This window comes from Parasteatoda tepidariorum, chromosome 8 (assembly GCF_043381705.1).
Source record: "Parasteatoda tepidariorum isolate YZ-2023 chromosome 8, CAS_Ptep_4.0, whole genome shotgun sequence".
Classification (NCBI taxonomy): Eukaryota; Metazoa; Arthropoda; class Arachnida; order Araneae; family Theridiidae; genus Parasteatoda; species Parasteatoda tepidariorum.
In genome coordinates this window covers 77,127,892-77,272,070 of record NC_092211.1, presented here as the reverse complement: position 1 = coordinate 77,272,070, position 144,179 = coordinate 77,127,892, and the positions used below count along the sequence as shown (strand labels likewise).

The window sequence follows — 144,179 nt, the reverse complement described above, 5'->3', positions numbered from 1 at the left end:
CTGCACATTTTCTTTCCTTTTTTTTTTTAAGGAAAATAACTGATATCTTAACATGAGTTAAGAAAAAATATCCTATCACTTCACAGAATTACTTGAATAGACATATACAGCTTAAGCCACAAGATTTTTAAATAATTTAACTTAATCCTCCAGCAAAAAATTTGCAGTCTATAAACTATCTTTATATTGCTATTTAACTCTGTATAATCTATTAATAAAAAACTTCCTTCACAATATGTTTCCTATTCATGCTTTCTTGTTTTTAATATGTAACTTTGATTAAAAAGAAAATTTTAGATTTGATTTTATGTGAGTAGTTTTACTTTTTAACCAAAGAAGTTTTGTTTCGTGCTGAAAATTTTAATTTTCCATATAAATTCCCAAACTTTATTCGCATTCATTATTATCGTTGTCATTATATGAGTTGAATCTGTCAACAGAGTTGATGTGAAACATGAGAGATTGTTTTTAAGCAAAATTAATATATAACAAGTTTAAACTATTTACATTTACAGTTTTTGGTCCTATACAGCAATATAAGTCCAGTCCATTTTTATGTTCATTTTATTTTTGGAAATGTATAAATTAAATCTATTAAGAATTAACTGTTCTGATAATTATATTAAGAATTAACTGTTCTAACATTCGACTGTTCTTTTGAAAACCTTGCAATTGTATTTATTTTTGGATGCAGTTTTCAAACATTGGTCCCTTTAGGAAATAAAAATTGAATAAAAACATTTGGTTAATATTACTTTTTTTTTAAAAGATTTAAATTTAAGATTATTTTTTATATGTATCACAATCATTCTTGATACAAAAAAATAAATAAACTTAATGAGGGAAACTTTTTCTTTTTATTTTCATTTTTTACTCATACATACAAAGATAAGTTCCTATGTAAAACGCATGGTTGCTATTATTATATAAAGATTCAATACATGTTTCTTCGTAAGAACAATATTGATGTATTGCAACTATAAATGAATAAAAAATATCAAATTACAGAGTTTGTTATTATACTGGATGTCTATCATTATTTAGTAAATTGCATGCATAGCTCTCCTGCAGTGAGTACATCCTGTAAAAGTAGTTTCTAATCATGGCAACAAAGTACTTTTTAGTGTAGAAGGTAGCATCAAGTTCTCTTAGAGTAGTGAAATAGATTGCATTATTTGTAGATTTATGATTGATTTCTTAAGCATTTCTTTTCATTTTTATATTCATTTTATAGTATCAATTAAGTAGTGTGGAATGAACACTTTATATTTTGGTGGGTCAGTGCATATTTGTAATTTTTTTTTAATTCTGAAATATTTATCTAATTTCTTTTTGAAAAAAAAACGAAAAAGACTTTGAGGGGTTTAAAATTCCTTTTAACATATTCTCCCTCTACATGCCCAGGTATTTGGTAATATTGCTCTGAACGCTGAGATGCAAATTACTCGACATAATAACTTCCGTACATTCCCACAAGGACTAATGCTACTTTTCAGGCAAGTTGTTGTCTCACCTAATTTTTCATGTTGTAATTGGTGTGTGGAGTACCGTTGGCAATTGCACTGCAATTTGCACATTGTTTTTTCAAAACTTTTGCGCCAAAAATTAAATGGCCTGGAGCATGCAACATGTTTCTAAATAAAACAGCTGAAATAAACATGTTTCTAAATAAAACAGCTAAAATAAACATGTTTCTAAATAATACAGCCGAAAATTTTGCCCTTTTAAAATTTAATGCACAATTTTGTCGTTTCTTCTTATAATTGACACAATCATAATTAATTATGAAATTGGATAAAACATCTGAAAACATGATGTTTGTTTTTTCCTTAATGAAGTCTCATGTTTAATTTGTAATTTAAAAATACATTTTAGTTTTATGAAAATACTTTGATGCATTAATTATAAAATTGTAGAAATTTCTAAAATTATATTGTTATGTGTCTCATTGTTTTATCTGCATTAAGTTGAAAGCTTAGCCAATAGAATATCCATTTTTATTGTGTATCTGTTTTGCATAGCCACATAGAATGTCTGAATTTCTAAGCATTAATTTAGTTGCGACTGTAAAAAAAAATTTCAAATTTTAATTGTTTAAAAAAGTGTAGTATCCAGTTCAAGATATTTACTATTATGTATCGCTGATATTTTTTATAAATTTTAAATAAATTATAAAACAACATTAAGGTAATAAATTTTTAAAAAATTTATGTCAAATTTCTGAGAATATTTATATTAATTGTATATTTGTTTAAAATCTATTAATGTATAAAATAAAGCTCTGAATAAGCTAGTTATTGCCTAAAGTTGTATCACAAATATTCAGTTTTTAACACTAAAGTTGCTCGAGACAAATTCTGGTTTAAGGAAATATTATGCAATTTAATATTTTCCGACAGAATTTTGCAAACTAATATCAAAACTATACACACAAAGCATTTTTTTTGGGGGGTGGGGGGAGCTTCAATTTTTATGTGGTATTACTATACAGAAATATGCATTTAAAAAATATATAACGCGTATAAGTGAGGAGAGGACTAAGGGGGACTGATTTCAAAAGTGTTTCAAAAATAATTTACTAATCATTGTTTTGAACTTTTATTTAAATTTTAAAATTTATCTTCATTCTGAATGATACATAAACTAATTTAAATATGTACTTTTTTAATATTCTTATAAATGAAATTGTGTTTTATTTCACATTTGCCTCATGATATGGAATTATATTGCGGAAAAAGTCATAAAGTTTATTATTTTATCTATTGTTGCCTATAAATAAGTTAGTAAAATCGAAATAGTCTTGCATGTAAAATAAGTAATAATATTAATTTGCAGTGAAGTCTAGAGTAAGCAATCTTAATTGTTTATTTTAATTAAAGCTCAATAAATATTAATTTGTAATTAACTTTAGTTCAGTTAGGTAAAAAAAGGATGAATTTGGTTTTTTAGTCTTTTAACAAATCAATATTTTTTAATGTCACCTTAAAGGCAGGGGCATTAATAAAGTTTTGGAAGTACATATTTTACTACTGCTTTAAAAAAATAACGAAATTGAAAAAAATTTTTAAATAAATTAAACAACTTACAAAATTTATCTAATTTAGCAAATAAGTTACATACTGATAACTAACCCACATTAATATCTCGGAAAGCCTAATATTTACAAGTTCCTTGTAGATTAGGCTTATTGTCAATTAATTAAATAAAAGAAAATCATAAGTAACTATACAAAAAATAATCAGCATATTTATTCATAATGTAGTAAGGACAATCGAAAGTGACAATTTAAGAATTTACTTTTCAACCATTAAAACCTTGTTTTTTTTTTTATTTACTATTCAACAAATGTGTTGTTTTTATGTAACTGCACATGAAAGTTTAATTTGCCTATCGCCTAAAATTTAAAGAAAACTTTTGAGCTATAAATAGCAGAAATATTTAAGCTGTCCGTATTAGCTCCGTTTATTCTATCTATAAAAGTATAATTCTTTGATAAAATTTTAATACATTTTAAGAGCTATACTTCTTGAAATTTCTCCTTCCTATTGTTTTTCTATCAATAAAATTTTACACCTAGTCTTAAAATTTATATTTTCGATCGTTTAAGATCGTTTTCTTTTTTTAAACCTATAGAATCAAAAAACTTCGTTGAAAATTATGAAGGATTGGTTTAGTTATTTGTAAATATTTTTTTTAGTTAAATTTCATAACGTTCGTTTCACTTAATGTTTGGTTGTTGAACTATAATTGCTTTATTTTCTTTTTGTAAAATTATTTCTTTTATTTTCCTTTTTAGTCTTTAAAAAATAAATTTAATTAGCCTCTGCTTGTAATACTATTTAAATTCATAGGTGACAGTTTATTAATCAATGTATAGCTGGTTACATTTTATTTTTATTATAATCTTTTAAACTTATTTTAATGGAAGTATATATCGTTTTTATCTAACTTTACTTTCATAAGTATTTTTTCTCACTTTAAACTATATTGTCAGGCTAACAACTGAAATTCTTGAAAACAAAATTAAACTTTCTAAAATTAATTTTAATTTTAAAAAAAATTCGGATATTATTGTTATTTAACTGGTAGAAAAATCTTTGCCAGAATAATTTCTAAGAAACTATTATATTTCTCTATTATATTAGATTGCTATTTCTGTTAACGAAAAATTAATTACATTTTTTATATACATTAAATAAGAAAAAAATAGATAATAAGCTTTATATTAAAGTAAGTTTGCTTTAGTTATTTTTACTTAGCTAAAAAAATTTTAATTAAAATTTTTTATTAAATTTTTTTAAATTTTTATTTATTGAAAAAAATTAAGTTTATAAACATGGTTGCCAGATCAGTGCAATCAATGCAGTAGTATGCTCCAGGTTTAATAAGCTATCACAATGCAAATTGCACACTATCCAAAATTAAAAAAAGCATGCTTGGACTTCAATATCACTGGCCAATACTGTGAAGTTAATATGAAAGTGATTAACCGCCAAATTAATGCATGTGCGCTTCATGTGTTGACACGTTTCATAAAGGCCCTATTTTCATTATAAATGCTTCTCAATGTTGTGTGCATGCACCTGGCATTAAAAGATATCATTGTTAACCTTAACATTGACTCATTATGGCAATATGGGTCAGGCTGCCTTAAAATCTCTATGCTAAAAATACTATAGTAATTTGCGGTGCTAAAACAACACCAGAAATTCATTGTGCTTTTTTTACATGATATAAATCTGATAGCTTTTATTTTTAATTTCTATTGACTAATCTATATAAGGTTTGAAGAAACGGCTTAAAATGGAGGATTTTCAAAACTGAATTTGTCATTAACATTTTCAAATGCAGAATAAATAGAATGAGATTGATTGACCTATATCCACTACTAGAATTTTATTCATTAACTGTAACACTGTTCGTGTATTTTTCAGATGTTTATGATTACTATATTTCTCCAGTTTTCACACATTTTTAATAGTGAAAAGTTACAAGGATCTTATTTTGCCATTTTATAAAATTTAATTTTGATAGCTGCTATGAATTTCAAAGAAATATCTTTATACTCAGTTACTATGACAGAAAATTTAACTCACAATTTTGCTAATTATTGCTTTTTTACTAAGAATTTTGATTCAGTTTCAGAGATTTTTCAATATATTTACTATTTTGTACAGAAAAACCTCTAACTAAATGCAAACAATTTTGCTTGGAAACAATTCTATGGGTTATACTAGCAATGCTATCAGTTTAAAGAGTCAAATAATATTTTATTAGAAATAGAAGAGATAATTATTTAAAATTTAACTTTTCCTTAATATTAGATATCAATTAATATTAAGAAATAATTATAGAGTTATATTCTATAACTATATTTATTAAATTGCTATAAAATATTTATAACCATTGCATTGGCATGGACTATCTTTTCCCAAACATTTTTTTTAAACTGGTAAATTGTTCTATTAAATCTAAATCTATAACGTTGTCCCATATTGTATGAATTTAAATCTAAGCAATGCTTTTGACTTGCTTTTTGTGATAAAAATTTATTTGAATTAAAATCATTATTAAGTTCATTATGCAATTTGCATTTGAGTAGCAATATAGAGAAAAAAAATTTAATTTAATTTTAGCATTTCCTAAAAAATATTTTACTGTTCATAGATATAAGTAAGCAACAAATTTTTTAACTAAAAATTTAACACTTCAATTAAATAAAAAATATAAGATTCTACATCAAGTTTAAAATTAATTGCATCAAGCAAGACTACAATTAAATAAATTTAAGACTACAACAATTTTAAAAATTTTATTAATAAGTCGTATTTTATTATATTTTTAATGAAATTTATTTTACTATTTTTTATTATTACCAATTTCCAATTTGTAATTATTTATTTATTTATTTATTTATTTATTTATTTATATTACCCTAACCTGTNTTTTTTTGCATTGTTAATACCATTCATCATATTTTCATATTAGCTATTATCTATATATTATAAAATTATATTATTGTAAATATAGGTTTAATATACCATTTTAAATAGATTTTTAACACATTGTCTTTTATTTATTTTTTAAACATGTTAAGCCAACAGGAATTGCACATTTTTAAAACTAATTTTTAAATTGTTTTTGTTTTGTTTTATGAAATCATTAAAGAAAAATTTAGAAAATATAATTTTTTATCTTATGAGAACATTTTATTAAATTATAATAATGATGGTTTGAAGAACAGGGTAGAATATTTTAATTTATTATTATTAATAAATCATGAGTTTTTATTTTAAAAAAAACTATTAAAAATTAATGTAGATCTTATTTAAATGAAATGTAATTTTTTTCTTATACTACAATTTGTTAATTTCTTCGGTTTTGTAATTATTCAGTATTTTTATAAACTTATATTAATAGTGGGATTGAAATAAATGATAATGTACAAAATTGAAACTGTAAGTACTGAGTTTAAAAGCTCTCTTATATTCTTTGTTGGTTAATTTTTAGATTATATGAAATTACTTAACTTTTTTTTTTGGGGGGGGGGAATATNAAGGGGGGGGAATATAGAAAAAAAAATTTATCAACTTTTGTTTAACTTATATTTTACTAGCTAGCATTTTAATACATAAAAACTGTGTAAGATGTTAACATAAAGAATTATATTTAAACTTAAACTTTTAAAGAGATATTGCAGGTTGAATAATACAAATCTTCATATTTTAGAACACTGTTAATGGGAAAATTCTATAACACAAAACCTATGGAGTGCACTCTAAGTTATTAAAATTGTTGCCATATTTAAAGAGTTAAAAAATGTAATTTTTAATTGTGAGTGGAGATTTTTTATCTTTCTCTCTTATAAAAATAAGAGATTTAAATATCTATGATATCCTGTATTAATTTTATTATAGCAAACGTTTAATAATTATTTTGTGTGGGAAAATATTATGTAACATTAAAATAAAAATTTAAATGAAGTATGCATTGGGAAATTGAGAATCTAATTAATGCAATGGGGAAAGGACATTAATTTTCTGAAAATAAGAATCTGGAATATTATTATTTGTAACAGTTTTAATCTGAGTCAATTTTGATTCAAAAATACCTTAAATATCTATAAAAAATATTTACCAAATAGAAAATAATGATTTCTTGGGGAAACTGAACTGAATTGTTCGAAAAGCAACTGATCAATAGTTTGCAACTTGAAAGTTAAGCAATTTGAAACCTGCTCAACCTGCTGAATGTTAAAGAGCACACAGAATCTATTTACATCTACATACATTTCCTTAAATGATACAAAAATGATATATATTACATAACATGACGATATATTACAATGAAATTTCTGTTAGATATTATTATTAAAATATTTCCCCGTCCTCATTTGTAGTACTACTAAACAAAGTAATTATATGATACACCATTTTTCTTGGTATTTGCTTTTGAAAATATTGATATTTTTCTTCATTTTCAAATGCAAAAAGCATTAAAACAGTTAACTTTATTAAAACTCACTTCTTTTTTCATGAGCATTAATGAAAGTACATCTTGATCTTAGTAATATTTTCCTCAATCTGACTAGCAATCACTCATTGTGGAAAAATAGAAAATCTGTTGTCAGTCTTCAAAATAAATCTTTGATATTCCCTTTGTTTAATTAGGTTTTCTCATTGTTCCTTAGTTGCATTTAGTCCTATTCAAAGTTACACTTAGGTAAATGTTATAGACTTTCTTTTGGGTAAATTTTCTATTTATTGTTTATATTAAAAATCAATATCTTTTCATAAAAATATTCATATCTTTTTTCGTAAGTTGTTTAACATGATATTTTTTGTTAGAATGAAATTATTCAAAGCTGACCATTGTCTTAGCGTGAATTCTATATAAAATAATAATTATGTAAATAATAGTACACTTAAAAAATTTCATGCATACCTAATTTAAATGCACTGTGTTCAATGCAAATTATTTACAATTAGAAATTTTATTTCTTTTTTTGAATAAAAATTTTCATTTCTTCCTTTTCACTCAATTCATTTTTTCTTTTAAATAATATATTTTATTAGTACTATAATAATAAGTAAAATTTGTTGCATAAGTATAATTTCATAGATTCATTTTAATTAATTACTGATTACTTATACTTAGATTTCAATAAAAGATTTCATACAACTGAAAGTATTGCTAGCTATTATTTTGATGTAAAGAAAGCTTGACTCTCTTTGTTTAAAACACTTTCCTTTGAGCATAAATAAACTATTCATGCTGTGAGCATGTGCACCATTATTTATAAATTCCATTGAAATTGTCCCAATCTAAAACACATTTACTAAATAATGCAATTTTTTTTTCTTCATATTAATGTAAAAGGTTTCCTGCATTTAAAATTCAAACTTTAATGTATGGTTTTATGTCTAAATATTTGTTTTGATTCTTAATTGGCTAGCGCTGACCCATTCATTTTTAATGCTTAATAAGCATGTTGCACTTGTACAATTTTTATTAGTGCATGCAATTTACATTTGCTTGACCAGCATGTTGATTTTTATTGCATGAAATTTTTGACTGAGTGCAGATATGGTGAAACCTTGATTTTTTTTGATTTTTTTTTAAAAGAAAACATAATATAATATTGTTTTTCAACCATATCCGTTTAAAAAAATACCTATTATAGGTGCTCTAAGCTGCACATGCAAACCATATCTACACTCAGATTTAAAATGTGTTTAAAACTCTTTCTAATTAATGATAAATTTGATACAGATGTGCCACGGGTGAATCATGGCAAGAGATAATGCTTTCGTGTATTAAGGGATCGGACTGTGATCCTCGAGCTGAAAAGTCGGAGTGTGGAAGCAACTTAGCGTATGCATACTTTGTGAGCTTCATCTTCTTCTGTTCTTTTTTAGTAAGTATAAAATCACTAAAATTTTGCTTTTCTGCAGTGTTAGATCTTTGGGAAGAATTGCAAACATCAGAAAAATACATCTTAACTAGTAAATTTTGTAATATATGCCTTTATTCAATGAAACTATTTTTCATAGTAACTATATGGAAATCTTCTTACGTGCTTACCCCAGTTATAAACACGCCTTTTTTTTAACTATAAAGTAATGACTTTAAGAATATAATTTATATGATATAGTTCTAAAGATATAATTTTAAAGTTTAATCTAATGCTTAATTCTGTTTTTTCCAACTATAGTTTCCTTTTTTTTAATCTGATGTATTTTGTGTCTTTTGATTTCCACTTTTTTTATGGGCTTATCTAATTTTATGTTTTATTTACTTCATACCATCATCTCTGTAATGTTTATCATCGCTAATTTTTCTGTATTTTATTGTACATTGAAGATATTGCTCCACTGTAGCATTAAAACTAGTGGTAGAAGGCAGCATAGCCTTAGAAGGTACAAAATTTATGAAACATAAATTCCAGAATAAACTGTTTCTCTTTTTTTTATTATCGCCAGTTTAATTTGAAAATTAAGGGCACCATAACTTTTTCAAATTTTATCCGATTCACTGTCAAATTGAACAGGATGTCTATCTGTGCCATTGTAGTTTGCTTTACTCAAAGGTTTTTTATTTTTAAATTATTTATAACCCATTAACAATATATTGAATGAAAAATGCCTTTAGAATAACCGCTATCATTCAATGAAACACGGTAAATGTGATCAAAGCATCTAAGTGGAATAGAAACTACATTAGTAACATACGCTGTTAAATTTTATTCCATGTAAAATTTAACAATCCAATGCTAAGTGTGGTGTGTTTTACATAATCATTTTAAAGTAATCCCGAAAAGAGACTACTTTAAAATGATCTTATAGATATGATATCATATACTTATAAGTTTCACACCATAATGTAAGGGAATTCAGAAACTGAATTTGTCCTCATACACTGTAAACCCTAGCTATGCCTCTGATTGAATAGTTGTATCAACTATTGTAATGTATTATTTGTTCATTTTAAGATTTCCTTTTATTTTTCATTATAAAATCACTGTTATATTAGTGATATTTAGTCAAGCTGGGCGATACATGGTGAAAAATTTAAGCTCTTTGAATATGGTAACAAAATTTCTATTCACGATATATCATAAATCCTAAGTCTTGCATTAAATATTGAGTATACTAGAATATCACAACCATTATCAAGAAGGATAGAAGGTGACTCAAAGAATAGAGCGATTCCCCCCACATTGAAGTTACCAGGGCTCAATTCCCACTGATGGCTGCCCAATACGAATTCCTGCCTGTACTGACCACATTGCTGAGGGAAAAAACCTTCAGTGGTAGATGGATCATGGGTTAGAGTCCCCTTGCCATGGGTGGTTTTTGTGGTTTTCCTGTCCATGTAATGCAAATGTGGGTTAGTTCTATCAAAAAGACTATGAAGACAAATGTCTCCCAATACTTGATTCAAGAGTTCCTTTGTCTTCTGGTTTGGGCTCAAAATAACTAGGCTAAGTAGTTGAACATTGGTAGTCGTAAACTCAAAAATTGGGTCGGCTGTTCAACGATGGTGATAAAATCAAATCATTATCATGAATATAACTTATCGAATAGTGTATTATTATTATTATGAGTAAGCTATTTTGTTTAATTATGATTAAAATTACTTAAAATAGTTTTGAGAAAATTTTTTATCTAATGCATCATTTAAAGTAAAAATAATGAAAGTTAATAAAACATGAAAATTGGGCTATCAGGTACTGTCAAACCATCAAATATAAAGCACTGTTAAAAGCTTTGAAACTAATTGTTTTGACAAAAATTAAAATATTTGCTTTTATTTTCAGATGTTAAATCTCTTTGTAGCTGTTATTATGGATAATTTTGATTATTTAACTCGTGATTCATCAATTCTTGGAGCTCATCATTTGGATGAATTCATCAGAATGTGGGCAGAATATGATCCTGGTGCATCGTAAGCAACTTACTATTTTTACGTGTAGAACATAATTTAAATAATGAATGAAATGTAATACGTAGGGAACCGATTATCCGGAACGGTCGGGACCAACGCTATTCCGGATAACTGATTTTTCCGGTTTTCTGAATCGCTACAAAAAGCCGTTTTTTTTATTGTTAAACACAACTTAAAAAAAAAAAAAAAAAATTGGAAATAATCTTAAAAGTAAAAAAAATGATGAAGTAATACACTAATGATTATTTCCAAAATGTTGGTAAGGTAAACATCTTTAAAAAAAGAAAAAAAATCGTAAAATCTTATGAGGAAAAAAAATTTTTTTTTTAAAATGGCGAGAAAATTTATCGAATATCGTTCCGGTTTTTTGGTTTTCCGGTTTTCTGGGTTCCGGATAACGGGTTCTGTACTGTATTCAGTTTTTTTTCTCTACAGTTTTTGTTAATTCTCTTTACAATATAACCTCAACTTTCTGAAACTTACATAACCAGATGAGTGTCAAAAATAGAAAATGTTGGATAAATTGAAGGCACTTTATTAGATATGTTTTCTAAGTGTCAAAGTATAATTTGCAGGTTTAGTCCAATAACCAATATTAAAGCGAAAGAGTAAAATATCTCTTGCTATAAGCATCCATTGGGTACCACAAAAAAAAATTTGATATGACAGTTCAAATGTTTGTTATTGCATCCAAGTAGTGGATCCACGTGGATTATACTTTTAAATGGTTGCTTTTCAGTGCTACTTTGCAATACGTAGTTCTATGATTAGCAAATCCCAAATCTTGAATTTTACCTGATATATGAATTAAGCATAAACTAATCCTATTCTAGGGGTTTACAAACCAACATTACTATTTTCATTCGCACAATTTGCAAATCACGATATATAAGACAAGTGTGTAAGATGCACTTGCGTGATGCGTAGCGTTGTTAAGAAGTACTTAAAGGTGCTTATTTTTTATTTACGTTTTTTAAAAGTCCTTAAAGGTGCTTTTTTTATTCAGGGTTTGTAAAAAGTGCTTAATTTTCTACCTTTTACAAAGAGATTTTTTTCTTTGGCATGTCGATTGTAGTCATAAATTACAAAAAAAAATTCATGATTTTCGCAATTTTCTCTGCAATATTTATCAGAAACTAGTTGTTGATCATGATTATGTAAAGTTTTTGAAAATGTTTTTGAATTTTATTGATTTTATGATTATAAAATAAAGAACTTTTAACAATAGAAAAAAAATATTTTTTATTGCTGTACAGATCCTAATTATGACTCTTTTTTTTTGGAAAGTGATTAAAAATATTTTTTGAGTGCTTAAAAAGTACTTAATAGGTAGTACTTATTTTTTGTTGAAAAATCTGGCTATACACCCTGACTTGATCACTATTAATTCCGCCAGTTCTGGAAAATCATAAATATGTTAAAATTGAGAACTTTCAAGAAAGNAAAATATTTTTTGAGTGCTTAAAAAGTACTTAAAAGGTAGTACTTATTTTTTGTTGAAAAATCAGGCTATACACCCTGACTTGATCACTATTAATTCCGCCAGTTCTGGAAAATCATAAATATGTTAAAATTGAGAACTTTCAAGAAAGCTATTACTAATTTCTTTATATTTGTTTAGTTTCATATTCAGATAGGGCTGAATAACTGAGTACAATATATAATATAACTAAGAACTCTGCTGTGTTTCAGTATTTTTCAAATTCAAACAGTAAAATATGTTTAACAACTTTGTGAAAATTGATTACTATGAAACAGTTAGCCCCTCTTAGTTGTTTACCAGTTATAAATATACATACTTGTTACAATAAACATTTAATGATTATTAATACAGTGGAACCACGACTTTGCATTTTCTGTTGGACTAGTCTTAAAAAACGCATGAAGTGGAAGAAGGTAAAATCAGGACAATAATAATCTAAGCATATTTTTCAAAATTTGACACTTACAAGATTACTATTAGAAAATAATGTGTAATCTTTATTTGTTTTTAGATACAATTTCAATAATATACCCTTCAATACTTACTATTGTTTGCAAATTTCCTTTTTAATTTACATTTGCAAATAAATATTATTTCATAGTTTTTATGCTTTGAAGCTCTTGATTGGTTGTAGACATATCTTTAGATATTTTTTACTCGTCTTCATTGTTTTCATCGCTATCTCTGGCAGCAGACATTGAATCAGATCTCAAGGGAATTAAAAAGTAATGGTTATGTGTGTTACAGTCGATATACACGTCATCGACTTCGGAAGATCTTCAGCTACTCAATTTTATTCTGGAGAGCCAATGCTTCTGTTGGATACCTATAAGAGTACATTATTAAATCCATTTGTAATGCCTTATAGTCGACTCTGTCTAATGCTGTAGAAATCAAATTCAGATCTACCAAAACATTTATTTTTACTTTAAAAGCTTCTTGCAAGTCAAAGAAATCAAGAAAAAGAAAAGATTACCTAAGCAGTTCTTTAATGCAATGTTCTTTAACCAGAAAAAAATTATGTAAAATGCGAGGTAATGTACGAAATGGACATCGTGAAACTTGGTGTTCCACTGTAAATAAGAAATTGAACAACAATTATTATAATTATTCTTAACAATTATCCAGATTTCTTTTTAATGAAAGAAAAGAATTTAATTGCACTCAATTTATTTAAAACTTAGTGATCATTTGTTTATCTATGAGATGCATGAATAAGTATCTATATAAAAATTTAATATGTAATGTAATGTAAAAAATATTTTTGCAAACTTTTTTGTGAAAATTTATTCTTTAAATTTAAAACATAAAATACTTTTCTTTAATTTATTTTTGCAGCATCTGAAGTTTTTTATGACATTTCTATATTGTCAAAAAATACTAAATCAGTTACAATTAAATATATGTTATATTATATTAATAGTATTATAGTATTATCTTCATAGGAATTTACGTTTAATAATTTAATTATTTACACACTTATCACAATTTTAGAGGCCAAATTCATTACACTGAAATGTATGATATGTTACGCAACATGGATCCTCCTCTTGGATTTGGAAATAAGTGCCCTTATCGTTTAGCATATAAAGTGAGTTCTTGTATTTCTTAATCTATCCCCTCCCTCAATTATTACATACTTTTTTCCCCTTGTATAATGATATTCATTATTACTATCAATTTCTCTAAATTTTTACTGTAGAATCAAAGCACTTTGTTTTATAATTAATTTTTTTTTTAGTTATTGCTGTGGATTTCACAGTTTTTAAAATATGTAATTTTATAGGACTATGCAATTTTTTTTCTATATGTATTCTTTTATGCATACATAAAAATAACAGTCACTAAAAAAAATTTCAGATAATTTATTCTTTCAGCAATCACATGTTTGTTTATCATATGTTATGGAATTTAAACTATTTGCCTTTAGTGTTATTCCTTTTCAATTTAAAAAAGTAGTGATAATAATAGTAATTTTTCTCATTTATTCATCAAAGAAAATTTACATGATAGAAAAAGAATTAATTTATAACATTACAAGTATTGTACAGCTACTAATTCTAAACCATTTTTTTATCTCTTTTTAGAAACTCATCCGAATGAATATGCCTTGCACTCCTGATTTGAAAGTTCATTTTACAACTACTTTATTTGCATTGATAAGAGAAAATCTCAGTATTAAAATTAGACCTAGTAAGATTTATCACTTTTTTGTGGTTATAATTTATTATGTTTTTAGTTGTAGAGCATGCAAAAGAGAAAAAAAACAGACCTCACTAAATAATTTTTAATCGAATGACTCACTTTAAATGGTTCGAGAGGGTAACCTCAAATATTCTAACTAATTAGTGCAGATGATATTTTAAATTATGAAATCAGAAACAAAAACGTACTCTGAATAAACATACCTTTTTTCTCTAAAATTTTAATTTCTGACTCCTTAAATATATGGGGTAGCCACAATCGGAGAAATATGGTCTCAATTGTTTGATCAGGAGAGTAGTCCAATGTTTTGGACCCCTTACTGTTTATTTTACTTCTTTGTGTATTTTACAGTATCTCAAAAGCTTTTTAAGTAAATGGAAAAGTTTTTTACATAAAATTATAAAATTCGTTTATCCAAAGATAATTCCATACAAAATATAACTTTTAATAAATATTTATTACTTTATTTAATAATAGTCGGAAAATTTTGAATTTTAAGGTAAACTATTTTTTTACATCATTTTAGAGAATGTAATTTTAAATAACAAAATGCAAAATGGATTAAATAGTTCCTGAGAAATCAAATATTAAAGAATAGGACTTAATCAAAACTTGATTTCTTGGTAACTTTTCAATCGATTTTACTCAAATTTTGTAGTTTACCATATAAAGTTACAGTCTTTAAAATGATGTAAAAAAAATTTACCTATGAATTCAAAATTCTTTTATTATTAAATAAAATAGTATAACTATTATTAAATAAAATAATAAAAATCGTAAATTTTTATTAGAAGTTATATTTTGCATGAAGTTATTTTTGGATATATGAATTTTGTGCAAAATTTTTCATTTCGCTTTAAAAGTTCTTGACATATTGTGAAATACCCAAAAAGTAAAATTATCTTTGAGGAGTCCAAACTTTGGACCACTTTCCTGATCAAACTATTGGGATCATATTTTCTAGATTGCAGTTTCTGACAAATACAAAACTGCAAATACTGATAATAATGAATAATACTGAAAGTAGTACATTTTTGTGTCTGATTTCATTACTTAAAATATCGTCTACACTAATTAATTAGCATATTTTTGGTTACCACCTATAAGATTTGTTCCAGAATGTGAAAATCCCATTATTCGATCAAAAGTTATTCAGAGTGGTTCATTTTTTATTTTACACACTGTAAGATTTGTACGATGAACTGAATATCTTTATAAGATTAATAACATTATATCTTTGTGTAGAAGCCATTTTTTTCTCATTATTCCAAATTATTCACGTCTTTCATTTTTTAGCTTTTGTTTATTATATTTTAATTTCTAATTCTAAATAACTAATAAGAAACCAGTATTTTTATGTTACTTTACCACTGAGAATCATTATACTTTTTTTTATATATTTCAGTAAGGATTTTTTTAACATATATTTTTAATTACATGTAAATCTTGATTCAATGTATGGACCACAAAAACGGATCACACTCTGAATAACTTTTGATCTTATGATATGATCTTCACATTCTAGAAATCAATCTTAATAGTTTGAGGGGGAACCTCAAATATGCTAAGTGCAGACGATATTTTAAGTTAAGAAATCAGATACAAAAACACACTTCTCTCATTTTTTTCAACAGATACAGATTTCTGACCCTCAAAACATTTTCCCAATCAGGGAAATATGGTCCCCATAGTTTGGTCAGAAGAGCAATCCAAAGTTTGGGCCTCATAATGTTAATTGAAATTTTTTTTTTTGTTGCTTACTTCGTTATATCTCATGAACTTTTTAAAGGAATTTAAAAGTTTTTGCACACAATTGTAAAATTCGTTTATCTGAAGGTAATTCCATTCAAAAAGTAAATTGTAGGTAATATTTATTATTTTATTTAATAATAGTCGAAAAAATTTGAACTGTAAGATATACAATTTTTTATATCGTTTTAAAGAATGTAATTTTGCATGGCAAAATACAAATGTTGGGCAAAATTGGTTGAATACCTCCTAAGAAAAAGATTTGTATATATAAAAATTGTATCTGATTTTGTAACTTAAAATATCGTCTGCACTAATTATTTAACATCTTTGAGGTCACCCCCTTGAACAATTATGATTGTGTTTTAGAACGTGAAGATCCGATAATTAAATCAAAAGTTATTCGGGTGTGTTTTTTTGTGTGCGCTGAACACTATTTTAAAGCGTATTTATATTAATAGTTTTTATTTTTCAAAATACTTTGAATCTATAGTAAAGTCATTATTTCAATTATAAATATTTTTAAAACCATTTATTAAGTTTAACCTTATATCTTTCTGAAATCTGAATATCTTTAAAACTTTATGAATTAAATTTGTTATTTACATGAAAAATAGCATAGTTTAATTTCTGATTTTCTAACTTATTTCATGCTTATCTTGTGCTGATCCCTGTTTTTGGTGTTATTTAGAAACATTTTTAAATTTTATCAATCAATGAGCATTTTACTTTTTAAGTTGATGAAATGGACCAAGCTGATAGGGAACTTAAAGAAACTATTAGAAAAATTTGGCCTCTGCAAGCAAAGAAAGCTATACATAAACTGCTTCCCCCTGAAGAAGGTAAAATAGTTTACTATCCATAAGTTTCTATTTCGATATTTTTATACCTATGTAGTTAAAAATAAGGCTTAACAAAAATGAAACATTGCTAATTTTAGACTTTTTAAAAGTTTGATCCCCTAAATTTGCCGTAACAAATGAGTCTCATTTTGGTTGTTTTGCTGTACAGATATGTATTTTGCTTGAAACTATTAGATTGAAGGGATACCATGAAAGGCAAGTTACCATATCCATTTGGGAGAGAAAAGGTGTTTCTTTTTAATGTTTTGGCTATTTTTTGTAGTTTTATAACTTTAAAATTGACTCATGAGATGTTTTTGATAATTTAAGCTGAGTTTGTTTTATTGTTTCGGGGGATTTTCCCAGTGTAATTATATCTTAAATGCACAACTTTACAATCACTTTAAATAACAAATGAGAAACATATTTATAACACCAGTGGTTTAGATATTAAGGTAAAACATTTTTGGATGATAGATTATGTTTAAAAGTCTTACATTTAAAACCAGTGATTTAACAAGAATTTTTATTTTATTTTATTTATGTATTTATTTATTTTTTTTATTTTTATTTTATTTATTTTTTTATAGTAAATAGAAATTTTGCATGCATTAATCACTCATTATCTGCCAAAAGACTGTAGCAATTTTCCCATTCTTCGTTTCAGAAATAATTTAATAATTCAGAAATAATTCAGTAAAGTCAATACGTCTGTCATGTTTTAAACTTGAAAGCTAGATTGAAAGCAAATTATACAAAACAGAAATTTGATAAATGTTTCGATCAAATTCAAATAAAATTTTTAATGACACTTTTCATTTATAAAATATATTACTAAATTTCAAATCGTTTGTTTACAAAAAAAGAGGGGGAATTTTCCACTTTTTTAGTTCATTATTTAAAACAATGGCTTTAACTGTGTTATAACAAGTCGAAACATGTTTTGCTGGCTTCTTGTTACAGAACTCATTCAATGTGCATTTTAATGAGCAAATTTGAATAAAAGTTCATAAAAGGAGCAACAGAAAAAAACAGGTATGAAAAAGAAGAGGAAAAACACTTTTTGGATATGATNGTGGAGTTTCGAGGGGATTTAAGATTAAAATTGACCAAATTTGAACCCAATATAACGAACCTTGCAGAGAAAAAAAAACACCAGGCACACCCATGTCATTGATTAAGAAGCAATAAATCCGTAGTTACTTTACTTATTATTTCTACTTACATATTAATATATTTTTCATAAAACTATTGCTACACTATGTACTATTACTTTAATAAATGTTCAAAATCATAAAATAAATGTACAAACACAGTATCTAATAGAGTTTTATTTTAATTAACAGAAAATTACTTTTATGGGGGTCAATGGAGATTTCGAAAAGTTATGTAGGGGTCGATGATCAAAAAAGTTTGGCAACCCCTGCACTAAACAGTTAGTTACTTGAGACTATAATGTTAACAATGTTACCTTTCAAAGAAGTACAAGAATTGGTTTGAAGTTTCAAAATATGATTTTTCACATTTCTTATTTTTTAACTAAATTATAAAAACTCTTAAGAAACTCTAAAAATTTCCTCAATTCCATTAATTACTATTTTTGTATAAGAATATTATATTTGTACACTAATAACTTTTTATTCTAAGGATTTTTTTTTTAAATGCAACTTTGAATCAACTTGATGCAACTTTGAATCATTTTCATAAGTATTTTTAACTTTTCCCAAGATTATTTAAGATTTTCTAAAATACAATTATTAATTAATGTATTAAATATTATAATATCGTCATAAAAAGTATAAAATTTTTTTAAAAAAACTTAAAATGCTCCTTTTCATTAACTTCATACTCATATGAGTTAATTTTTAATAATTAACTGACTAATTTCATTTAATTACATTAAACAAAAGTGAATTGAATTTTTTTCAGTACTTTTTTTTGTAATTATTTTTTACAGTATCAATTTTGTCTTCTGAAAATTATGTCTTACAAAATATTACTCTAATGGGAGATTGGGGTTATTGTGGACATATTGAATATTTCTGATATTATTCACTCAAAATTTCTCTGAAAAGTTTTGGCAGACTAAAACTATGTTAAATTTTCCTACTCATTTGCATTAAAGCACAATTACTTGTTTAGCTACAAATTTAAAAAAAAAAAGGAAAGAAAGAAAAACAAGTTTTTATGACGGAAATTTGCTTTTTAATCATTCCTTTAAGATATTTTTATTCATTGTTTTTAATGTTAAAAATTTTTATAGTATGAATGAATATGCTTATTATGCATTTTAATAATCACTTTTGCTTTGCCGTTTTTCAGTGAACTGAACCAATGAACTGAACTGCCACTTTTCAGTGAACTTAAATGAAAAAATGACTTCACTGAGTTAATTGGTACACTTATTCAAGCCAGTATTTCTTCTCAAAAATAAAAAGCATCTTAGAAAAATATTCCTAAAATAGTTATGAAGAAATAGCCATGCTGTGAATAGGAAGACAAAATATGGATTTTATCTCTTATATTCACAATATTTCTTGAATACTAAAGTTTTTCAGAATTTATTGTTTAAAAATCATGCAAAACATGGTAGGTTGAAAAATAGCTCATATTTGTGCTGTTACATAATATCCAAACAAAATATGGATTTTATCATTCGAAATTCACATGATCTCCTTGAATACTAAAGTTGTTCAAAGTTTATAATTTAAAAATCATACAAAACGTGATAGGTGTGAAAATAACACAGATTTGTGCTGTGACAATATCCAAAATGTTATCCATCAAGTTCATCATTCATGTGAATATGAATCATGATGCAGCATCATAAAAAGAATAATAACATGATCTTTATGCATCTTTAAAACCATACAGAATTTAAAACAAAAACATTTAAATACATACTTTTTTTGCCGCATTTTTAAAAATAATCGCAGAAATTCAGGTGATATCATGGGGAAACCATTATAATATGATTGGTGGAAGACTCAGCTTTATTTGAAGAAAAATTGCGTGGAACATAACTACAATCAGAATTGACGATTATCTTAATTTTTAGTAATCAAAATAGGCAACATTCCTAGTTAATTTGAGAGGTTCAACTGCAAGGTGCTAATCTGCACTTGCCTTAGTTTGTTTGATCATAATGATCAAACAATTAATGCATTATGCTCTGCTATTTTTGCTTCAATAATTATTGAATATTACTTTTGGTACAGAGTGCTCTTGTGTTATTATTACGAAGTATTTATAAACTGCTTACATGGCACGTGCAATTTCACATCTGTTTTTATTTGCTTAATCTTCTTTATTTTCTTATGATTCCAGAATTGGAAGGTATCAAAGTAACAGTTGGAAAGATTTATTGCGCTTTGCTCATATTAGACAACTGGCGAACTTCTCGGTTTGGAAAACTGTCGGGAAGACCTAGAGTGAGTTGTTATTTACCTTCTAAACTAATGCATTCCAAGACAATTTGCTTGATGCCTTCATGGCCTCCAATTATGAATCACTAATTTTGAAAATAAGCAATTTTTTTTTTTTTTTTTGCATTTTCAAAAGTGCTTCGAAATTGTTCATCGAAAATTTGTTTCAATAATACCTGTTACTTGTTTATCAGCTGCTCATTTCTTCGTTATACTCATTAAAGAGAATAATTAATTATACAGAACAAATTAACCTAGAAGTTTGTTTATAGCAAATGTAACGTAACAAATGTAAAGTCATAACAATTTTTTATTATCACTTTAATTTTATGTTCGAAAATTGCTTGTATCATATTCTGAAAAGTCCGAGTCCAATTTAATTAATGGAAACATTTATTTTTCGTTGTTGTTGGATACTAATATCTGTTATTTTTCCATAGGTACATCAATTTTGATTTGTTCATATTTTATTCAAAAATTTTAAATTTGATGTACTTACATAAAACAAATCACAGATAAGATTCTAAATAAAAAAAAATTATTATACCATTCCTTATTAACAAATTACTATTAGTCTGTTTTTTTTTATGAAGGTTATTGCTGTTATCCTAGTTTTTTTTTATGAAACGGACGATATTTTTAACACTAATATAGTGGAAAGATGTTTGTAAAAAAAAAAAATTAAGTAGGATGTGTGAATCTAATTTAATCTCCAATCTAACTTACAGGAATTTAGGAAGGACATATTTCTCTCTAAATATACTTTAGGCATTGTAAATAGCAAAATTCTAAATAGCATTTTTTATTATATCATTCCTCATTAACAAATTACTATTAGTCTAGGTTTTTTTTATGAAAGGTTGTTATACTGTTAACCTATTTTTTTTTTTATGAAACGGACAATATTTTTAGCAGTGATGGGAAGATGTTTGTGAAAGAAAATTTAATAAGGATGCGTAAATCTAACTTACAGGAATTTAGGATTGTTTCTTTTCTAATTTTTAAAAAACATGAGTGCTTCAAGCTAGTGCTAGTGTAAAAGTACTTATTTATTTTCTAAATTTTAAACTTTCTAAAACAGAAAAAGTTTATTTTTTTAATAAAGACTGGAGTTAAAAAATACAATATGTGGGGTTTGTGAAAGCAATATATTTATTTATTTCAGGAAAAGACACCTACGCCTCCTCCTGATGCGGTAGTGTAGACATTCTCTGTCTTTCTTCTTCCTCTCACTATTATCTTCTTGCACTAAATTTACAAAATATTTTCTCCGTTGATCTAATTCTGCTTCACTGGCTATATACATAGAATTAGATTTCTTTCATTGCATATTGAGAAGCTGCAATTTACATTTTTTCTGAATATAAAAGCCATGGCCTGATTTAGACATAGACTGCATCAATTTAGACTTCTGCGTATTGTAGGCAGCATGCATGATGTAGTTTTTGAATAAAATAATCTATAGAATTGTTTACCAATAGTTCATAGTATTTTCAGGTTCTGCTTTGCACTAATATGTACGGCAAGTCATTTCATCGTAACAAATTACAGAAAATTTTTTAAAACTTTTGTTAACTTGACTACATTTAAATTAGATCTTTAAAAAAGAATTAGGGGGTTTTCATCATTTTCTAATAATAATTAATATAAAAGATAGCTTCTAATGATAATAATCATTGGATAATGGGTATAGATTTATTTTGCAGTTCACTAATTTCCTTATTCGTTGAACTTAGAAATTGCTATTTTTATCATTTTTTAATCCAGCCTTTTTTAAACTGAAGCTGTTATTTTTGTCTCCTATTTTTGCAGTAAATAAATCCCATCAAAATAGTTTGCTCTACCATTGTACTGAAACAAAACTAGAAATAGAAAAGAGATTTGGGAAGAAGAGGCACAAAAATTAATTCAAAATCACGAGTCCCAACCCTATGCTCGTGAGCAGCATGTCGCCCTCCAACTGTTTTTTGTGTGCCTGCCGCAATGCAAAGTATTTTAAATTACAGTAAAGTGCTATGGAAAATTATAAATTCCTCTTAAAAAATAATCGCTAGGTTAAACAGCATGCGCTCTATGAACTTACATACAAAAATATTGAAGACCTCTACACTAAAATTTTTTAAATTATTTAAATATAAAAATGGTCATTTATCTTTGTAATTTGTTTTATAAAATGTATATTAATCATAAATTATGGAAGTCAAACCATGTGTGAACATTCAAAAAACTATAATTGTATTGCATCAATTAAAAAACTTTCAGTTAAGTATTAAAAATTAAACTTGTTTATGTTTTTTTACGAATTTTTATCATTTAACCAATCTTTATAATTTTATTATGCTTCTCAAGATTCCTAATAGATGAGCATTATTTGAAATCAGAGAAAACTTTCTCATATTTTAAACATTATTGCAATTTTAGAAAAAATTATATGCACTAAATATACATAAGCCTAATTTTGTAGATTTTTTTTTATCTCAACTTAAAAAAAATGTAGGTACTTAAACAAAATCCCATTTTTTTTCATTGGTATTATCTTATAAATTACATTATAATTATAATAATATTCTTTTTTTATAAGTGTGTGTTAATACCAATAATTCCTATCCTTTGTCCCCCAATATACCAGCAACAAATCCTGATAATTTACAAATACAATCTGATATCACTTCCTTCAACTCATAATAAATATATGATTTTTTTAATATCTGAAAATACAAATTTTCTATCAAGTATAATATTTATTTGTAGTTATAATAAGTAGTGAAATTAATCTTTGAAAGGTTACATCATTAAAAGTTCAAATGATAATATAAATAAAACAAGAAAAACATCAACAACAAAAAGTTGTTAAAGCTTCCAGTTGAAACATTTTTTTTTTATTGTTTAACAATAGAGTTTTTTGTTTCTAGTTTTATTTTTTACAAGCAATAGGTAGAAAAAAAGTGTAATTTTACACAATACAGAATATATATAAATTGAAATATCAATCAATCTACATTTTTAAATGCTTTTTCAAGAAAGACTTGCTGGATTTATTGATACTTTCACCTAATTTTGCCATAGAGATTTAAATATTATTTCCCTTATATTCTATCTATGAGTTTTTTAAGTTTTACCATCCCTTAAACAATGCTGCAAGAGGAAAACTCATATCTGGCTACTTGAAAACAAGTTCTTAAACAATATATATCTATGCATGTAGGATAAAACATTTATTTATTACACATGAAAATCTATTTCTAAATTCCTCAAAAGATATTAAAATGTTTAAAAACAATAATAATTGTTAAAATTTATTTCAATTCATACAAAACTTTGGGGAGCTTTATAAAATCGCCAGTGAAGCAAATTATTGCATGTTTTACTTTTTATTTACTTTTGTATTGCAAATATTTGGCATGTCTGTTTGAAACAATGCTGTGTCCTATCTACAAAAAGCATTGATAAATAAGCTCCTTCTAAAACTCTGCATGTTTTACTTACTCTTTGAGATCATTCATTCTTTATAGTTAGATAATGCAATTTTAAAATAAATACAGATGTCATGTACAGTAGGGAACCGATTATCCGGAACGATCGGGACCATCGCTATTCCGGATAACTGATTTTTCCGGTTTTCTGAATCGCTACAAAAAGACGTTTTTTTTATTGTTAAACCCAACTAAAAAAAAATTATTTGGTAATAATCTTAAAAAGAAGAAAAAACGTTGAAGTAATACACTAATGATTATTTCCAAAATGATTGTAAGGTAAACATCTTTCAAAAAAGAAAGAAAAATCCTAAAATTTTATGAGGAAAAAAATTTTTTTTTTAAATGGCCGGAAAATGTATCGAATTTTGTTCCGGTTTTTTGGTTTTCCGGTTTTCTGAATTCCGGATAACGGGTTCTGTACTGTATTTGTAAACACTGTTATAACATTTCTGAAGCTGATACCAAATTTACAAGCCCAAAATAATTTTAAAAAATATTTATTTTAAATAAACAGACAAGACTATTTTATGAGTCAAAAGCAATTATTATCCTCTATTTTTAACAATTCAAAACTACACAATATGAATCTTTATTTAAATGTCTAAGAGCATGAAAAAAGACTCAGCTTGTATTTTCACATTTACTATTGCACAACTGGAATTTAGATAAGGTGTAATTTTCACATGTTGTGTTTCGAGTATTATTGCATGAACGACCTTTTGATGCATGTCCGTTTTTGGACGAAAATGTTTTTTCTTTGGTGATAATAAGAGAGAGTTTGTCTCTCACTTATAATCAATGTTGCACATACCAGCGTCCATCATTTCTTCGGCGCCTGATGGGAGTCACGCGTAACCCGAACTCTCGGAACAATCACGGCAACCACAACCTTGATGAACATTATGATGAAGACAAAGACCAAATGCCTCGTTCACCCAGAGGATCTGTTTTTGAACCAAATCATGGGTAATTATTTATTTATTTATTTCATTTTATAAAGTAAGTTAATAAAAATAATTTTAATTATAAATAATATTGTGTAGTTTAAACGGTTTTATTTTATTTTTGATAATATATATTATAATGCATAACTATTTAGCGCTGCTCATTTGTAAATATTTATTCAGACAAAATGTAGCAATCATTTTGTGTTAGAAGTAAAATAATATTTGCGGTAATATTAGAGAATACAAACTTAAATTATCTCCTGTTTACCCATATATTCTCCAATTTCTCCATATTTGTTGAAAAAACTTTTTTAAAAAACTGGCGATAAAATATCCACTGATNTGTAAATATTTATTCAGACAAAATGTAGCAATCATTTTGTGTTAGAAGTAAAATAATATTTGCGGTAATATTAGAGAATACAAACTTAAATTATCTCCTGTTTACCCATATATTCTCCAATTTCTCCATATTTGTTGAAAAAACTTTTTTAAAAAACTGGCGATAAAATATCCGCTGATGGCAAAAATACTTCTCTTATTCCTCAACAGACAGTGCTATTGCCAGTACTGCAATATGTTGAGGGCTAATAGTTTAAGTAATTATAAGTAATGTTTTTAAAAAAATCTTCTTTAGATTAAGATTTATATACATATTTTTTACTTCGCGAAATGTAAGTGCTTATATTATTTCTCTTTTTGAGTTACATGATTATGCATGATGTATCAAAACTTTACTCGTAGCCTAAAATATGTCGCTAGTAAAATCTCCATTATTTTATTTCTCCAATGTTGGCAGGTGTGTAAAATGCATTAAGCAAAATTCATTAGAGCAGCGATTCCCAATTTTTTTTCTCTATAGAACCCTTACTTTATAAATAAAGTTAATTAAATTGATTGTGAACGTTATAACGTATAAAAAAACTATTTCTGAAATATTTAATTTGAGGAATGAAGATTTTTCATCATTAATCTTCAATTAGGTTTTATATCCAACAATTAAATTTGCAGTCCTTGTGCTATATCTAGTCTAGTTATGAATTTGTTTTTGGTGTACATAAATATGCTGGACATGAATAAAATAGGCAGAATTATAGTTTGCTTTGAGATAAAAACCTAAAGAAACTGCTATAAAGATTAAAAATAGATTATTAGGGAAACATTTCTTTATTAAAGAATTTTATTATTTTATTTTGATTTTAACAGCGCAAAAGGAAATAATAATGCAATATTTTATAAATGCTTATTTTTTTTATAATTTGTTGAATATATTATTATTAGAAATATATTTTCCTTCTAAAATTGCTATTTTTATTTCATTGTCATTCTTACTTCAAATAATTTCACAAAAGCAGCTGAAAGATTGCTTAAATAATAAATTATAGGTTGGATCTAAATGTAATCAAAGGTTTCAAAAATGATCACTGGTTTTAAAAAGTACTAACTCACGGAACACCATTTAAGGACTGCTACATTAGAGTGTATCATTGCATGTTATTTAAATTTCCTAATTGTTTTTTTGCAAGCAATTGAATGTTAATTAGTGCTTAGTAAATAGCCAATTGTGACAATTTATATTTAACTGATTTTGAAAATTTTGCCCATTAAAATATTAACTTTAAAAAATTTTCAACTCATCAAATTTCGAATTTGAAATGACACCTAGATAAAACAATGCATTTTTGGTATCAGCTGCCTGGAAGCTGAAAAATTAGTCAGTTGGAATATTTCTATTGCCTCAGTAGGCAGATGCAAAGTAATTTATCCCATACATGTAATGAAATTCAAAATTCATACAATCAAAATAAAGTATTAAACTTCTGCAAAGTATCAAAATTATTCTATTCATTGTGAAAGTACCTACTTTAATTGTTTATTCCTCCACCTAACTATAATTCTTCTTAACAAAATATAAAATCGGGACGTTACTTTTTTACATTCAAAAAAGGATTTTAGTATAAAAAATTTAAATTTTGCAAAAAGGGTAAATAATATATATTCACCATTTCTGAATTAATATTTGAAAATGTAAAAATTATTCCATTTCCTTTAAAATTTTAGTACATAAAGGGTTAAGACACATTTGAAGAAAAGTTTCTGGTAAAAAAAATTTAATTACCATAATTATAAAGAACAATTATATTCATATTTACTATTAGAGCTGAGATGGTTTTATTTTCAAATATACTTTTAAGTACAGTTAATACAGCTTCAAACAGATGAATATCACCTTGTCTGAGAAATAAAAGTGGCTTGTGTATGATGCTGACCACACTGTCACAATCATGTCATTAGTCACAAAATTGTGGGGCTTGTGTGTCACAAAAACTCCATGAGCTCACGTACCATAACAAGCTGTTGCAAGAATGCTTTACTTTTAAGTATAGTTTATAGTTATTGCTTATACTATCAGGGGTGGGTCTAGGCTTTTCTGAAAGGTACCTATTTTGTGAAACTTAAGACATAATTTGTGAAAAATTGAAAACTATATTAAAAAATCAACACAAAAACATAGTAAAAATATAGATTTATCGTTTCTTAAGGGATACAAAAATAAAATTTTAAGGAAAAGTATTTTGTGACACTACCGTTTTTCCTAAAGTTGAATTTGTGAAACTCCCATTTTACCTAAAATTGATTTTGTGAAGGTACCGCTAAACGGTAGTAAATTCGGCCTAGACAGACCCCTGTCCATATGGATTTGCTCTTTTCGAAACAAAACCATTTGTCACATGCTGTTTTAGGGGTTATGCACACAGTAAGAAAAGCTAGTTTTAATTATAAGATGAAATGATTACTCTTGTAAGGTCTTTTTTCTACTATTTATTTCTAATTTAAAGTTATTTTTTATTATTAATAATATTATTTTCTTATTTAATGTACTTTTTCTTGAAATGAATTGTTCAATATAGCATACAAAGAATCTAGTTTTTAAAATAATAAATGGATAAAAAAATGTAACATAACAAATGGTAATATTTTTGAAAGCACTTATACCAGGGTTGCTGACATTTAATGCAATTTCATTTCTGCCAATCAATTGTGGAACAATTATAACAAATGTACTCTTAAAATGCAACTCTGTAGCTTTTTAATTTTAAATTTAACCTAGAAGATAAAAAAAAAACTTTTTAAGCGGTTTGGGACAAGCTTGTTTTGTTGAGAACTTTTGGAGAAAATCTAATTACATTAGCGTTAATGTTGCATGGAGAACATTCCACTGTGAGCCTAATAGAAGACTGATCCATGATCTATCATTAGCGTTATTGTTACATGGAGAACATTCCACTGTGAGCCTAATAGAAGACTAATCCATGATCTATCTCAGGAAATATTTGGTATTTTAAGAAAAAAAGCTTATATTTTACATCAGTAAAATTGTCTGTAAAAGCCGATAATGAATGACTGTTTACAGCCTGGATTCAAACCATCTGAAAGTGTAACAAGTGCCCCACTCTCATACCCATCCTGTTTTATTGTGGCCATTTTAAGTATTTCGAATTATTTAGTCTGTTTTAATTAATAAAATTAATTATTTTCATGAAATTATGACATCTAAAGCCACAGGCACAATACCGCAAACAATTTTCTTCTAAAGCTTCATAAAAGACATGGTCGCAATTTTTTACTGATATTGGTAGAAAAAGTCTTTTGAAATATTCACATTTAAAATTTTAAGTATGTCTGGCAAATATCTCTGGAACATAAAGTGTGATAGAATGCATCAATTGCTTAGAAGTTTTAACAGTACATTCTTTAACAAATCTTTATTAGAAACATGCAAAAAAAATATATGGTTTTAAAAATGCAAAACTACTAGAATTAATGTTAGTGAGATATTTAGTTATTTTTCCTAACTTTATCGTAAATTTCATTATTTTTTACAGTTCTGAAAAAATTCCTGATGATGAAAGGGGGCGCCAAGGCCCTTTAAGTTTTCTTCGAAGAGGCAGTAGTCACTATAAAAAGAAATATTATGGAACTAATAACCAGCAGGTGTGGTGCATGCAGATATGCACTGTTTCTGTGCATCGCTGTGAATGCACTGCTCTATCTCATGCATGGATCCTTCTACCTATCATCAATTTCGAACTTGCACTGCATTCTGTGATGACTGTATAAGTTGTCGAAATAAATAAAATTGTAAAACCCTGTTGTTGCACTTTACCACTCTCTCATGCTTTAATATCAATGCTCTCTTGCTTTCATTGTTATCTGTTAACGCAACCACATTCCCTTCTGCTTGTTTAAAAAACTTCTCTTTTTTTCTTCATATAACACCACTGACACATTTTGAAAAAAAAATATGTATTCTCAATATTATTCGTGTTTCATTAAAAAAGACATGCTGTGAAAATATCACTTTAATAGTAAGCAATGCTGTGACAGCCGAAATATTATTTTGAAATTTTTTATTTGGACTACTCAAAAGTATTATATCTATCAGATGTTTAATGTATTGAAATGAACGCAGGTTTATGGATCAGATTTAGTATATTAAAATAAGCATATGTTGTACTCTCTTTGTAACTATACCTATCAGTTTCAATGTATTAAAAAGAGCATAGGTTGTAACGCTCTATAATTTTACTATTAAAAATTATTCAAACGCAAGGAAGTTTCTAAAGTTTTATCTTTTGATTGGCTATGATGATTACTTATATTTAAATTATCTAAAAATATTGAAAATTGAGATAATTTTTTATTCTTTGCTAATGTTTTTTTCAATTCATAGATTTTTTTTTTATAATTCTGGACAAAATATTATTTTCTTAAGGAAATAAGAAAATTTTATGATCTTAAAGTTTATGTAAAATTAGTGTAAAAAATTAAAATTAATTTTGAATGAGTTAACAAACCATAATAAATACTTACAAGTATCTTATTTCTAATATGTACAAAATAATGTAGCTCATATTGTGTTTTTATTGTTTATTTTAATTAACTTCAACATATGCTTTAATAAAATAATACTATAAAACTATTTGCATACAAATAAAATTATTTGCATACAAATTTTTCAAAAAGTATTTTTCTAACCTGTCACAATATTGTTCCTTTTATATATCTTCCCTGAATTTTATAAACATTCTTATTATATATGTTGGAAATTTTATTAATTTGTATATGAAGTGAGTAAAAATTAGTAAATGTGCTTTTCATAATTATTTTCTTCATCTTATAATTCTGAGAGAAAAATTCTTTAACTAGTGTCATTTGTTTATTGAAATGAAAAGATTTAGGTTTAGATAAAAAATTTAAATATATGTTTAGATTATGAGACATTTAACTTTTCAAAATGGATTTCTTATAATTGAAGAGTTTTGCAAAATAAAATGTGACATTTTTGAAAACTCCCAACATTTCTAAATTTAAAAACATATCCCTGTCATCTGAGAGTGCAGAATTTAAACTTTTTTAAGTATTTAAATGAGATAGGTTACAATATGAAAAATTTTTTCCTTCAGGTTGTATCATACATTCTTAAAGTGATTTTCTCAAATTAACCAAAACTTTACGTAACATGTTGCTTCACCTTTCTTATCAGTGTAGAAGATTATAAATAAACTAAAAGTTTTTTTCTTGTGTTGATCTCGTAATTCATTATTAAAAGTTATAAGAAATTTAAAACCGAACATTAAGATTTTCAGCTTACTGAATTTTCCAATAAATAAATTCCTCGTTATCTAAATGCTTTAGCTTTATTTTATAAAAAATATTGGAAGGTTTTAAGAATTTTTAAACTTGTCAAAATATTGTGTATGTAGTTTAAAGACATATACCATAATGTACTAAGAAAACTGCATAATCATGTGGTTTTGTTTAAATAAATATATCATTAATTGAAACGTTAAATTGTAAAATAGCAAATGTATTATTTATACTAAAACATTTATTTAATAGGCAATGGAATTACTTGGAATCAACAACTCTCGAAGACCATCACAGATAAGTTTACGCTCCCCTACAAGACCAAATGTAAGAAAAGAAAGTTTCAAAGTAACATTTTATTTTTAATGCTGAGATTTCATTTGAGAGAGTAATAAATAAATTTTATGTAACGTACATGTGAAAAATGCAATTAGATAATTAAACAATTTTTCGATTTCTTATCAATTAATTTTCCTACTAATATTACAGAGTGCGTAGCGTTTTTAAAAAGTGCTTAACGGTGCTTGTTTTCGTTTTTTAAAAGCCCTTAAAGGTACTTTTTTCCATGGGTGTTTTTAAAAAGTGCTTAATTTTCCCTTTTCCGAAATGTGATATTTTTCTTTACCATGTTGATTTTCGCCACAAATTATGCAAAAAGACATTGCCCTATTTCAACGTTTTCACAATTAATTCAACCCCAATCTATTTCGGCGTACCGTCGATCTGTAGTGTATGAAACCACCATTTGTTTTACATGTTTGATGAAATACTTGCATATCCGCACTTGCGTATACTGAGCTGGATTTAGTGATACGGATTTTTGTCTTTCATGTGCAACCCTGCTGCATTTTGCCAGAGATTCTCAATTTCAGACTTCATTTTCCGCCTTCTGTAATAGAATCGAAAAATCTCTCCAATTTTTGCTGATTACGGGGACAAACTAAACATTGTCAATTTTTTTTCTCTATTAGCAGTAGAAAATTTCATTTCCCTTGTTAATTTCATAATTTGTGACGCGCCATCGTCTTCGTCACTGTACATAAAACCATGAATTGTCAAAAACTTGCCAACCCTGTCTAGTTTTGATATTTTTCAAAGTGCTTAAAACTATTTTTTGAGTGCTTGAAAAGCACTTAAAAGGTGCTTATTTTTTGTTGAAAAATTTGACTACGCACCCTGTATTATGTTATATTTATTATTACTCTACCAATTATGTAAGATTAGTTTTATATTATTTAAAATTAAATATTCTTAAAATAATGATATAATCTCCTTTGAATTTTGGATTTATGAAAAAAGATTACCTTAATAATTATTCTAATTGCAGCATTCCTTCCTACCTTCTAACAATAACCAATCATAATTTATAGACATTATTTTAGTCCTTTAATTAAATATGAACATATATAATTAGATTTTAACTATTGACTCTGAACTCTGTTCTAAGAAGTGCCTGTATGCTTTTCTGAAACAAAACTTTTGGGAAGGGATTTTGTGAAAAATTATAAACTCACAAAATAATTTAAAATGAGAAATTTTTATTAAAAGCTTGAAAAGTTCATTTTAAAATCATATACAACAGTTGAATCTAAAATCATGCGATGAAAACAAAAACTCATAAGTTTTTCTTTTTTTTAAATCAAATTAATTTTTTTTTTGGTGCAAGATTACAACAAAGTATTTTTTAGCTATTTATTTTATATTATTTTGTTTTCTTTAGTTATTTCTGTTATATTTTAGATTATAATTACACTAGGAAACACATTTTTTTGTTGCATTTGTACAAGTACTTAATTAAGGTGTGGGGATTTCAAATCTGAAATTAGTTTTAAAGCTACAGAATTTTTTTCGAAATAGTATTTTAAATTTATTTTTTGTTGTAATGTGTAAGTTTATAATGAACATATAGGTTTATATATACATATCAACTTGTCTATTCTTTTGAAAATAGCACTGAAAAATCATATGACCTTAACATATCGCATCATAAACTGAAATGTATTATTGCCTTTTTCCTACCACTCGTTATGTAACAAAGAAGTAGGAACACTTAGTATTCACTCGAGTGAATTTTAAAAAAACCTTGTAAAGAATGTCCTTGTAGAGAAAACGCATCATAAACTGAAATGTATTATTGCCTTTTTCCTACCACTCCCTATGTAACAAAAAAGTTGGAACACTTAGTATTCACTCGAGTGAATTTTGAAAAAAACCTTGTAAAGAATGTCCTTGTAGAGAAAACGCATCATAAACTAAAATGTATTAATGCCTTTTTCCTACCACTCCCTATGTAACAAAGAAGTGGGAACACTAAGTATTCACTCGAGTGAATTTTAAAAAAAACCTTGTAAAGAATGTCCTTGTAGAGAAAACGCATCATAAACTGAAATGTATTTGTGCCTTTTTCCTACCACTCCCTATGTAACAAAGAAGTGGGAACACTTAGTATTCACTCAAGTGAATTTTAAAAAAAACCTTGTAGAGAAAACGCATCATAAACTGAAATGTATTATTGCCTTTTTCCTACCACTCCCTATGTAACAAAGAAGTGGGAACACTTAGTATTCACTCGAGTGAATTTTAAAAAAAAACCTTGTAAAGAATGTCCTTGTAGAGAAAACGATTGCAGATTTGAAATCACTGGAGCAAAAATATCTTAGATCCGTTCAAAAATCTTATGCAACAGAAAACAAAACAAAAATTGTTACTGGGTGTTATCAACTAAAGTGCAATTAAAAATTCGACAGAATTTTCATTCGGCAAAACTTTATATATTTCATCAATACAGTCTTCATTTCATTATTAAGCTTTTAAAGTCTCATATCCTGCATATGCTGACTGGCCAGTTAGCACCCTTTTGCATGATAAGTATACTTATCATGCCAAGGCACTGCCACAAGCAGTTCAGTAAAAGGCATTTAAGTCTTAACAAATTTGAAGACAAAGAACTGGTCAGCATTTAGACATTAACTCGAAATTATTGATGATCGCCATAACTTTTGATAGCATTAGCTGCATTTGATATTTTAAATTTGACATTAATAAGCTAAAACTAGCAACTTTTTTAATGTGCAAATAAAATTTAGTTTTCAGCAAAATGATGCATAAAACTGTTTTCATTTATTTTTTGCATTAAATATTTGCATAATTATACTGTTTAGAATGGCGACCATTTGAGACCAAATGGATTTGGTATTCACCGACGATCTCGCTCAAGATCTCCAGGTCGTGGCCGATCACCAACTCCGACTAGACTGAGAGGTCGCTCACCAACTCCCATGGGAAGGTCCCCTTCAAGAGGACATGAAATTGGCTTTTCTGACATTGTGGACGCTGTGAGTGATGTTGTAGAATTTGCTAAATATGACACCTCTCGAAAAGACAGCAGGTCAAGAGGTAAGGTCACGGTTTTCTGTATCATGTTGATGTGCAAATCAATTATAACATTAAAGCCACTGGATAATTTTTAATGTACTGTTTGAATAATTGAATGCCACCAAGACATGAAATAATGAATAATTGTCATTTTAACTTAAAGAGTTTTGGAATGTGAAGCTTTAAATGTCCTGTATTGTGATACTGAAACTTCTTCCTAGAAAACCAGCAAAGTGGAATTTTTTTTTCTTGTTTGTTTTTTAAATGGTGATATTTGGAAGGATAGGTTTTGCTATATTTGCAGCCAACTTGAGTGACCCTTAATTACTTGGATCTTAATGTTAATGTGATATGCTGCAGCATTTTTATGATTAGTATATAAACCCCTCTATTGATTAATCTCGGAAATAATGTGTTAGGGCAAATGATGGTTCCAATATCCTGAAACACTCAGATCTCATTTTCTCTTGTTTTCATCTGTACAACTTTATAAAATCATTCCATTCTGTAACCTTGAAAACTATAGTGGGTAGGAAATCAAAAATTTTATGCATTTAAAAATAAATTTTAAAAAAAAAGATTGGCACATAAAATATAAAAGCTTTTTTAAATAACATATTAAGTTACCATAAAATTGCCATTTTGGGGTTGTTTTTGCTTTTGAGATATAAATTGAGTCTTTCACACTAGAAAAAGGTTTTTGTCACTGGCATGTAAAAAAAAATATTTTTAAATCTTTCAAACCTTGTCCCTGCCATTGGCTGCTTTCTATCAAAATTGCGGTATTTTTAAGATAAAGTTTTGCAAATAATCAGATATTCCTTTTTTCTTTTCTTTTTTTTTGAGACGGAGTCTTGCTGTGTCACNTTTTTTTTTTTTTTTTTTTTTTTTTTTTTTTTTTGAATATTTCAGCCTGCAGAGAAAAAAAAGTATTTTGGTAGGCCTTCTAGTGGGAGCTAAATATTTTGTAAAAAATATATTTAATGACCAAAATAATGTAACCTATTTAATATGAAAAATAGTGGAACTAATGTGTAAAAAAAAATCGTGGCAGTCTTTTATATTATTTATCAAAATTTTGTGTTGTTTCATTCATCCTATAGGTATGTATTGACACTTCTTTCTATTGTTCTATTAAATACTAGATTTCATGCAATCTCATTAACTTTTATAATATTTCAACCAAAAAATAGGCTAGTGAGATGCTATAGTATTAATATATTTTAAGATAAATTTCACTTTTGGTTTAAATCTTTGACTTAGATATTTCCTTACAGTATTTCAAATCAAGAGGAATAAATTAATCAAACAAACCTCCTCTATTATAATATTATATATTTTTTATATCTCATAAATATAATAATTTATTATTTAGTAAAATAATATTTCATTTTTCTTTTAACCCTGCCATAAAATTGTTTAATTATTATACTTAATATTATATTTGTAAACAATTTTTTTAAAAAAACTGGCCTTATGCATTTTTTTCCAATTGTGTTAAAACAAAGTTTCAAACAATTTTTATCAAATAACCCAGCAATTTTATATGTATGCAACGCAATTTTGAAGTATTATATTATACTTTTTCTAAAACTCACAAAATTTGTTATCTTGTAATCAAAAATTTTCTTTACATCTTCTATTGAATGTTAGATTACTTTTATAAATGTTTTTTTTTTTTGTAATATGTATGCTGATAAAAAGTTCTAATAAAATATTATTTCAATTTTTACCTTAACCAAAACTCAGCAAACTATTTTAACCAGATTTTTTTTAAAATACAAAGCAAATAATTTTGTACTTATTTAAATTCTGAAAAATAAATAAGTTTTTATTTTTTAACTATTATAATTATTTTCAAATTTCTTCAGCTAAAACTCGCGATGATGAATACTCACATTCTCACGATCCACCTTCACGAGGAAGATCTCCTGAACAGTGGCCAAATAAGACAAACTGGCAAGCTGGATCTCCACCCAGATGGAGCCGAAACAACAGTCCCGAGTACCACTCTTCGTGCCTTGACAGAAGATCCCGTAGCCCAAGCCCCAAACCAACTCCCACACGTAGCGATTACCATTATCGCATGGGCATTTCCCAAGAACATCAATCTCGCAGTCCAAGCCCATCTTCCGCCCATAGTTTACCACCTCAAAGGCGTCCGGGGGGTCGGAGATTGCCACCGACCCCAAATCAGCCTTCAAAGCTGCGGTTTGATATGCATTCTGCAGAAGGAATCAACTATCCATCTCGCGTTCATTCTCCACCTATGCCTCAACATCGCGGTGTGTTGAATGTTATGAATTTCCCCCGTCTTAATCCTTCACCTTCTCACTTGCCAAAGTTACAAATGCCACCTCTTTGGCGAGACAGGACGTCAACTTACTTGGAAACACAATGCCCACCCCTTATACGGACGGAATGGCAAAGTAGCAGTTTGCCGGGTCACCAAGCCAGCTTGAGAGATCGTGATTCATATTTATATCCATCTTTGTCATACCACAGTCAGAATATGGAACTTGATGAACCTCTCAGTTTTGAAGTGGCGGCCAGTATAGGTAGAGGATCACGACATCTTCCATCACCACTTCCTAATGGTTACAAGCCAAGCCAAAGAGATCGAATAATGCACAGAGATTCTCCAATGATTGGATTACGGACCGGTCACGTAGGGCTTCGGAGAACAGACTCGGATGAAGACGATTGGTGCTAACCAATCGATTTATAGCTTTTTCAATTGTAGAAAATTTAAAAAGCCCTTCTTAAAAGAGAGAGAAAGGAATCTCGTTCATGGCATTTGGAAGCCACAATACTGTATATAATATTAAAACATATTTCAAATTGTGATTGCCATTATCAGGCCCTAGTAAAATAGTTGCTTTTCTAGAGCTAAAACATCTTTCTGGTCATATCGTCTAGATACAACCCATCTGGTCTTTCATGCTGAGAATGCTGTGATAACACGGCTTCAATATATTTTTATGCATTACAGTTAAATTTTGTAAAGAAATAATCTGAGGTAACACATGATTTTACATTATTAATATAATCTTTTTTCTATTTCAATTGTAAAAATTTATTATTCGATATTTATTCACAGTGAAATAATAGGAAAGCACAAAAAAATAATTGAAGCCCTTTTAACTTTTCAATGCTTATTTCTTTTACATGTTTTTTGGGTGCTTACATAAACAATAGATCTGGTGGTTTTGAAAATGAGAAAATTACCTAGTTTGCAGAGAAAAATTCAGGTCACATTTGCAACTTTCTATAAGTGTAACCATCGGAGGTTTTTCAACTTTAAATCACCATGGATTTGACCCTTAGTGAGTGATAAAATTCTGGGATATATTTACATCCTTTATAGAAAACTTGTTTTAAATTTTTTTTTCTCACAGGAAAATATTTTTTATACTATTTTTTCCCTTTTCAGTAACTTATTTTCTCTTGACAAATTTAAAAACCAGAGACTATGTCAATTTGGTAACTTCCATCCATCATTATTTTCACTAATTGGAAATAATCTTCACTCTAACATTTTCTCCGACCTTAAGGACATTGGCATTTATACGTCTATCTAGTTTTTTAAACCAAAGCAGAATTGTGATCCTAGTTGGAGATATTTCCTAGTTGGAGGCACAATATAGCCAAAACTGGCTCTTGTGCCAAAAAATCAAATCAAATCTCTTGGCATAAACTCTGCCATTATGTATACATATATGCTAGTCAAATGCGCGATTATTGCTGCTGCCTTTAGGCATGGGATTTTGTGATTTAAATCAACCACTTTTGATTTCAGTTCCTTGCAAATAGCTTGGTTTGAATTGAGTTTCCAGAGCTACATTCTCACCGAGCGTTAAAAAAGGCACCGATTTAGAATTAATTGATTCAATTGGCTGCTATTTCTGCTTCTATGTGCAAGTTGATCATAATAAAGGATCTTCATGGTGAGATTCAAAATCATTATAGGAGATATTTAAAATATTAGTGTTTACAAAATGAAGGAGTTAACTTGTACACCCGTAATAAAATCCTATATTCATTGATTGTTAAATATTGGTAGATTTTAAACAAGGAGATAGATATGAATCAATCCATTAATATTAAAGATATGAATCTGTAACAATTTATTCCTTTCGAAAACTATTTTTAATATGTTACAAACAACTAATTTTGCATTTCTTTTCATCATATTTTCTTTATATATATATATATATCGAAACAATAATTTAAATTACGTTCAGAAAAAATTATATTTCTTTATTTGAGGGAGTGCCTCATAGCACCTTAAACTAAAGGCAAATATATCATAACCAGGCGGAACAATGTGAAATATGTTAAACTTTAAAAAATTTTGTAGACTTAATAGGTATTTTTTTTTTGTCTTAGAAATTTTTCATACTTTTTTTTCCAACAGTCTACTTATAGAACACTGGAAATTTGGTATCTTGTAATCAAAAATAGGGAGTCTGATTATACACTGGGATATGTTAATCTAATTTTTAGAGAGTAAAATTATCTTCAGTATAGTGTATACTACTACCTCCAAAATTTGAACATACAATCATGAGGTGAAGGGAAATTTTAACTGAAGATATGCAGTATTTGCAACTGTATGACAAATATGTGAATTTATGGTTTTCATAAAAAAAATTTTTAAAAAAATTGATAAATCTGTTACATTCAAATTTTTAAAGACCTTAATTAACTTTTTTTTATTAAGATTAAACACGAATTTCAAATTTAAGGATGTGTTACCTCAGATGATTTTAGCCATTACTCTGTAGCTATATTTTTGTTTTATCAGTGTTATTTTTTTTATCTCTCTTAGCTTACAAATAATTTTCATTCCCAATAATTTATTTGGATGTGTTAGACATTGTCTCACCACAGAATGTTACAATTCTATAAACTAATTTAAAAGCAAAAACCATCCATTATTGCACTCATTGCCAATTACCTTACTCACACATATTTTCACATGTCATATTTGCCAAATATGTGAACTTTTTGTACATAATATTGCTGTTTTTTATCAGTCAAAACTCTTAATATTGAATACCATCCATTACAGCTCACTTTAGCTCCATTAAATTTTGTTGACTATCAATAAATGTTTCTGTTAGTCAGGTAAATAAATGCCAAAGTGTAAAAAAAGAGAGAAAAATTGAGATCTATAGCAAATGTTCTTTAAGTATAAATTGCATTTATTTTTCTATAATTAATTTGAATGGTTTTTGTGTAAGTGCTGTTATTTCAACTGATTCTTGTCACAAATCACTTGCATAGCATTTATTTCAAAATGGACAAAGAATCAGTGCATTAAATATATTTATCATGATGTATTAAAAATTAAACATGACTTTAAGCCCAAATTTATGTGTTTGGGGTTCTCAAATTTGCAACACATTCCTTAGATGCTTATTCAATCATTTATGCTTATATCTAAAATATGTTATACAATAAAACTCCAATTATCCACGCTTATCTTATCCAGATTAACAACGGCTTCAAGGCGGAGGAAAAAGATGAAAATTGAGTCATTCAAGTTATGGTAAAAAAAATTAATTTGTTAAGTGAAAAGCTATTAACAGACTTAAAAGCAACAAAAAAAACTAAACATTGCATTTGTTGTCATTAAATTAATATATTATACGAAAATTTCATTTTGTTCTTGATAAATAACCATCTTAAAGATATTACGATTAGTTATCTGGATGTTCTATCACTGTCCCTCTTAGTCAAGATAATTGGGATTCTATTGTAATTACCGAGTTCCTGTTGATATTAAACGTAATAATACCATCTATGTTGTCTATAGTTCCTCAAACCGAAGCTTTGCCATTTTCAAACAAAAATTAATAATATTAAATATTGCCAGTGTTTATATCATCAGGTAAAATTCCTTCCACTAATGTTAACATTTATTTTCAAAATGAAACTTCATCCACTTTTGAGCTTCACACTCTCTGCTTTTGTGACCACATGCCTTAATTTTGTGTTCAATAATATAAATACAAAAGAGTGTATTTTGTTTGACAAAATATGTTTCTGAATGTTGTTGAGATCGAAAATATGGGTGAAATATATTAACCCATGGGTGTACAATTTTCCTGGTTTAAATTAAATGCCTTATTTCCCTGGTATAATTACAAACCAAATTAACTACAAAAACTAAACTACAAACCAAAATCATAATTTCTCTTGTTAAATATCCTAGAAAGGAGTACAATTTTCCTTATTAAAAACTTTGACAAGAAACATTTATTATTTCCCGATAAAATTTACCATTTTTACAGTAAAAATAATATATCTATACAGATTTTTTCAACGGTAGATCTTTGCCTTCCCACTGACAGAGCACTACCTCTGATAAGTTGGTTTTAAGATTTCTACCAATTTACCAGATATGTTGTTATTGGAATTATAACCTTTTATTAGATATTTTTGCTTTAACTTCAAAATAATTATTTAAAAATAAAACAGATATCTCTTACTAAAATCAGCCATACACATACTTAATGCCCTGCCCATTAATTAATTGGTCATTAAAACGTTGCAAAGTTTTAAAATCAGATGTAAATAATTAATTACTTTTAGTATGCACATGTGCTGAGTTAATTTTATTTTTGTAAACAAAATACTCTACTTTAAATTCTGGTTTACAATGATAAGATAACTAATTTAATAAAATATTCTTAACAAAAAAAAGTTGACCCAATGAATGATAGGTCATTTTTCTTCAAATGTGTATGTACCAATATAAAATCATTTTTGGGATTTAGATCAGAAGAATTACATTTAATAAACCATTATGTGTTCGCATTTAATCGATATTTTTATACATATGCAAATATGTACACTATTTAATACAAAGTTTTTTTTTTCTTTTTTAAGAAATTAAGCCTATTCTTAAATGATAACATAACCAAACTTTAATATTTAAATTAATGTTATTACATACTTTGATTTTTCATGTATAAATAAATTTATATACAAGTAAGTGCTTATTAAATCAAAAATATATTTATTAATTAAGCTTTCTTGAATTGTTAATAAGTCCTGTGAAGCTTCTGTCCTGTGAAACTTTTCTGTATAAGCTTGATTATAATTTTTGTAAATAAATGACAAATTAACTTTACATTTTATAACATAATATTTATTATAATTTTACTGTTATGTTATTAACTTTTTATTTAATATAACCTTTATTTAAAATGCAATTTTGGAAGCTAGTTTTAAAGTTAAAAAATGACTAATATTCTTACTTATTATCATGTTCACTATTTGCATTGAAAATTAAAAATATTAAACATTTTCAAATCTTTTACAGGTTCATAAAGTAAGAAATGTGTTGCCCTTTTTATTCATATAGAAAAAAAACTACCTTGTGTTCATGTTACTCAAAATATGATTAGTTTGAAATTTTTTTCATATTAAGATAAAAGTATTCTAATTTTCTACAGGAATTACATGCATAGCTGCCATCATTTTAAAATAAAATTTGGGAAGATTTTTACTTTATCAAAATAAATGACAAAAAAGAACTTAGCAAGAATATTATTGCAAATAAAATAGGAATTTTTTTCAGAAAAAAATTTACTAGTTAATAGAATATTAATAATAAAAATTTATTAATTTATTTATTAGTTCTTATTAATTAATTAATAAATAACAATTAATTCTAACAATTTATTAGTAGATGCAATTAAAACTTAAAGTGCTCATAAGGAATTTTTTCTGTACCTCTCATTTCTAATTTAAAAATTTACTTTTTTCAATAAATAATCATATAAGAAAAAGGGAAATTTATGTTTTTTTTTAATTAAAGTTTTACAAGAAGTTTCTTCTTTTTTTCCTAAAAATAAATGGAGAAGTTTTAGGAGTTGGGAATATATCACAATAATTAGAGGGTGTCCATAAAAATAGAAACAATTGGCATTTATAACAACTTTCATAAATCAATATAAATTATAAAAAGCTTTAATATTTTGTTATCTGTTGAATTATTTACATAACATTATATATTTCTTAATTTTTAAAACTACCAAATAGCTCATGCTTAATCTGTGGAGAGAAAAAAAAAGTTCTAATAAAATCCAATTTACAAGCATTTTTCTGCACTTTACTTAAAAATCTGTGTTTTAAATGTTAATTATCCCTTATCCTTTTTAGAAACTGTTTATATATTCTCAATTAAATGTGTTGTCATATTTTTATAAATAAAAGGAAAGTAGTGCTAAATAACATCTTGCCATTTTTACAGTTTTGTAATGTGATGCAAGAACATTGCCACTAAAAAAACCCTTCTTGCACCAACTGCAGGATATTTTTTGCACCACACAAAGTCGTAAAGAGAAAGAACTTTTAGGTTACACTATTTAGCCAAACTGAATTGCATAATTAGAATAGTTATAATACTTTACATTAATCTTCTTGGATAAAAAAAAAGATTTCTGATTGGTTTATGCTAATCAAAAATGCACTCTTTAAATGTTTGGGCTGCATTTAATTATATTCGTATTTATGAAAGACTCGCAAAATTTATATTTACACCAGTTGTATTGTTACAAATAATTTATGTGTTACGTCAACACTAGTATGATAAATTTTTATCAGATGACAGAAATATCTCATTTATTAAATTTCATTATGCTGTTATAAGCACATTCACAATTTTAGCGCACGTTACAGGAAAAAAAAATGCTGTAAAGAATATTTTATCTACCAATTATAAGAAAAGTTATCCCTAAAATATAGATTTACAAAAATGAAAGATTATATAAAGTTATCTATAAAACCCTTTGCGGGTAGAGATTTTTAAAGTTCAAAACGAAAATTTTAAATTATGAATTTATTGCAATAAAGTATATATATGTATTAAAATAAATCAAACAAAATATTATTTAATTTAAAAAATACTAAAATATTTATAACTTTTTAATTGATAAAAAATATATTTAAAGTTAATAACATATGTAAAACAAACTATGAATTAAATTAAAAAAATCCTATGATAATTTATTAAATTAACATTTTTATACCTTAAACTTTCTTGTATAATCCTTTTAAATGGAAAAAATATTAACTGACTACTTACTAAATCTGTACCACAAACTGATTAAACAAATATTTTCATATTTAATTTCTAATCTCAAAAGTGCAAAAATCATTTACAAAGTGTTAGAAGTGAGAAAAAAAATAATCTATTTAAATGAATAATAATTTCAAGAATGCCTAAAAGTATGTTATTAAAAAAAAATTAGTTTTCTGGAAATGTAATTCATTGTATAAATGTTGTCTGTGGAACGCCTATCTAATGTATAATTGTAATGAATGGATTCAATTGGCAGATGTGGCTCACAAAATAGTTATTTCGTGTATTTTTTGTGATATATCTGAAGGAGAAGGGACAATGACACTATCACTGCTTCCTTATATTGTAAATAATTGATAAATGCACCATATTTATTTTTAATCATATAGAAGTTTGAAACTATTTATATTTGTTGTTTTTTCAAGAAACTGTACATAACTGTATAATTCATTCTAACAAAATATACCTTTAAAAGGGAAATTATTTCCATTAATTGGAGCATCTATAACTGCCAAGTGTAACATTTCCAGTCATTACTAAAGGAATTATGTAGTATTGCTGTTTAATCCCTAAATATTAGCCAAGACTCGTAAATTTACTCTATCTTAGATTTTTCAGATACTGATGGGAAAATGTTTTACGTCTCTGTATATAATTCTCATACAATCCACGACCTATTCTTGCATGTTACCTGCTTTGAAGTAATGAATTAATTAAAGAAACTAAAAGATAATAATTTATTTTCATTATAAGGTAAAACAAATTTATTTTAATAATTATTCCATGAAGTAAAAATATGTTATTAATTATTTACAAATCTGATCTTTATATTAGATGATAAAATTACTTATACTAAAACATAATTCAGTTTATGCTATTATACTTCCTCTATCAATGAAACAAACACTAGTTTATTTTGTCTAATTATACACAACAATGAATAATTTTTATATTAGTATTTATATTATTAAGAATAATTTCAACACTTTGAAGAAAAATCATAAAAAATATAGAATGTAACTGATAACTTAGGTTTATTTAAAGCCACAAAGTTAAGAGTGATTAAGGCTCTGAGATGTCGTATGGAAGGACAGAGATTCTATCCCCAGTGGGTGGCGGCTCGAACCACACCCAGCATTGATAGATACCAGCTAGTCTGGGAAATAGAGGCATTAAATGCAATGCTAACCACATCATGCATACCATTGGTCTCAAAATTGTAGAACCTTAATTTCCATTACCCCTTTGACGCAAAAATTATTGTTGCAAGAATACTTTACTTTTTTTTATTCATTCTATTTTAGATTATCCCATAACTAAAAATAGTTATGTATGTATAGGCAACTCGTTATCATTGAGTAAAAGTATAAGAGAAGATTTCCATATTGGATTTTACTTCAAAATGGTCACCAAGTTTGGGCTACGACCAGACAGTAGAAGAAGATGAAAAATTTTATGAGAGGGAGTAACTGCAAAAAGTAAAATTTGTAATCACTAAGCAAGCCATCTTATTATTTTTTTTAATTTTTATCAAGTGCATCAACTAAACAGTAAGACTTAAGACACCTTGGGAATTGCAGTTGATGCGATTAGGATCCGATACAAGAAGGACCCTAAACATATCTTTGTAATAGCATCTTTAACAACAGTAGTATGGTATTTCTTAATTGGGCTTTAGTTCTCCATACCTTTAAACATAATATCATACTCATAAATAAAAAACTAATTTTATTCTGTTTTTTTTTCTTTTTTTAAAATTTGAAATTCAAATCCTAGATTGATTTTAGAGAATGACATTTAAGCAAAACTAATTACAATATTTAAGGGATTTTTGTATTTCTATCAATGTTTCCTTATAATTTTCAATACAATTATTATTAAAATATGAGAATGTCATTTACTGTTAATTTCTATTTTAGTGAATTATTTTTTACAAAAAGAAAACTATGTATTAAGAACAGCTAGCTCTTATTTATTTAAATACATTCCATTAATGTATTTCTAACAGTTATAAACTATGTACTAGACAAGAATAATACATTTATTCGTTAAAAATTATGACACAATTAGATTAAGAGAAATTTTATTTTTAAGCATAAAAATACTTGTAAATGATTAAGTTTTACATCAAACTTTTTATATAAAAATAGTGTATTTACCTAATAATTTAATAAATTTAATTCTATTATACTTTTTTAATACACATAAAATTTCATACAAAATGACTAATTTTGAAATATATATTAAGTTGAATAGAGAAAAAGTTGCACACTAACAATGGGTAAACAGTTTTACTCAACTTTTAACCATCTCTCGATCCGATGAAACGAATTAACTTTAAATCTTCTCTAAACAAATTTATATGTCTTATTTTAAAAAATTACTTTAATATAATGTTAAATTAAAAACAGCTAATGTTTAAAGTAGGTAAAAAAATTCACCGAAAAATATAAGTTAATTTCAATTAATAACAAAATTTGTATCTAGAAATGTGAGGACAATTTTTCATCAAGAAAATTATCAAATGTATATTTTATTATCAGAGAGCCACAACATTAAAAATTACATAATTGTATTCCTTCATAAACAAATCAAAGCTTCAAATAAATTAATTGTACTACCAAAATAATGTTTTATCAATTAAAATTAATGTAAAAATCAAAATATGTTTTATCAATTAAAATTAATGTAAAAATCACAATAATGTTTTACCAATTGAAAAACTGCTTGTCTGCAAGCTATGCATAGGGAACAAAGGCAAAGCCAAAAAAATAGAAAGCAAGAATTGGCAGTTAAATGAACAATCTTACAAATCTTCGAAGTTAAATTTTTTTATATTTAATATTGAATAAAAAAAGGCTTTGAGCTTTTTCAAGACATAGATTTAAATCAATATAATTTAAAAAGTTATTTTCAAACCCCATGTGAGTTACAAAAAGCAATTTATGACCATCTATAATAAACAGAACCAACCTTACATTAGTTTATATCAAACTGGTTCAAATAATAAACCACAAAGGTTAAAAGATAAATTATATTTACAAGATTTTTTTTTCGGCAATTTTATTCAGAGATAGAGGAAGTATACATCTTTGTACAACTTAAAATAAAGAAGTTGACTTTTCTGTGTAATCTTTAATAACTTCTATGATGATTAAATATCGTTAGTTTGTGTCCCGTATTAAATGTAGGAATTCTTGTCAGAAAAATAAATATGTAGTAATGCAATCAGAAAAAAATATAATCTTTGCTCTCCCATCAAGTAGTCGTAGATTTTTCTAAACTTGAAAATTTTTCTATATATTTTCTATGCCAGTCCATCCCATTTCAAAGTGAGAACTTTTAAAAAGTTTTACAGTTGCACTCTCCTCTCCCAATTTCTTGTTCTTCTTTTTTCAAATATTTTATGAATGAAAGTATGTTTTCTACATAAATGTGCGTGCATATAAAAAAGAAGTTGTATGTATGATCAATTTTTAATTTTCCACCTTTTGGGTAATCAGTCCATGTGTTGAGAGATGTTCTCTCGTAAGTCTGTAAATATATACATACAAATCATTAATATAATCAACGGGAAGAATCTTAAAAAAAAGTGTGTATCTGCATGCATGTGTTGAACTCGTTTGCCCTTTCCCAGAATAAATACTATGAAATCAGAGTTAATTAAATTTTAGAAGTCTATGCACTGTACCATATATACATGCTAATAACACTAATTTTCTTTTCCTATGCTAATTTTTTTACAAGCTAAATGTAAATTCGTCTCTCCCATTACATTTTTATAAATCTTTAGCGTTAATTGAACTGTAGCTACTCAATAAACCGATCAAATTCGAATGTTTTTTCCGGCATTCCTAAATATAGAGTAAACTAATAATTAGAATATGATAAAGGATATGATTGACACGTACTGCTGAAGTGCCAAGTGGATAATATTCCTTTAGTCAACTACAAAGAGGGTTGTGATGAGTGAACAGTTTTACTTGACACAAGATTAGAGTCTAATGAATTGTAAGCCAGGTTATGAAGCAGATTAAAAAAAGGTACAGTGTTGTTGTGCCTTATTTATGTTCATGTAAATGATACCTCTTTATGTCATTGTCTTACTTCTGTTTAAGAAAAAAAAAACATTCATGTTTGTATATGCTACTTCAATAATTTAAATTAAGAAAATTTGCAACGAATAAATTTTCCTTGCTGGACTCTTGTGTTTTTGTTCTTGCTCCTTCTCCAGTTCCAAAACACCTCATTGCAAATTTTTAATGTCCACATGGTAAGTGAGCCTTCTTGTATACTGTTTATTTATTTTTGAAGATAATAATATATAGCACAAATTGTGTCTAGTCATTGTTTATTAGTCCTATTTTCGTGCTCTAGCAACAAATATTTTTAAGCCCAATCAATCACTGCTTTCCTAAACTGACAACCATAACTGCCAATCTCACTCCTTCTAGGTTGTAAGTGTATACTTATAAAACATGTATTATGTATTACTGCTATGAGTAAACTTAATAGCTTACTTAGCAGAACATAATGTTTCTCAACAAAATCAAATTTTTTATCAACTGCATTGGTAAAAATTTTAACTATAATGCATCGAGTTTACAAGTTGCATATTCATCCAGTTGTTTAGAAGTTTGGTAACATTTATACTAAACGTAAAAAAAAATCTTTCAATAATTTAAAACATAACGTTATTCAAATAAAAAAAGGTAGCCAAGTTCTGTCATTTATACATTTCATCTACACAGCAAAAAAAAACTTATTTTTGAAACCTTTTTTATGTTACAAACTATTGCTTTAATTAGGCAATTTTGCCTAAAAATGTTAAAATATTAACTGTTTGCAAATGCAGCTGTAATTTTTCTTGGTTGCCAAAGAAAGATTTGTTGGTCGAAGACCCTCAGTTATTGATTTATTATTAATTTTTTAATTAGTCCATCCTCAACAAGGCTATAGCAAGGGGTAAAATATGTGGGCAACCCCCCCCCCCCCCGAAACATTCTATAGCTAGAATTTTTCTCATTTAGCTTATTACTTGCTCTTCACTCTATACAGTTAGTACAGGAAGTGTAAAGTTTGCCTAGTTAGTGTATATAATTTAATTTATCATTTTTTCAAGTATTTTATTAAACAAAACAAAGCAATAAGTTCTTCAAATTTATTGATAACAAATCATTTCATTTATTAGTTATTTTCTAAGGTCGCCCATAGAAAATTATATTAATTTTACATCTAAACAACTAATTATAAATTCATTTCTGCAATAGAAGTTTTTTTTTACCTAAGTTCCATAAAATTCATTGGTCAGTAAACTCATTGCTCTTGCCATTGTTACCTGTTTCTTAATTACCTCTTTTTCACACTTTTCTTAAATGTGATAAATTTTCGTTTTTAATTCTCAAACTCTTATTTCATTACAAACTTACAAAAGAGGAGAAAAAGAATTATTAGTACATCTCGGTTCTGATAGTTTTTAGCATGCACAATTTAAATTTAAAAATGCAGAATGACTAAAAAACAAATTGCTACCCGTGTAAGAATTTAACTCCTTAAAACTTCATAACCAAACCAAAATGTGTGTCAAAATTAATGATATAATTTAATTATGAACAAATTATAAATACTTCCAGAATTTAGAGCAAAATTAATATTTACTCAGAAAAAAAGTTTTTCATTTCATAATAAAATCTGAAAAGGTAAAAAATATTTTGATGTGCAACACATCTTAGGACAAGATGAATAGTTTCCAAAAAATGAGTCTTCATTCCACAAGATTATATAATTATATTCTAATGAAAACCATAAATTAACAATCATTAACTCTTTATTTGTATATTATTTTTGATATGTTATATTTAATTAGTTTTTAAATTTTGTATAAATAACAAGTATATTTTTTGCATATTAGCATTATGTGAAAACAACCTTTATGCAAGGCGTTGATGAAATTTTTTTTTTAATTTTTTTTTAAATGCTTTTTTTTTAACTATGTGCTAGTGTAAAATATTTATTTAAAGTGATTTTGAAAGATTAATTGTATCATTTTAAAAATTTTATCAATAAAAAGATTTTGTTTAAAAAAAAAAAATATTTATCTTAATACTTTGTACTTAAGTTTAAGATTTTAAAACTAAAATTATCCTAGTTAATAAAAAATCGTATAAACAATACTATGTAGAAAATTTTTACCAAAATATTTGTCTTGATAAAATAAAAACAAAATTTTTTTTCCAGCAATTTAATACTTTAAACTGAATTTCATTCTTTTTTCTTTTATTCTAAAACCGTCGTTGAACAGCCGATCCAATTTTGAGTTTAAAACTACCAATGTTCATTTCCGCAGTCTTATGATTTTTAACCCAATCCAGAAGACAAGGGAAATACCGCATAAAGTAGTGAGAGAAATTTGCCTTTGGAGGACTTTTTGAGGAACTAACTCGCATTTGCATTACATAGAGATGTAAACATCCCACGGTTAACCTGACGGGAAGGGAACTCTAACCCATGATCCGTCCATTACTGAGGATATTTTATGTCGGCACTGTGGTCGTTTTTAGCCTAACTTAGACTGGGATAAATAAATGTATTAATTATTTAGAAAACTTTGGATATTCGAGATAATCAGATGATTTAACAGAGAATATTTAAATAAAAAATTTAAAGCTAATTAATACATTTTGACAGTCCAAATATTTGTGTTTTATTTTAGGCTAGGAAGGTCTTCATTTATTAGCGTCTCTAAAACGAACTTTGAATTTGATGGATAAAAATTATGAGTTAAAGGAGAAAAGCGATAGAATCATCATTGCTTAGATTTGGAGAGTCAAAGCTAATGAGGATGAAAAATCAGAAACTGAAATTCCTAATAAAAATTCAGATTATTTAAATTTGTGCAATAAATAAATCGTGTACAAGTGATGAAAATATTCACGAAGAGGAATTAAAGTTCATTTCTAAATATTGAACACAGATCTGATAATGAAAAATATACGCTGTTAAAAAAACAATGGATTCCAGAAGAATGCATACATATTTTTCTGGAATCCATAGTTTTGTTAACAGTGCATATTTCTCATAATCAGATGTCTTCAATATTTAGAAATGAAACTAAATCCCATTCTAAAATATTCTCATCATTCATCCCCTTGTTCTTTTTTTATACATATATAGTACATGATAATTTTACATGCTTCCCCGAAGAAAAATTTAGGCTACAGCCTGATCCTCAAGAAATTTTAATTTTTAATCACCATGTATGCAGAAAATGACATTTTTAAGAAGTAATAAGAGAATTAACTCTGAAGAGAATACTTTTGTACTTATTTAAAAGAATATGTAAGAAATAAATCGAAACTGAAAAATTAAGGTATGTAAATTCCATTTTAGATATTGCTCTAAACATAATAAACAGTTTATAATGGTGGAACACTCACAAACCCCTATGTGGTTTCAAAGAAATTTCTAAACTCACTTCATTATATTTTTCTTTAAATTTTTGGCAAGCTTTTCCTTTATAAATAAGATTGTCAAATTTTAAAAACAGTTATTTGAAAATTTTTTCTTTACAATGAAGAATTTTGCATGGTGTGGCCAAAAATAATTTTCTTCAAAAGGAGCTCAAATATCTTTTTTGTCTTAGCATAAATAGTCTTCTCTGTCCTTTTAAGTTTTTTCTAAAGCAGCTTCTAGGACATTGAAATCTCAAAATTAAAGTAACCCACAAATTACTGGCAACATATATTATTAGATCTAATGATAATTTTTTAATCATAGAAGATGTATTCTTATCGATCTACTGGGGTTTTAAAATAAGATTTTACCGCAAATAAAGAAATTTTAAATAAGTAGTATATACCTTAGTAGTGTAGTACCTAAAAAATTATGTAGTAATAAAAACACAGTGCTTACTAATAGTTTGTTATAAAGGCAATTTTAGTTAGTTGTTGCATTTGTATTAGCAACATTGAAAATACTTTACACTATTAAATAAAAAATTATCCCAAAAAGAAATATAAAAAAAAGTACTTTTCCATTCCGCCGGCTCAGGCAATAAAGCTCGCTACGGCACTGCACTAGGCCCAGGTAAATTCAACTGTTTTATTCTTGTAAAGGCCTGGTTTCTTAGGACAGGACGCCGTCAGCTGGAAATCAGCGTTAACCTCTGATTTGTCCATTTGTGAGTTTGATAGTATGCGTCATCGAACGCATACTATCAAACTCACAAATGGACAAATCAGAGGTTAGCGCTGATTTCCAGCTGACGGCGTTCTGTCCTAAGAAACCAGGCCTTAAGTGACAGTAATTTAGTTAAAATAATAAATAAAATAAATGAATTTAATCATTAAGTACCAAAAAAATTATACTCAGTCTATGAATTTCAGCATAAAAAAATAATAATCCATTACTCGTTTAATTAAAACTTCCTGACTAGCATCATAAATTTAATAAAAATAATTAAATACAGTACAGAACCCATTATCCGGAAATCAGAAAACCGGAACGAAATTCGATAAATTTTCTCGCCATTTTAAAAAAAAAAAATTTTCCTCATGAGATTTTACGATTTTTCTTTCTTTTTTTAAAGATGTTTACCTTACCATCTTTTTGGAAATAATCATTAGTGTATTACTTCATCGTTTTTTCTTATTTTTAAGATTATTTCCAAATATTTTTTTTTTAGTTGGGTTTAACAGTAAAAAAAACGGCTTTTTGTAGCGATTCAGAAAACCGGAAAATCAGTTATCCGGAATAGCGATGGTCCCAACCGTTTCGGATAATCGGTTCCCTACTGTACTGCTCAAAAATAAACACAGAAGTTATGAATTCGATCAATGTGAATTTCGGGATTGCTTTTTTAAAACTGAAGGAATATAAGGATGAAAGAGGCTAGTAACACTTTTAAAAATAAAGTTCACATCTTCTTAAGGTTTTTCTCTCATTATTTACAATAAATTTTTTAAATAACTCATTTTATTTTATAACCGTCGTTGAACAACCGACTTAATTTTCGGGTTTACGACTACTAATGTTCAATGACGTAGCCTTGGAATTTTGAACTTAAACCAGAAGGCAAGGGAACTTCTGGATCATTTTTCTTTTGCGGAGGACTTTTTAATGGAACTAACCTGCATTTACATGGAGAGGAAAAACTCCCACCGTTAAGCTGACGTCAAAGGGACTCTAACACATGATCTGTCTACCACTGAAGATGTCAACACTGTGCAAGCCAGGCGCGGAATTCGTATCGACCAGCCATCACTGAGATTCGACCCGGTTACCCTCATTGGAAGGTGAGCGCTCTATTCCATGAGACATCACGGCTATAAATAAATAACTAATTATTAAAGATGTGGAATCGTAATTTCAAACATCTTAATTCGACATGATTTTTTTATCCCTTTTATTTATAGACTATTGCTAAATGCTGTTATGCATTTTGAATATTCTACAAATAAAATTCTAAATAGCATTCTAAGTATTATTTTTTTACCTAATACTTTTTTTTTAAGAAAAGTTAGCTTACTTTTTCATAACTTAATGACACCAGTATCTCTGCTAATTAGGTTTCTATAGCATTATCTCAAAACCAAAAGTTACGTGAACACACAATTCTTTAATTCTCAATAATATTCGAAAAATTTTCATCGGAAATTAGTTCTAAAAATAATTTTATTTTCAAAGGCTTTACTTACCTCTTTCATCCATCACTATATGCTGCAAGAAGATCTGGCTTTTTCAAGCATGGCCCTATCAGAACAACTATCTTCCATACTGTCACAATATTGAGACGCGTTTTCAACTCTTTTCTCATGCAACTTATAAATAGCCTCTAATTTCTTCTAGCGTTTAGCCTAATAATATTTCAAATGTAGTATATTTACACAAGCCTTCCAACTATCTTCTTGCTTCATGACAATAGTCACCTGAAGTAACTAGCTCATAGCATTTCTTTCTATAAATAGTTTTGCTTCCTTATTTTTGCTAAATAAATGTGTGATAGAATTATTGCCGACGGGTCAAAACTTTGAAACATATTTTAATTGATTAAAACATCAACAAAAATAAATAACATGTTACATTTCAACAATGGAATTTAATATGAATACTTGCCATGATTTGTTGGTGAATAATTAATTAATATTGCTTTTTAAAGTCATCTAGTAAGTTAAACCTTACCCTTAAATTGTAAGCTTTGAAACACATTTCAGCAGAAAACTTTAATAATAAATATATATTTATTGTTTAACTATAACTTTGTATAACTAAACACTTAATGGTCTGAAAATATAATTCCCACCAGGCATAATTATATAATTAATTATAAATCAATTGCAAATATATAAACAATAAGTATGAAAAAATAATAATATTATTTTTTCCACCAGTGCACGGTATTGGGCCCAATAAGTAAAAGTGTCACGCCGCTTATATGACAGCATTAATCTGATTAATTCTTTTCAAGTTTTAAAATTAAAGTAATGAAAAAGGAATGCATATAAAGAAAACCATTTCTACAAAAATAACATACTTTAATTTTTTTTTATACATAAATATACAAGGAAAAGTTTGAACAAAGATATTTAATAATGATATTCAAACATTGCTAATTAAAATATTTTAACAAATTTTTAGTTTTAAAACAGCTCTTACAATATTAAAAAAAATCAGCAGCACACCGTCAATTGTTTGATCATAAATAAACCAGATTTAATCACATCATAGAAACAATGCAACCTTTTTGACAAAATATCACAAAGTGTTTCAAATATCAATAGGCTCTCTACAAGCCCTAACTGACCTGGTTTCCAAGATGTGCTCAAAAAATTTCACAAACAGTCCTGTTACATTAATTGTAACACTGTTTTTGAACTCTATAGAGCTTTTATGAATCCCACCAAATCCCACCTATTTCACGAATTCTTTAGAACACTTTTAATTCACTAGCACAGTGAACTATGATTCCAATGCTCGACCATCTGAGAGAAGACAGAACCATCTACACTGAAACAAAATAATTCAAAAAGAGACGTTGAAAATATTACATTAATTGTAACAAGTCCCAAAAATAAATAATTGTGCTGTTTAGGTAGAACATAGCATTCATTCAGACATAATGAGAGTTATGGCAACTAGTGTCCCCTAGTGTCTAACTCATGGCAGTTAAATGGAAGAGAACAGTGATGCATGAAAGAAGAAAAATATTTTTGAGTGATTTGAAATCTCTAGAGCAAAATTGAAGTATCAAAAGTGTTTCCAGCAATATGAAAAAATACTTTCATCGATATTTTTTGGCAGGTATAAATCCGATATCAAGAGTACATTCAAGCTAATAGAAGTTATAGTTGATCTTGATTGATACAGTTTTCTTTGTGAATAAAAAATAGGAGAAAACAACAAAGGGGGGTAAACATAAAATTTCAAGTAAGGAATTTGAAAATAAATTTACAATAAGAAAAAAATTTCAATTAAAAAATTTATGTATTTACTGTAAAACCATTTGCAATACAATAGAAAGATGAATAAAAGCAGTCATTTAGTTAGTTAAATAATTTGAAAATTTTAGTTGTTCGAGCACTCTCTATTCTTCTCAGCACAAACAATTATTTTTACAACATTTCATATAGATTCCTGTTCACTTTCTGTAAGTTCATGTGAATACAAAATGTTGTTTATTGTTTCAAAAGCTTTGAGGCCTTTTGCAGTTTTTGGAACTGATTGTGGTTCCATTTCACAGTCCTCATCGTTATCACTTTGTTTGTGCCTGCAACCCTTTCTCGAAACAACTACAACAAAAGTTTCAACATTTCCATCAACTGATACATAAACATCAAACGTAATGTTTGTGAGAGATGTTTTCCCTAAACAATAACAAATCCTTATTTTCTTCAGCATTAGCATCAAGAGTTGTTTTTTTCCCCAGAACAAAATAACTTAAATTTTAAAGTCGATAGAATTTCTGAACGATATACACGGGAATATTTTAGTTTCAAAAACTGTCTGTACTAGCATTATTAATATTACAAAAATGACATCCAACAGGCCAATTAAAACAAGACAATATATAAGGGATAACAAAAGTTGCGGGAATGATGCTCGATTACATTCAGTATAGTATTTTGTCTACTTTTTGTTTACTTTATTTTATGAGACTATTCATCTAATTTTTCAAACTCACGTAGTTTAAGCAATTTGTATAGAATTAGCTAAATATAAAATGCTTTCAGAAGTTCCATATTGTTTTTGAATACATTATATGGATTAAGTATGTTTTTGATAATATAAAATAGCAAAATTATTCGAAGGATATTGTTAAAATACCAGCTCATTCAAAAGTTCAATTAAATAAAAAATATTGTTTAACATCATAACAAAAGGGTAAATAATATGAATGAAGATAATAACCAATATAAAGGTTGGCACCATAATCTGTTCAAAAAATTGATAATTTAAGTAGATGATAGTATTCTGACTAAAATATGCTTCAGGCTTTTATTTTCCGTCTCAGTAATAAATTGTGTAGCAAATAAATAATGGTACTTTGGGATTACCCCGTCGACTAGTCAACACTCGCGAAAATGCGCAAATCTTTTGAAGCCATCATAATGAAAAGCAATTTCCAAAATAAACATTCTAAACACATTAAATTTATCAAATAATAATAAAATAATGACAACAAAAAAAATTTAATTGGAAAAATACAAAATAAAAAAGTGCATTAAAAAGAATCAAAACAAAGTAAAAACCTCTATTTTTTTAATTACACATTGAATTCAATTAATTGAAAATATGCTTCATGACTTTCTTCGGAGCTAGACAAATCCCAAATGTGAATTATTTTGCAGCAGATTTAAAAAAAAAAAAAAACAGTTTCAACACACTAAAGAAAACTAACTAGGGTAGCCAAGGATTATGCAGAAAATATGATAAAATTTGGAGTTATAGGTGCAGAAGCTACCTTTCGGTGATAATAATGGGTTCGGTGAAAATGATCGATGGGATAATCCCAAGGTACGTAAATAATTATAGTCAAAAAAGTTTTTGTGTCCAGCATAAATAATTTTAATCAATATTAAATTTTAAAAAATCAAAATATAATTTTTTTTTCACAATTACTGTGAGAAAAAACAATTGGCTCATCAAAATAACATTTGAAAAAAATCTAACGATTAATTATAAGTTCTTGACTGCTAGTGACTTATTTTTAGAGAACATTTTCTAGAAACAAAATCCAATAAAGATTATTATTGTTGATAAGGAAATAAAATACTATATTTTGCATAAAAAATGCCTTTAAATTCATTTCAAATTAGAGTTGTCAGCAATTTATTACACTTCATTAAAGTACTTAAAAAAAATATGTGAGACAATTAGTGACACATTTTTTATTGTTATTATTTACTTGTTGAGGGTTCAGTAGTTGAGGCACTGAACTATCATTGTTAAGAATTGGGGCTTAATCCCTAATGGCGGTTTTAAGCCCACCCAGCTTGTATGGGAAGTAAAGGCAGTCAGCACACAATGCTGACCACATTGACACAATCAGGTCATTGGTCACAAAATTGTGATTCCTTAACAAACATGACCCCCTGGCCTACAATGAGCTGTTGTGAAAATGCTTCTGCTCATTTGTAAAAGGAATATTTTTTTGAATGGGAAAGATTCGTTTCAGAAAAGTTATATTTTACAGGACGTATTCACACGTTACATACATACAGGATATTTCCAAGACAAATTTTGACTAATTTGTATTTTTTCTCTATTAAAATACAAATAAAAAATTTGATTTTAATGCCTTTTGTTTCCTTTCACTTATATTATTCTGTATTTTCTTTTTAAATGAGACAAATATTCTTTTCCCCTAATACAGTTTTGTAACATATAGAACAAACATCATAAATTATTCTACAAGAGCCCTCACAAATCAATATTTTCTGTGTAATTTAAAAATACATTCACAAGAGAACTTAAGAGCAAGACACAGAAATAAAAATTTTATTAATAAACTTCAAAATCCATTTCTTTAAATTGTACCATAAATTAATGAGAATTAAGTATTTATACTCCATACAGATATTTCAAGGCCAACTTTCGTTCAGAAACATCTGTTGTTCAATATGAAGGAGCAAATTTTTTATGTATTATGTACTCCTGCAGCTAGAAACTTCAAAAAATGTTTTAATTGAATTAATTTTTTGCTTCATAAATATTTAATTTAAGTTTTGCTGCAATGCTAGTGCGATGTTCTCACTAAACATTCCAACTAGCATTTAACATTTAGAAAAAAAATTCTCACCAGTAGCTTCTGAAAAATAAATATCTGAGATTATGAAATTAACTAGTTCCTTAACTGCCAAACAAAAAATTTATTGCATGTAAACAATTTTTAATACCTTATAGGGAGGGAATACTATAAAATATTCATAAATTTAAAACCTTTAGCTCTGATTAAAGTGTTAATAAAATCATTAGCTTAATAAAAAGTAGTTTCACTTATTGTACTATTTCTAAAACAATTCTGCAAACTTTTTATATCACATAAGAGCTTCTCCCAAAGATACTTTAAGTGTCATTTTTAGGAAAACTAACATATATTACACAATTTATAGAAATGTAATAAATATGATGATATAAATAATTGACTACAGATAACACTTTGATTTAAATCACAGTTCTTCTTTAGATTGTTGCTTCACTAAATTCCAATAAAGACCTTTCTTTTTTGACAAACTACTATGATTTCCAATCTACAGAAATGAACACAATAAATTAATATAAATAGATAATAAATCTTTTAAAACGTATATAAATTTTTAAAAAAATTATTTTGTCTGAAAATTTATTGCGCTGAAAGTAGAGCTTTTTCAGAAATTTTTTTTTTTCAGAAATAATATTATAAACCATTTTTAGTATCTTAAGAATATATATATANTTCCCTCACTTGTCCCCACTGTTGATTTAAGAAAAGAAAAATATTATTTCTGAAAAAAAAATTTTTTTTTAGAGAAATTATATTTATGGAAAAAAATAAATATCAGAACGAACTAACTAAGAAAGACTACCTTCTAAAGAAGACTATCTCCTCTTAAAATGAAAGAAATATTGAAAATTGTTTCACACACAATTTTATTTCAAGATCATAAGCAGCCAATACGTATTTTGAAGAATTTAAATGCTGTAGAAAAGATGAAAATAGAAATTTATGTTGCTCAGCTACTGCTGCATTCGTAACTTCATTCCTCAAGTTTGAAATTTGATAACATGCATTATAAATTTTAATGGAATAACAAATATTACACACATTTATTCATGTGTGGTTAGAATTTAGCTCACTTCTTGAAGTTTCTTCAAATATCTAAGTATTGAATTGAAAATAATTTTGAAAAAATGCTTTCAAAGATATGTAGTTATATTAGTTGTCTAATATAAAAAGAAAATGTAAAGAAACTTATAATACACAAAAAATAATGCTTTTTTTTTCCCAGAAAATTTAAATTTTCAAGAAAAATGTAAAATTTTTGTAACAAATTTATGAAGGTAATTAAATTTGAGCCATCACATTTATTAGTATAATCATCCTTTTTATAAGATATTTTTCAATAATGAATAACTAACTAAATTAATAATAATAAAAATATATATATTTATATAACATCTTCAAATTATAGAATCTTTAGAATTTTTGAATTAAAAGTTTGAAATGTAATGAAACTATTCACCGGAACCTTGAAAATGACAAAATTCTGAAACATAATTATCTAAGGATAGTAACATAATTTTCTGAATTAAAAAAAAAACTATAATTAAATTATCCAAAAGCTAAATATCTTATTAGATTAACGGAAGCACTTATTATTTCTGAAAAGAAGTTGAGTTACACTAAAATGAAAAAAATTGATGAGTTGAGTCACCATTTACAGTACAATATTCATAATTTAATCATCATTTCTTTAAAAATTCTATTTTTATTTTTAGTGAAGGAGACATCAATCTAATTATATTCTTATAAATATTTTTTTTTATTATTATTATTTGGAAAAAAGACTATTTCTAAAACATCCTAATTTTTTTACAAATTGTAAGTTCCATTCAAAAACATGCACTCTAACATGGCTTGTTATCCTACACTCCTATTCTTAAATATTTTTTAAAATAAAAGAAACACATGTAATTAAGACAGGAAAACTTAATTTCAAGTGAAGTACATTGAAAATTTTAAATATATTCTAATATTCTTTTAACATGAAACTTCTGGATATTTTTATGGCAGCGAGTTCAATAACAAAAATACTTACAGTAGCATTTTTAAGTTCAAACAAAATGTTTATTTTTTATAAAATATCATCTAGCCTATACTAAGAAACTACTAAAATCAACACAGATTTTTTTCTAAATAACACATAAAAAATTTTTTTTACTTATATTAAATATTTACACATAAAATAAAGAATATAGTCTTAAATCATTAAAATAACTAAATGTAGCATACCTCAACTATTTGGCCTCTTTTTACTACAGCAATGAAATCTGCATTTTGGATTGTACTTAGACGATGAGCTATCACTAGCACAGTACGACCTAAGCAAATAAAAAGTGAAATATTTTATTCAGAAAAATTAATTTGTCAATTTTATAAAAACTAAATACAAACACGTTTTTCAAGATAAATGTTTTTAAAGTTTAGCATAAAAGTAAAACGTGCTTATTTATATATAGCTTATAAATCTTATTCTTTGATCGTCTTATTATTTCTTATAGAATTTCAAAGTTTAACAAAAGCTTTGAACTCTTACAAGTAAAAATTACTAATTCATAACCAGAATTGGATGGGTAAGAATATATTTTGTTGAAATAAAAATTTTCATGATGAAATAAAGTGAAAATGTAGCAAAAATTTTCAAGATAAAGTATATTACAAAACACATACCGATTTAATCTGATACCATATATTAATATGAAATTGTAAAAATTAAAATGCATGTGTTATACTGAGTATTTTAGCACACTTTTTAAAAAAATGTACTAAAAATAATATAAAGTAAAAATTATATAAAATGCCACACTTAATATAAAATTTGACATATTTAGAAAACTTAAACTACATAAGAATTTGATTCCATTACCTTTAACAGCATAATCTAGAGCTTCTTGAACAACTTTTTCTGATTCTACATCTAAAGCACTAAAAAAATTGAATGATTGATACAAAACATTTATTTATAGACATTATTTTATATAAGAAAAATTAATGTCTTTAACAAATTAAGTTAATTTGAATATTAGACAAGAGAGTTAGAGCTAAATAAAAATTTTCATAGATGAAATTTGAGATATCAAAACAAATGGAAAATGTTTGAAGCTATTTCAGAACCCTTTGATTAAAAGTTTTAAAGGGTATCATGGGAAATTGAAGATCTGTTCTATTAAACTTAGACTTAGAGGTTAGGCAGCTCTGACGAGCAGGGCACATTGACCAGAGGTCTATTGTACCCAGTTATATTAAACTTGATATACTTTCAGCTTTCAAAATATAGGGGAGAGCGTTGTACCTTGGCACGAACAGCATAGCCCAGCCATCAACTGGCGACTAACAAAACTAACCTGACATAGTTGTCTCCTTAGCCACAAAGGGTTAGTATAAAGTAGCTAGCATTACAGTGAGATTTGTGGGAGCTAGAAAATAAAAGGAAAAAATTTTATCGAAAAGTAAATTATTTATTTATTTCATTTTTTTCCTATTCTTTCCTAATTGACTAGTGTTAAACATTAAGATGGTGTATTGAACTTTTAATTGTGCTCTACTTAATGGTATGATTAGTTAATCTGAACAACTGACTGCAAACACTTCTACATGACGTGTTTTCGTTTGTTTGTTTTTTCAATGTGTTGTACCTTGGGACTGAATTGTTAAAACGTGAATGAACAGAATCTTGTGCTTGTTAAAATGGGAATGAGCACCTTCCTTTTAAGAAATGAAACAATGAACAAAATAGATGAAGAAAGAATGTGTAAATTGCATTTACCCTCAGCAACAGGGTATTCAGTGTGTCAGAAGCAATCACTAAGTTTCCAGTGCATATAAATTGCCCATGGACTACTCTGGTAAATAAGATTTTCTTATTTTTTCTATAATGTTTTGTATTTCAAAATTATTAAATAAGATTTATTAGCAATATTTTGTTTATTTTTCATTTAGTACCAAGGTACAACACCCTGCATTCCTAGGTACAATATGGTGTACCTTGGGACACTTTAAAAGGGCGTAAAAATAGTTTAATGCTCCTTTAAAAAATAACATATTTTAAATTTGAAAGTGGTTATAGATTACTTAAATGGTAAGCAATAAGATGCTGTTTACATTTCTACTATAATCTTTACCCAAGTAAAAATAACAATGTATGTTTTCAAATTGTTAACGCCTTCCCCTATGCATTGTGCAATAAATAACCAATTAAATACAATAAGTAACGATAAATAAAACACTATGACTACTCTCGAACAATGATGCAACAAAGTTTAAGAAAATAAAAAAATTTACCAATTTAGTTCTACCATCAAGTATTGAGCTTTAGTTGGAAATGTAAAACTCCAAGATGTTAAACGTTAATCATAACACAACACTCAACACACTAATAATTACACTATTAAAAATGTAATATTAATTATGGCAGTTAGTGTAGTGACATACTCACTTAGAGGCTATAAAAAATCTGCTATAGTATTTTAAGATTGATGATAATTTGTCCTTACTGTATCATTAGAAAATTACGATAAACATTGCAGCATAATAACAAAGGAGATCCAACTTTTTACTCTCACAAAAAAAGTAAGAAGCTTAAATGCATAACAATAAAGAAATATTACCATACATTTCCAAATATAAACCAATCTATGGATAAGCCAAAAAGCACGCTTTTTACTTGGAAATTCACCCAAAATTTAAAACTCGTATCATAAAAAAAAGGCATGCTACACTTCAAAATAAAAATGCATCCCTTCACTTGTAGCAATGGTAGATTTAATAATGGTTGCACTGAGGGTAAAAGAAGCATTGAGTTTAAGCATTCATACTCCAAAAATTTAAAAATAATAGCATTTCTTTCAAATTGTCCTTTTTTGGGTGCTTCTTTTTCAATTTTTATATTTAGGTATTCCATTTTCAACTTTTATTTTATGTATTTTTATGTTGCGTGTTTATATTTACTAATTATTGCTAATGCTCAATAAGTATGGAGCTTAAAGGAGAAGTATTTTTGCTGGTAATTCTCCTCCCGGAATATTTCAAAGTCAGTGGATCCAATTATAAGCAGATCCCATCCCCACATCCACACACACTTAAGCTTTCAAAAAATTTCTAAACTGTCTCAGCTCATATTTGGAAACATATGATATTTGTCAATACAAACCTAGTAGCTTCATCCAGTATTAAAATTTTTGGGTCTTTCAATAAGGCTCTAGCTATAGCAATTCTTTGTTTTTGACCACCAGATACCGTCGCACCACGTTCACCAAGAATAGTATTGTACCCATCATTGAAATGAGATATGAAACCATGTGCATTAGCCAACTTAGCAGCTTCTATGACCTAAACAAAGAAATTAATTTCATACAAAAATGCTTCAGCTCATTTTTTAATAAACAGAAACAACCTTTAAACTGTAAAATGACTTAAAATGACTTCACCTTTTCTGGTAGTACGGCAGCTTTCAGCCAATTCTTATTAAGTATCAATGAAAGCAGTGCCACAAAAGGTTATTAAAAAACTCTTTAAAGTTTAATCAAATTTCCAACTTAATTCCTGAAAATAGCCTCCTTAGTTTACATTCGATAAAGATTTAAACTAACAATCATTAATGTTAAATTTCCAAGTCTTACAAAATCATACAGAAAAATATTATAAAGTAATTTTGGCAAAATCTAAATAAATTTTATAAAAACTTTATCATTATTAATTATTTATAAATAGCACTTTTAATAAATATTAAGATTTTATAAGCTCTCATTTTCAAATTTGGAATTTATATTTCTGGAGTTTGTACAACTTTTTTTCCTGTACATATGTAATTTAAAATTTCTTAAAACACTCAAATCATCTTAATAAGTTGAAATAATTTTAATAATTAATGATCAAATAAACAAATATCCAAAGAATGAATAGTTTCTAACGGATACTTTCGAGCATGGGAAGATTGGAAGAGATCAAAAATTTGGCGAATTACCAATAGATAATATAGTTACCAATAGATAATTTGGTTACCAATAGAATTGGACCAATAGAATACAGTCAAAACTAAAGTCAACCCTGCATTAATAATATTACATTTTTAAATAATTTGGCTACAACTTCATCAAAAAGATCCTCAGAAATTAACATAACCCTGTAGTCGACACATTTTTGTGATTAGAGGAAGAAAGTAACATATAAAAAGAATTAAAAATAGATTTTGATATTTGATTAGTTGTAACACTGATTTAATAAGTTATACACTTGTATTGAATTAAAAAGTTAGCAGTCACACTAATTGTTCAGAGAAGAATAAAAAAAATTTGCTTTTTATAAAAATGTATGAAATTCATAATAAAAATGTGTTAATTCAATTTAACAGGGATAAAAAATCATTAAATTAAAGAAATTTTAAATGCTAGGAAGTATATAATGCCTATGATGGCATCATGATGGGATTTAGCCTATGATTCGTTTCAACTTTTTTAAATAACCTCTATCATCTTTTAAATTGGCCCCAAAAATTATATTAGAATTTTATTTTACCAAAGTAAATTAGCCTCGCCATGATAAAAGGAGCAGCAGATAAATATATGTGAGTACTACAATCAATTTAAACATTACAATTTTCAAAAATGTAACATTTTCAAAAAATTTAAATCCCATATTGTTTTATTCAAAATTACATAATTTTTAAAAAAATGAACATTAAAATTTTCTTTTGAGACAAAAATTAAAAAAAAATTTAAATATTTTAATAACTTTAATTTATACTATTTTAACTAGAAATTAAAATAATAAAAGTAAATAATAATAATCATAAACAACCACATATAATTTAAAAATGTATTACTAGAGAGAGTAAAAATCCTGATATGAATTTATTAATACTCAAAATTTTACAAATAAACGATTCATCTTTAAACAAGCAGTTTTCTACATAATTATTATTATTCACCTTATAAACATAAATATATTATTCTTTGTGATTATTTACCTCATCATCAGTAGCATCAGGTTTCCCATATCTTATATTTTCCATAATTGAAGTAGCAAATAAAACTGGCTCCTAAAATAAAACATCACAATTGAGAAAATATTCAATAATTACAATACAAAGAGAAATATTTTAAATCTGTACAAAATTTAAAGTCACATATAAAACAATTTAAACTCATATTATTAAAGTTACACTAGAAATAACATTTTAAAAAATTTCTATAATAAAAATAAATAACCAATAAAACGGTTAGTTTAAATGTCAGAAAATAACAACTTTTTAAACAATTTACACTGCCTGGAATTTTGAATACTTAGCATCTACAGTCACATTTTTTAATAAATTCAAGTAAACCAAAGGAAATCTTTAATTGATGGAGTAGTAACTTAACAAATTTTAAATGAACTATTTAAGACAATAACAACTTTGAATGAGGCATCTGCTTTCAAATGAAAAAACTAATGAACTAACAATATTTATGCATATTACGTATAACACACAATATGAATTGTCAAGCTGTAAAATTGGATAAGCTATCTATCTTTCCTTTTACTAAAAGTGAAGGCAAATTTTGAAACGGAAGTAATTTTCAATAATTGTAACAAAATACTGTAAGAAGAAAGGTTATTGACTATCTGTAAGATATTCTGTCGCTAATTCTATAATATTTTATTTTAGCCAAATAGTTTAGAATAATTTTTTATTTGAAGGAGTAGTAACAACAAATTTGAAATAAACTATTTAACACAATAACAATTCACGAAACTTACAAATAAAAGAATTAGTAATCCAGCAATAATATATTTATAAAAAGGATATATTATTATGCAAAAATGTAGAAAACTTCATAATTTACAATTGTTAAATATCCACATAATTTTATTTTTCTGAAAAAATTTTTCATTTACCAAATAAACTTTACTTGACGGATTTTTCCATGCAACTTTGCTTTCTTTTTCAATTTTAAGAATCCTTTAAGAAACTTATGCTTATTACTATAACTTTTCACAGACCCAGGTTTTGTCAACCTGCATTAAACTTCGTGATAACTACTTGAGATTTTGATCCAAAACAATTGGCTAACTTAAATATTAATGACAACAGAGTGTTCAAAAATATTTAAAAAATGAGTGATCCATGTATAAAATTCAAATAAGCTACATGCAAAGAATATGCAAAAGAAAGCTCTAAGCTAGACTAAATCTGATTTAGCAGTTCAAAGGCAGTATTTTATTTTATAATCAGTGTATTATTTATTTTATAACCACTGAGGATATGTTATGTCAGCTCTGTAGTGGGATTGAGCAGGGAGCAGAGTGAATATCAACTAGTCACAGCTGAGATGAAAACCTGGTTTACCTAACTGGTAGGCAAATGCTCTATGCCCTGAACCAGCACAGCTCTCAAAGGTAGCATTAGAAAGATTTCCATAACTTACAATAAAAGAAAATCAAGCAAGCGAGAGCTTTAAAAGAGCTGTATCCAGCTATGACCAAAGTTTTTCTGAAACAGCAAAAATTTTGAAGGAATGTTCAGTTTGTGGATTAACTTCTCTTTAATTTAACAATCATTATTTTATGTTGAATATGGATGTAAGATAACTTAGATAAAATCTTTACTATAATGAAAAAATTGCAATTGAAACAAGTAGGAAAACACAAAGTTTAATCTCAAATTGAGATTTTTTTTTTTGTCTGTTTTAGCTGTTTTCTAGATCTTTTACAATCTGTCTGCAACATTTTTAAAAATTGCAGCATCTTTGAGACATAATTTCAAAAATATTTCTGCTTAATTTATGTGGTCTTATTCATAAAAATACAATATGAGTCATTTAGCTTCAAAATTAGATAAGCCACACAGATTTCCTATCACTCGAGATGAATATGAATTTTGTAGCAGAAGTTATTTTCAATTCCTGTAAAAATACTGAACAGTAAAATTTAGGTTATCACTGCTTCTAGCAGAGTTTATCTTTCAAGTCTAAAATAGAGTTATTTTCATATAAATTTTCTTTAAAAAAAAGCTGGATTTATCTTTTACAATTTTATAACTCACATAAATATTAATTAAAGTGCATAATCACACAAAAAAGTGCCTTTTTGAAGCTAATTTAATTTTTTTTCAATGGATTCAAACCATGGGTAAAAGTAGTTGCTTGGAGTTAGGAATACAACTTTATTCAAAGGAAGAGCATACATAAATATTAAATTCTCATTCACAGCTATCCAGGATGAAAAAAAATTTAAATAATGACAACTCCATAGTTCGTTGATTTAAATCAGCTTGATTTAAATCACGATTTAAATCATGATTAAAATCAAATGATTTTTTTAAAAAAATCATTGATTTAAATCAACTGATTTTTATATATATATTATATTGATTTTAAAAGTTAAAAAACAGTGCTTTAAATTATTGATACTTTTATTATTTTCTTTTCTTAGTTTTAAAATTTATTTTAAATAAATTGCTGCATTAATTAATTTTAGTTAACGAAATTACTTTCTTTCTTGGAGTGTGTTAAACACATTTAAAATTACATGTTTAAAAATCTTTTGATTCTTAACATTGAAAGTACAGATTAAAGTAAATATTTAATGCTGTCTTAATATAGACTTGCATAGCTGTAGAAAGTAAATAAACATGCTTTTTTTTCAAAAAGCAAATGTTAATTAAAATTCTACCTTTTGATTAAAAAAGCATGAAATTCAAATCTACATTATAGTTTATTGATGGAAATTTCTATATTTCTAAAGCTTGAGGTTATATTAAAAAGAAATTACCTTAATATGCCAAAAATAGAAAGAAAAAAAAAAGCTGAGTTCAGATATTTTTTTCCTGATATAGTGTCATTCTTCCCTATCAAAGTCTATTTGAAGCAGTAGGGTTATTAACTGGTTTTTATTTTTCTTCTCATAATATGTTTACGGTATCTTTGAAATTATCAGATTTTCTTTTGTGAAAAAAAATTCCAATGAGTACATAGATTTTTTTAAAAATGTTTTTTAGCTTAACTTATGTATTTTGATAAAGGATTAAAAATGAATATTTTAACATAAAAATATATAGATTGAATATTTATTTTTTGATGAATAACAACATTTATAAACACAATCTGTTGCATTTATTTTGCCATTTTATAAATCATGAGAAAAAAAAGAGATCACAATTTTAAATTAAAATTATGCTGTGCTAATTGAAACTTTGTGTTATTAGTTAAAGTAGTATTCTTTAAATTATCTATTTTATCTTGTCTTTTAATTTCAATCATGCCTTTGTATCAAAATGGTCGCTATGCATTATAATGAAAAATTATTTTAGTAAGTTAGAGCTTCTAAAATATTGTTATAATATAGTTTTAATATTAATTTAATTTTGATTAAACATTTATAAAGTTTTTTTGATCATAAATTAAAGCTCTTATAGTGTATTTAAATAAAAATCAAAAAAATCTGATTTAAATCAAAAAAATCCGATTTAAATCAAAATAATCCGATTTTTTTGATTTTTTTTAAAAAAATCAAAAAAATCACGAACCTTGTCCATAAGACATATTTCCTTTATATAATATTTATACCTAAAATTTAAAAATAAACAAATATTCAATTCTAAAAATGAAATAAAGATTTCTCAGTGCTCAAAATAATTTTATGACTGAAATCAGCCCCAACACTCAACCTAAAATATAATAAAATACTTTGTGGCTTATCCAACTATCAGCCCTAACAGTCCTGGGCTCAGAATTTAATACTGGAAGAAATAATTAAATAGTGCGGCTTCAACAAATGTTTAATGTTATAGTTGTTACATAAATAGTAATGAAACATAAAACAAAACCTACAGTTTATGCATTATAATAATACAACCTGATCAATATAGCCTATAACTTTCCCTCGAAGCCAACAAGGATCCAATGATTTAATGTCAACTCCATCAATTTTAATTGCTCCATTTTCCACATCATAAAATCTCTCAAGTAAACTAGCAACAGTTGATTTTCCTAGGTGGGGGGAGAGATACAGAAAAGTTCACTACTGTTTCAAAGAAATAAAGAAGAAAATGCATTATCTAAATACAAAAATATTACTGATGTATTAAAATAAAAAAGTTTAAATTGCAAATAAAATACAGTGTAAATTATTTGCATTTGCTACTAAATTTCAAACAATTAGTTATCATGCATTCAATAGAGTTGTGTTGTTCCAAACATTCATTTAAATTGTAAAAATAAAAAATTCAAGTAAGAGTCATATAGTAAGTTCAGATTTAAGTAAGTTAATATTTCAAATCTGTAACAGTAAAATTTTTCGTGCAATAAACAAAATCAAAATAATAATGGAAATAATAATAATGGTAATAATTATAATAATGATAACATTTTAAATCAGTACCTCCACCAGAAACTCCACATAAGGCAACCATTTTTCTAGGTGGCAAAGTTAAATCAAAATGTTGCAAAACAGCCTATAATGGATATGTTAAAAATAAAATTATTGCTTTCAATATACTATAATCAGTAAATCATCAGTAAAATTACTAGATAAAAAATGTAATACAATGAGCAGGTACAAATAAAAAAAAATTCCATTGTACCATTCATTACCAAAAATGATAGCAAATCAATTTCCTTACTTAAATTTATCAAAGAAATATCAAGGAATTTTATAAACCAGTTTCCTTTCAGTTTTAAAGTCTAAAAAAAATCAAATATTCTTATTTTTTGAAAGAAATACATCAAATTTAGCTTTTTAATGATGAAACTAATGCAGTAAGCCAAAATGCATCTTGATATGTTTCAATTTATTAAAACATAATAAGTACTTCAATAAGACAAAAATAACACAATAATTCAAAAATCTCACTTTAAATTTTTGTTTATGCGTAAATAGTACCAAACTACTTTCTCTGGTAAAAAAAAATTATTTTACAACTTTTTGTTATTTGAAAGATAATTTTAACAAATTTCTTATGAAAAATGCTATATTTTAGTAAAAATGAATAGAATCTACAAGAAAATATGAAAAACGAATGTGACAAAGTAAAGGAGGAAAATAATAGACCAGTTATACAACTCATTGTAACATATATTACAGCGTTATAAAAGTTTGTTTTCACATAATACTGAACTTTTGGCCATGCAGATAGAATGAGTTTCCATCCTCAATTTTGTTTTCCCATAAGCACTGAACTTTTAGCTACGCACATAGAATGAGTCTCCGTGAAGACAGAATGAGTCTACCCACCCATTTGGAAGAAAGACACTGTGCTTAAGTTTTGTTCCAAATGGGTGGGTAGACTCATGCTGTCTTCATGGAGACTCATTCTATCTGCATGGCAAAAAGTTCGTTATTTATTTGAAAACAAAATTAAAGCGCTGTAATGCATGTTACTATGAATTGTAACATTTCTCATTCTTTTAAGAAAAAAAATATTGATGTAAACAAGCTGCTAGTATATAGCTAAGTGTCAGTGCATGAAAATCACACTTAGAGCATGAAAATCACACATGTAAGTGTATGCTATTAAAATAAAGTGTGGTCATGCAAAACATAATTTTTATTTTGCTCTACGTAGTAGAAAATTGCTTGTATATATATTGTAAGGACAGAGAGTGAGTAAAATAATTTTAAGGGAGATAGAAATAAATTATAATGTAATATTTTATGTGTTTATGTTTGTGTTCAAATTTGTATATTAAAGAAAAAAAATTTGATTTAGCATTAATCACTGGGAACACTTAAAAATATTTTTCAATTTTTTTCCTTAAAAGGAGAAATGTTACAACACATTGTAACATATATTACAACGCTTCAATTTTGTCTTCACATAAATACTGAACTTTTGGCAATGCAGATAGAATTAGTTTCCATCTCAATTTTGTTTTTACATAAGCACTGAACTTTTGGCTATGCACGTAGAATGAATTTCCATGAAGTCATAATGAGTTTACCCACCCATTTGGAAGAAAGACACAAATGTTACAACTCATTGTAACATATATTACAACGCTTCAGTCTTGTTTTCACATAAATACTGAAGCAATGTAATATATGTTACAATGAGTTGTAACAATCAGGAATATTTCTTTAATTGTCTGCTTTAAATTTATAATTGTCCACGAAACAATGAATACATGGAAAACAAATATCAATTTAGAAAAAAAATAGGAGAATTTGGTATGATCTAAAATACATTAATTTTAAAAAGTTCAATATTAAATATCAAGAATGATATACTTTAAAAACCACCATAAATAACAATATTACAATACATAGTCATATTTCAAAGAGCTTGAAATAAAATAGTTTAATTTTAAAAGTACCTGATTAGGTCTTGATGGATATCTAAAAGTAACATCACAAAATTGTACTTCTCCATAAAGCTCAGTATCCTCAATTATTTTCCCTCCTTTCAAAGGTATCTCTGGAGATAAATTCATGTACTTTAAAATAGAAATAAAAATAGTATTTAGTTTCTGAATACTTTCACACCTAAATAAATGTCAGGTAAAACTTGGTTACTTGAAAAATTCTTGCACCTGCAGCTAAACCACGAATGAACTGCCCAAATAATAAGGACAGATGAGCAAGGGATCTGTAATAAAAAATAAAACTAACATATGTAACTAAAAACGAAATTCATAAACAAATAAGTTAGTAACAAATAACAAAAAATACTTAAACACTTTTTCATGACTTTCACATAAAAATGAAGTTTTGAGGAGAAATGAGAAAATTGAATTTGAAAAAAAAAATTCCTAATTAGGATTCTTAGAATTAAGTGCATTCTTTACAAACAGAAAAATAAATTCCTTATCAAAATTTTAATAATGAATAAACTAACCATGTATCAGACAAAGAAATTTTCAGTATCATATTAAATTATACATAACATATATAAACCGATAGATACTAACTTTTTTTTTGCAATCAATTAGAAGAAATCTAAATGCATGCATAATTAAAAAATAAAAAATAACTGCAACTATCTTGCATAGTTATTTTATCAAAAACGCATTGTTTTAATAAACATAAAAGAATTCATATCAATTCAATCATTCTTTGTTTAACAGAATGTCTTTAAATATACACATAATTTTGAAGTCATTATCTAGATGTTTCGAGTTTTCTTGTTGCTATGGGACATTTTTATGCAAAAAGTTAATGGTAATAATGAGTATGTCTGATTGCAGCAATTGAAGAATTGAATTTATAAGAATAAGGATCTAATATAGAGTAGGTGTCCCTAATTTTTGCATTGCTTATGAATTATACTCACCGATTCTTTACATGAAAATTCTCTTAAGTTCACATTAAAGTATGAACTTTCCTGTGACTACATGCAATCTACATTTGACAATCAAAATGGATGCTGCTTGGAAACATATTCAAAATCTTTATACGAAAAAGCACAGACCTTCGAAATTTTCAAGAGAGGAAAAAAAGAGAGCATGAACCAAAAATTTGTCTGTCATACTCTAAAAAGAATCAGAAGCACTGGTGTTTGTTCAATTCATATTACAGATGGAATAAAATAATAGTTAAGACAGCAAATGGGATCAAAGCTGTTGGAGAATGGATTAAGCACAATCCATATCAATCTGTTTGAGGCATTTAAAAAAATATGCAAATATCAACATCATTGATGAGAAGAACAGGGTTGTGACTTTATCTCTTCAGAAGATAAACTTTTTTTATTCTGCAAGACAGTCACAACCGGCAAACCAATTGTATATCAATAGCAAGTCTTACTATAGTATAACTTCAGTAAACTTCATAACTTAATAGTCAGTAATAATTTAAGATCCAATTTAAATATCATAAGTTCAATTTTAAATCTCAATCATCCAACTTCACAGCAAATAAGAGAAATTTGATGTTTCATTGAAGAACTTAAAAAGTGATAGTTTAATTAATACTCAGTAATGAAATTAATACTAAATATCATAACATTTTATCATATTATTGCTAAGTAAATAACACTATCTCTAAGACCCGCACTAAGAATATTTATTAAAGTAAATTATCCAGGAAATTATGCAAATATCAAAAGTGTTAGTCAAATTTAAAAACTCTTAGCCAAAAGCAAACTTTAACAATTTTTTCCCCATTGAAAACTTTAAGTTAAAATACAAATTAACTATAAATTGAACTATTTTTAAAATGCAAATTCAAATGAAGAGTCATTTTAGAGTTGAGGAGGAGTAAATGAGCAATAAATGGGGGAGAGGATCCAAAATGTAGATGTTTTATTATCTATGAGGAAAAGATATAAGAATAGGTTTGGGTTGATTTTTGATAGCTTCTTAGACTAGAGCAGTAATATAAAGATAAACCTGAAGCAACATTTGATGTCTTCATACATTCCGACTGTCTTTTAAATGAATATATTTCATTTCAAATAAAACGTTTCATTCTGAAATATATTCATTAAATGAATATCTTTCATTTCAAATAAAACGTTCAAACTGTCTCACTAACTTTTTACTGTCGCAATTGTAATCGTTTAGAAAAAACAGGATCACGGTAGAAGATAAGTTATTTGAATCAAATTGTTTTATTCTGCTTTATATTTTACTACTTGCAGAGATTTTTTTAACAAAATTTCAGCAGGGGTTTAACAAGTTTATTGCCAACTGTGTGCAGATGGTTATACTACAAATCGATTATTGAAAAGTGGTACTATGTAAAGATAAAGTTACATTTTCTTTTATTAGTAACCGCCTTAATTTTTAAATTTTACAATAAGTTTACTTTAATAAACTAAACAATATGATATTGTCTCGAGAACACATAATTTTTGAAAAAATAGTTGAATGATAATATGCATCTAGTTACCACTTAATCTGATTAATTGACACAAATTTTTCCGCATGTGAAACTGCAAACGAACATATTAATCTATATTGTACATTTTACTTCATTTTTTTTCTTCCTGATGCTTACATAATATCTCTTGTTGCTTACATTATCTGGACTTAATATAACTCTAATTAGTTATGCAATATATCTGAGGGAAATCATTGTAATCAAATAAAAAATACAAGATTTGTTCAGTAAAATTCATTTAGATACAATTTTCAAGATCAAAGGGGATACACACACATATAAATATATATATATAGTATAGAAAATCATTTGCCAATACTTTTGCCAAAACACAATTTGTTAAAAATGAATTATTTTATCACATTTAGCGAGATGGAGAATGCTGAGTGAGGGCTCTGTATCTGGTATTTTTTAAGCTAGTTTATTTTTTGACTAGAAAATATTGAAGTGAACTTTCAATAATACTTACAAGTAAGTTTTCCATTTGATTAGGTTAGTTGCAATAAATAGGAATCAACCTGCTATAGTAGAAAAATTTATTATGCATGCTAAACAAAAACAAAAAAACAAAAAAAAAAGATTTACATAGTTCTTAAAAGAATTTTCTCTTAACTTAGTTATGATGAAAATCAAAAGATTTCTTTTTTCCACTGAATTTTCAAGGTTAGCGTTTGTGTGAAATCCTTCCTAACCTTTCTATTCATCTTGAGTGTGAAATTGCTGACATGATTACTGAAGTAGTGTGCATATTAATGACTAACATATTCTTACTCTTAGTGGAGTTTTACTCAAAATATTATTATAGAAGCACAGAATGATAGTCATAATAAAAAGACAAATAAAAGTGAAGCTCAGAATTGCTCAAAAAATTATAAACAATGTATCAAATTGAGGGAAATATTTTGCTATACATGGATTTAAAAAAAAAAAAAAAAAAGTTCAATTCAACTATGATAAATGCATGGTAATTACAAAACAAAAGTAGAGAAACAAATGTCTTTTATTTCTTTTAATTGTGGGTTTTTCAGACAAAAGGTTTTTAAATTAGCTTCATTTAGCGAAGAACATATTCTGTAAATATCAGATAATTCAGATTTTAATGCAATTTACACAAGACAATAGCAATTTTATTATGTAATGTCAAAAATCAAAACATTATAATACTTTTGTATAGTTTGCGTGGCAACAAGAAAGGCCATCATGCTTCCAGGAGTCATTTCAGCAGAGCACATCAAAGATCCTCCCACGCATAAAACACCCAACACAATACCTAATAAATAAAAATGCAAAGAAAATCAAAGTATTTTAATCACTTCTTATAGATTCTGGTTATTAATTTATAAAAATTCATTTAGAATATAAAATAATTTTTAAAAGTCACAACTTTATATACAAATATATTTATTTCAAAATAATAATAGAATCCATTAGTTCCAATCGTGAATATTTTTTTGCATATTTGCTTAAACTTTCAAGTTCTTTATATAAACCAAAACTAATCTGAATAAAGTAAAATGTGATTTTCCGCTGACAAAATATCAATTTTCAGTTTATCAGCCACTTGAAACTATAATGAAATTTCAATTGAACAAGCACGCTAAGGAAAATATTACAATGCAGTATTTTGTCAAAACTTTTATGTGCATCAGGTTGTCCTGCAGTATTTCCTTTGCACTATATTTATTAATGTAGGAAATTTAGTTATAATCATGAGATCTATATTATTTTTTGTATTTATTGAAGATCTTAAGAACCAGAAATAAATTTTTGGGGATCTAAAATTATATGCTATGCAAAGAAGAAAATTTCAGGTTACTCTAAACTTACAAATGCCACATGAAATTTAGTAATTGTTGAATTATGTAATGTACAAACACATTAGTTTAGCAACACCATTCTGATTTTGCTCAAAAAGTAAAAAAGAAAAGTAAGCATTATAGCAAATTAAAATAAAATATTCTATAACTTATATTTTAAACAATATAAATATGTCACATTTTAATTTGTACATATAATAGGACAATTACTATATATTGATATTATTTTTAATATTTTTAGTTTTTTAAAAATAGTATCCACTCTGAAAACACCAAATAAACTGGTAAGTTAAAATTTAATTTCCTTTTTTAAAGACATTGTCAGCTAATTGAGTTTCAGAAAGTTAAACTTTAGTTAAATCTACAAGAAAATTAAATTTATAACATTAAAACTTTAACTGCTAGAATAAAATCATACAAAATTTTCTAACCATATTCTCTACTTTTCCACTAAATAAAAGGCAAAAAAATTCAATTCACTTCACTACAATCACTTCAATTCAGATCATTATTAGAATGTTTAGTTCGATTTTAATTTACTTCTTTTTAGAAAAGAAAAAAAAAACAATACAGTGTCTGTATTACTAATTTGATTGAACATAAAAGTAATAACTTTAAAATTAAAATTTTAAAATTTAATTTTAGTGACACTATACATGGATACTCAAGGAAAGAAAAACTATTTTTTGATTACAGATATGAAACTATTTTTAAATACTGGCATAAAATTTTTAAGCATTTAAAAAGTATTCTGAATGGTTGCTTCTTAATTTAATAAAGAAAACACAATAATTTATTTTTTTGCTAAGCTTTGAAATGGTAAGCTCATCAAGAGAAATTGTTGATTTTAAGAAATCAAGTTATTAATAACAAAGTCAGATTTAGTAGTTTTGATAATATAAAAAAAAAGATAAAATAGTTTATTTTCCAGGTTTTTACAAAAGAATAACTCTAGAATGTATCAACATTGCTTTAAACCAATCAAAATATTTCCTATTTTTGAAACTATAAATTGCAAATATATAATATAACTGCAGAATATTATAGCATTTTGAGAAATTTAATCACAATAAATAAATAATGATATTATGAAACATAATATCATTATTCTGAAAGGTGCCCTTTGTCATTATTCATATTTTGTACACTGAGTTACAATTATAAAATAAGTACAACATTTGCAGAACTATTGCATTTTAACAAGCTTGATCACAAAAAAAAAACACAAATAATAAGATGAAGCTTAATAAAACTTATTCTGAAGTGCATGAAACTGTGTAATCAACCAAAACTTTTCATATTCTGCAAATTCTAAGTTGAAATTATGAAATAAACAAGGCATTTGCTATATTTCTTTTAGCAAATTTGAAAGAAAGTAGCATATTCTTATCACAAGTAGCATAAAAATGAAACATTTAAAAAAGTTTCAGCATAAACAAAAAGAAAATATCAAACCATTTAGAGCAAGATTAGCAAGTCCTTGAAATAGACCAATGCCTACTCCTAATGTGCTGTTTAATTTTCTAACTTCATCGACTTGGTTAGAGTAAAGCCTAAGAAAAACATAATTGTCAACTTAAATAATTAAATGAAATGCTATACTTAATATTATTGAAGTATAGATACTGTACAGAAAGATGCATACTCTTTTTCTGCTTCTTCCATGGCAAATGCACGAACTGTTTTAATGTTACCAATAGCTTCATCTGCAACAGCTGATGCTTGTGCAATCTATAAAAGAACAATAAGCAATAACATTGAAAAAATTATGTTCACAAAATTATTGCAAAATGAAAACGGGTTAAAATATTTTAAGATGATTTTCACAGAAAATTAATAAAATGATGAATTATAAATTTCATTCATAAACAATCAAAGTCTTATGCATCATTATTATAGATGTCGTTCAGCACTAACAGTTTAGTATGTCAAATAAATTTAGTAAACTCAGTTAGCTAGTAAGTGAAAAAACAAATGAAAAAGTCATGTGATTGACCTAAAACAATCTGTTTGATTAAAAATTATTGCTAAATAATATAAATTCTAATTAAAAAGTGAATTTGACTTGTTTCTATGTGACATACATTAGAAAAATACTTTTAAGTTTCATAGACTTCTACTTAATAAGATCAAATTTAAAATAAGGCATATTGAGTAAAAAAATGCACAAGATTGCTTAAAAAATATATATGTCAGCTATTAATAAACTACATAAAAAATGTATAATATGCTTGTTTGTGCAATTTTAAATATTTTATTACATCAGTTTCATGCACTTGTAGGTCAACACTGAATAAAAATATATAAATAAAAATGAATAACAACCCAAGTATTTATGATTTGTAATAACAAGTTGGCAATAACAAACTTTTCTAACCTTAAAATTTTAACAAACTTTAAAAAAATAAAGATGTAAAACATTATGACGTCCGGATAAAGGACTTCATTGATGATTAATGATATTGATTTTTGATGAAAATGAAGTTAAAAATAAAAATTTAAGAAATTTAATCATACCTGAGATTGAGCCTGTTTTGACATTTTTCTCAATATTCTTCCAATAAAAGTACCAGCCACAACAATGACAGGTACAACACCAACCATTAAAGCTGTCATTTTTGGTGATATTAAATACAATGAGACAATGCAACCAGTTGTCTAAAACACAATTTTATATTTTGATGTAAAACTCTAAGAAACATTATCACTTTTGCAAAAGTTTTAGAAATATATACACACTTGAGCAATGCTTCTTAAACCTTGAGATATACAAAGTTTGTAACAACTTTTGAACTCTTGAACATCATTAGTTAATCTAAGCAAAATTAATAAAAATTACATTATAATTAACTGAAATTACATTATAATTTGCAAAATTTTAATTTACTATCATAATAATTTCCATTTACTATCGTAATGTTATTTTTTTTTAATTTTTATTTATTAAAATCATCTAGTAAAATAAAAAATGCATGGAGGAAAGAGGTCTAGTGTGAATATTTCTGTTATCATTCAAAATTTTAGCAGAATAGCAAAACCGTGTCATGATTTCACATGCAGCTGCATAACAGCACACTTAATCATTTTAAGGAGATTTAGATATAATTTTACAATATTTTTTTTCTTTCAAAACAGTTGAAAAATACAATATACCCAAATGTGATACAAAAAATTTCTTAAACAAAAAAAAAACTAACATCAGGAAGAAAAAAGAACTTAAATAAAACAGAAAAGCTATTCAAATATATAAGATGAGAAAAACTTGCATTAACTTGAAATTGAAGATGTAATGACTATTGAACTTCTGCAAAAAATAATGAAGAAAATGACAGGATAACAATACTGTTGTGCAATAGAAAACCAAAGTAATGGACAAAAAGTTCAAAATTGAGAGTTGTGTGTATATATATATATATGTGCCATTTTTGTATGATGTACATATTTTGCTACACATTGCAAAAACAAAATTCTTCAAAAATCAATGTTTTGTATCGGTATTCTGAGCATTAGCCAGTATAAGCAATCGAGAGAAAATAGTTGTCAAGCTGCTTTTCTCGAAATCTGACATAAGAAACTTGCATTGTTTTTTTAATTGCATGGCAGAATAAATTGAACTCAGTCAGCTCGATAATATGGTATTCAATGATTTTATTGTCAACGATGATCCCATAACAGTGCACAATAAGTAATTTAGCAGTGAAACTAAAGCATCTTGTATTTTATCAGAAGAAAAGAATAAAGAAGGAATCAGTAAATTATAAATAAATATCACAAACAAAGAAATATACCTTCTGAGGATACTTTACAGAAATATGCTAAAAGGCAGCCAAATATGTCTAAGAACATATTTAAAGTTATATTTGCATTATTATTATTTTATATTATTATCATTTATAAAATATGCTCTTCTCCTTAGATACAAATAATCAGAGATAACAATGGAACATTTCATTAAATACTTTTTTGGACATAGTATTTATTATTTTTAAAAAATGGATTACTTATTTTTAAAAGACATTTTTTAATGTCTTTATATAATCATTTTTTAATGTCTATGACAGATAGTATTTTTAATGTCTTTTTCTGTGATAAAGTTTAAAAGACATTAAAAATACTTTTGTTCATTATTCTACCAGTCATAATTTTAAATAACTCTAGTAATTTATAATTTGAAAGTTCTATCTCTTTAATCATGTTAGAGATATCAAGATTTACTGTCATAGTTTGAATCTTTAATTACGAAAGTGGTGATTATTTTCAAAACAAAAAGAGAAAAATGATGGTTAAAAAAATATTTGAATTCTACAATACTCACAAGAAAAATAAGTTTATTTATGTTATAGGAGTAACTTTCATAAAAAAAATACTAAATATTGACATATTTTTCAACTAACTAAACCTAAACATATTGATTTAACATAAATTCATATTATGAATATTAAATATTTTTAAATAATTTTAGAAATTTGTGAATTACAACACATAATCAAAACTATTATAAATAATTCAACAAAAAAAATATATTGATACTTATAACAGACCTGCTAGAAATTTCCCCAGTTTTATGAGCATCAAAAAATGCAATGTCTTGCTCAATCACAGAAGAAAACAGTTCACGCCTCATATTACGGGCCACTCTTTCACCAGAAACAGAAAGTATAGAAATATAGCCAAAAGTAAAGAGACTCTGAAATTAATACAACTTATAAAAATGTTAATAAAATTTCAATTACGGAAAATTTCAATATATAAAAAAAGTTACCTGAATTAAATACATATAAACTAGTCGTATAGCTGGTTCTCGTAACTCACTCAAGAAAGTTGCTGTATCTCTTTGAAAGTACTCATCGTTTAAGAAAGAAGAGATAACATTTACCATATCACCCAATGCAATTGGAATACGGATATTCAATAGAGCAACTACAAGAGCACTCTGAGAAAAAAAATATACATATAAAATTGATTAATTATTATAGATATTTTAATTTTGGAAAATTAAAAATCATAGGGTGACCCGGGGTAATTCACGATCACTCTGTAAATAATGATCACCTAAGTTTTATTCAAAAAAAAAAAATTTTTTCTAATGTGAGACATGGACAAGAATGCTTGTACACTTTGCTAAAGTATAACTACATTTACTTAATAATAGTTTTTTGTTTAATCTAACAAAATAAGTATATTTTAAACTGCTTCCTGTATTTTCCATTTCAAAGATGGGTTTCAAAATGTGCACATTTCTGCAAAGCCTTCTCTTGATAATAAATATTTTGAGTTACTTTCTTTTTCTATGATATAAAAATAGTGTAAGCTTTTGCTTAATTGTTTCACATCTACTGTAAACATTATAATTGATTATAGGAAACTATATCAAATGCTGTCCCCTACAGATGGAATAATTATTGATCACTGGGGTAATTCCTGATCATTGTCATTTCTTCTCATAAATAGTATAAAAAATAGCTTATAAATAGCTCATTGTCTTTTCTTAAATAGCAGTTCATATTTAATAAGTGGAACAACTATAAAATATATTCTAACTGTAATCACAAAATTTGTTTTTAACTGTACACAAGACAAACGTGTTCCGATTTGCACCATTTCTGGTTTGATTAACCTTGCTTCTATCTTAATTTTATGTGTCGATATTGTTAGAATAGTTTTTAAGTTTATAAATTAGCCTAATATAAATATGGTGAGAAATTTTAAGCCTAAAAAGGATACTAAGCTTCTAGAAAGCAAAATGAGTGAATTTCCTGTAATGATTGAAGATGAAAATTTCACTGTGAGAGCTGCTACCAGAGTTGTTGACATACTTTGCTTAACTTTATTCTCACATAATGAAGTTAAAAAATCCAGCAAAAGTAACCCATATGGAAACTCTTTCTTATATTCCGGCAGAACATGAGAATGAGTTGGATGCTTGCCTAAAATGTATGGCACGATGCAAAGATTTTTGGAAAATTTAAAGTGTTAATCTTTATTCCTGCTTTTAAATAAATTGTTTTATTAGCTGCTTAAACATATCTTTTTGGTTTATTTATTTGATCTCGATGTCTTATTTGTTAATTACCATTGTATAATTATTTTTAAACAGCCCCTTAACTATAAAAACTGCTGATCAGTAATTATCCCAGAAGTGATCAGGAATTACCCCAGAAATTATCAAGAGAAGGGGTAATTCCTGATCACTAAAAATTTAAAATCTTTTAAATTCTAATTAGATTTTCAAACAAACGAGGGTAGCATAGAGCTCATCTCATATAGCCTCAAACTTCCAGTAAATATTAAAATTCTATCTTGAATAGTTTTTTCACAAAATAGATGTTTGCATTTTTTGATCAGAAATTACCCCAGGTCACCCTAATTGTAGAAATATCATTTACAAAATACAGTGACAAAGTAGCAAAAAAAAACTTATCAAATTAATATTGATCATAGCTTAAATGCTGAATAGTAAAGAAGTTAGTTGTGACTCAAAATATATTATTTTTAGAAAGCAAAGAGAACTGAAATGATAATATAAAATAATAATATATTTATAATATTACAGTACGTATTCAAAGTTTGAATAAAATAAGTCAAATGTTGATATAGCGTACATTTTTAAATGTGGTAAAAAAAATCATTCAAAATAAAGTTCAAAATCTTGAAACTTTTAAGTTTATCTTTTAAAACAATTAAAATTGTTGTCAAAAAATGTATCTCCTCTCAAGAACATTGGCGTGGGATCATGTGGGGAAAGAATTACATAAAAATCCTATTATGTCGCTGCATTATGAGATAATTTGCAATGTACAAAAATTCTGATATTGTCATTATTTTTAAGTAATGTAAATTAAAATCAGAACAGTAATAATAAAAGTATTAAATAAATAATTCTAATAAACTGAAGCAGTAAAATACTCGATTAAAAAACTTCATTCGCTTCAAAAATATACAGATTGGGAATAACTGTCGACATAATTTCAAGTGCTCGAAAATAGGCACCTATTTTCAAGACTTGCCAGATTTGAATGTGGAGAAACGAAAGTGATTTGAAATATAAAATGCTTAGTTGTCAGTGAAGCAACTTTACGTTTCACTTAAATTACGTTCAATTTTTGTAGGTAATATTAAGTTTTACATTTTAAATCACCTTTGTTCCTTCTCATCCACATCTGGCAAATCTTGAAAATGGGCACCTATTTTTGAGTGCTTGAAACTTGTTAATTTTTATTTCTGATCAGTATATTTTAAGCCTATGAAGTTTTTTAATCAAGTAATAATAAAAGTAGTTATTAAAGTGTCAAAAACATTATTTGTAACAGTTATTAGAATTTGTATGCATTCATACATTAAAAACAAGTAAACCCAAAAAATAACTATTATGAAAAGCAGAATAAAAAAATAAAGCAGAGTAAGTAGATTTAAAAAATTAAACAGAATAAAGAGTTTTTTATTGCTTTTTTTTTTCAAAACTAACAAATTAAAACATGTCATTATAATAGTCAAGCGAATTTAGAATATTGAATTTCTTATTCGGTTATTTAAATGAGTAAGTGGATAAAAGATGTGCAGTGTGCCAAAAAAAACCGGACCACTTTGAATAACTTTTGATTTAATGATTGTATCTTCACGTTTTAGGACTCATTCGTAATGGTTCGAGCGAGTGACCTCAAATATGCTAATTAATAAGTGCAGACAATATTTTAAGTTAAAAAATCAGACACAAAAATGTACTTTCTCTGAATAAACATACCGTTTTTCGACGGATTTGGATTTTTTACATCTAAAATATAGGAGGTAGACGCAACCGGGGAAATATTGTCCCAATGGTTTGGTCAGGAGAGAGATTTAAAGTTTGGACCCCTTAATGATAAATTTAGTTTTTGCGTATTTTGCCATATCTCAAGAAATTTTTAAGCGAATTGAAAAATTTTAGCACACAATTATATAATTCGTTTCTCCAAATATAATTTCATGGAGAAAAAAAATTTTCAAAATATTTATTATTTTATAAAATAGATATCGAAAAAATTTTAATTGTAAGGTATACAATTTTTTATGTCATTTTAAAGTATGTCATTTTACTTGGCAAAATATTAAGTTTGAGCAAAATCAATTGAAAAGTTCCTGAGAAATCAGATTTTTAAGAAGTCGTACAAAATACAATCATTAGAGCGAAAGTTATTTAGGGTGGTCTTTTTTTGGCACACTGTACACTCAGGGTCAGTCAATACAATTGTTTTTATCAATATTCCTCAAAATTGTATAAAATGTATCAATTCAATGTAATATATTCACAAAGCTGTTGTTTGTAAAAGTGTTTTTACAGTATCAAATACTTGATCTTCAAAGAATCATAAAACTTCTGGTATATTGGGATTGGGTATGGATAGGGGGGGGGGGAATCAAAGTTTTTTTTAAAAACTAAGTGCAATTTGCTATTCCTTCATTTATTCATCCTCCTTTCATTTACTGAAAATTATTTTTTAAAAATCTCTTCACTTATTTGATATAAACCTTTTTAATAAAATAAAAAGTAAAAAAATTCATGTAAATAAATTTTACAGACTCATGCAATTCGGGAGATTTCTAGAAGATTGAATTAGTGAGCTACTTTAATCCATAACTGAAAATAACTTATTAACTAAATTTGATTTAACCATCTAAATTCAATAAAAGAGCATATTAAAAAATAATCTTACCACAACAGCACATAAAATATACCAAACTTCACTTTTGATAATTGTATAAAACTTCTTCCAATCAAACTTGGCTTCTTGATGTAAATTTTCTAAACTATTCAAGTTGACTAATCTTGAATGTGGACTAGCACAAAAAACCACAGAAAATTTAAGAGGTGTTATTAAACCAGCACATAAAAGGCTTCCAAATAACTTAGATTGCATTGACATTCGTTTCTTTGTAGAAGAGTGAGTAAAAAGATATTTTTTTGAAAATTTGATAAGTTTTGCAGAAAAAGAATGTTCACTTCTTTTCATATTGCATGGAGCAGCATATCTATATAAAAAAATAATAAATCAATAAATAAATAATTCAAGCTAGAAAAGTGAGAAAAAATAGAATTAATCAAAATCAGTATTTTCTTGGAACTTTAATCAGTAAATCTGCATTTACTTTATGAATCATCCTTCATTGTTTTAATAATAAAAAGTATAGCAAAATAAATATTTATTATTCTAATTCAAAGGTAACTGAGTTAAAAATTAGGGATGTGGAGTCAGACATAATTTAACAGGAGTTGGAGTCAGAAATATTTGCTTGACTCTGATTAGTAAAAGTAAGATCTAATTGGTTCAAAGAGGGAAAATAAATGTTTGATCTTATGATAATAAATTTAGAAATTAATTATAATTATGTAAACAAAAATAATGCTTGAATTCATATTACAACAATTACTAAAATTATAGCTTATCAAGAAATTAATTTCTTACAATTAATAATTAACAAACAAAATTAATTAACTTTAAATTATTTAACATACAAAAATAAAATTAAACATTAATTACAAACTATATTTATATTTTTTTATTTACAATTAGAATTAAAGTTATTTCATATTTTGTTACATTATTAATACTTTTTTAGGATTTAAGAAAATTTATTTTAAGTCAAATATCTCTATGACTGACTCACACTTCTCTTTTACAACATATCATTATCCTGTAAAGTTCGCTAAACCTTCCATATCGCAATACATATTAATATAATAATTATAAATGAAACTTCATAAACAACTACAGACAAAATTAATTTAATAATCATTTTTTGTATCATATTAATTTATAAATATACAACAATATTTAATACATTTGAATATATTTCAGATACTAACTTGAATTGCATGGTATGTTTAAAATTTCCAGAATAACAAAACTTCAATATGTTGAATCTACTCAGCAATATTAATCCCATATTTATCTATATTAGACAACAAAAATATATATATATATATAAAGAGGAAGGATTAGATTAAAGATTAATTTTCATAAATAATGAAAAAATTTTATAACAAGATGCTAAAAAGCATTTTGTACAGGGGATATTTCTGTATCGTGATTTGTCCCACCAACTACAATCGCCAAGGTGCCAAATAGATTTTAAACTTGCACATTTTTTTAACATAACATGTAGAAGCTTGCCCGGAGGTTGGCAACGAGTTATACCTTTTGAGTTGGTCCCTTTCAGTAATGTTTTTTTTTTTAGGTTCTCACTGGGCCTCTGCCTGGAAGTTGCCAAAGCTTGAAGATTATTCTGCCACAGATCACGATACGGAAATCTCCCCTTTGTACACCATACTAGGATCTTTTTATAAACTTCAATAAAGACACTAGATATAATCAATAAAGAGTTAAGAACAGGCTAATGTTTCAAAATAAAATACAATTAATAAGGCAAATTCTATTACGAACTATCCAGGACAGTCAAGTAGTTACAGTTGAACACTAACCTCTATTTACCAAATGTTTATTTTTCCTGATTAAAATTTGCTACATTTTTAGCTGCTGAATAACAAGTATACAATATAATGTTATGGATATATTTGAGTAATTGCATATCATAACTGTTTCCTAAGATAAGTGCAGAAATTTTTAACTTTTATCTTCAAGCATGTAACTATTATCTTAATCTCCCATTTAGCTTCTTCAAAAGTACATTACCACCCTTCAAAATATGCGATAATAGAAGTGGGAAAAGTAAATAATTTCAAAAAATAAATTGAAAAAAAAAATAGTTGAACAAAAATTTTTTCTTAAATGTTTTAGAATGAAACTTTATATTCTAGAAAAATGATAAATAAAAATTATATTTTGAATTTGAGTGCATGTTTCAATATTTTTTAAAAATAAAACAATATTTTATATGACAACATGTTGTATTACAAATAGTTTTCAATGAAAACTTGAAATTAAAAGAAAATATAGAAATTAAAAAAACTGCAAATGAAAATTAAACCCAAAATTACTTATTTTGATTCCTAATTAAAACGTGTATTATTCGAGCTTGCCAGAATTTACAAGTTATTATTTGAAAATCGCTAAAATTTAATTTTTAAGAGCATTAAGGACATTCTTAAAATTTGTTGAATTCGAAAGGAAAACAAATAACAAGAAGTTTCAGTTACGGTTAGATGTAATTAGCAGACACTTCCAATTATTAAAACTTTTTTATTTAGCGGTTACAAACAAATATGAAAATATTAATTTTTCTCTATCAAATATCTACAGAGGAAAGAAAGAATATATTTTTCTCAGATTTCAATTATTTACGGAATATAATTGGCCATTTGACATTAAATAAAACAATAATTTAATTCGCAATAGTTTCAAGCACGCCCCGCACTCTTACGGACAAAAATAATACTACATTTTATCAGACCAAATTGTGTTTACGAAACTGAAATGAAATCGATTGGTCTCAGACGATTTACCGAAAGAGGTTATTTTTCCTCTAAATGATTGTTGTTATAAGTGAATGTTTACTGGGCTTGATTGACTAATATTTACTGCCATAGAGTCTCTATAAATAAAGCTGTTTTTATTTGTTGATTTTGTTTCCAAGTTAACATGATTTTGGACTGTGCTAATAAATTACAAGGAATCGAAAAGGATTATTACATTTTCATGTGTTCTGCAAAACTAGTTCCTGTCCATGAATTGTAAATGTGAATAAAAATTATATTAAATGGCTTTTACAGAAAATGAAGTGGCAAATATTTTGCTGGTATATTTCTAATTTATAAAGTCGGACGAATCTACGATTTTTTTAATCTCTGGATACCCACAAGAAACATGAGTTGGGGAACCGAACTATGGGTAAGTTACTTTAATCATTATTTGGAAAGGAATATTAGACCATTTTTCTATAAATAAATAAAAAGATTATTTTATGTCAGTTATTTATTATTTAATAAATATTTTCCAGCTTTAAAATGAAACAGAAATATTACATTAAATAGCACCCCACTTAAATATATTCCTATTACTTTATATCTGAATTCATATGCAAATTTAATTTGATTTTATTGTTATTCATTTATTTTTTAATTATCATTTTTAAAGTGTTTAAGATAATTTATACATACATTTTGCAAGATTTACCATTAGCATTACAAAATTTATTAATGCAAAATATTGTTAGATTCAGGAATTTTTATCTAATTTTTTCAAAATTCTGTATTAATATTACAGTTTTGGGATTTTTTATTATAACTCAGTTTTGAAAAGTAATTATAATTAAAAATTAAATGTGGCATGCAGTTTTAAGAGTTCATGCTTACAAGAAAAATAGCCTTAATAGTAACATGACACTTTGCATTTTTGTGTTAATTCATGGCAGAGAAACATTTTAAACTAATGCTTCGAGTATGACTTTTGTTTAAATGTTAAGATCTTACAATTTAAGATTCAATAAATTTTACAGTAATTTTTTTTAAAAATTAATAATGAGATTTGAATGGGTGCTTTATCCTTATAATTCAGATTCAAGATTTCTAATTTTAGATGATTTATTAACATTTTGTTCAAAATTATTATTTTTATGTAATGTAAGTTTTTTAAATTTCTTTGTTTTTAAAGTTTTTATGATTGAAATATGCTGTTTAACAAATAATTTTGAGTGGGCAGGTTAAAGAAAGAAGGATTATTTCTTACCCAATTTATTTAGATTTGTCCCAAATTGTGCCTAGCTTGTTATGGATTATTTTAAGTGCTCGGGTATGTTGACTGTTAAGGAAAAGTTGTCATCAAAATTTAAATATTTTGAGTTTTAAAAATTTTAAAATTTCTCTATTGACACATAAATGCTAATTCAAACATTTTCTCCCAAAAATGACTATTTAAAATGAAAAGCTATTTAAAATTATACATCATAAATCAAGCTATTCAAATGTTTTAAGATGCTTAAAAAAATAACAATTTCCTACTTTATTATTGTGTTGATGGTCATGTCAATGTTATTAAATCAATTTTAAAAAAAACAAATGCTAAGAGAAACTATCATCATAAGAGCAAAATTCTTTAAATTTAAAATATATGGATTGAAAATCATTATATTTGCTTTTAGTTTTGTGGTTACTTTTATTGGCATTTAAAATTGCTGCAGTATAAGTTTTACTATTGCAAAGTTTTAAATAACTGATCTTTTCTGTTTCTCTTTTTTCTTTTAAATAAAAGAAATCTTTTGATTTGTTTTACGGCTATGCCAATTAAAATTTGGAAAGAGAAAAAAAAGACTTAAGACTTGATTTTATGGTTCAAATTTCAAAATTTATTAAATGTGATGTCTGAAAAACATATACAAGAACAATTGTGAGTATATTGCTTAAAGTTGTGTTTCCATATTTCTTTTTAGTCATTGTATTAAAAAAAATTTAATTTTTAATCTTTTTATAAATACCCCTTAAGAGAACTTAAACTGTCTTTTGATGTAACTTTTCTTCTGAAGAGTCCTGCTGTTTAAAATCTCTTGCAAGTCCTGTCATATTCCATTAATGGAAGTTACAATTAAACCAAATTACTTTCTGAACACAAAAATAAGAAATAAAGTTAAAAATGCGCACAAGTATGGATCTAAACTTGCCAATAACTTACTTTCCCTTTTTTTTTCATTTAAAATGTAATCTTACTTTTTTTAATTTACCTCTTTTTTTTTCTTTCTTTTTTCTTTTTTTTTTTTGAAAGTGTAAGAAAAAAATAAATAAATGAATGATAAATATAAATACATTTATAAATAGTTGCAACTAACTTGATTTCAACCACTAAATTACAAGCTTTTTTTCCTAAAAAATTATAAATATATGATAATACTGTAATTTTTTTTTCAGGGCCGATCTGTTCTCAAAAGTTAACAGTAAAATAAATAAATATTATCGAAATAAGGGGATAAAATAAATAAATATTACCTAAACCAAACAAAATTTTTGAAGAAAACAAAAACTAAATTTTGTTCCCCTTTCACATACTTATAATCAAATATGACATTCATCACATAGAAACTTTGTTACTTTATGTATACATGACTCTAGTTAAGTTAATCAAAAAATATTTGGCTACTCTTTGGGTATAGATAATTATCAAGATTCTAGAAAGTTTTAAGTTTTACCTTAACAGTATAAATTTGGAGACAACTAAGTAACCTTAATTGTCATATATGAATAAACATCAAAGAAACCTCTTATCAGTATAATGTCTCATTTTGTTATATCTCTGCTTTACTTTTTATATCGGGCTAATTTTGTACTATATATATGTACTAGTAATTATGTATTTTAAGCTCCAAATAAATATACCTAAGGTAAAATAAATTTCTTTTAAAAAAATAAAAAACATAAAGTTTTCAAAATACATTAAGCTAGCTACATTCAAAAATATGTAAATTATAAGTTTCCAACCACCATTTTTTTTATTTATTTTATTCTAAGATAAAGAGAAACATTTATATCATGTAATTTTTCTTCTCGTATTTTATCTTAATGAGCGAATCTTCGCAACCTTATCCAATCGGTTACAGATGGATTCGCTTGGTTTACCTTAAATCGCTAACTTTCATTTTTCTTCATTTATTTTTATTTCAAGGTTTGCTAATACAGCAAACGAAAGAAAGAAAAAAATTATTAGGTTATTAGCAAAAAGTTCATTGTAACTATTTTTTACGCACTTTCACTTTTTTAACTCTCTTTAACTGCAAGGTCACCAAGAACAATGCCATCATAGTTTTTCATTTCTGGAAGATCCAGTGCGTGGGATCTGGAGTTTTTCAGCTCTAAGTGGGCTAATTCTTCACAGAATGGAAAGGCACTATAACTGGACCTTTTAATTATTTTATTATTTTTTTTATGTTCATTGTCTACTCTTCTGTTTTATTTGTTTTGATTAATATCATTTTTCCGAAAACAATTCAAAAATTTGTTTTATTGACGAATTACAATTATTTTTTTCTTTTTGTGGTTTAGAAAAGCGAGTTACTTTTTCTTATTTTGCTGCAACGATTGCGTTTAAAAATTTATTTGCAGGGCTTATAAATCGAATAGAGATAAATTGAAAAAGTTTTTGAAGAACAAATAAGTTAAAATGAAAAAGTGAACCATTTTGTCCTAAATTTGCAATTAAACGGAAAAGTTTCTTTAAAACTGAATCTTATTAGTTATGTAAACATTGCTGACTTTATTATTTCTTCAGATAATTCGGTTGATGATAATTTTAACACATTAATTGGATATCTTTTCATATAGAGTATGTCACTCATTTAAATATCCCTAACTTTGCCACGATGTCACTAATTATTTCTTTCGTTTTTAGAACTTATGAAATATTTTTTTACGCTTAGTTAATTTTATTTTTTTATATAAAACTTGTTTAAAACTAATCTTAAATCTTTCGCTGTATTTGTGAATTCTTTCTGAAATGTTAGCTATTTTTATGGGAAATCAATTTCATTGTCAAATTATTCAGCATCCTGACTTGTCTGTTGTTAGTTTCCTAAATGTAACAGAAAGGAAACTAACTTTCACTCGATTTCCTGGCTATTTCAGCCCCTCTGTTGTTCTTCATAAAAAAAATACTATCTCACTTTGGTTCTTGGCATTAAAATGTCTATGAATTTTCACATTTTTAAGAGAGTGCGGTTTGCATCCTCAGCTGCTGTTCATTTTTACTTGGATTCCACCTGTGTGAGTAAATTTTTTATTATTGAGGGATATTTTTATTCGGATTAATTTTTTTCTTCTTCACATTAGTTAAAAATAATAGAATGTCTAGACTGCATTAAAACTAAGCGCATTTGGAATAACTTTTCAAACATGTAATAAAAAAGTAAGCGTAATTTAAATGTTAACATTTATGTAAATTAAATTCTCGTTACAAAAATGTTCCTTCATTTAACTTTCCGTACTTGTTTTTCCAACCAACTTTTAATGGCCGAAAAGTGAAGCCTGAGGATAATTAATTATGTAGCCTACCTCACGTCTCTGAGGTCATCTTAGTTCGTTACTCACCACGAAACCTCGACTAAAACTTAGATAATTTAACTAGACCGCAGCAGTAAAACTGATTTCAGATTATTTTCTTAATATAACACCAACTTTTATTTTTGAAATCGTTCCACTGTACGAAATAGACAAAAAAAAATTTTTTATTTCCGTTGGGAACTATACGAAAGAATGTGTGTTTCCAAATGTTGTAAATACAAATTCTCTATTAGTGTTTTTATTGCGAAATATTCGTTAGTTTCAGTTCCGCGTTTTATTACTTTGTTTTGTTCGGAAAGCTAAACTGTGAAGGGCACTAAGGTAATTGCTTTGTATATATTTGTTTTAACTGGAGCGTGTAGTTATATGAAGTGTTGGCGCATTTTATGTTTCAAATTTTTAAAAATAATTAAGGTGCCATGCAGTAATAATTTTAAAAATAGTAATTTTGAAATACACATTTCCACCTTCTTTTTTTATATCTCTCTGTTTTTGCAAATTTCTGTCTTAAATTCCAAGTACTATTAACTTATATGAGTAACTGTGATAAATTAATTGTAGCAATTTACTCTTATACAATTTAAATTTACACTCACACAATTATAATTATACACGATTATAATTCCTAATAATAAGATTTATATTGTCATTTTGGTTTGTATAATTACAATTTTCAACTAGGCATACTGCTCCGGAATTTTCGTAATTTAAGACAATATTTGTTTCGACTGTAAAAGACAATAAATTAATATTTTAATATATTAGAATTAAGATTTAAGATGGCAAACACTTATTGGTACGGCCTTGGCCTGTCATAGGCTGTGGTGCCCAGGAAGAAGAAAAAGGATTAAGATAATTTCACCCACCACTACATATAAATAATTTTTACAACTATATTCAAGGTCAAATCGAAAAGTGTCTTCTATGCTTTGAAATTTTGATCGGGGTTTTATAAGAGTTCTATTTGTTTGAAAAAATTCTGGCTTTAATTTTGCACCAGTGGCAGTAATTTTGCACCATGTCACACCAAACTCAACATTTTGAAAGGTACGCATAGGTTGCTGACCCTGTAAATTTTTCCTTTATTATCTTTATTAATGATAAGATTTTTAACGATTTTTTTTAAATCTATCTTTTCTTGAGTAAATACCAAAAAAAAAGTGGGAGTTAACTCTTCTTGATGTATTCTTTACATTGCGAAAGGGGAAAAAAAATTCTCACGATGTTTTCATAACCACAATGCCTTTATCTTACATCTTCATCTTCAGTAGCTCTGATTCTCGAGGAAACTATCATATACAGTCAACTTCTTTTATTTTCAACGTAAAGTACACAGCCTTTTTCTTTGATCTATTTTCAAAGTTATTCTTTTCATAACTTCTGGTCTCCATTCTCCTTATCGCGCAATGAGTGCTCTGACCTTTAGAGACATCTTGAAGATGCTGAGCAAAGAATGGTCCGTGAGAGCGAATAACAATAATTTTTCAATGCATTTGTGCCCAATAGACCGTGGATTGTGTATAAACATCGCCTTCCTGTGTTTCGCGTGCGGGTCTGTACATAAGCTTTCTAAAGTGGCTGCAAGAAGGGTCATCAACTTCCAAGATAGGTGCTGTTTTAGTCTTTATCTATACTCCCAATGCCTTTTAATGGTTAGGGGCTTTTATTTTCCTTTTAGTCTTCTATATGCACACGTTTTCGAGATGCTACAATACCCTAAGTGCTTTATCTTCAGTTATTATAGATCGCGTGAATAATATGATATTCTGGTTCAAGTGAGTCTTTTTCCGGGTGTGTTCTGTTACGTCCACGACATGGTCATGTTTTGTTTGAAAACAATTAGTCCGGCCTTCTAATTCTTGCTCTTTTTTTTTTTTTTTTTTTTTTTTTTTTTTTTTTTTTTTTTTTTTTTTTTNTTTTTTTTTTCTATTTCTTATCTTTGATAAACAGTATCGAAAAATATTTTGGAAACGTGTATTCGAAACTGTTATTGCCGTCGGTGTATCGGAAATGTTTGTCTTAAAATAATTTTAGGATTGAAATTTGGTTTTAAAATAATTATATCCATTTATTCATTGTGAGAATCATTATAATATTATTATTTTTTATTGTTAAAGTATGGATGTTACATTTTAAAAAGTTTGCATTCTATGAGATTTTTAAACACTCTTAAACTAGTAATAAAACATTTTAAAAAGCTAGGGAAAATATTAAAACATCAATTATGTATTTTCTTTCGTTTTCTTTAACTCTGCAACGTTTTTACACCTTTTTGATTTTTTTTCTCTAAAATTTAGATTTTTTATTATTATTATTATAAGAAGCTACAATGGCGGTTATTTCTGTCGTAGAATTTTTTTTTTTCCTTGTTAAATTACTTTTGGCGCAAAAAGTATAACATGAAAAATTGAATTAACAAAGTTAGGTAACTACAAAAGAGTTTTCCTTTCCATGTCCGAACTTTTTGTTGTGTCTATTGAGAGATCAGCAGTAGTGAAAGGGGTAAATTTTTCTATTAACCTAATGTAGACGTAGCATTTGATTTTTTTTTATTTATATAACCCAGGAACTCCTGGATCAAGCATTGGGAGAAATTTGCCTTCGTGGAGGACTTTTTGGTGGCACTAACCCGCACTTGCGTTACATGGAGAGGAAAACCTCCCATGGTTAGCCTGACGGCAAGAGGACTCTAACCCATGATCCGTCTACCACTGAAGATATTTTACGTCAGTTACGGTCGTTGCGAACCGGATGCGGAATTCATATCGACCAGCTATCGCTATGATTCGAACCGAGTCACCCCACTGGAGGGCGAACGCTCTAGATTCCCTGTGCCACCCAGCATTTGAATTTTTTTTCTTTTTATGTATATATCCGTCGTTGAACAGCCGAGCCAATTTTTTTTTAGGTTTGCGACTACTGATGTTCAACTCCGTACCCTTATAATTTTGAACCAATCCAGAATATTGATATGTTATGGGAACATGGAGGACTTTGCGACTCGACAAATTTAACGTGCATCAATCACCATTTACTACACGGAGAGTCTTTGGTCGGCGGGGATCCGAACCCACTGGACATTGGCCCAGTCCCTACCAACCAGGCTATCCCGGCCCCGAGCGTTTGAAATTGAACTTTAGTTATAGAATTTTAGTTGTAGAATTAGTGTGACAAAATATTCGAAGCAGTAAAATTTTACGTCATGTCGTGCCCATTGAAAAAATCTGTAGATTTCGCAACGGCACAGCTTGTGATCTATATACCTAAATGTAAAGTGCGAACGAAAAGGGATACCTTCGAATACAGTTAACTAAGGAAACCATCACTTTTGTATCTACATAAATTTCACCTTTTCATATTTATTGAATTATTGTTTTGGATAGGAATGATTTAGCTATGATTTAATTCTCGCGGCACGGCGCAAACGACATATATTCACTTAGGAAAATATCTTCCGATCTCGAACTTACAATGTCCACTTGAAGGTGCAATTGTATAATTTAAAAATGTTTGGCGTAATTTCAAGAAAAATATAATACACACGAGCAAACTTTTTTTTTAATTCAAAACTGTCTGGCACATTTCCATAAAAAAAATATATAGAATCCCAAAAGTAACATTTTTATTTCTTAGAATAAAGTTAAAGGTTGGAAACTAAATAGAAAACACAAGTAGACTTCGGTATAAGTGTATTTTTTCATCATGGAATAAATTGGCTTTGCTGTCTCAATTTATAACATGTTAAAATAGTAATCCTGTTTGTCAGGCAGGTACGCTGATTTTCATCCTTTTGTTCATGTTTTGAAAGATTTCTTAAATTTTAAAGAATGTCTGTAAAACATTTTATTTTATTTAAAAAAACCTTGTATTATATTGCTTGAGTGTTCCAAAATTTGTCCACTTTTCTCACCGGTTGCCAATCGTTGGGGTATCGAAAAATTTAATTTGTATATAGCTTATTCAAATAATGTGTTTTACCTAAAACTAAGTAATTATATAAATTAATATGCCCTTTAAAGTAGATAATTCAATATTTTCGCATACGTTTTCATGATTTAAATAATATAGTTTTTAGATTTGAAATGCCATTAGAAAAATCTACAACTACCCGTTTGAAGACCCAGAGGTAGTTGTTTGAATTTAAAATCTCCAAAAATAGAATAAAAATTTATTTTTTCAAAATAGGTGTTTTATAGTTAGCTAGTAATTGTATTGTACCACGTTAATAGAATCGTTTTAGTGTTAATGCGCGATAAATAGATCTTAACAAAATAATCATCTCATGTAAAGCTTTTCTGAGTAAACTGTTCCCCTGTTCTTGGAATATTACAAATCCCGAACGACATGATTTGTTGCAGAACTTATAGACAAACAAACCTTGGAATTACACAAAAATAAATAATAAGCAAGCAGAAGTTGGAAGGAAAAAAATTGTGTCCTTTCAAAACAGCGTTTTGTTCCTATGAAAGAAAATAAATTACAGAAAGTCCAGAAGTAGGCGAGTGTAAACAGAGTTGAAGTGCATATGTTGTTGATTATAATCAGAATTTTTTTTTAGATCGAATAATGAGAAAAAGTACCCTAAATTATCTTCCATTACTCAAAAAAATCAAATAAATTTATAAATGAGGTACAATAATCGGATTGGACAATTTATTTAATTTTTGGAAATTTTCTAAAAATGTGAAAGATTTAAATTTCTTTTGAGAAAGTCCTACTAGGGTTATTAAAGTTAAATATTAGTTATTCGAAAAGTGATTGTTATATTTAATGAAAGGACAACCTAACGCTAGAAGTAAAAAGGAATGGGAATTCTCGTATAAAAAAAAGTGAAATCTAAATTATTTATTAATTGAAATGTGCTATAAATTAATTGAAACGTCTGCTTGAAGGCTATTCCAATTTGAAAAGTACATTAGCTGTAATTTCCTAAACATTAACAGTTTAAACATCTATGTTTCTCAAGTGTGCTTGTGAAATAGTTTCGCACTTTAATTATGATATTATTTTTGTTGCTGATAAATTTAAGATTTTTTTCCCCAAAAAAATTAGTTTAAGAATGGATTATTTTTATAAGAAGGAAATTATAAAATATATATGTATATAGCTTATTGATTACCGAAAAACCAATATTTTTTTTTACCGTGGTTTCTGCGTGTAATTCAAAAATAAATTAATAAAACCATTCTGTAAATGGTTTTCTTAATTTTTTTCCACACAGAACTTGATGTTTACAATTTCATATTTCTGCGATATTTGAAACTACTATTTTTGTTGTTATTTCGAGGTGGAAGCCTTATTAAATGCTTCGCTCATCTTTTGAAATATTTTATATTTTTATTTGAATATAAGTGCGTACGTTACTTGAATAACCTCAAGGTTATTGAAAAGAAGGTGTTATTGTTATTGCGACTGAAGNAACATCTATGTTTCTTAAGTGTGCTTGTGAAATAGTTTCGCACTTTAATCATGATATTATTTTAGTTGCTAATAAATTTAAGATTTTTTCCCCAAAAAATTATTTTACGAATGGTTTATTTTTATAAGAAAGAACTATCTATAAAATATATCTGTATATACAGGGGTCTGTTTAGAAGAAATTTGGGTCCGTTAACGGACCCTTCACAAAATAACTTTTCATAAAAACGGACTCTTCGCAAAATAATTTATCTTTTAATCGAACCCTTCGCAAATTTGTTTATCTTCGTTATTTATTGTTTTATTAATCGAATAAACCCTCCGGGGGGGGGGGGGAAANGGGGGGGGGGGGGGGGTAAAGACGGTTCGAGACAAACTAAATTTCCCTAAGTTTAAATTCCTTTAACTAAGATTAATTTATATTTATTTATAAAATTAATCAATAGAATAATATGTAAATAAAAATTACTTTCTGACAATTTTTTAAATAAAATATTATAAATTTAAGAATTGTTTAAGTTTACTTAATGCGTAACGCATTGAAAGTGATACATTACTAAGTTGAGTTATTTAAACTATGTCAATTGAAATTATTGAAAATGTGAGTGATTTTGTTTCCATTATTCGTCCGAAATGAATATTTTATGTTGAGCAGTATAGGCTAGATACCAAATATTTGCATCTCTAATTTAGTAGCAGCAATTGTTGAGCAGAATCTTGTATCTATTTACAATTTAAAAACTTCTTGAAAAGGTTTTTAGCAATTTTTGCAATAACAGGATCCTATTTACACAAATACACAAAAGCAGGACCCTTGTTGAAATAATGTGACTTAACGCTTATTTTATATTCATAAATTATGAGTAGTTTTTTCACAATTTTACAAAAACAGGACCTTTCACAAAATGTCTGGACAGACCCCTGATATAGCTTATTGATTACCAAAAAAATTACGACAATATTTTTTTTTACCGTGGTTTCTGCGTGAAAGCTTAAAATAAATTGATAAAACCATTCTGTAAATTATTTTCTTAATTTTTTTTTCACACTGAACTTGGTGTTAACAATTTCATATTTCTGCGATATTTGAAACTACTATTTTTGTTGTTATTTCGAGGTGGAAGCCTTATTAAATGCCTCGCGCATCTTTTGAAATATTTTATATTTTTATTTGAATACAAGTGCGTACGTTACTTGAATAACCTCAAGGTTATTGAAAAGAAGGTGTTATTGTTATTGCGACTGAAGGGCAGGGACGTACGATGAATGCCTTAAAGGCTGCATGTTAATTTAACTCTCAATTTGTTTCTACAAGGCCATTGCAAAATTTTTCGTACCAGTTAAAAAAATGTTACTACTTTTACGATAAACTTAACTCGCATGAAGTTTCACATTTATTATAATTTCTTAGCTTACAAAAACTAGTTAGTAGATTTGTAGTTAATGAAAATTAAATTATAATATCTTTCCCCTCATTGAAATGTTTTGAAACTTACGTTCCTCAATATTTTAAAACCTTATATTTTAACGTTTAAAAAAAGGTATTTTCTTTTTTATTTTATATCGGTTTTTATTTCTTTTTATTCCTTATCTTTTAAATACCAATATTGTAAAGCTTCGGAAATTTCTCGTTGTTTCGTCCATAATTAAGTCAAGTTATAAAATAATTAAATCCCATGTTAAATAAGTTTTACTTAGTGTTCTACTATAAGTTTTTTCTAATGTCTTACTGATGAATTTTAAATCAAAGAACGAAATGTATTCATATTCTGGCAACAATAATAATTAGTGATTCCACTTACGCACTATAGCACGACAAATGCGCCAAAAATCTCGGACGGAACGCGGAAAAGTTATGAAGCATCCCCTTGGGCGCGTAATTTTCCTTCCCGGTAACAAAAAAAGAAGACTGGATTACGCATGTTAATTTTGCCGTTGTAAGCTGAACTAAACTATCATTTTAAAAGAAATAAAGATTTTTTTTTCCTTTTCTGGTATTAACAGCAGAAGGAGAGAATTAAATTTTTTTCGGCACTTTCTCTTGGTGCTGGTGTTTGATTAATAGGCAATTTCAGTCATTTTTTTTTTTTAATCTTAATGCATTCAAAATCCCAACTTTTCTAAGAGTTGCTAACTATTAAGTTATTTTTAAGCAAAAAACGCTTACTTTCGTTTTCATTTGAAACAGGTATCACGTGATTTTTCACGAACTAACGTCACTCGTGTCCATCTGCCATTCCTTTACAATGCTGTGAAAGCCATTGCGTTTTTGCTTTCGTTTGAATTTTCGTAATCAAAATCAGCAATTTTAGATGGTAAATAACTCAGTGAAAACAAAGATAATCATAATAAATTGCGCCCTAGTGTAGCTTAATAAAAATGTGTCTCAAAATAACGAATATTTATAATATTTTCTAATAATATATGATTATATGGTACTCATTGTTAATAGTTGATGGTTCTGAATATTAAAGTTTTTTTTGTTCAGTAAAAAATGGGTTAGAATAAGTTATTGTTGCCTGATATTACTTAGTAAAATGATGCGTTTTAAATACAAAATAATTTTGTTCTTTCATTTTTTTTTNTTTTTTTTTTTTTTTTTTTTTTTTTAGCCATGTTAATCTTAGTGCTAAGGCACATTTCTGACTATTCTCATGTTAAGAGAAACAAACGTTGAATGAATTTTTTTATATTGAATAGTTTTAGATTTTAAAAATGTTGAAAATCTTAAGTGATTGATTTTTTTATTTATTTATTCTATCTAGAATTTAACAGTAGGAATTATCTCCAGCATAGCGGCAGCTTTTTTTTAAAAAAAATAGTGATCCCAGCAAAACTTTTAATTAATTCTTTAAGAAAAATTAAGTTTAAACAAAAAGAAAGAAATTAATATATTCTAGTAGATTTTGTTAACTTTATTTTAATTGCGTTAATGTATGTTATAAAAGTATTAAAAATAAGCGTATGCATTTATTTAGTTTTACATTAGAGAAACCGGAATTAAATTTTATTAAGATTAGATTTCTGAAAATGAAACTTATTTCTTGTTTAAAATATTTTTATTTTGCCTATCAAATAATAGAAAGGCATAAATGCGCATATTAATAGATGTTTCAAATATTTTTATTTTTTCTGCCAAATAATCGAATAAATGCGCATATTAATAGATGAAGTGGAAAATTTATCGCCTGCTCAATATCACAGATCGTTTTTTTCCCTTTACTTTTCATCTTGGAGGCTTCATTTTTCTTTCTTCCATCGCGGCGTTTTAACTCGTTGGTTGCCACACGAGTGCTAGGTTTATACTATATCTATCATTTTAGTGTGGTAATCTATAAAGATAAAATCAAAGTTAAATTTTCAAATTTTATCAACCATTTTATTTTTTTCAATTAGTTTGTTTTAATAACCAATATGTTATTGTCTTATGGATAACATATTTTCTGCAAAAATAGTTGGATAATAATTTGCATCTTACTACCACTAGTTCTGTGTTACGTTTTATTGACACAAACTGTAGAGACAATTTTGTCCCTCGATATCGCGTGATCAGGCAACTGAAGTGGTTATTGAAGTTTGAAGTGCATCAGCAATTATAAGTTTATCAGCAATCTTTTTGCCCCAAATCTTTTTTCACATTGTACTTTCATCTTAAAATCGCATTATAAAATTCATCCTAAATTTTATCTTTAATGCAAATCTTTAAAAAAGGGATTGATATTTTAAATTAGTTCCCGGTTTAGGCGAAAAAAGACCCAGCAATTGAGAAGTCCTGGTTCCAAGGATCCGGTACTTTGCAAAGTCTAACGGGAATCCCTAAAAATGTGTGAGTAATATATCTTTCATTGTATATGGTTTATGCAACGTTATACAAACGTAACGTATAATATTACAAACATAATTTTTTTTCTTTTTTACTTAAAATTTTTAATAAAATAAGAATTGATAAAGAGCAATTAAGCAAATCTTTCATTGAGATTAAAAATTTCAGCATTCAAATCGGTAAAGCATCTTTGTTGGAGAACAATTCTAGTTTTAATAGTTAAGATCTAGTTGTGTTTCTTACTGCATAGTCAATACTCTCTACTAAACATACATTATATATAAATGACTTGCATAAAAAATAACTCACGAAATTTTCACATTAAATTTAAAAGCTAATAAGAAAAACTTACAATTTTTAGAAAATATTATAAAATATTTACGTAGATAAACCAAATTAAATAAAACTGTAAATTTTACTGTAAAGAAAATGACGCGTATCCAGACCTTTATAATGTATGCTTTTTTTCAGTTTAAAGGGGGGGGGAGCGTCTTTTTAAAGAAAGTATATGTCTTTTTCGAATTCCCGAGAAGAAGAAAAAAGTTAAAGCTAATTTTTTTTTCTTCATTTTTACGCTATTTCCTACCATTTCAAATGCGATTTAAAATTGCATTCACGCGTTTTAAAATCTCGCATTGAGATTCCAATTTACGTGATTTAAGACAGCACATCGTATTTCGTATATTTTCACGATTTCATATTAAGTATTGCGTTTCATATTCAGGCGATTTAAAAGTCACTATCATGACGCATGTTCAAGTGCTTCAAAATTATACATCTGGTATTCGTATACATGAATTCGTATTAATAATCAAACGAAATTCGTGTTCACTCGAATTTAAAATCAAATATCAACATTCATATTCACGTGATTTTAAAATCAAGTTTCGACATTCGTATTATTTACTCTATTTTAAAATCAAATAGATAAAATTCGTATTCACTTGATTTTGAAATTAAAAGTCAAGATTTTTATTCGCGAGAGGTAAAAATCACACATTCAGATTCACAGTCACACAATTTATTAAATAAATTAATAAAATCGCGCATCGATATTTTGTTGAAAACATTCTGTGGATAAATTCTTCTTACATACTTTTTTTTTTGCTCAAACTTCAGGAATTTTTTTCAATTTTTTAAAAAGTGTTTTTGCGCATGACATTTCTGAATTTCTATTTTCAGCATTTTCGATTCTTTACCAAACTCTTCCCTGTGATGCAGTATTTTAAAAAAAGACATGTCCCGCAGTGGACTGATCTTTAAGACATGGTTCCCAGCAGATCACCGAAGTGAAGTATCACTTGCTGTCAGTGTGCGGGTGGGTGACCACTTGGATCAGTGTGCGGGTAGGTGACCACTTGGATCAATCTGCGTAGGGACCGAGGGTGTGCGGTATTGGTCCTCGTTAAACTGTTCTACCGTAAAGTGCTCGACTTCGCGTGCAGGTCATCGGGCTACTGAAGCGTGGGTGCCATCCCCACCGCAGAGGATTAAAATTGTGATGGCGTGTCTTCGGATCCTCATCAGGGATGTTTCCCAGACCGTCGGCAATAGCCCATTGTGCAGCTCTAGTGCGACGTAAATGAACTACAACAACAACAAAAAAAGAGAATTCAAAATAATAATAATAATCGTGATTTTTTAACAAAATTCGTTTAAATGAGGTGGCAACGAAAGGGTTGAAACTAGTTACGAGAGTTAATCAATACCTACAAAAAGTTTTTTAATTGGGATTTTGTGTTTGCAGAAAGTTTTTTATTTTATCTAAGTCTGCTTATATCATGAAGAAAAGGACGAACTTTTGAAAAAATAATTAAATATTGAACTTTAATTCAGTATGAGTTAAATTTTTTCAGTACATTAATACATATATATAGCCCACGCTCTTTTGTCCTTAATTTGCAAACTAATACAAATTGTTTATCGCATATTATTAAACTACAAGTAATTTATTACGTTTAAGTGCAGACTAATATTACTAAACCATGTGTAAACCAAATTACGACTCGTTCGATATTTACCAGTACTAATTTTAATATCTTTACATCCAAAAATTTTACTCTATTTTTTTTCCTTCGAAAAAAATCCTTCGCGGTGTTAAAAAGTAATCGAATTATTTGTTGCAAATCTTATTTATTGTCTTGCGTCTTCAACGAAGATGCTCGCATCCCATCACTTTTCCTTTTATCTAAAACCGGAATCACGGCATAAAATGAAGTCGCGACCTTGGCAAGTGGCCTTTTGCCATGACCATGAAGAAAACAAATGAAAAAATTTATATTTGGCGGGATTTTTTAAAAGGAGAAAACAGCTATAATCCTGTGTCCAGTTACACGCGTTTCTATTTAGTGTACTAATCATTATCAGATGCAGTTGAGGTGTTTCCAAGAGCCTGAAGTTCGTATTCCTTTTTTGGACCACTTGGCAAATTATTCTGCTGTTCTTAGTAAGGTGACGTCATTGAAAAAAGTGTCGTTGATCCTGTTCAAGTTAATGAAAATATGAGCTCATAATGGCATTCACTGCAATGTTTCATTTACAAAATCTTTCTTGTTTAAAGAAGGACATCGCCGCAAAAAATGACAAATATTTTGATAAAAATTGAATACATTTTTTAAAAGTTTTTATGTCATTTTTTAAAATGAAACACAATGATGAATGACATTGTGTTAATTTAGAAAATTGAATTTTGTCATTTTTATTTTTTTATTGCTTATTTTTTTTTTTCGAAAAATATTCACTGTATTCTAATTTTTATTAAATTTAATGCTATTTCATTTTTTTTCCTCCTTTAATTTAAAGAACTATGTGGAACAACTGGTGATACTTTTTTCTTCTCGGCTTTAGTGGTTTTTCCTAATTTTGTTTATCACCCTTTTTTTTTTTTTTTTTTTTTTTTTTTTTTTTTTTTTTTTTNTTTTTCCAGCTTTATGTTTTATGTTTCAGATCTCTTTTCATTCTTCACGTCTGTCAAGTCTTGAAAATGGGCGTCTGTTTTTGAGCGCTTGAAACATGTCGTCTGTTATTTCCTATTGATATATTTTTGAAGCGGGTGAAGATTTTAATCAAGTAATAATAGTGATACTATTATGCTTAACTTCCTTTTCGCGAATAACTATTAAAAGAAAAAGTATTTTTATTTCGTTCTTTAATAAATGATTTTTATGAATTGCTCAAAAACTGTTGTGAATTTTCCTTAAGTTTTCCATTCTTTTAGATAAATTGCTGATTAATATTTTTTTCTTTGTTCTTGTTTTTTTTATTATTATTATTATTTCTTTTTGTTCAGACCAAATACAATTATAATCAAGCGCAAATCGTCATTCCTAATTATAACTGAAAAATTTAGATCATTAGAAATTAATTGTATTGTTAGTGATAGCAATCTGGAATTCCATTGGAAAGAATCAAAATAACAGTGTGCCCAACTTTAAATATTGTATGTGACTTCCTGGTAGTCATTGAAAAGAACAAGATCATTAAAGAATTAATGATCGCACTGAATTGATTGCAAACTGTATTGTCTGAAAACTTTCTTTTCCATTGTAAAGCATTCTAAGAGATAAAGAATATGGGGAAAAAGTTTTCTTGTTACTGTACTTTTCCACCATATGGGGTGTTGTTTCGTCTTCTGGTCATTTATATCTTAACTAATCTAATTATTTCGTTATTAGTTTTCAATCCATTTTTTTATATTTTAGAAAAATAAAGTTTTTAAAAGAATAAATAGTTTTAAGCCTTTAAAAGTAAAATTTTAATTATTAAATGATTTTTTTTTTAAATTTTTGTCTTAAACCTATTATACAATAATAAAGTTATTAATTTCTATTCATATTTGTAAATCACCTAAAAAAGTAGAATGAATATAAAACGAAAATTATCTGTGGTGCTAATTGCTTTTCGTATTCACCCTGATTTCAGACTAGTATTTACACATTTGATTTTCAATTTAAATTTATTTGGTCGCAGTATTCGAAGATAATGAACAAGAGACATTGCACTCAATTTGTTATAATCGAACTAAATTTTATGAAGTTCGCGAAAATAAAGTAGTTTTACAAAAAAGAAATTAGCAAAAGTATTGTTTCGAAAACTTTGTTACGGCCATATTTATAGTTTCGTTTTTTTATTTATAAAATTTAATAGAAAGGTGGCATCCAAATTATCCTGACAGAAAGGCCGAAACTCTCCAACAAGGAGACATAATCGGACTTCACTATTTCGGGCAATTTTATTTCTCTCTTACCCTGCCAACTTTCGTCGCCCAGGAAATAGAACCGCATCATCGTGTTTTAAAGTTTTTCACCAAGTAACAATAAAAGCTAAATTAATTAATGAGCAATTTATACTCAGGACTAGACGTCTTACTTTATTAGGTTATTTCCCCATTATGAACTAAGTAAACGGAAGTACATAAAGATAAACATCTTCTTTGAAAACTAGAGTAGATAGTTTCATACTGTTCACATTTTATTTATGGTTACTGTAAATCAAAAGTTTTTGGAAGAGTTCTTTTTGTATGCGAGAAAATAATGTAAACCGCGTTGGAGTGCATAAAGTTAAAATATTAAAAAAATAATAATAATAATAATTTTTTTTTAAACCTAAAAAACAGGGGTTTTTTCTGTTTAAACTAGGCGTTTTGGATTTATTCAAAATAATAGTATTTCATGCTGAAAGTTATAAAATTATTTATTGCATTTAAAAGCATTTCATTGTGACTTTTTTAACTATCCTAATTAATATTTTAAATAAACATACAAATAAAAAATTTTAAAAAACCGCAACTTTTCTGTGAGTTAGCACAAAAAAGTAATGAATAAAAAATATAGCATGTAACGTATAAAAATTTAACTAATATAGTTTCGGCTAATTTTACAATTATTATGTTCTTTTTACATAAAGTTTATCTTAAAATGTGTTGCAAGAATTTCTTAGAAAATTTAAGAAATATTTGGATTTATTACTGTTATTCAAAAACCGCCGACTCTTCATCTGCTTTCTTTAAAAAATTTGGAAGAAATTTTTCTGACGAAATAACCAATACAGTACTGCAATCAACAGTTTTTTTTAAAAGATAATTAAATTGTTTACATTTGTCTGGTTTTATATTTTTGATAAATATCTTTGTTTTATGCAATTAACTTTGTAATAATTTTTTAGCATCATCAAAATTGGTTTTCATCAATTTAAACTGTAATAAAATTAAATTTACTGTAACTGTAATAAAATTAAATTTACTGTAATAAGCTTACTGTAATAAAATTAAAATACTAAAAACTGACAAATTGTAGTTTAACATTACTGACTCAAAACCACGAAATCGCATTCTTTTTGTAGTTTTGAAGAAAATTCCATTGAAGCTCTAAAAGTTACCAACGCTATTTCTCATAATCTAATAAAGCGAGCCCTTTCTTTATTTATTTTACCATTTTGAAAAGGTATTGTGCTTTCAAATAATACCACATACATCTTCAAAAGTGTGTTGAGAACAAAACAATGTCTAGAAAACGAAAATCAAAAATTTAACCTAAAATCCACGATGGTGGTGGTAGAGTAAAGTGACCACACGTCCCGATTTTGGCGGGACAGTCCCGCTTTTTTGTGGACTGTCCCGCGTCCCGCCAATTTTTTAAAATGTCCCGCTTTTTAGAAAATATCTGCATTTCTTATTTTAAATGTACTGTAAAAATATATAACCTATTATTTATTAAGTATTATGGTGAATATAAAGAAATAAAAAATAGATTTAAAAAAATACATTAAATGCATGCAGAGTAAACTAAATTAGGCAATGTACCGAGTTAGATTTATTCGGTGGTGTTCGATCATTGTCGTTACGTCTCGGCTTAATTCAGATAAGTGCAGACAGGCGGACTGCCGATAGACAGTGCGGTTTGTTGTTTTCAATTTGACTTTCGGTTTGACTCGATTCGATTGACGAAGATAGTGGTAGAGCAATAGTCGCTACAACGTAATGGCCAGAAAGGTAAAATTTAATACTCTTTTTTAGCCTTTGTAGTAAATTTTTTTATTTATTTCTAGTATTTACCCACAGAATAAAAGATGAGTAAAAAAAGAGAATGCAAATTTAATGAAGAGCTAAGCAGAGAATTTCCATTTATTAAAAAAACTAAAATAGACTATATGGTACGGTGTGATAAATGCAATGCTGAATTTTCGGTCTCACATGGTGGAAAAAACGATATTACTAAACATCTAGCGACAAAGAGGCACAAAAGATTTTTGAATAATGCCGCTTCTTCGTCTAAAATGGAACAGTTTTTTCGCAGTGCTAGCTTTGGCAACACGGAAAAACAGCTAGCATTAGCGGAAGGGCTATTTGCTTTCCACACCATAAACCACAATCAAAGTTTCCGATCAATGGATTGTACGTCGCAAATGATCAAAACATTATTCGACAAAAAATTTGCATGTGCAAGGACAAAAACCGAAGCAATTATTTGTAATATTTTTTCACCATATTCGTTTTCACAACTGCAGAAAGAATTAGAAAAATGCTCATTTATATCCATATATTCTGATGCTTCCAACCACAAAGATTTAAAATTATTTCCCACAATTGTTAGATTTTTTGATCCGGAAACAGGAATTAAAATTAGAATATTAGATTTTGTTTCATTGCCGGGTGAAACTTCACAAATAATTTTTGACTCAATAAGTACTATTTTGAAAAAGAATAATTTGAACGATAAAATTATTGCCTATTGTGCGGATAACACTAACGCAAATTTTGGTGGAAAAGCTAGAAGAGGCATCAATAACGTTTTTACGAAACTTAACGAACATTTGAACCAAAAAATTATTGGAGTAGGTTGTGCAGCTCACATTCTACATAATGCTATTCAAACAGCATCTGACTTACTTCCAGTTGATGTTGAAAATATTATTGCAAAAATTTATTCGTATTTTTATATATATACTGTGCGTGTTGAAAGTTTGAAGGATTTTTGTGAAATCGCAGAAATCGAATATAAAAGAATTCTTGGTTACAGCAAAACACGATGGCTAGCTCTTTTACCAGCTGTAGAAAATATTTTAAAAATATACGAACCATTAAAATCATACTTTTTATCACAAGATAAATGTCCAAGAATATTGCAGCTCTTTTTTGAAAATGGCACATCACAAATTTGGCTTCAGTTCATTCACAACCAAGCTACATTATTTCACAATGCTGTGAAAATTATTGAAGGGGACAAAATTTCAATTACGGAAGTGTCAAATGAAATCAATATTTTAAAAACAAAATTACGAGAAAGAATTGATAACGATTACATTCCTTTAATTATTCGAAAAGACATCACTAGGTTGGAAGAACAAGGTGCCATTAAACGACCTGATTTTTTGAACCATGTCAAAAATTTCTATAATAACTGCTTGGAATATCTTGAAGAATGGACAGTTCAATTCGAAGATGTTAAAAATTTTCATTGGGTGACATTAAAAAAGGAGATTTTATGGGAATATGTGGAAAAATCTTTTGAATATATTAGTAACCATTTTCCGAAAAATAATATTTGCGAAAATGATCTTTTTGATGAGGTGTCATTGGTAAAAAGATATGTTACAGATGAAAAAATTAAATGTTGGTTGTCTGCAAATGTGGAAACAGACAAAAAATGGACGGAGTTATTCCTTCATTTTAAACAGAATAATATTCCTTATCAAAATATTTTGAAAATTGTAGAATTCGCGCTCTCCCTTCCGGGAACAAATGCAGCAACAGAACGTATTTTCTCTAGTATCAATAAAATATGGACAACTGAAAAAACGCAGTTGAACATTAAAACTTTAAAATCTATTTTAAGTGTAAAATATAATTTGACCAATTCATGTGAAATATTTCACGACATTTTAATAAATAATCCGAATCTATTGCAAAGTATTCACTCGGATCAAAAATATGACCGTGAAAGAAAATCATAATTTTTTTTAAATAAAAAATTTAATTTGATTAAAAATCATAATGTTCAAATTATTATTTTTTACAAATATTTTTATAGTCACCGATAATTAATAATAAATACATTTTCGTACAAGTATATGAATGTATACAATAAAATATATATAACTAAATTGTAATTCTCATTTCATCCCATTTGTCCCGCTTTGTCTCAGTGAAAATGTGGTCACTTTATGGTAGAGGCCTTTAAAAAACCATTGCACAAAACAAAAGCGCTTTGAAACCAAATATTTTTTTTTCAAAATTGACAACATTCTGGGACGAGAATTATTTTGTAACTATAAATCTAAATGAATTTCAAGACTTAATTCCATCTGTTCTTTCCGGGAGATTCTAAAATTTAAATTTTTAAACATTGTATTTCCACTGGAAATGCAATGTTTGTATTTCCAGTGGTAATACCAATACCAGTAATACCATTGTAAAAAGGTATTATGAAGATATCTCGTTAAAAGTGTTAATGTATGTTAATATAGCATTAACCAATGTTGTAGGTTATGATAAGATTTTAAAGCGTCAATAAAATTTTAAATATTGTTTTGCCATTAGGAATATATTCTCTATTACTACATTCTATGTACTAATCCATTTTTAATACTTATAATTTTAAATTTTATTTACATTTGAGATTTATGCAAATTAATCTATGTAAAAATTCAGAGTTGAACTCTGAATTTCTCGCATTAAGTTTTTCATTTATAATTTTCCTGTGTTGGTAAAGGTTTTAGGTAAAAATGATACTCATTCATATCTTGATACTCTGGAATCATAATTCTGTGCTCTTCAATGAGATGCAAATTCTCAAATGTTATTATCTACTGATAGAATAGACATAGAAGCTGAAAACTTTGCCTTCTTAAATATTTTTTTTTATATAAATTTAATTACCACTGTAATATAAGATATGAAAAAAATGTACATTAACAAGAACATACTATTCTAAGTTAAACTTTCTTAAACTACTTAATATTTTTTTGCCGTCATTCCACGCATTATGTTTAATAATTTTGCATTGAAATTTATGTAGAATCTTACATTTCTCATTATTAATTCATAATTCATTTTGCGGATCGCAAATATTGAAAGTCGACCTTCACAACGTTGTGGGTTTATTTCAAAGGTTGGATACCAGTTTTGCTGGAGACGAAAAATTCATTGACCATGAAAAATCAGCCTACATTTTTTTTCAAATGATCCTTTGTTTTTCGACTAAAAACTGTTAGTTCGTCTCCTTAACTAGTGTTAGGTATCTTGAAAATAAAATGTGTTTAATTGCAATATTTGGTCAAGTCAGGATACTCAGTAAATGGCGGAAAAGGAATCTATTACCAGACCGGGTAGTATATTTTTGTAACATTTTTAATGATTACCGATAAAGAAAGTAGGAAAAAAATCTTATTGTAATCTAATGTTTAGAAAATTGGGTTTGTTCTTTACTTCAAAAACGAACTAAAAGCATCGAAAACCTTAAGTTGATAGTCAGGAAATCATTATGCATGTTAAGTTTCTGATAGTAATTAACAATAAATATCAAATTATATTATTGTATACCTGTGTAATTAACAATTAATTGGAAACTTTTTTTTTTATTATTTATTTTTAAGCGATAATTTCAATTTAAGCACTGAAATAGGAAGATATTTCTGGGAAATCTAAACATCTCGTAATTTATCTTTAAAGAAAAAAGTTTTATATTGCATTGTTTTTTACGTAAGGAAATAATAGCATAAATAAATTAATAATTGGACTGCTTAAAGTTCTTTTTCTATTACTATTAAAACGTCTTCTTTAAAGCTCTCTAAACTAGAGCTTCAAGTCGATCTTTTATGAGCTTATAGTGAGTGTTCTATATTTTAAGTATATTTACGCAATAAAAAGTTCCCCCTCCCCAAGACGTTTCTTTTCAACAAAAGTTAAATTGTATGTAAAAATAAGAAAAATATTTAAGCACCAACCTTCTATTTATTTAAACTGTGTGTTTTTGTTTTTTTTATGAATAATATTAATTTTGACAAAATTATATATTCAAGCATAAATGCAAATTTTTCAGGTTTCTGACTCAGGGTTTTTCACCTAGAAATTTTATCATTAATTAAAATTATCCAAATTCGGTACATGTCAAAAACTTGCCAACCTCATAAACGAACCACATTATTTATACTTCGCACTTTTGTTTAAAATCATATTTATTTTATTATTATCACAATGCATGTACTATCTTCCTATAAATAAAATAAAAAATAAGCTCTTTTTTTATGGAACCATTTTACTTTGCAAGAAGACCTTCCTTTGACTTTATTCGATTAAGTGTAAAAATAATATTACAAAGAATTTAAAAAAAAAAGAAAGAAAAAAAACTATTAGAATTTTAGACTCTTAAATATGACACTTTTTATCCTCAAGAATTTTGTCATGGCCGGTCACATTTTTTGTCACCGTTTCCACTTGCCTCACTCTCGAAAGAAAAGATTCTTTTTATAAGTCAGTTTTCTGGTTTTTGTTCTCCGTCATGATAATAATTTCTTTTTTAACACTGTTCTCGGAGAAAAGTATTATTTTAAGACGCATTTCATTCTTGTGTTTTCGCTGTGGTTGGGCAAAATTACTTGTTTTGTTGACTTTTTCTCTCAAGTTCCTGTTTTTCGTCTTCTCTTAGCTTTATGACATTTTTAATCCATATTTGAGATATTTCCGTGTTTTTTTTATAGTTGCCAAATTCAAGATGAAAATCTTAAATTTCTCAAAAAAAGTTACGTAAATTGGGTATTCTTATTCCGATTTGTTAGATATAAATGAGATATTTAAGACTTATAATTAAAATTGTTTTTAATGAGTTCATTTTTGTTTAATTTAAAACAAATACAGGCACTAAGTCCTTATTTAAAAACTTCTACGCCTTCCAAATATCCAATGTTTCATAATTGAGTTAATTTAAAAACCTTTCATTTTGACTAGATTTGTAAATTCATAATATTGAAACTTAAAATTGCCTTTACTCAACTTCATTTTATTTCTTTTACGGGTAACTATTTTTAGATGCCTAAATTATTTAATTAGTTTTTATTTATACATTATAATGTGTCGTTGTTTTTGAAAGTGGTTTAAGTTCCACACGGTTAGTATTTAAATTAATTTAAAATACTTCCAAATTACTTCCAAAAACTGCAATTAGTGTGAAGTTAACATGACTATTATTCAACGAAACCTCAAAATGCAACAATAATTATTAAAATGGTAAAAAAAAAATTTAATTAAGCTACTTTTTGCTTTAAATGAACTTATATACTTTATTATACATTCACAAAAAAATACTCAATTGTTTAGATAATAAATATTTTTTATTATTAATTTTACTAATTTAATTTCATTAAATTGTTAACTCTCCATATTACTATACTATCAATGTTTTACTGCCAAAATATGTCATACAGATAATTTAAAGTTATAATTATGTAGTTTAGCTTGAAACAGTTACTGAAGTGATAAAAATTTTACTAAAATTCTTATTTTTAAAAATTATCACATTTTGTTTTAGTGCAGCACTTTCTTCTTCTTCTTCTTCTTTTTTTTTTTTTTTTTTTTTTTTTTTTTTTTTTTTTATTTATTTATTTATTTATTTATTTTTTTGTAACCTTCAAAAAGAAGCATGAAGAAACTTGGCGTCCAGACTATATGTCTGTCACTATTTATAATCCCTGATACTTCAAGCAATCAAGCGTATGTCCTTTTGAACATCCGGATTTTCTGATAAAACTTCCAAAAACTGCAAATTTTGATAAAAATTTATTGTTTGTTACAAAATAATAAGACAAATTATTATTTTTACTATGATTCAGTTTTTAAAAAAATCAGTAACAAATGTTTCATGTCGTTTTAAAGCCATTTTTTTAAATTCTTTTTTTCTGCTGAATATTTATCAAATATCTAATTGTTGTTAACGTTACTGTAGCTCAGTCCCCATGAATGGTGGTTAAAATAAAAGACTACGAACAAGATTAGACTTCACAAATTTTATAACTAATATACTTTTTATGTAAATTTTAAGCTAATCAATATTAAAGTGAAGGTATTGAAATCAATTACCTAAATAAAAGATGAATTATAATTCTTAAGGAAATAACATAAAAGACATTCTTAAGGAAAATGCTTTTTTGCCATATCTTTGTAGACCATAATACTGACTTTTTTTTATTGTTTTTCGTTCCTTTTTTTTTTTTCAATATATGCACATTATTTTTACCAACTTTACTTCTTATCTTCATTTTATTCTCTCCACCTATTTAACGTCCCGCAGTGGACTGATCGTTAAGACACTGTTCCCAGCAGATCACCGAAGTCAAGCATCACTGGCCACGGTCAGTGTGCGGGTGGGTGACCACTTGGATCAGTCTGCGTAGGGACCGAGGGTGTGCGGTATTGGTCCTCGTTAAACTGTTCTACCGTAAAGTGCTCGACNGGGTGCCATCACCTCCGCAGAGGATCAAAATTGTGATGGCATGTCTTCGGATCATCCTCCGGGATGTTTCTCAGACCGTAGCCAATAGCCCATTGTGCAGCTCTACTTCGACGTAAATTAACAACAACAACTCCACCTATTTTACCATTTTCACTACTTTAGTTTCCACTAAATTCTTTCTCTACTTTCTCGAAATCTTTTTTTTTTTTTTTTTTTTTTTTTTTTTTTTTTTTTTTTTTTTTTTTTTTTTTTNTTTTTTTTTTTTTTTTAATTTACTATCTTTAAAAACCCATCCTCTTAGAAGTTAAGACCCTATTATCTTAGATTAAGAGTAAGGATCCAATCAAATCTAAATATTTGAAAACTGGTTACTTTGGTACACATATTTATTTTGTAAAAAAAAAAAATGTAAGGTTTTAATATGCAAAATATAAAATATGAGCGAAATCGGTTAAATGGTTCCTGAGAAGTCGAATTTTAAAATTCAACTCATTCTCAAGAACAGTTCCATCGATTTCGCTCAAGTTTTGTATTTTCCCATGTGAAATTACATCCTTCCAAAATGATGTAAAAAATTACAATTCAAAATCGCCTATTATTAAATAAAATAATAAAAAATATCAATATTTGCTAAAAATTATATTTTGCATGAAAACATCTTTGGGTAAACAAATTTTATAGTTGTGTGCAAAAATTTTTTAATTCGCTTAAAAAGTTCTCGAGATGTGTCTAACAAGAGCTGTTTATTTTAAAATTGTTTTTGTATCCATCTTATTTGTTTTTATTAATAATTCGCTTATATTGAGTAATATTTTACTTTGAAGAGTTAAACGTATACAATTTTAGTATGGAGATTGCAGTGAAGTCCATTGTAAGGTTTGCTCTCAGTCGAAATTTGGTTTAATAGGACCCTGTGCCAGATGGCCCTTGATGCAGGAAGCAAAATAGACAGCTGTAAAAATCTTTGCGTCATTGCCCTCCGTGGTTTTTGAGAAATTTTTTCTTTAATTCTAAATATATACATCATTCTTCTTTTTCTCTGACATTCTTTTTTCTTATATATTTTACTTTTATTCTTTACTGCATTTTGGTGTGTTAAGCGTTTTTCTTCCTCGGTCAATAAATGTAGCTTAACCTTCATAAACTGGGAAACTTATTATTTTATGTTCGAATAATAAAAACTTAAACCTATATGAATGTTTTTACTTGATGCAGCTGATACTATACGTCCATTTTTATCGCTCCTTTTTCGCTTTACTTCAAAACAAAACAAAATATTGCCAAATTTATAATGATGGTTTATTTTTGTTGTAAATTTTTTAATACTCTTGAATTCATAACTGAAAATTAATTGTATTAACATTATATTAAACTTTACTATAAAATGCAGTATAATGAAAAATTTATCACTTTCGATTCAAACATTTTACACACTTTTTTTTTCTGTAACTTGTAGAACTTATTTTAATAAAGATTTTTGTAAGCGTCATAAATTGAAACGTAATATTTTTTCTTTTTGCTTGAACTGCAAAGAATTTTTTTTTAATTCTATTATCTCAATTTACGTATTCTTTTATTTCCCCTCTTAGTATCATTGATAAATTTTTGCATTAATTAGCATTGTCTTGACCAATGCACTTGCCCTCGACCTACATCCTGATCTCTGACTCATCCAATTATTGATCCACAACAGTGAATGGTTACTATTTTTCGGAGAGCTAGTCATGTTGGTTTTCTTAATGCTTGCTCTTAGTGATGTAACATTTTGCTCCACTAATAGAAATTCCTTTGTATCAGTTTCAAATTCTTAAATAATTAAACCAATCATTAGATAAAATTTTTTTGAAATCGATATCTAAATTTATTTTCAGATATTATGGTTAAATTAAGTTGTTAATAGTTTTTACATAGTTCGTAGTTATCCTGATATGCCTGTTAAACAATATTTTGTAATGATATCCCTAACTTTAGTGTGTGTTCTAAGCATTCCATACTCAAACTCTGATTTTAAAATAAACAATTTGAATAATTGAAAATTTGAAATTTTCTATTCATAATTTTTTTTTTTTATTGCTAGTAAAAATTGTGAAATTCGATTGTTCATTTTTTTTTTTTAATTTCTAGTAAAAATTGCGAAATTTGATTGTTCAGACTTAGGAACCGTCCATTAATTATGCATATGATTCAGACTTAAAATCTTATCATTGAGATTCATTCTTTTTATTTTAAACTTTTTTAAAATTCCTAGTCAATTACGGAAAAAAGAACATAATTTAACAAATTTACCTTATCAAATTTTTATGATAATTAATTCAGGAACCAAACGTTTAATTATTATTTTAAGCAAATGCTGTAACAAATCTTGTAGTGTAATGTTTAGTTTTGTAGTTTCACAATTATTTGATTCGTATCTTTCATCTGATTTTAAAAATGATTGATTGCGAGCAATATAATAATCACGTAATAGAATTTCTAAATAGTGAAATGGAGGAATCATCCCCAAAATTACTTTTGTATAAAAATGTTAAACAGTATATTAAATGTGTTTTTGTTTTAAGATTATTTAAACCTTACTTTAAAATTATTTTATTATAGAAATCTTCAACTCAATAGCAAATTTCAAGTAAATTTTCGTATGAAGAAATATTAACTAATTGATGCTGGTTATTTTAATACCAAAACACTATAATTATTTTCGATATATTTATTGATTTAGGGCTATTCTGGGTTGTTCACAGGGTATCCTGATTTTCCTGATAAAAAATGTTTTGTCCTTATTTGTCTCAATTTTTAGCTTTTTTTCCTGATTTTTAACTGTGAGCACCCCCATTTTGTAAGAATATAAATTTGAAGAATAAAAAAAAAATTAATTTTTGATCCAACGTCTCTTTATTTTACTGAATAATACTAGTAGAAATCGCGAAATTCGACAGTTCCAATTTTGGGACCTTTAACTAATTATATACATGTAGCCTTACCCACAGAATTCTTTGTTTTAACCTATTTTGGAATTGAGTCAATCTATAAGAAAAAGAAGAAAAAAACTCGACAAAAAATCAAATATTTATGGTGATGAATGCTGGTGTCATGCCCTTGTTTATTATTTAAAGCAAAGACAATAAAAAATCTTGTAGGGTCGACTTTAGTAGTTTCACAATTATTAATTCATTTCTTTCATGTGATTTTAAAAATGATAGATTCTAATCTAATCAACATTACTATAATGATATCATAGAATGTTATATGATGATTTTGGGAGACAGTCTACTAAAATTACTTTAGTTTGCTTTAAAAAAAAAACTAATAACTAAGGTAATTTGGTGTGTGTATGATGTTTCAAGAAATGTCCAGATTTTTTTGAAGATGTTACGATTTTTTTTCGTTGCACCACTATGAAACCTGTTGAGTGCTCCATTGATAAAATTATACATGAAACTGTTAAAACTTTGTGTACTAAGAATAGTATATTTATCATTCGTTTGCTATAAAATGTGCCTTTATTATGTTTAAGTACAACAAATTATGCTTTTTTTTTTTTTTTTTTTNTTCTTTTTTTTTTTTTTTTTTTAGTTTGTCCATTGCACTTTTTAAAAGTAGGTCTGGTATAAAACTGTTTTGAAAAATGTCATATTTTATGTTGCCAATACTTTTTTTATTTTTCCTACTGTGAGCCTTGTTTTTATGTCATGATATAAAACACTCTTACACTATACTTTTTCGTGGCTGCCAACTTTACTTGACAAGTCCAGTGGAATGATGTGCCCAAATAATAAAAGTTCCTAAAAAACTCCTTATCAATTCTTTTAACTCTGTTCCATATTAGCAGCTATGATTATTATTTTTAAAGATTCTTATTTTTTTCCGAAACGAGTATAACACTTTTTAGTATTTTTCCTATTTCATGCGTTTGATGCATAATTTCCATATTTGTAGGACCAGTATGATCATTTAGCGTCTCACTCATTGAAAGGTATAGAGTTCCTGGAAAAATACAGTCAGTTCGTTAAAGATAGATGTGCCATTGAAAATGAATATGCAAACAAACTTAGGTAATTTCTTATAAAACTCATTATAAACTATGATGATTTTTTTTAAAACTAGAATAGATAATTTTTTATAACTAATAAATGTGTTTTTTCTTCTTTTTAGGAAACTTACAAAAAATTATCACATTAAAAAGAAAGCAGATGACGACCTACAGTGAGTTAATAACTTATTTTTAGAATAATTGTTTATAAATTTTGTCTCGGAAGTTGAACCTTAATAAAAACTGCCGTCCTGTTCTAGCTATCTACTATACATTAAGGGAAAAATTGTGAGTAATACAGCTATATTTTTTATTAGGTTTTTTCTACACACGTCGTTAATTTTTTTAGATCCTGTGATTGTCAAAATTATCTTAAACAATGTTAGAGCATAATTTTTTTTTACTACTATAAATATTAGTAAAAATTCTCCGGCTAAAAAACGATAAATTAAAAAAGTCCTACTGGATTTCATCTCTTCACTAACTTATCCTCGTTTTTTATCGATCATCTCCTGCGGCAGAATATTTTGTCGGGCTTTCTGCGACAAAACTCTCTAGCACTAATATCTTTTTGCAAGATGCTTTCAATTATAACAAATATGCGTGTTACTAATTTAAAGTAATAAGAAACGCTGTATTAACAAAAAAGAAGAAAAAAAACTTATAATTATTTTCTTTGAATATGTAATAATTTTTTATTCTAATATTATGGGCGATATTCTCGAATTTTGCTGGGGAGAAAAGCATACTAATTAGTACCTTGATTGCATTCTGTAAATCATTATCACGAAGAATAATTATTAAAAATCATGAAATCCGTAGTAGTAAATACCAAAAAACAGATCGACGATGAAATCACGCGAATCGGACTCTTCAAAAAGAGTTTACTCAAATGAGCGTTTCGTTTCAAGATATGATTGTTATAATAAATAATATCGGATTTTCAAAACTATATGGAAAATTAAAAGCAATAATTGCCAAAGAAGCAAATACTCGAATGCACGATTCGAATTTCCCATATCGTCTGGAATTAAAACCACGTGAAAATCAATGACTGCCGAAAATACAATCGAAACACTTCATGGATTTTCGATACTATTGGTGTGAATTGAACGCGACAAAAAGTGATTATTTAAATGTGCAATCCAAATTTTTCGAGTAAATTTTTGCAGAAAAGAAAACCAAAACTTTCTTCCCAAAAGAAAAATCTTTCTGCAAGAACTCTGTAACGTTCTACGACAATGTCGTCATGTCGATTCTGCCTCAGAGTGATCATCTCTGTTGCAAAAAGAAAATAATAAATTGATAAATTAAATGTATAAATCCTTCCTGGTTTAAAATGTTAATTATAAGAGAACTTAAAATAATAAAAAACCTAAAAAAAGTTTCTTTTTTTAGCAGCTATGTATTTATCATAAATAAAGCCAAAAACTATTATATTTTTTCACAAATTTTTGAAAAGGTGTTTCTTGTGGGGGATTTTTAATGAACATCTACTTCAGTTTCTTAAGAACATGCTGTATATGATATAGGTATAAACTTTTAAATTTTTAAATCAATTTAAATTTATCATTGTTAATGTAAGTGTGAGTGACAGAGTTAATTTAATGAGAAATTTTAAAACTGTTCAACTTCTTTTTAAAACTAAATTATGAGTTTACGTTTTGCACTTCTTCAATCTGTAACAAAGGGTATAAATATCTGCACACTAACTTATTAACCTTTTGACGCAGGTAGGATGGCAGTTCACATTTCCACAAATTCACTAATAATCAATCGTTATAGTTTTTTTTACATGTAAGAAAATAAATTTTTTGTGCAACTTTATTCCAGGTTCTCTACATGTAGGGCCTTTGTCCTTATGATGAATGAAATAAATGACATGGCTGGTCAGCATGAACTTATTTCAGAGAATTTAAATTTAAGGATAGTCAAAGAAATTAGTTCATTTTCTAAAGAACTTAAAGATGAACGAAAACAGGTATGTATGAAATTTATATAGTTAACAGATAAAGAAAATAAATAATTAAAAATTAAGTACTTTATTATACAGAGCCTGCGCTAAGCATTCGCCATCTCTCCAAATGCAATAAAATCGTGAATTCAGCTAAACAAATTGTCTTTTGGCAAAAGTATTGGCGAACAATTTTTTCTACCAAAAAGAAATTTGTATATTCCACTTGATCCTAAAAATTACGTCAATATTAATTTTTCTGAACTAATCTTGGTATTTTTTTATTCCAATGCAGCAGTTTCCGTTTGAGGGCTAGATTAAGAACTTCAGAGAGGCCCTAAGAACTTTAAATATTTTAATGCTTCTTAAATGTTATTAGGAAAATTAAAACAAATTAAAAAAAAATAATGTTTTTTTTTAAAAAACTAAAGCTTAAAAAAATTTATTAATTTATTTAACTGACAAATTTAATACTTTTTACAGAGGATCTAGTGGAAAGTTTTTCAATTAACTGTTTAAAGGGTTTTCAACGCTAATGACATATTTATGATTTTAGAGCAAAGCTAAAATAATTTTGACACTTCAGTTGTTTTGTTTTTGACAAAAATTCCTGCCCCACAAGCTTGCTTTTTTTTTTTTTTTTTTTTTTTTTTTTTTTTTTTTTTTTTTTTTTTTTTNTTTTTTTTTTTTTTTTTTTTTTAAATTCGATAAAATATAACAATATAACCCCGTTTTTTATTCAAACTTTATGAATATTTCTTAATGTCTTCTAAAATGCTTTTTTAATTTTTGCTAAAAATCAAGTGGTGAAAAAAATATTTTTTCTGTGGGTCTCAAGTTAATACTCATTTTAAAAGAAAATTATCGAACTTTAACGAATTTATATGAAGAGTACAGAAGCTCAATACAGTATAAAAACAAGTTCTTTTAAACTCATTAGAATTCTAGAATCAAGTTATGTTATCTGTGTGTTTGAGAGATATTTTGTTATATCATTAGATTAGTTAAAAAGTAGTAATTTCTGAAATAAAAAAATATACATCTTATTTTTCTGCAAAAATTCAAAGCTTACTTTTATATTAGCTGCTGAAACCTTAAATTAGTATAATATTTTGTCATTATGTTAATTTATCCCCTTTTATCATTTAACAAAAAAAAAATTATGTCATTAACAATGACTTATAATACCTTAATTTTTTTACATTTTCAGCATTTACAAGAAGGTGCAAAATTACAGTCAAATATTCAAGCATCTTTAAATCAATTGGAAAAGGTAATTAAATTAGTATTAACTCTTATTAAACATTTTAAAATTATTTGAATCTGTTATTTAAATTATTAAGGTTCAAACCTCCAATTTTAAAGATTTGTTTGATCTGATGTTGTAGTATTAGTAAATATCTAACTTACCTTACCTGCATGCAATAGCCGTGTAGACATAAGTTTAAGTTTCACAAATGCACTTTTGTCGTCTTTTTTATAATTTAAACTTTATTAGTTTGAAAAAATTAGTTTTATGCATACTAAGTTGTTATAATTAATGAAGTTTCATTAAAAATGTTGGTACTTATCTGTTAAAAGAGGCCCTAAAAACCTATTACCACTGTTCCTATATTTGTATATTTAGCCCCTAAATTAAAGTTATGAAGTTGTTAAAGTTTAAATTAAAGTTATACAGCTTTGAATGGAAAATTTTTCTTCATGAAAATCATTCTGTCTTTTTAAAAATTATTAAATGCATTTGCTGTTACATGACTTATGTAAAATTTTTATTCAACAATATTGCCCTAATTATTATAATTTTGTTTATTAAAAGGACGAAAAGCTTTCATATCTTTATCAGCAAAATTCATTTGTATCTATTTCATGCATTAATTTAAGTTTTTTTTTAATATATATAAGTCTTCTAAGATTTTTCATTATGTTTCCTGAAACAAAGATTTATTAAATAATTTTTGAAGACATTTTCATATTTATTTACTTCTGTGATTTGATTAATGAGCTTATAGATAAAGATTTTAAAAAAAAAAAAAAATTATTGACACAGTGGAAAAATATTTGCATAAACATTTTACTTCAACAATTAAACTGTCTTTTTTGTACTATTGCTTTTTTTTTTTTTTTTTTAATTTTTACTTTCACATTATAAACCCATAATGTATTGTGTAACAAGGATTCTACTGTACTTTAGAAAAAGAGTTATTCATTTATTGTTCTTACCTGTAAACATGATGTTTGAAGAAGCCTGAACATGCATGAGTTAAATTTCTTCCTAAACTTTTTTTTATCGATTTTAAGAAATCGAAAGCTAAATATAAATTCTCAAAACATTTTATGTTTTGAAATGTTTCTAACAAGATGTTGATAAAAGAAATTACTTTGAACTATCTTAAAACCTGATAAGTTTAACTTAACGGTTTGGTTCCATCTGAAAATTTTAGAGTGTTAAATGTTTCACATAAAGTTTATAAACCTTAGTTAGTTGTATAAATTTGATAAACCAATTTGCATAAATTTATATCCATGACAAATTTTGAATTTATTTATTCATAGATCTTAGGAAGACGAAAATATTTAAAGGAATTGTTCATTTAAATTAAATTTCATCAATTTGTTATTATTTATTATTCTTGCAGTCAATGAGTTTTGAGTAACTTGTTAAAAAAAAAAAATTACGTTAGATAAAATAAGTACCTTTTCTCTTTAAATGCATTCTACTTTTGAAAGCAATTATAATTTTATGTTTGTGCACCTAATCAACCATAAACATAGTTTATTTGTTGATAGCAAACTTTGTTTTCCATACTTATATCTATATTTCTTTATTTTTTTTTAGTCTAAAAAATGTTATGAAAAATCTTTTAAAGAATCAGAAAAAGCCAATGAAAATTATCAAAAAGCTCTAGCAGATCTTCATCTATCAAGGATAGAATTGGAAAAAGTATTGTTAACTTTTGAAAATATATGTTTAATTTAATTATTATTTGATTTTTAGTGTACATATTAATTCAGTTTCAATTTACAGGCAAGGTTAAATAGCATTTCAAAACAACAAAGTGCAGAAGATTCTAAACAAGACTATTCTAATCAACTACAAAAGTCAAATGAAGCACAAAAACAACATTATTTTGAATTAATGCCAAAAGTATTTCAAGTAAGTGTATTCCATTTGAAAAAACTTATAGTATTTCTCTTTTTGCCACTGTTTTTTTTATTTTTTTATTTACCCTTTTTTATTAAATTTATTAGAATTTGGCTGATATCTAAATTTTGTTATTTATATGAAAAAGTTTCGAATTAAGTAATTTTTGATGTGATATTTTCAGTTACTCTAAGAAATGATATGAGGAGGTTTTAACATTAACAATATGCTGTTTTTTCTTAATTGCTTCCTGTGTGATCTCTTTTAAATCATAAATTTTTGGAACAAAGTATTCTTTTTACATGCAGAATATTTTTTGGCCCATCAATGCTCTAAATCATTCATATTTGAAAGTTCTTATTTTGTATTGTTCAAAGAGTTCACCTTTTATTGTACATAAGAGAAAAAATACTTTGCTTAAATTGTTCCTGCATTGTTATATATCTTACCTCTTTTATACATTTATTTTTATTAGTTATCAAAGGATCATTCTACGAAATTGCTTCACATTTTAGAATAATGTTGATTTTTCTTGACGAAATATTTACAAATATATACTAGTTCTAAAAATATATCTTTTAGCAGCTTTCAAATATCTTGTAAAATCTAGAACCACAATGTTTAGGAATCTTTATTAGAAAAATTATCATAAATTCGCCTAGTTTAAATTTTTTAAAATTCCATTAGAAACTTATTGTAAATTTACATTTGCGTAGTTTTCTAATGCAGCACTTGTTACTGACTGATGGTAGAGATATTTGGATGTTTGTGATATGGTAAACTTAATATTTTCTATTAAAAAAAAAATTTAAATTGGAAGTAAATTTTAGGTGACTGGTTTGATTTATTCATTACTAAATATTTAACAATTAATTGTATTTTTAATATTTGCAGTTTTAAGTAATCATTAAGTATCAGTGATATTAATTATAATTAGAAAAGTCACTGGTATTGTGTAAGTAAAAACAATGTAAATTTTAGAGATATTTTAATTTCTCTATAATTACAGGATCTTCAAGACATGGAGGAGAAGAGAATATTGTATTTTCAAACACTGATGAAAAATACAACAGATGTACAAAGACAAGTTTTACCTTTCATCAGTAAATGTTTAGATGAAACAGACATGGCTGCTGATTCCATAGATCCCAAATCTGTAAGTTTTTATCATACTAGGTGCTATGTAAGTAAATTATTTAATGTTAGATATTAAATTGGAACTTAGTTCTCAAATATTTAATGATTAAAATATTTCCTAGTTGTTGAATTATTCATTTTATTTAGGAATCATGATATTCAGCTGCTATGGTAAATTCAAGGTGCTCTTAATTCCCGCAATATTATGCAGTGTCTATGCTAGCTTTTCTGCTAAAAATATCCTGACAACTTTCTTTGTAACATTGACTTTCATGTAATATTGTAGATCTGTTTTTCTTACACTCCAATCACATGAGAAATAATATCTGTATAAAAATTTTAATATCTTTACTTTCATTTCACATTTCAACTAATTTTTTTGCTTAATTTTATGACATAAAATGAGTTACCTCTGTGGGTGATAATTTATCTTCACAAACCCATCAAAAAATTGTGCCAATTATTGTGTCATGGTGCCTAAGTTGATTCAATGTCATTTATCGAGAAACACAAAATTATCAAAGCTACTTAGTTTCTAGTAAATTATGTTTTTTTATATATATATATCTATATACTAGCTGACCCAGCAAATGTTGTTTTGCCATATGAATTATTTCTAGAGTATGAAAATATATCTTATTTATTGTAAGTGTGTGCGTATGTGTGGTATATGAGTGGAAGAGGCCTGGAGCGCTGTGAACGATGACGGAATGTGAAAATAACAACACACCAAATAATAATTTTTTTAATTTATTGTAACTTTTTTTTATAAATTATATATACAACGAATTCTGAAAATATTAGTCAACAATATTAATCTCTTAGTGCAATGGAGTATACAATATTTTTTGTCATTCCATCTTTAGCTAACACAATTAAACTGGGTGGTTTGCCCTCTCGAGAGCATGCCACGTATAATTGTCTGTGTGAAAAACATGGTGTGCTCAAATCTAAGACACAAACTGACATTGTTTGGCCTTGTCATTGCAAATGTCAGTCTTATATGGAAGTGAATGCGTTTAAATTGAATTGGCACATCTGTGGGTATCATAGGGATTCGTGGAAGTAATATACTTTCATCCCGGAATTTGTCATTTAAAATAATGACTTCGATGACGTTGTTCATAAATTTTTTAACGGCAAATCGCGTGCCGTTGCACAGCCGTGGTGGGTTCAAATTACGAAGCAAAATAACTGGAGATCCAACTTTGAGTACTAGATTATGCGGTGATATGCCAGGTAAATCCAATGAGTTTAAAAACTCTGTTAGAAAATTTGCAGCTTCAATGGGATCGCAAACTGCATCAACGGATTTATCTGTCACCAAGTTACTTGGCAATAACTGTTGCACCTACAGATTCAATTCGTTGATTCGTTCAATAAAGTTGCCGCAATGCGAGATGATGTAACAGCCAACGCGATGCCATTATTTGATCGTATTTCACCGAGAATTAGCGAAATAATTAATGTTTTGCCACTTCCACCTGGTGCGTCAGGAAAAAAAATCCACCTTGTCCTGCCGAAACTGCAAGCATAATGCAGTCATAAATGTTCCTTTGTTCCACATTCATTAGTGGAACATTGCGAGTAACAATCGCTGCTATTTCTATCGTATTGTATTGAAGTTCACGATTCATATCAGTGTTTAATAAATCAGATGCTCTTCGATTTGGTGAAGGCATACCGCAATGACTGAGTGGCAAGTTGGCAACAGTAATGCAAAGATCTCCAATAGCAATCAGTGCTTCATTGTACATAGCATTGCTGAATGCTATCGTTAGATCGTTGCAACGTGTGTGATGTTGATACCGTATATCATCAGTCATCGAATCTTTGTGATTATCCCATAACGTTTATATACGGGCCGGGAAACATGTTGTTAATACTATAGCAAATAGTAGATTGCTTTGCAGTACAGTTCAATGCTGCTTCAGCAAGCATACATTCCCACTGGTTGTCGTCTTCCAGCAAACCGAGTGCAACGCATGCATCTTTATACGTCGGACGCTAATGTCCATCGACTTTACGTATATCTTGAAATGACAATGAGCTGGTGACATTAACCAACAACAGTCGAAAATAAAAGTAGTCAGTCTGCATTGGATTGACTGTAAATCTTCTCCCCAAGGCGTTTGATTTGAACAAACCGGGACATGCATCAACCGGTGTGCCTTGCTTTCGGGGTATCCATTTTTTTGAACCTGTGTGAAATTGGGTGGTACTTCTGAGTAGAGTAATGTCTGTACAAAGGCACCAAAAGCGTCCATACGATTACCCAATTCAAAAAATTTGGCGAGTGTAGTTTTCGGTGGATTTATAGCTCGGTCAATGGCTGTCTCGTTCGTGAAATATACTCTCTGACCGTTTTCAAGATGGACGGCTAAAATGACTAACGGTTGGTTCCCGTTCATGAATTGGGAATCCAAAGAAACGCCAAACAGCTTCATTAAATGACCATGTTTTTTTTTTTTTTTAATTCATTGATGTACCGGCCTATTTGGTACAGCGTTATGTCGTTGTTGTTATTCACTGGAAGAGCAGTCACATTGGTATTTTCAACTCGAAATACTGCTATATCACTGCCTCTATTCACATGCAAATATATTTGATGCTCTTCTTTTAAGGGCGTGCATAAGTATTAGAGTTTAATATGACTTGTTGCAACATGCTTGAATATTGTTTTTTAATTGTTATGTTTCTATGTCTAGTTTGGATCCGAATACGATTAAATAAAGATATATTTAAAATATACGTTAAATCTGTCCAAAAAATGAAAAAAAATTAGTTATAAACCTATTCTCAGACCTACTGAATATACATATAAAATTTCATCAAAATCGGTCAAGCCGTTTAGGAGGAGTTTAACCACTAAAACTGTGACAAGAGATTTATATATATATATATATATATAACAAGATAATTATTTGTTGTTATTCTTTTATAATGGTAACAAAATCGATCCGCTCTTATTTGTTATTTAAAAAAACATGCAAAATTGTAGAAGAAACTGTGCTAAGTTAATGATGAATAGTTATTTTATTTGTTTATTATTTTGTTTATCTTTTAAAGGATTCTAATATTGTAATTGGCAAGTTAAAGTCAGGCTATCAACCTCCTGGTGATATTCCATTTGAGGAATTGATTCCCAATACCAAAATTGCTGATGCTACTGACTCACCACCAGTTTTATTAGGAAAAAGTGAAACTTTGAAAGGTACAATTTCACTGCAAAAGATGAAGAAGAGAGGTGGATTATTTTCCATATTTAGTGCACCAAAGGTAAAATCTCCTAAAAAATAATTCTTTTTTTTTAATATTAGATATTTATGTTGTAATATGACTTAATTTGTTTTGTTTGAAAGTAATTACTATAAAAGTTGAATAAAATGCCTATATTAATTTATTACAATTTTTGTAAGCATTTCTACTTTATGTCTACAGCAATTTAAGGAATTTCATCTATGAATGTCTCAATGTACTTTATGTTTAATTATGTTAAGCTGTTGCTCCTGATTTTGCAAAAAAGTAAATTTAAGTGTTTGGAATTAAATGTTGAAAGTTAACATTTGAAATGTATTTATAATTTATAAGCTTTACATTCATGAAGTAAACCATTCATACTATGTGTTTCAGATAAATAATATGAATGAATTTTTTAGCACCATAGTTCAGATTTATATCTATTTAAAAATCTGATTAATTATATGGTATTATGCACGTAAGTGTTTTTTTTTTTTTTTTTTTTTTTTTTTTTTTTTTTTTTTTTTTTTTTNATGTTATCTATTTTAACTTATATGTAGCATTTTTATTTTACTTATTTAAGAAATTGTTTATTATTATATTTATTTAAGGAATTTAGATATCTATTTGAGATATTAAAATTTATTTAAGATTCTCTAATGAATTTATGCCTTTTTATATTTTTTTAATGATTATATGAATAATTTATAAATTTTGAACTATGGCATATAAATTTATAGCATATTTTCAGTTTTCAAAAAAGTATCGTTAATTTCATTCTATTGTAAACATTAAGAATCATTGACAACTCAACTCAGCCTTTTTAGTTTAAATTTTAATGAATTCTTTGTTGATACAAGTGGTTTTATTTTTTACTTTAGTAAAAAAAAAAAATTTACCTTAAATATTTGTAATTTCTTTCATAAATTTTTCTCAATGTTTACTAAAATAGGTGGTGGTAGCATTTACATAATACTTAATTATCTCTTTCTTTTTCTTTATTCAACTCTTATCCTCTGATGGGACATTTCCCTTCTTGTGAATTGAGTAAGTTAGTATTTATGTAACAATATGAACTGTATTAACCTTTTTTTTTAATCCTATACTTACTATTAATCTTAACTTATAAATGAGTAATCAATCAAATCCTTCCTTAACTTTTCATGTAATTATGCTTTACTGCCTTGCATGGCTTTCTTATGCAGTTTTTGTTGCCTAGTTTTGTTTTATTTAACTTGAGTTTTAAGTTACTATATTTTAATTTTTCCTACTACATCTTAATATAAAGTGAAAAGTTTATTTGCTCCATTGTTTTGTTTGAAGAGATTTTGTTTGTTTTTATTATCAATATTTATATAGATTACATTTTGAATATAATTTATTTAAGTAACAAGTTTTATATATTTATTTACAGTAACAATATATATTTACAGTAGCAATTTATATTTATACATCAGTTTATTAACCATAACTTGTTTTAAATTTTCAATATCATCCAAAATCGAATCATATAAAACCTGTTAAGGTTTTTTATCTCTGTAAAGAGTTCACAAATAGTGTGTTTTTAAAACTTTATTTGTGTTTTTAAAACTTTAAAAAATGTATTTTAAATTTATAATTTACTTTTATTTAAGTGACAATATATTTATAGTGAAAACTTTTTAAGATGCCCATTTTTAGTACAGAGGTCAATTTTTTTCCTTCTTATTCTACAAAAAATAGGAAAGTAAATTTTTTTTTCTAGTATTTTACTTGGATGCCTTTGATAACCAACAACTATTTATTTTGATTTTGTATCACCGCCTGAAAATTATTTCTAGCTGCTTCTCTGCTTTTATATATCGACAACTTATTACAAAAATATTAACATTTTTGAACAATTAGAACCCAAACTTAAAAGAGAATTTAACTCAGTAAAATTTTAACTTTTTCCAGACTATAACTGATGAATTAAAGGATGATTACAGTGACTTACCACCAAATCAAAGGAAGAAAAAACTGAACCAAAAAATTGAATCTATATCTTCGCAAATAGCACAAGAAACTGCCACTAAGTAATAATTTTATGAATTACTTTTGTGAAATTTATTTGTTTTCTATTTAACTTTTCCTAATAATATGTATCTATTCTAGAGATGGTCTTCTTAAAATGAAAGCAGCATACGAACAAAACAATGCCCTTGGAGATCCAGTAAGCATTGAGCAACAAATGCCAGACATTATTAATAGGATTGAAAAGTTGCAAGCACAGTTACATAAATATCAGGTTACTTTATTTGCCGCTTTTTAAGCTTTATTTATTAAATATTGAAACTCTATAATTTTTTTGCACTTATTGTTTTGCATTTTTATGATTTGCATATTAGTGTTTTTATAAAATTTTAAATTAATATCCATTTTAATTAGAAAATGTTTATTTTAAGGTGCTGTGCATTACAAATAAATTGTTATTGACAAACTGAATCTTAAACTATCGTGATGGGTCATTAATAAATATTCAATCTGAAAATGCATATTGATGTTTCATGTTGTTGACATTTTCTATTTAACTCATTCCTGAAGTATTTTTCAACTGTATTAAAGAAAGTTGTTGCTGGTGAGAACTGGGCAAAACTAGAAGGTGACTTAAACTGGGCAACAATTTTCACACATAACATCCTATTTTTCTTAATATCAAGCTTACACTTAGAGAATACTTTTTTTTTATATAAAATGAGAAATCAAAGAAATATTAATATTATATTTACAGGTACAGCACTGCCTAATAAGTTTATTTTTTGATTATGTTTGTTTTTTTGAACTTGATTACTAGACGCAATTCCTACTAGTAGTGTTTCTTTTCTAAAAATATATATATTTATATTTTATAGTTGTTTTGAGATTTAAGAAATGTTATTATTAGAAGAAAATGCTTGCATCATAACTTAATTTTGTTTATTTGGTTTGTACCCTAGCAACAAAAGGTACATGGTCCGAATTTGTTATTATTTATATGTGAGATGTTTACCATTTCTTGTGTCATCATTATTAATGTTTTTTTCCTTCTTATTCTTATCCTTTAATAAAACAGAAGCTTTTAAGTTGGATTTAAAGCTGATGATTCCATTGTAAAATCTAGTCATTATTTTGACCAACAGTGAGAGCTGCATCCATGAGATAATATTACTGATAAAAATATTTCAAATATCTAGTGTTGTTCTTTCAGTTTTTAAAAAAAACAAACTTTGTTTTGGTTATTAAGAGGTTAAGATGAAAGAGGTCTGATCATCAATTAAGTTATAAACTTTACTTGTAAAAAGCTTTGTCATTAACTTTCTTCATTTAAAAAGAAGATTAATGTCTCTTTCTCATCGTTTAATGTATGGAAATTGCAACTTTTATGTATTTGTCTAATTTTCACTTAATAATGAACAAATATTTTTCCGTAAAATCAAGAAATAAATGTCTTTTCAATATTACATATATGTGCTTTATTGTTAACCTCATAACTGTCTATCCAAGGTTAAACCTGTTTATTTTTTTATGCAATAAGAAGCTTCTCTCTATTTTAATTAACAGAAGAACTATGCGCAACAAGAAAGCTTTCCAGGAGCATAGTTGTGCTGAGTTTCCTTATAAAAATATAATGTCCTTAATTCTCTGAATATTCCTGATTTTGTGTTTATTCAGAGCATTCCATTTTCTATTAATTCAAATGATTGAACATCATTTTTTTTTTTTTTTTTAATCTAGCACTTTTTTTTTCTTCAACATTTTTTTCATTTTAATTAATAATACTAGTAAAAATCACAAAATTTGATAGTTCCAACTTCTCACTAATTATGTATATAGTTCAGCATATGTATGCCCACCCTGAAGGATTAGTTCTAATTAAATATTGGGATGAGGAAATAACTGATTGATAGTGGTTATGTTTTTAATACAACAATGCTAACAAAAATTATATATATTGATTTCAAACTATTATGAGTTATTCAGTACTCTATTAATAAAATTATTCTCAAAACTGTTTTAATTTTCTGCTCTAACCAAAGTAAATCTGAAATTACAAAAAGTGTATTTTATTAAATAAAATGTGTCTTTATTTTTCTGAAATTGAGCAAATTAAGCTTCTTTAGTTTGTTGTTAGCCCTTTTTAAAAGTACTCTTGTATGTGTATACTGTAACAAAAAAAAAAACATACTATAAATTATCTCAATAATATTTTCTATTTTGTAGGGTTTTTTAGCTGATGCAGAAGGTAAATCTGTTACTCCAGAAACACACATGAAAAATGGAAACAATGCATCTGAAACAAATTTATCAAGAAGCACATCTAACTCTAGTGTTAACAAAGTAGTTAAATCTGTAGCCCCTGCCATTCCACTTCCTAGAGAGTAAGTTACATTTTTATTGTTATAAAATAAAGTGGTGTGAAAAAATAGGAAAAAAGCTGAATAATATGAATTATTCAACTTTTAATCTAATGTTCCATTTAAAATGTTATTAGACACCAATTTTTTTTTTCGAATTAACTTATCTTTTTTTCAACAAGTTTTATCTTATAGATGCTCATCATAGGGCATACTTTATTTTAGATTAATTTATTATTTAAATTTCATCTTTCATTCACCTATGTATTTATGCAAGTAAAGCAGTGTTACAATTATTGCAAGCATATGGACAAAACGTTTATAAAGATGAAAATGCATTGTAAACTAGTTGCTATTAATGAAAGTTCTAAGTTAACTTAAAATATGTCAATTTATGTGAATTTAAATGTTTTTTTTAATTAAAATATTTTGACTAGTATAAGCTTCATTAAACTATTTTTATAGTTAGCCTATCAACTTTAATGTATTATCTTATTTGCTTTTATAAATATTTTTTTATTAAATTCTTTTCATATTCCAGTTGTTGCTTAATCTAATCCCCTTTAAATTAATCATGAATCTTGTGAATTTTTTAGAACTGCATCTGGTGCCAATGGAAATGCTGTCAATGAATCAGGTGAATCAGAATATGATAATGCTGGTGTAACTGAATTTGAAGCTGAACCTTTACCTGCTTTGGGTACTGCTCGTGCATTGTACCCTTTTGATGGTAAATTAACTTTTAATGTGCATCTGTTATTTAAAGAAACAAATTATTCAATTTACTAAAATTATTTTTGTTTTTTTATTTTAATCAGCACAAAGTGAAGGTTCTATTCCCATGGAAGAGAAAGAGGAATTTGAAGTTGTTGAACTAGATCAAGGAGATGGCTGGACCAGAGTTAGAAGATCGAACATGGAAGAAGGTTTTGTTCCAACGTCATACATAGAATGCTTCTTATATAACAGCTGTTAACAACGTCTATCTTGTGAGTCAATTTTCTATTAGTTACAACTATATTTAAAATCTATAACTATGACTGTTTTTTGCAATCCATAAATTTCTATACTTTTCAACACAGTCCTTCTATGCAAACAAATAAATAAGAGTGCAGAATATAAAAAAAAATCTTTATTTTGTTCTATTATGCTTCTTTTTAATGTCAAAGATAGGATGTACTGAAGATACAAGGAATATTTTTATTGCAATTTTGACAAGTTATTTTTAAATTTATTGTAGAAAACATAGATTTACCATCACTCTAAAATTTCCCAAGCTTGTTATTTAGTGAACAAAACCAAGATTTAATCATAAGAAAGGGAGGGGAATCTCAAATAATTTCCAATCAGTGTAAATGATTAATAAATAAAACTAGGCCATTTTAAAACATTTTATAATTCATATTTGTATGTAAGCTTTCATTAGAGTTTTTATTTTTTATTTTTTCTAGCCCAGACTCAGTAAGATTACAGTTTGACTGTAGTTTCTAACCCCCTTGTCAACTTCCAGTTAAAAAAAAATCTCTTCGTACAGTTAAACAAAACACTTCGATTTGACAACAAAAAAAAATTTGAGTTTTTTAATTTTTTTTTCTCTATTGTGTTGCTTTCATAAAAATATCTGTTTGTTGAAATAATACATCTGAAAATGTGTTATAATTTAACTGTAGAGACTTATCAAAATTTACTTCTGACATTTTTAGGAAACTGTATCAGAAGAGTGAGATCTTTATCATCGATATGTAGGCAGAAAAACTCAAGAAAAAAGGCAGTACTACACATACTTTTAGCTTTAAAAAAACTGAGTTTCTTTAAATGGCTTTGCATAATACAGTGGATGAATGCCTTTTATCTTCAAAACATAGGCACTTTAAGATTTGTGGTCAATAGTTTTATTGGTGCTTTTAACAAAATATGTTCTTCACATTCAGTAAAATTGTTTTTCATTAACCAGGTGCATTACATTTAACCCAATGTTATTCTTGTTAACAAACTTTTTATCAATAATTGACAAGTGCATTTTAGTCTATATATTTTCTGCATTTATATGATTTTTATTTTTGTATTGTTACTTTTTAATGTTAATAATTTTATACATTTGTTTTTATTTATTAACCTCATTCATTACATGGAAGAATTTTAATTCTTTTTTTTTTTTCATTCTATAAAGAGTTATATTCGTGTTTTTTTTTTTCTTCAAATTATTGTATTAATTGTGTGTCTCATTTGCATTTTAAATTGTTTTTAAATGAGTATTGAAACGGGTCATTTTTATCTACTGGGAAAATTTTAAACATTATAATTATTGGTCATATATTGACCCTATTTCAACATCTAGTTATGAGCATTTTTTAAACTGAAAAATTTAACATACGCAAAAGCAATTTTTATTTTCTGTTAGTATTACATTTGTTAAGTAAGACAGGAAATTTTTTTTTTTTTAAATATTTTTTTTTTAATATTCCAGTATTTAAAAAAAATTATCTTATATCAACTTCTTAAATGTTAACTATGTAAAAAGCTATTTGTTATTATCGAGAGATTTATTTGAGAATGTGAACATATCTAAATTTTATTCAGAAATATCTTTTAAATAAGTTTAAGAATTATAGTGTCTTATTTAAAGTAGAAACGTGCTGAGAAAAAAAATGAAAATACAAATTCCCCTTTTTTATCATTTATTTATTTAGTTTAATTTGTTAAGCATAAAATGGGAAAATGAAAGAAAGAAATAATTACCTTTCTTTGAAATTATATTGCAAACAATTGCTTTGTATTTATATGATTCTTACTACATACAGATTACTATATAACAAGAAACAGATTCAAAAAGTACTGAATACTAATGATCTTAGCATTATATATAAAATTCATAAATTTAAATAATTAAAGTAAAAAATCTATTTGCATTTAATACTATAAAATTATTCACTGTGGTTAAAACCTATCGAAGCAAGGAGTTTCATCAGATAGTACCCATCTCTGTTTCTAAAGTCTTTAATGCTTAAGGTGCCAATTAGTAAAAATATTTTTATTCTTAAAATATTTGAATATTATGTAACTTATAAATACATTTTTAATTTAAACTTTTTTTTTAACAATGGAGTAACAATATATTTCTTTAATGATTGCCAACTAATAAATATTTTAAGCTTAATCTATGTTTATTGCTTTTATCTTCAAACACCACAAAAAAATTTCTGATTCTCTTTAATTATTGCTGCTTGTAAAGATAGATCTGAATTTATGCAACTAATATTTCATCATCAAACTATTCACTTACTATCATCCAGGAGTTTTTTGTTAATAATAAAGTTTAATTTAATATGGAAAATTCTTTATTGACAATTTCTACTGGTAATTTTTTTTCTTTCAATTACCATTAACATATAATCAAAATTGTGGAGTTGCTTTTAAAACAACACAAGTAATTTTTTGTTAGTTTTTTGCATTATTATGTTTTTATTTCATTTTAATCCAATTTTAGTAATAAAATTATGTTTGTGCTTATTTCATTTATTTGGACTAAAATTAATTTTTTACCTCTAAGAAATAATTATCCACTTCCAAAACATTCTGGATATTAAAGTTTCAACTGAAACTTTCTGTGTTGACTAGGGAAAAGTGATTATATTATTGGTTGGCATCCTAACTAGAAAAACATGATTAAATTTAAAAACCTTGTTTGTTTTTTATTTACTCCCATTTGAAGATAAAACATTCATTTAATTTGTTTATTATTAATTTTGGTGATCAAAAAAGTTAGTGATTTTGTGTATACCCTTCTGTACTACATTGAAAACCGCATTTTATATGTGATAAAATATTTGTGTCAAATATCTCTATGTGATTTCATATAATGCTAGTCTATTCTAATATTAATAATTTAATTTGTGCTTATTAGTGCAAGTTTTTTAATATTTTACCACCAATTGGAATAAAACATTAAAAAATTTGTTATTGTAACTTTATTTTTGTTTATTCTTTGTAGATACTTATTTATTTGACTGTGCATTTAATTTTCCTAAACTGTAATGGTGTCCCNAGTTTTTTTTTCCGGTGAATTAGATTTTCTAAAAATAAGAATAAATAGGAAGCTGCAATCTAGAAAATATTGTCCTAATCATTCAGCCAAGGAAACAGTTGAAAATTTGTATAACTTAATGTAGAATTTATTTTTCGAAATATTTTTTGAACTAATAACTCAAATTGAGAAATATTGGTTCTCTATTATGAAACTTACCTAGCAAGGTTATGTTTATAAAATGTTATGTCATACGTTTTTAACTGTTTAATATAGCAATGAGCAATATATGGTTCACAATTTTTTTTACTAAATTAAGGCAATCGTATATATAAGGCAATAATCAAATATGTTGAACAAAATCTGCTCAAAAGAAGATAAATGAAATGTTAAGAATGGGACTCATCCAAATTTTAATTTCATAAAAACTATTGAACTTATATAGAGCACTTAAGGCTAATAGCCATTGTCTGACTTACAAGTAAGGTACCTCAAGTACAACTCATCAATGAAACAATGATGTATTTATGTTGTTTAAAAAATTAATCTATTTTGCTCCGATTATAAAAAAAAAATTCTCAAATATATCAGTTTTATTTTAAAATACTTTAAATGTGTCACTAAATTCTTACCAACTTAATGATAAATTATTTTTCAGCATCTATATTTAATATGATTTTGCATATTAAATTTTGAACCGACAATTTCCATTTTATATAACTCCAAACTAAATTGGTGGCATATTTTAAATGCTAATTTTAATGACTAAAAGGAAGTATGGAAAAAAAATTCATATAATTGTTCATGCTTGATTATGTTTATATATTACTTTGGAGTACCTTCTTTGTTTGTAAATTATGTTTATGATCATGTCAAGATTTATAAGCTAATTCTGCACAAAATATTATTCATATTAATAATGAGTGACTAAACACATGACTATTTAAAAGGCTTTCTGTGTTCTATCTTACCCCAGCAACATTGAATATTCAACTTCTTAACTTCATTCATAAATGTGAAAACTCATGGGTTTAAATTTCATCCAAATTTCAATGGTTTATTTCCGATGATTTATGGTTGTTTTTATTTTGTTCATAGATTTTAATATGTTGGGTATGCTGTTGCTATTAGCAGCTATCACACATTTCATTATATTTAGTTTTAAATTGAAAGGATAAGTTACTTTGGTCTGTACAAATATAGTACTTGTTCATTTTTTTTATTATATATTTTGATGTTTTTGTATTTATTATTTTCAGCTCATTAGTTGATTGTTATTTGTAAAATATTGTACAGTAAGTGTTAATATCTCATCATTTTATTTGTCATTCTTAATTAGTTTGGAAGTCTCAAATTATTTTAAAATTGCTATTTATATCAGTAATTTTATTTTTGTTTAAATATTTCTATACAGTATCAAAACTTTTTTTTGTAGTTAGGGTTTTTAATTTAATAACATTTCTTTGTATCTTTGTTGACGAAAAATACTATCTTTCTTGACAGAATGTATAACTTATTACACAGATGTATGTTATATTTCTTTGTTATTATAAGACACTGTTTTAAGTGTTTTCATTTTGTAGTCTTTCTTTTGATTTATAAGGAAAAATCATTTGATTGGTAATATACAAGATATTCCCTGAAATAATATAATTTTTAAATGAGTGTTCAAAGTTGGTTGCTTATCGTAATTTTCTTGACAGTTTTAGGTAGAGAATTTTCTTAAAATTTAGTAAAAATTAATTTCTTTCATTTCTACTAAAAGAATAATCTAAAACGTACTGTTTTTAAAAATACTTTGTTCACTTGTCACTCTTAAAAAATAAACAAATACACTGCATTATGTAAACATTTCAGTTTGCAAATAAATGTTTAGTTGTATTTGTACAGTTTGAGATGTATATTTGTATTTTAAAGGTACATTAGCCAATTAGCTTCAGTAATTACAATTTTTCCAAATTAGTTTTAACCTTATTCAAATAATAATAAGGATTATACTTGTATTTGTTTTTAAAAAAAAGTTATTAAATTATTTTACACATTTTTTCATCAAATGCTTTGTAAACATGAGAGCTCAATTTAATTTATTTTGAAAAATAAAGTGTGTAATATTTTTCTGGTATACTTGTTGAAAACCCCTACATAGGTAAGCCTTCATAAATATATTTTTCATACTTATGAACAAGTAAAACTTGCTTCCAATTTCCCATAATAGATATAGATAGTTTTGAAAGCAAATGCCTAGCATAAGTTTATAAATACATTTTTAGTTAACCTGAAATTCATGTAAAAAAATTTCTTTCTTAGTATTTAATAATTTTAAATGCCTTATACATATTGTAAGAAACATTATTAAGATCTTAATACTTTCCTTACTTGAAAATCTTAACAAATTTAAAAGTGGGATAGTATTAAAGACAATTGATAGTTTAACAGATAGTGGCAAATCTTAATTCTGGCAAAAGCTAATATATTTAGGTCATTTTTATTTTCTTAAACTGTATTATTCATTCATATACTTTGTTGTTGTTACTTATAGTATTGCAGTTGATGTGTAAGAAATATGTTTGATCTTTTTTATATTTAACATTATTGTTTTACTGGAAATTGTTATAGATTATTAGAATAGAATTTCTTTGTACTTATTCACTATTTTTACATTCATTTTTCTCACTTAAATGTTAATTAAAATCTTTCTGCAATTGGAACAAAAAAATTTATTAAGTTTAAAATTATTTCTTATTATAATTTCAGACTATATATAATAATACCTCTTTTAAAACTAATATGTTCAGAAATATTTAAATTTCAATAAAATGATGATAAACTATCTTTGCATTTCTTATTTTATATTTAAGATATCCACAGTGGTTTGTTTTACTATATTCTTCATATACAGATTCAGATGGAGAAATGAAAGCAACAGTAAATTGAAGTTTGTTTGGGTATTATGGAAGTTTCAACCCTTACTTCAACTGCTGTAATCACCAACGTTTTAGATTTTTTTTTTCTAATTTGTACTATTAGTAGCAATTTATACCTAAGATAAAATACCTTTTAGAAAATAATATCTTACTAACTAAAAATGATTAAGTTCAGCAATATTTGCAAAAGAAATTTTGATTTAACTCTAAGCGTTTAGAAATTATGATATTAGTTCTTGCAGTTAAGGGGAACATCAATTTTGTACTCTAAAGATTGGTAAAGGTAACGAATTTTTTAACATAATTGAAACAATAAAGGAAGTGTTTTAATTTTTAAAAAGTTGGAAAAGCTGTAAAATTTTTATTAATTTTATGCTAAGATTGGCTTCTTTGATTGTTGAGGATACATTGACATACGTTTTTCTTTCTTCCATTTCCCCCCTCCTGAATAAGAATCCACTGATTGGTCAGAATTTTGAAAAGTGGGCAGGGATGTCCGTTTTTATATTGTACTGCTAAATTTATTAAATTGCTACTAATTATTTTCAATTTAATAATTGCACTTTCAAATACAAATTGCGTTATTGATGGTTCAAAGAAAACATTTTAAATATATTTATTGCTACTGACAAAGTAATAAATTGTGAAAACCTCGTGCAAAAAATTTTTTTCTATTAATAAACAAGTTTTTTTTTCCGGTGAATTAGATTTTCTAAAAATAAGAATAAATAGGAAGCTGCAATCTAGAAAATATTGTCCTAATCATTCAGCCAAGGAAACAGTTGAAAATTTGTATAACTTAATGTAGAATTTATTTTTCGAAATATTTTTTGAACTAATAACTCAAATTGAGAAATATTGGTTCTCTATTATGAAACTTACCTAGCAAGGTTATGTTTATAAAATGTTATGTCATACGTTTTTAACTGTTTAATATAGCAATGAGCAATATATGGTTCACAATTTTTTTTACTAAATTAAGGCAATCGTATATATAAGGCAATAATCAAATATGTTGAACAAAATCTGCTCAAAAGAAGATAAATGAAATGTTAAGAATGGGACTCATCCAAATTTTAATTTCATAAAAACTATTGAACTTATTTGATTTATTTCAAATTTTGGATGTTACTTTATAAAAACCGTTTAACCTGATGCAACATTTGCAATATGTCATACTTTAATCATTTTTAAATTAAATATTAGTTACCAAGAATTGTTCATTTGGTAAATTGCATTGGTTATGTAGATAAAATGTAAAAAGTAAAAATACCGTTTAAGACCCCTAAATTTTCTGTTGCTTTCTGGGCTTAACTATTTGGAATATTTTGTTTTTGAAGTCAGTGGAAAGCAAAGAGGACAGCCGTTTGGTTCCCACAAAATATTTTATGAAAAATGATATCTGAATTTCGAAAGAATTAATAATGACATTTTGAATCGTTAAAATATAACAAATTTTTACCCTCAAGAAAAACTTAAGTATACTTTTTGAAAATATTAACCTAGGAAAATTTCTGCATGCATTTACATAAAAATTAGTTTAAAATATTTAAATGTTTACCTTTGGAATGTTTTTTCTAAAAATTAAACTCACCTCCCTCCTACTGTTTATATTGCTCTTTTCAGGGGCATCTAATTGATAGAGTTAGCCCTAAGCATCTACAGGGTGGCTAGCGTTTTTTAAAGGTGCTTATTTTCATTCTTAAAAGCCCTTAAAGGTGCTTTTTTCATTGGGTGTTTTTAACCGGTGGCTAAGCGGTAGCGCTTCGCTCTGTCGTGCCACAGGTCCCTGGTTCGATCCTCGGGCCGGGCAAGGTTGACTCAGCCTTTCATCCCTTCAGTGGGTCGATAAATGAGTACCAAGCATGCTTGGGAACTAAACACTGGGGGTTCCGCGTTCGGCTGGCCACCTGACCGGAACATCTGCTCCTGCACCCCAGAGCCCAAGGTCAAGAAAACTGAGATGGGCACAGTAGGCCCTGGCCCTCTATGGGCTGTCGCGCCACTGAGTTTAGTTTAGTTTAGTTTTTAAAAAGTGCTTAATTTTCCCTTTTCAAAATGAGATTTTTCCTTTACTATGTTGATTTTCGTTTCGAATTATGCAGAAAGACGCAGTTTTCATTGTTCTATTCAACGTTTTCATAATTAATTCAACCTCAATCTATTTCCGTGTATAGTCAGTCTGTAGCGTATGAAAACGCCATTTGTTTTACATGATTCAAAATTTCATGATTTTTGACCAATTGTTAAAAACAATGTCAAAAGGTTTTCTTTTTGACATGACGGTTAAAACAGGATAAAACCGTCGATTGTCAAAAACTTTCCAACCCTGCCTAATTATGATATTTTTTTAAAGTGCTTAGAAATACTTTTTGAGTGCTTAAAAGGTGCTTTTTTTGTTGAATAATTTGGCTACGCACCCTGATCTACATATCACAGCGCGCCATTGTTTTGAGTTTGCAAATAAATGTTCACATTTTTGTGTCTGATCTGGATTCAGAATATCTGATGGGTAATCAAAACCAATTGTTGAAGGTTTCGATTAAGTCTAAGCTAACCAGAGCGGCCTCAAGAAACTAACAAACTGGGAGAAAAATGTGTATATGTCATTTAAAAATCAACTGCTTTAGCTTTCCAAACTATTATTCTTAGAACAAAGATCCCTCGCAGGGAGGGGGATTCTCTAACATAAATAAATAAATAATTTTTCTTAAAAGAGATTAGTTTTTGAATATTCTTTTAGAAGTTTTGCTACCATTTTTTTCTTCAGTTTTTTGAAAAGCTGATCATCTTAATTAAGGCTGCTCTACATTTTGAAAGAGAATTTAAGCAAATTGTACCGAATGAAAGGTGTATGTTTTTGAGATTTCATTATTTGCGACATTTACTTCTATTTATAATTTCATTATATATAACTGTATGTGTAATTATGGAAAAATGCAAGCCATTTTATAAATTATATTAACATACCATTTAGGGCCGAGATAGCCTGGTTGGTGGGGACTGGACCCATGTGCAAGTGTTCGTGGGTTCGATCCCCGCCGGCCGAAAACTCCCCGTGTAGTAAATGGTGACTGATGCAAGTTAAATCTGTTGAGTCANTCGCAAATTCCTCCATGTTCCCATAACAAATCCATACCTCTGGAGGTACTGATCCATTAGTTTCCTTGTCTTCTGGATTGGTTCAAAATTACAGGGCTACGGAGTTGAACATTAGTAGTCGTAAACCCAAAATATTGTTCGGCTGTTCAGCGACGGATATAGTATAATAAAACATACCACATGAAAAAAAAATTTCAATCAGTTAAGTGCCACAGCGACAGATCGTAAGATAAGGTTTCCAGCAGATCACCGAACTCAATCTTTACTGACTGCAGTCAGTGAGCGGATGGGTGACCACTTTAATCTACCTGTGAAGGGACTGAGGTTGCGTCATATTGGTTCTCAAACTGTCCTATCGTAAAGTGCGCGACGTCACGCATAGTTTGTCGGTTTACCAAATCGGGGCAGCCATTCCCTCTGCAGAGGATCAAAATTGTGATGGCCTGTCTACGGATTATCGGGGATATTTTTCAGACCGTCGCCAGTAGCACATTGTGCAACTCTAGTGTGACGTAAATAAAGTATTACTGTTGCTCATTCAGTGAAATTTATTATAAATTTTGATCGTAATTACCACCAATTTATAGATACGTTATCTATTTTTAGCATCCTTATCAGTAACGAAACCAGTTTACACATTTGAGATTTTAAATTTATTTTTGGAAAGAAAAAAATATCGATGTCTGACGAATTTTTATTGAGGAAGTTGATATTGAAAACATCAAAACCAGATCGCTCAAAGGAACTTGTGATGTTCTTAAAGTAACCTTTAGTTTCCGCCGGCATTAAAATAGGTTTTACTATTTGTAATATCACTTTCTTCAGTAGTGATTCATCAGGTTAACATTAAATTTCTCTTTTATTTCCTTGCTTAAATATTTCATTGCGACCCCTATTGTGCATAGTTTTTTAACAACGACTCCAAAAATTAATTAAATGGTGATGAGTATGAAAATTATAAATGAATTTTAACTGAAATGAATACAGAATTAAATTTTCAAGTATTTCTACGTTTGTATGTAAATGCTTATTCAATTTTTGAATCGTATGCAATCCCTGCAAAAGGATTGCGTCCTCAAAAGAAAAATTCCGGTGCATACGTTTGATATTATTTTTATTTTAATGAACACAATTCTTTTTTACAAATGCGTATGCTTTTTTTCTTTCAAAATAATCTATTCTGGTGCCTGAAGGAACAAAAAAAAAATCAATTGTTTATGAGATAAGATAAACTATCTGTGATTGTGATATTGTAAATGTCAAAGCTCGATAGGAGTGAATTTATTACTTTCATCAAATCGTTCCTTTCATTTCGAATATTTTTTATCATGAAGACTTTTTTTCAAAGGTAAGTTTGCTTCTACACATCCTTTACGCTTAATAATTCCAAAAAATATAGACGTTTCTTCAAATGGCAATCCTGCTTCCATATTTTATTCCAAGTGACTCAAAACGTTAGCTTTTAGAAGTAGTTTCTACAAATCCCTCTTACCAATGTAAGGTTTGTGGTTTGTACATCATACGCTGAAATCGAAAATTAGTGTTTACTATCTGAAATATATTTTCATGATCTTAACAAAATCATAAGTTAAATGGTAATTTATACAACTTATAAACCATTACTAGATAGCGTGGAGTAGACATAGTGCCGCACAAAGTGACTTGCAACCCTTCTTTTAATAACAGCATCCGAGCACGTTTCTTCAACATTAAAAAATCGTTGAAAAACGTGTTTATTCCGTATTTTATAACTTCGAAAAATATTTTAAAAGAAACTCGTCTTGTGTCTTTATCTATGTCTATTAATGTAATTTTTTTTTTTTTTAAAAAAAAGTTTATCCTGGACTAATTGCTATCTCAAAGACAATCTTTAGTAAAAATGCACAACGATGATTTATAGATTGAACAATTAAAATACTAGTCGTCTAAATTGAATAAGTCAGATTAGAAGCGTAATTAACTGTTTTAAACTGAATCGAAGTAATTTTAAATTAATTTAAATGGTAAAAAATATCTAATATAAGTATCTATTTGGCCCCTTTTTTTTATTGGCTTGTTATTTTTTTCATAGAAATAAAATATCTTAATAATTATTGCGTAACATGATGAGTTCTTGCCTATTTGAAATAAAAAAAATAGTTTTCTTTCTTTTGTTTATTAACTGTTGTGCCATCTAAAAACAACTCACAACATTACAAAAAAAATCAATAAAATAAAACCTGAAACGAAAGTTGGAATTAAAAGAACGAGTGCTAAAATTTTAATTAAAATGATTCGACCAATAGAGTGATTGCATTCAAATGAGCATAATCAAATGTAATTTCATAATCAAATCTATTAAACAAAACTAAATTTTTTAAAAAACATAAATTTAAAAAAAAGGAACTTACTGTGTTAAACTTTATGACTATATGAAATTTAATATTTATTTATGTTATATATTTTCAATTTATCTGTATTGTTTCGAAAATTCTATAATTTAAACTGACGATACAATAATTGTAAATATTTGCGTAAAATTTATGTATAAAAAATTTACAATAAAATTTGAAAGTCTTTATTTCTAATTTTTATTTTAATGAATAAAAATTGCAACTTTTCAAATTATAAACTCAGTTATAGTATGTAGATAATTGATAAAAGAAAATCTTTTAAAGTAGCGAATTGTTTAAATTGACAAGAAGAGAGTTCTTTAAACATATTTCATAAATAATTTATTCGAATATCGTGTGAAAATTTGCATGTAAACATTTTTAAAGATTGTTAAAGAAAATTTTCAAATATATATAAATTCAATTACATTATGTTAATAAATAAGTAAAAAAGTTTTAAACAAAAAAGAATACATATCATTCTTTCATGACTAACAACTGGCTCGGTACCTTGTCCTAAGATTCAAGCAACAGTGTGAGCAAGAGCATTCAATCGCAAGCTTGATTTTTACTTGTAATATTTTTGTATAATGTAACAAACTTGAAAGCATGTTACAAATTGTTTTATTCGTGTATTTTGAAAGGAGGTAGGTAAGGTAGGAGAGAGGAATCTTGAACAAAATCCCAATTTTTTTGAGATCGATGGATCGAAATAATTTAGATCGATCGATTAATAATTTTACTTTGCAGTTATATTGCTTGTTATTTATGCTAAATGTCCACATTTTATAATAATTGGAAGTTATTATTGAGAATTAATCATGTATAAGAATTATTATTATGGAGTAGAATAACTTGAAATAAGGCGTAACTGATGAAAATATTTTATTAACTTATTTTTTATCGTACTTTTTTTTGTTAATTTTTTGGGGATTTTGCAACTGCCTTTGCTACACAGATATGCTATGATTTTCAGGTATTTTTTTTAAATCCAGTTATCTTAGTAATAATAAAATATCGTGAAAAAAAATGTTTTATTGGAGCAAGGAATTTTAAATTAAGTTAAATTTTTTGTGAAAAAGATGGCGAATTAATTCAGGAATTTTGAATTACAAATTCAATAGTATGAGAGAAATTATTTCTCTATAAAAAAGTGAGCTCAATTTCCGTCGTTACCTATA

General features: G+C 26.8%; 3 protein-coding genes across 7 annotated transcripts in view; 2 read left to right on the top strand and 1 right to left on the bottom strand.

Annotated features, from left to right (window-relative positions):
- LOC107438207 (voltage-dependent calcium channel type A subunit alpha-1) overlaps positions 1–37,367 on the top strand; it is a 282,265-nt gene extending 244,898 nt beyond the window's left edge. The window contains exons 37-48 of the mRNA XM_043038639.2: positions 8,773–8,917; positions 10,820–10,947; positions 13,925–14,021; positions 14,518–14,623; positions 17,122–17,226; positions 20,554–20,657; positions 21,817–21,846; positions 24,942–25,093; positions 28,962–29,070; positions 30,979–31,053; positions 33,888–34,122; positions 35,973–37,367. Of these exons, the coding sequence (XP_042894573.2) occupies positions 8,773–8,917; positions 10,820–10,947; positions 13,925–14,021; positions 14,518–14,623; positions 17,122–17,226; positions 20,554–20,657; positions 21,817–21,846; positions 24,942–25,093; positions 28,962–29,070; positions 30,979–31,053; positions 33,888–34,122; positions 35,973–36,814 (2,128 nt within the window). The 3' untranslated portion in view covers positions 36,815–37,367. The remainder of the gene's footprint in view (positions 1–8,772; positions 8,918–10,819; positions 10,948–13,924; positions 14,022–14,517; positions 14,624–17,121; positions 17,227–20,553; positions 20,658–21,816; positions 21,847–24,941; positions 25,094–28,961; positions 29,071–30,978; positions 31,054–33,887; positions 34,123–35,972) is intronic.
- Positions 37,368–57,165: 19,798 nt separating this feature from the next.
- Positions 57,166–86,198, bottom strand: LOC107438214 (mitochondrial potassium channel ATP-binding subunit). 2 transcript variants are annotated; one of them, XM_016050442.3, is made up of 19 exons: positions 86,040–86,198; positions 84,909–84,994; positions 83,758–84,073; positions 79,830–80,000; positions 79,609–79,754; positions 77,807–77,882; positions 77,585–77,725; positions 76,713–76,798; positions 76,523–76,620; positions 74,415–74,520; positions 70,944–71,016; positions 70,745–70,864; positions 68,814–68,886; positions 68,289–68,422; positions 64,420–64,491; positions 62,605–62,783; positions 60,322–60,380; positions 59,688–59,776; positions 57,166–57,945 (listed from the first exon to the last, which is right to left on the bottom strand). In XM_016050442.3, the coding sequence occupies exons 2-19, from the start codon at positions 84,986–84,988 to the stop codon at positions 57,865–57,867; spliced, it is 2,100 nt and encodes a 699-aa protein (XP_015905928.1). In that variant the 5' UTR covers positions 84,989–84,994; positions 86,040–86,198; the 3' UTR covers positions 57,166–57,864. The 2 variants fall into 2 exon arrangements, with proteins under 2 accessions (XP_015905928.1, XP_042894585.1); XM_043038651.2 differs by lacking the exon at positions 59,688–59,776 and having other exon boundaries at positions 57,913–57,945; positions 86,040–86,192.
- Positions 86,199–86,445: 247 nt separating this feature from the next.
- On the top strand, positions 86,446–132,560 carry LOC107438213 (formin-binding protein 1 homolog). Of its 4 annotated transcripts, none has more exons than XM_016050441.3 (15): positions 86,446–86,889; positions 116,658–116,773; positions 116,874–116,924; positions 118,585–118,732; positions 119,916–119,978; positions 121,542–121,646; positions 121,731–121,859; positions 122,857–123,003; positions 126,054–126,263; positions 128,181–128,278; positions 128,358–128,490; positions 130,443–130,600; positions 131,173–131,306; positions 131,395–131,565; positions 132,280–132,560. In XM_016050441.3, the coding sequence occupies exons 1-14, from the start codon at positions 86,866–86,868 to the stop codon at positions 131,550–131,552; spliced, it is 1,674 nt and encodes a 557-aa protein (XP_015905927.1). In that variant the 5' UTR covers positions 86,446–86,865; the 3' UTR covers positions 131,553–131,565; positions 132,280–132,560. The 4 variants fall into 4 exon arrangements, with proteins under 4 accessions (XP_015905927.1, XP_015905926.1, XP_071040354.1 ...); XM_016050440.3 differs by having other exon boundaries at positions 128,160–128,278; XM_071184253.1 differs by lacking the exon at positions 86,446–86,889 and adding an exon at positions 109,477–109,605.
- The last annotated feature ends 11,619 nt before the right edge of the window (positions 132,561–144,179 follow it).

Bases quoted from the DNA above. Each gene is read 5' to 3' on its own strand.
- LOC107438214 (XM_016050442.3), bottom strand. From the start codon at position 84,988: ATGGGATTAATATTGCTGAGTAGATTCAACATATTGAAGTTTTGTTAT. The intron at 76,799-77,584 runs GTATGATTAAAT...GTTCTTTTATAG, and splicing joins CAAAACAGGCTCAATCTCAG to ATTGCACAAGCATCAGCTGT. The intron at 57,946-59,687 runs GTATGCTACATT...TCATTTCTGTAG, and splicing joins AAAGAGGCCAAATAGTTGAG to ATTGGAAATCATAGTAGTTT.
- LOC107438213 (XM_071184252.1), top strand. From the start codon at position 109,531: ATGTGTTTAATTGCAATATTTGGTCAAGTCAGGATACTCAGTAAATGG. The intron at 118,733-119,915 runs GTATGTATGAAA...TTACATTTTCAG, and splicing joins TTAAAGATGAACGAAAACAG to CATTTACAAGAAGGTGCAAA. The intron at 128,279-128,357 runs GTAATAATTTTA...TATCTATTCTAG, and splicing joins GCACAAGAAACTGCCACTAA to AGATGGTCTTCTTAAAATGA.